The sequence below is a fragment of the Hyalella azteca genome, unplaced genomic scaffold (assembly GCF_000764305.2).
Source record: "Hyalella azteca isolate HAZT.00-mixed unplaced genomic scaffold, Hazt_2.0.2 contig6346, whole genome shotgun sequence".
NCBI lineage: Eukaryota > Metazoa > Arthropoda > Malacostraca > Amphipoda > Hyalellidae > Hyalella > Hyalella azteca.
Genome location: NW_025936509.1, coordinates 28,477 through 172,655, shown reverse-complemented (window position 1 = coordinate 172,655; position 144,179 = coordinate 28,477). Strand labels below are relative to the sequence as shown.

Here is a 144,179-nt window from a genome sequence, read left to right as displayed (position 1 = left end):
GTGATATTTTACTTGATATAATTCAATTATTGATAGCATTTAGTACTTCGCCTTTTTTAATTTGGATTCATGGATTGAACTGATGGACACAAAATTCAATACAATTATGTTTATATCACGCTATGAGAACACGGTAACGTAGGCAATGCTCCTGCATGTTCATGCCGTTATTAGAAGCGTCTGCGCAGCTTCAATATACTTGTTAAACCCCAAACAGTTTTTCAAAGTGTATATTCCAATATCGTGAACAACTCACGCGTCTCATCAAAAATAATCATCATAACTTTAACTCTCACATTTGAATTCTGCTCCACATTGAATGAATATATCTTGCAGTTCAGAATTAATCATATATACGCTGCCCGTACTGTAAAAATATCGAAATAGTATAAAACTAAAGTTAGTGCCAAATTCACCAAACAGCGTCCCATAAACCTGCTCACCATTCCTACATTAATTGGGCCTCTCAAGTGCATTCCTATAGCGGCCGTCGCTAGCGACCACATCCTTTACACTTAGGTTATGCGTGCCGTGTTAGCGCGTATTGCATCCGCATGCTAAGCCTCAGTAATTTAAATAATTTGTTAATTTCTCTCATACTCGTAAAATCGTGAGCAAGATAAAGTCATTAATTGGTTTCATTTTAAAATCGGGACAAAATCATATTTGCAATTGAAACACGAAGAAAAATTGTGTGTTTTAATGTACCTATGTTATTTACAGCGGTCATAAGCTATTATGACCGCTATAAATAAGTGATTAGTTAAAATTCTGAAAGTGATTAGTTAAAATTTTTATATCTCCCGTCCCCTTTAAATTATTGCATGGAGTATATCCTCAATTGATTAATTCAAACATTTTCAGTTGCTAAGCTTGAATTACCTACATGCAAAATATATCATAGGTATGTTTTGTAACTAGTTGTATATTAGATATATGTTGTAAATGAATATTTAGCTAAATAAAAACAAATTAATTACACTTCTACAGCATTTTTGATGTATATGATATGATATTTAGAAGGAAAAGCAATTTCAAATTTAATTAAGTATTAGTGTTTAATTGATAATTCGCGGTCAGCTCGTTCGCACAGATTGTTACTACGACTCAAAAATAATACCAGCAGTTTATAGGCATCTCATTTTGTGAGATATTTTATAGATACAATCTTGAAAACGTTTTACAAATTATAAAACACTTAATTTTTAATATTGGGGCTCTATTAGGATTTAGAGTCGTGGGCACGACATGATGATGCAAGCGATTCGATTATTAATAGATGTCCCAAATTATGCAATAAAACTTAAATTATAATGAAACTCGAAGACGCCTCAGAGATACGTATGTATATTGTCTAATGTCGCAATTCTGGTCATTAATGAGAAACTGAGCTGTACTTATGTTATTACCAATACATCGGTGGGTAGATAAAATTAACCGCATTTATTAAGTGTCTGATAATTAATTATTTATTGAGTTGCCAATAATTGAACCGAACAATAATTATTATGCCTGGAATATTTTTGCGTGCGGGCGGCGGTAGCAGCGTACGGGTGTCAGGTGCCGTGGTAACATTCCTGCGGTCATCTGCCGGCGGCTCGAGTTACGCGAAGAACAGCCTTCATCATCTGATGTTATTTAGAAGTACTGAACTGTTAAATTTTACTTCTGCTGCCATTCAGTGATGGGCGTCCAAGGTTGCCTTTTAATTCACAGAGTTTAATGATGTGGCTTATGAAGATCGTAGCATCAGATAGGCTGAACGCTATTAGAAATCATGAATAGATTATGAGCGTCCTTTGGGTAACTTTTTTGTTGGATTCAACTATTATATTTTATTGATAAATGAGCGTTTCAGTCGAATAAGATTAGTGACTAGACGTTAAATTCTAAATACCACCCAACTGCTTTATACATGCGTCTTTGTATAACCCGCGAGACTTTTTGGAGTTTCTCTACAAGTTTCAACGGTGCCAGTAAGCGCATGCATTGAACACCCAAGTAAAGTGGTAAACCGTCGCTATAAAGTATGGTAAAGAGTTAACGAGTTAACAAGTGAACAAGTTATATTTATTCAAAATAAACTATTTCCGAGCTTTACGCTGTAGAGGCCGCAGTCAAGGTTGTTCATTCGATCCTCAGTTGTTGTTTTTTTCAACACGTATGCATGACTCATGTCATGCATACAGGGACCATGCAGTAAGCACGTATGCATGACTCATGCTAGAATTATCTAGACCCCTAACACACTCGAAGCTCCTAACACACTCCTAACTCTAGACTCCTAACACACTAATGTAACCTGCTAATCGGCATTAATATGAATTAAAAAGTTAAATTCTGGTGAACTTAAGTTACAATTTTCGACAGTAAAATTCTCGAACATTTTTTCTAGTTAGAAAATAACTGAATTTGTTGAAATATTTTCTTTTCACAGTTTTGAACCTCATTCCAGCACAAGAGGGTAATTGCTCACATATTAAAAAGACGACCAACAATTTCTACGGTAGATTTTTGCTATTTTATGCTTTAAAATAACGTACTCACAGGTCCTGAACGTTTTCTTCCTTGTATATATGTAATTTTTTAAATAAATAATTCAAATCACTTTGGTGTATAGTGCATTATTGCCTTTCTGCTAGAATACGTTTCGAGAGGCCATCATGAAACGATTGATTGCAAATTACATACTTCTACACCACCACAAACTTGCTACCATCAAGCTCTTCTCAATCCGCTGAGGAAATAACAATTTGATCATGTAAGTACGGATGCTTTATTTCACTATTTATTCCCCTTAGCTTATATAACCACCACGCGTTTCTACGCTTATTTTCAAGAATTTTCCTGAATATTTCCGTAGCAGAGACGCCTTTTTTGCGTGAGGCTCGGCCGAGCGCTAGCAGCCACCCTCGCCACATGAGCTGATCGAGTGAGGGCTCGGGTTACCCTCTGTTTACCTGCCGCAGCTGCACTTGCTAACTCCTCCACCGTTGCTGCTGTTTCGTTGCAGTCCATTCTGCCTTCTGAACCCAACAGCCTCTTATTTATATTCCTTGTGGTGTGGTTTCACTCCAGTCTATACAGCCTTTAAATCCCAATTAACAGCCTCTCAATTATATTCATTGTGATTATGTTTCATTGCAGTCCATTCTGACTTCTGAAGTCAAGAGCTTCTCAATTATATTATATTTGTTGGATGATAATCAAGAAAGAATCAGCGATAGCACTAGCAAATTTGAGAACGAGCTACCTATTGCAATCAACAATTGTTGCGTTCTAGATAATTAAAGTATCACAAGAATTTACGTTGCTATAGTAACAAGATATTCAAGATGACTAGTTGCAAAAAATAGAATTGAGACACTGTATTTCTGCTTTATAATAATCATTTCTCGCTCAATGCGGTATGATCTATCAAGAACCAATAGTTGTAATATAATTGCACAGAAATTTGCGATAACACACATCATCGTACTATGAACGCGATAAAAAAAAATAAAATATAAACGTAACCTTATTCTTGAATTTCACGTCGAAGTAATGAGAAGTGCAATCAGCTCGGTCCTGCAACCTTGTAACCAAATAAGCTCAGCATTCGACGGATTGCGTTTTCAACTTTAGCAGCTCACGTGTGGTCGACCAGTGAGAGGAGCGACTTGTTGTACGGCGAGATATGGGAGTTAAAATATCAGTAAATATTACTTAAAATATGATATAATATGAGTTACCTAACATATAATAAAACAAACTCAAAATCAGCGAATGATTCTTGTGCTGAAAATATTTGTGAAATTGAGGAATACGAGGCGATCCATAATTTTTATTATTCTTTTAAATCATAATATACATTTCAAAATACATGAATCCATTGAGAGAAGAAAGTGATATTAAATCAAGATAGTTAACAAGGTGTTATGTAGGCGGGTATGCGCAGCAGGACACGGCAGGAGAGCGGGACGCGCAGGCGCGCCAGTGTAGAGTTGCCGTGGCGTGAAGCCCCACATGGCGCGCTCTGGTTACATGTTTAGCTCCACACCCTCCCTGCCACCCTCCCTGCCATGCTGCCACCCCTCCCTGCCACCTCTCCCTGCCTCGCTGCCACCCCTCCCTGCCTCGCTGCCACCCCTCCCTGCCTCGCTGCCACCATCCCTGCCTCGCTGCCACACCTCCCTGCCATGCTGCCACCCCTCCCTGCCTCGCTGCCACCCCTCCCTGCCATCTCACTAACACTTGCTTCGATGTTTTTATAAACATTGCGTTTCCTCCTTTCCGCTGCTCCACTGTCGACGCAAGCTACACCAATCGTAGCTGAGGATCATCATATTTTTTGAGTTAAATTGAATTTTTCGCTATCAGTTGTGAACCCTGAGTGGTGCAAAAGCGTAAAAACTTAAAGGCCGCCAGAAAATAATGTTTTTTTTTCCTGTATCTAATCATAAATTTTAAATCTTCGTCCATTGCGTCAAAAATTTGATGCCGGAAAATATCATGAAATGTATACGAAGTACGATACGAAGCTATTCATCAGATATATTGCCAACTTCTGTATATATTAATCATTTACATAGATTTGATGGGTTATTATTGAATCATAGTAGAGTAGTTAAAGCAAATTATCAATCCCACAATGCGCCGAATAGCGTATTTTGTTTATTACTGATGTTAGAAATAAATTTCACTAAAATCGCTATCAGAACTGATAATTTATTCTTTATTAATAAGTTTATTCAATAAGTTTATTTTACGATAGCCAAACAATTTAAATATTTAGTTAATTCGCCAGTGAGCTCCGGCAGAACAGCTCGATCCGAAGCCCTCGCAGCAGCGTCTCCCGCGGCCGATTGAGTTGCAGCGTCCGCGTAACTCAGGAGAGAGAGAGAACAATAGAGTATTATTGTGCGCTGTTTGTTGTGTATGGGATAAAAAGAAAGCGAACATGAGGGTATTATTGTGTGCTGTTTGTTGTGTATGGGATAAAAAGAGAGCGAACATGAGGGTATTATTGTGCGCTGTTTGTTGTGTATGGGATAAAAAGAGAGCGAACATGAGGGTATTATTGTGCGCTGTTTGTTGTNGTCACGGAGCAGGCGTCACGGAGCAGGCGTCACGGAGCAGGCTTCACGGAGCAGGCGTCAGGGAGCAGGATTCACGGAGCAGGCGTCAGGGAGCAGGCGTCACGGAGCAGGTGTTACGGAGCAGGCGTCACGGAGCAGGCGTCACGGAGCAGGCGTCACGGAGCAGGCGTCACGGAGCAGGCGTCACGGAGCAGGCTTCACGGAGCAGGCGTCAGGGAGCAGGAGTCACGCAGCAGGCGTCAGGGAGCAGGCGTCACGGAGCAGGCATTGCAGCCTTAATTACTTATTTCAAATACACGTAATTCTAGGAGACATGTGCATACGTACGCTTTAATGTGTGCGAGTATTCACGAGGTTGAATGTAAAATCCCGGATTATTCGTGATCCGCATTTCTATTTAGTTTATAGTGAAGTGATAGCGTATAAGACAGAATTGTTAGGACATACGATTGATAATTTGAAGCAGGGTGGGTGCATGAATGACTTGTCATGTACATAGATTTCACTTTAACATAGATTGTATCACGTAGATTGCACTCTTGTTATGTAGATAACACTCTAACTTTTATTAGGAAAACTATCATGACTGTTAAATGAGCACGATTTTCAGTCATGGACCCGACTTTGCAGCATGGGCTTCAAATCCTGCAAACGGTCTCAAATGGCCATTGTACAGCAGCATGTAAAGCCCATACTAGACGCACTGCATAACAGTTCAAGTGAGAGTGCAATTCCACTTCAAATCAACACAAGACTCGCCGCAACAACAAGCAACCTCAGGCTCGCCTTATGTGCACTTATTACATATCGTGCTAAGGAAATATGCCAGACTTGGAAGAGAATCGTCTTACATCGATGCTCATCGATGGTTGCTGCTGACTGCAAGAACTGTCATAAGTATTTGCAATTTATTCAGTGTAATAGAATTATTAGATTTGAGTTTAAATTGTATTTATTTGTTTGAGATTTACAACACATGTGATAAAATATTCCGTAGCGTAAAACATTAATTTTCAACGAACTCTACGTTAGAGCGCTGCACTAGAGCGACTTTCACACTTTTTTTTGCAAACCCTGTCTAGTCTCACCAAAAGCATGTTCTGAAATATATCTTTCAGGAGTGAGATTCAGAGAAACTGAACGCATGAAGAAATGAATGAATAGTTAATAAATCTAATTTGGACCACGGAAATTGCATCAATCAAAGCAGCTAAGGCAGACTGCGAAATGATAAATAGCATCTTTCTGTCCTGCAAATAATTGGAATCTAATGAAACTGAAATAAAATAGATAGCAAATTATTATTCATATTTTGATTATAATATTTATGGTCGTAGTTCAAATATACTTGTTAGGTGCGTTGGAAGAGAGCCCTCTTAGATTATCTGGTAAAGGTCGTTTGCTGATTCATAGGCCAAAAAATGTGTGAACAAACATTATTGAGTATCTTTTACTTCTCGATTAATGAGTCAGTAACAATTTGCTCACAATATTCAAGCTGACACACTCACTACAATAGCGTGCGTGCTTGTGAGAAATTATAAATTTCTCACCGATTATTTCTTTAATTTCAAAGCTAAATATTATTTCCTAACAATTTTCTATATTAATAAAAGTAATATCGAATTATTTATTTCCGACGCAGTGCGGTTGCCTTTTGTCCAGCTTGTATGGACAAGTCAATGTCCGAAACTGGGCGAACAATCTCGGCAGATTCTTAAATTCATTTGGCTGTTCCGAGCGCTGGTCGTCACTCTGTGATACTTACGAACTACAGTTTTGTGCCGTCAACTAATCAATGTCTCCAGAAGCATCATACTCGTCATTCATTAAGTATTTCTCAAACTCCTATAAACCTGATTCGCTGTCCCTTATTGTGTGCGAATGCCGTGTCATTTTCCTTTTGTTTGGCTTACAATAACTATGTTTATTTATGCTCCTTTGGGAAGTTGGACACATTGTTTAAGTGTATAATTTTAAGAAAATTTATATCAAATTTCTATCAAATTAATATCTAATATATTGCAAACCTATAGCAGAGTTTAAGTTTATTTCAAATACATATATTAAATTTAATTTAATAAAATCTATATAAAATATATATGAAAATTTTAAAATATACAGCATGTCAGATATATATCAAATTACAGCAAATATTTTAAATGATTTCAAAGTATAATCAAAGTTTATTAAATATCAATAGTTCTATTTTGCCAGAAATGGGGTCGTGCAATTGACGATGGCAGTTGGTTATACTGTTTCGGAATGTGCAATCCTAATTTAAGTCTTTCATCGTCTTTCAACACGCAGTGAAACCTTAAGCTATTCTTGCTGTCTTCTTCCGTCTAAATTCGTATTAATCTAACTGATTTTCTCTAAATTTCTACAATTAAACTCTTCATTCATTCCATATTCATAAAGTCGTAATACTGGGTATTAAAAACTCTGCAGGTCAGTTGACAGACTTAACATTTTATATTTGATTTAATTGCTGAAATTGCTGCAAATTAATTTTACTGTCAAATCCTGTATGAACCTGACAAAGATAAGGCATTATGCTTATGCCTTCTAGTATCTATATTCCTCAAGTTTCGGGACCAGTGCTGTCGATGAGCCTTTCCTCCGTGCTACGTTATTTCTTATCCGTAACGTCTACGTTGTCTGGCGTCACAGCTACGTCGCAGCGCCTCGGAGACCACATCTGGAGACCTTTAAACTTGGCCACGCTCGGAGCAAGCCAACCTTATTTTACTTTACCGCTATTGCTTACCAAATTTTACTTCATCGTTACTGCTAAAGGAGGATAAATAAATAAATGAAAACCTTACAGAGCATCTTGGCTATTACTGAAAGCGCCGTTGCTGCTGCCAGCCAATTTTACTTGTTTTGAATTAATTAATTTAATAAACATTTGAATCCAAACTCGACAGTGTAAATCCTTACAGGCTACTCCCAGTCCATGATTATGACAGTTGATTTTAACCGTGCTAAGATAGCAGCATACGAACACTCATACAACGCCGTAAACAAAACTAAGATTTAGTTTTGAATAATTTTGAATAGTTTCAAATTTCCGGGTCATGGTCCCATTGCTTGCTCTGTGCCTTGTATGGTTTGGGTGACGCCTGGGGTACTTCTAACGTTAACATTTCGACCATGCAACTTCACTTCATGCCCTCTATCAAGAATTTCAGGCAGTTCGTTGCACAACTCCGCAACATTAACTCGCAGTGTGCTGCTGTATCTCATCCTCGTTTTGTGCCACCTTCGAGCACCAAGATACCCAGTAGAGATGTTCAGCCCCTGTTCTTCTGTTGAACTCATGGAGTAAAACTTTTATTGGAAGCCCTGCCTGAGCTCGGTCGGAGCTATGGACTTGAGCACCTGTGTCGTCTGCTCTACGACCAGCCTCCACGGCCTATGGTTCTTCGCTGCGGCTACCACTACCTTGACCCCAACAACCTTCCTCTGCGGGCGTGTGGACTAGCCCCGGTACCAATTCCGCACCAGCAATCCATGCAAGGATTGTTTAGTATTTCAGGTGTCACTCTATCTCTCTGGGCACGGAGCAAGAGGTGATGAAGTACTAAATTCTATTCCTTTCACTTACGACCCGAGTAAATAATAAATCCCGTATAAATTACTTTAATCACTTATGAATTACATGGTTTTTCTGAGAATCTCGCTATATGATCGTCATGTAATACTGTATATTCTACACCCAATATAAAACGTGTGGAAAGTATTTGCACTTGCTCGGCGTTTTTTGAATTACGATTCGCGAATTTTGTCTCTGATGACCTTTTACCGAATCGAGCTTTTGCTTTCCACGTCCGATCTAACTTTGTGCCTTACTTGACCACCGTTTTTTAATTCTTCAGAATTTACGGGTGGAACAGACGCGTGAGCGAGCTGCGGCTCCGTTGCCCCTTCACCTACGTTGAAGAGGGGCCGCTACTTCATTTCATTTCACTCGGGCAGCATAGAGCCATTTATTGAAACTGATGGCAATATCTGTCATCTTGTGGTCTTTCAGTAAATCAAAGTTTGCTTCAGCCGTGGTTTCACTCATAGTTTGCTTGCCTTCGAATTTATTTACCAAGTGCTCGTTCACCAAAGTTTTGTTCACGCCGTCAGTTTATGGACGGACACAAAGTTTCGATTGAAAATCTAGAATAGTTAAGCATCAAATACTTCTGCAAAAGAAAATATTTTCATTACAAACTAATTTAAAATTTTCGGGGAAGATATCGTACTTCTTTGGTTTGGTTATTTTACTTATTTATGGAAATTTTTTACATTGCACGCTGCAAATAATATGTTACCATTATACTCTGATGAAAATTTTTTAATTAACTTTGAATATTGACACTGTTGCAGCTGACGTCCATCACAGAGAGATGAATCGCTTCAGCACCTGAATCGATTATGAATAATTGATATTTAGGGATTTAGGCTATTAAATTTAATTAATTATCGAAGTAAAATAAAGCGATGTCAATGCCAAAATTATTTGTACACTCGTTGCACAATATGTTCAAAGAATACTGCAAAAAAATTGAACAGAAACCAAATAATTCAAATTGTACTTCCCACCCGATTTTTATTTTTTTCGATTCATGAATAAATTCATTGTCTCTTACTCGTACACCAACCTGACTCCTACCCTAATTAGTTAGTTGTTAATCAATTGGTTGATTCTTTGGATCCTCCTTTTGATTTTATTTATGCAGTGGCATAATAAATACCTTCGACGGATTTAGCCAAATCACTTCTACGCTTGGGCCTTCTCATGCTACACTTGCAATTTTGTAACTGATTTTAAATCGGAAAACAAAAATTAGAAAGGCATGAAATTTTTTGCAGTTCAATGCGGAAACACCATTCATGTAATCTAATTTGTATTTTTTCCGCTCGCCTTTTTTTCATACCCGTCTACGCCAAATAAGTTTCACGATATTTTATATACTTTAATATCTTAGTTTCGTCAAGTCCGATCGACGGCATGAAATAATCTTAAGGAATGTCTGCTTTTTATTATCAGCGTCGAATAAGGACGTGAAATTAACTGCACCTTCATCAACGTCCTAAAAAGCAGTCGCCCATGATTCTTAAATGATTTCATGAGATCTATTTATTAATATTCGCCTTTAAAAAATATTGCTTATGTTCAAACATCAATTTTAATTTGCTTCTTTGTTTAATTAAACGCGCAAGTAGAGCTTACCACATTTGTAAATACATATATGTAAAGCATCGTATAACCAGATTGTTTGCGACGCGACAGAATATAGACATTTAAGTAAGTTGCTCTATTGACTATTCGATATCAGCATAGAACAGGTAACGTTAGAAACAAAGAGAATGAAACGTCTGTGACGCATAAGCTTAGCATCAGAGGTTACATTTATGCTTCATGACCGACACTGAGGCTCGCTTTTCTGGAGTACGTATTCACCCTGACGTCCTAGAGTCCCAGACGCTGAGTTGGCACTTTACGAGTCATCAGAATAAGATCCTTCCGTGGGGGGACGACGCACCATGTCTATAAAATAAAGGACTTCGCGCTTTAAATGAAGGGAACCAGTAAACAGCAGCAACATAATAATAATGTGGTTGTCACTATCGTATAAGTCTGTCGGCCTGACTATAACTATACTATGGTCGAAGGAGAAGACGCGTGCTACCCGATTTGACTGTTCTGTATTTATCACCCTGTGCTTAGCAGATATCTTTACGGCTTGCACTTCTTCACAATAGGTGTGGAATCCTGTCCTCGGGTGAATAATAAAATAAACATCTGGCTGGTACCAATTTGGCCTTCTGAAAGCTGGCGTCTGTAGTCATAATAGGCGATTTGATAGTGACGCCCAATTTTTTATATATTTGTGAAAAATACAGCACTATTTCATAGTGACAATCAATTCGAGTCAATTCAGGCCACGTTAGAAGTTTTGTGCGGTCAATGTTTTTACCGGTGTTAATCTGCGCTGTCACAAAGTATCTGCCTAATTGATCTAATGCTCGATTTTCAGCGTTCAATCCATCATTGAAGTGCAATTTGTGATTGTAAATTGAAAATTCTTAACAGTCTGCAATCAATAGCTGTTTATTTTATAAGATTTACCTCGCAAGCATATTGTTGGTTTTCCTGACTGTATATACATGTAAGCATTATGTGTTCATCGACAATATCACATCATCCTTCTGCCATTATAATTAAAAATATACAAATTGTACAATAATACACAAATAATGAATAAAAGTTTATTATCAATCATCACTATTGAAACTAAATTAATCTTCGCTAATCGAAGACCTTGTTTCAAAATTTGTATCTTGATAAATAATGTAAGTAGAGAAACCTCTTAATAAAGAAAATATTTCCTTCAACTTCAGAAAAATTCAACTACAGTCTGAGCAGAAGACAAAAAGTCAATAAATAACAATCAACAAACTTAACAACAACAAAAACGAGCAATAAATAGATAGAACTCTGAAGTTCGATGATAATTGTATCGGTCTATGGCGATGTCAAATTTGTAGGCATCAACTAGCGTTCTGCGTCCTCAAAATTGGCACCAAAAGAAGATAAAGTCAAAATTACTTAATTGACATCATAAACTTCAAACTGAAGAAAAAGAATGTTACTGGGTCAAAGTTCTTGTAAGATCTAAAATTTGAGCAAGCTCCGTGTGTGCATACATGGTTTTCATGACGATTTTATAAGTCAAAATTCAGTCAAAAATATAGAATTTTCACAATATGAGCAGCAGAATAGCCAATCAGCAAATTTTTCGGAGCAATTTCAGAATTTTTGGAATGTGTGGTTTTCAGAAACAGTGAGTTTTTTTTTTTGAAGCTGTGCAAATAAATCTTGAGCTTGTCATCTGATGCAGCCAATTAAGAGACTCGTCTAGGAGAAAATAATTCTTGTGACCACTTCATGAGGTGTCGTGATATCCGAAATGGAGCTCCACATCGGCAGTGCTGCATGAGCAAGGTTGTTTACTTTCGCGATGCATTAGCAACTTCGTTCACGATTTCGAGCGCCTTTGTACCATCACACCTGTAAAATAACATCAAAATCAGCAATGATCTCAGTACATGTCAGCGACAAATCTTTGCATGATATGTTTACACCAACATCTATTGTCGATAATGAATTTTAAAAAGTTTGTACGTGGATGTCTGTTTGATCCGAGCCAGTTTGAGTGGATACCATTGTATATTATTTTCAACTCTGTTGACGTGCGGTTGAAAAGTTTTTAGATTCCTAACAGAACAATTATTATGTACATTTCATTCAATAACAGTTTTTCTAAAACTTCCGGAACGGAGAATAAAATATATCTGCTTCTTACAACTGGACCGATGCAAAGGAGGAATTGCCGACCGTATTATTCCAATCGATACGTTCACTTCTTAGGCCTTATTCGATCTCTGAATAATAGTCCGACCTCTTAGGTTGTTATACATAACCTCACGGGCAACTTGAACATTCTTGCTGACTACTTCCCTTGTTGGCTACTTGTTCTAAGCAATTTTCACAATTAAATCCCAAAAAGTAACCTGATGTAAAGGCACTACACAATGCCTATCATCAAAATGATCCTAACACATATTTCAGCTTTTCAAACAAATATGACTCAATATGATGCTAGATTACGAGTAATATTTTACATTATTCAAATAATTAACTAACAACAGAAGGAAGTATAATTTTCTTTGAGGAATTACGGATAGTTCACGAAACATAATTAAAGTTGTTACTGCTGTTCTTGGCCGCACTTCACCTTATTCATATGAAAACAAAAACAAGAGCACGCAAGTTCTAGAAACAGAGCGCCTTGTCAATCGACTTTTTAACTTTACTGGACTGAATTTTACCATTATAAATTTGTGCACTTATGCTGCCTGTCGAACACTCGGAAATAAGAGATGTTCCTGAAACTCGGACCACGATATTTGCGAGGTAGCAAATATGCATTTGCCATATCTTTGTTTCTAATCTGCCTGTCCCGTTACGAACGCCGCACGGCCTGACATGCCTGCTGAGAGACGCTGTGTAAACACGCGCGCAGAAGCGTCGCCGTGATACTGAACAACTGCTACCGTAACGGTTTGTGATGCTGACGCCACCTTCACCCGGACAGATATCCATAAATATTCTCTATGAAGGCCCATTCCATCATATTACCATCTGTACATTCTAATATGTCATTGCATGAATATATTATACCGACTAAATTAGTACGATCGTGTTAGTACGACACGATCGCTGAAGACAGTTAACGGAAAATATTCAAAAATATTAAGAAGCGTAAGAGTAAACTAGTGCGTTTCGGTACACTTACTTGGGGAACATGGCGTCACACTCGAGGGGCTCCCAGTCAGTGAGGGCTCGCCAGACGCTGGACACGGTGTCGGTCTCGCGGCCCTCCTTGTCAGTCAGAACCTTGAGCCCGACGCTGTAATGAAAAAATAACATCGTTAATAATGTCGACAGATTTCAGTGATTAAAAATAATTAGTATCTAATGTTTGAAAATTAAAATATGCGCCATTAATTCAAGCAAATTTTCAGTTTGAGATACAACACTACTGCTTCAAATTATATAACAAAATATATAAAGTTTTGTATGCTACTGAAAAACGCTAATAAAGTTTATAGTGCATGAAATATGTATTAAAGAGTTTTTACAACATTTTCTCTAAAACAGATGTCTAGAAACGATGTATATAAATTTCATCCATTTCAAACATTGAGTAATTGTCATCGCTAATTGAAATTTAATCTCATGCCATAGTTCATGCGAAGTAATTATTATGAATAGTATCATGCATTTAGAGAAATAGGTGATTTAGCTCCGTGTTTCTTAGATATATAATGGATAATAAGCTGAAAACATTTGAATAAAATGGGAAAATTCTATAATTGAAAAATAATTTAACCGAGAAATTTAGCATAAATGTTATTGTATGGACAAAAAAAATCGTAGGAAAAGAACTTAATGAGATATCTTCTTCATATTCAGCATAAGTATTATTCTTATTATGGTCTAACGCCATTCATCATATTAATATGCTGTGCGTCACATTTTACCAAGCGCCAAGTATCTTTTGAAAACGACATGATACTGACCGTTGTGTTGAAATTTAAGAGTTATTTTCTACTAATATATGTTAGTCACGGCTCTTAAAAAAACACAATCAAGATTCACCCGCCCTGCACTAACAAAGAGCCTGTTTGTTAGAAAAAAATTTGATCAGCCATTATAAGTCAATGTAAGGACATTACTATAGCGAATGCGTGGTTGCCTTTCGAAGTTTAAAGTCACGCTCGCATTTAATCCCTTTACGAGGACCGTGCTCATTGGTATTCCATAGAAGTTAGAAAGTGCGAATATTGATATTCAGGTTCAAATGGTCGCGTACAGCAAACCCGAAAGGGAAAGTACAAATTAGGAATAAACACGTACGCTTCCTGGCTATAAGGGCCCTCGATCCTACCACCTAAGGATGGACGTGAATTGCAATCTACTATCCAAGAAGCTTTCTCTTCACAACGCCAGGCATCAGCACCTGTCGCTCCAACTTTCTACATGACAAGATCGATGACTGACTCAATATGTTAGCCTGCATATTGAAATCGGTCAGCATACTGAAGGTACTACGATTTAAAATCGGTGGTACTACGATTTAAAATGTTTTACTTAGACTTTATCTTTGCAACAAAAGAAATCTCGAAGAGAAATTTGTTTCAAAGTACCAACGCCATACCTATGCAAGTAAAACTTAGAAAACCTCCCAAAAGAAATTTACACGATATAATCAACTCCTTAACCGCACTTCGTTACAATAATCTTCCTATTAGCGGAATTGAAGCTTCTCTGAGCGAACAAAAGCCTTCCTAACTCAATGACTTTATTCACGAAAAGCTGAAGTGCCTTAACATATTAATTTCGTATAGAAAAGAGAAAAAACTTTCTAATGAGGAAAACATTATTCAACCATTTTTCATTGCTTTATAATATTTCTTGAAACATAACCTTCTACTGAAGGTACAAAAATTTTATTCCCATCGATACGCCTAGACTCCAGCTGAGCGCATCGCAGCCATGGCGCTGTTCATGGCGCGTATGCATGCACTCAGTTTAACCGTTACTCGGGACGCTTTGATGCGGTCCACAAACAACGCTTTTCGTGACTCATTTATTGACCTCAATCACTTGTGAGCATTTCTGGGACACTTATTCTCCAGCATAACGATTCGTTGTTTTTATAAAAAATATTTAAATGTGATAAATATTATATGGTCAATAAAATCGAATGAATACTGTACTCCAGTTCTTCAGAATAATTATTTAGAAGCCTAGTTTTTTAAGCAAATTAGTTTTGTGTTGTTGGCTCGGTCTACTTTTGTGATACTTTTTTTACGCTGATGGAAGGATCCTTTCAGGTTTCATTTGATGTGCAAGAGATTCGGAAGTCTAACTTTTCACCGACATTTTCAAAAATTTCGAGAAAGCAATCGCGGCCAGGTAATCTTAAAAAAATTAGTGAAGCATTTATGTGTATTGAATTTTTCCACCAGCCAGACGGAGCACAATTAGAATTTGGTAACTTCTGATAAAATACTACTACGGTCTACGGATATTTAATGCGGATTACTGTAATTTGATGCAATTGTCTGGGTAGCATATGGTTGAGATGTACAGCGACAGCAATTCCATGGTAACGTGTTTCAAACAACCTGCCGGAATGAGGCCACCTAATGAAGCGCTGGTAACGGGAATTGAGAAAAACTTGCTGGACTGAATATTGGAACAGGTTTTACTTTTATCGCTGGCCCAGAAACTTTGTTTTGCGCTGTGGAAACCTGATCGCATCTTTGCCGAAAGATTTACCGGTGATTTTCGCGAATCATTCTGAAGATTTTTAGGAACAGAGAATTATTTGTTTATTATGTACAACGATGGGTTCAGTTTAGTTCACGAAATGCGTAATCATGGATCGAAACTCACCTCTTCAAGTTAGAAGTTAAAACGCCCCATCCATTTTCACGAGAATTGGAGTCAAGATCTTTGCAATAGAGAAGCATGAGGCAGTCTAGCGCATAATCATACTGCATATAAGCGGAACCGAAGTTAAGCAATGTTTTAAGCGCAGGAAACGCGCTATTTTCGAAACGTTCCGAATGGGATTGTGAATCAGGTACTTCTTTCGTTTCTTGGACCGAATCAGCACTAACCTCCAACGCACTTATTGTGGCATCTAATTCGCCGTAATCTAACGACGGTTCACCAGTGACATAGTCCGGAGTAGTGGCATTCGTTAACCCAGAATCTCTCATAATTGCAACTCTCTTTGAGAGGGCAGATAGATCTTTCCCAGAAAGTGTTCCTACTTTTTCAAAGAGAAAACTCCATATGTCAAGGAAAGTATAAGTTAAAGAGTACAATTCAAAGGCGCTCAAGGGTCGCCTCTTTCTTTTGAAAAGAATGTCATCATAGCGATCCAGTGATTGTGCAAGAATTGCCCGCATATTCCTCGAGACCGTGCCATATGCAGAAGATTCTTTCACAAAATCTCTTAAGAACTCACCGGTATTCTCCTCCTCTCCCGACCTTGATGATTTTGAAAAGGGTACGAGTGATGAAGCGACTTCGTACATCCTCCGAAGTGTACCCACAATACCATTTGATTTAGACTGCGAGCTTTCGGTATTAGGGCCATATCGCCGCTGGACGGGGCCACTCAAGATATGGAAAGCTGTAGGTTTCGGAATACCTTCTTGATTCGAAGGAATTCGTGAGTTTTGTACCGATAACGGATGAGGTAAATTATGTATTTGTGATTCGCGGGACTGGAACAGGGGACCATGTCCTCTTCTAGCAGAAAAACTATGCGGATCATCGTGGGCAATTCGTGGCCTGACTCCTGCACTAATATGCGACCTCCGAACATAAGGGATTGGGTGAACTGTACCAGGTACCGATACTCGAACATCACTCGATGCTGGTAATAACTCTGATCCAAATATTTGTCTTCTTTGTTGTTCATTTGATCTGCTTTGGCCAAAGCGTCTTGCAAAAACATCAGAATGAGATTCATCGCCAAAGTATCTAGTGTAGCCTGGGTCTCTCCCATCGTTGTCATCCAGAATTACTTGAGAAGCGTCGTACCTGCTCTTGAATACTTCTCTGTGGGGATCAGGTTCATCTTGGGAGTCGGGTTGAGCTTCAAAGAAGAAAGCTTCGACTGGGTTAGTAGGCTTTCGATATTCTTGGATTCTGCCGACGGTTGCGTCGGATTCAAAATTTAAGTTACTTTCGTCCTTTGCGATGTCATCTAAACTTGTTTTTGTAATTGTTGTATCATCATCAGAATAAAAACTACCATATTCTGTATATTCTTTAAGTGAAGCTGAGTGATCATGAGGAGATCGATCGATTATTGAGATGTCTTCAACAGGTCGCGATCTAGACAAATCGGACTCTATTTTTTCAGAGGCTGGCCTGATTTCGAAAGATGGTTTAAATTCAAATCGCTTCAACGGCTCATTATCGTCATCAATATCATCAAATTCATTAGATACAACCGATTCAGATTTTATTTCTCCGTTGGAAGATTCATGATTGTCAAAAACAGGACTACTGCGAGGAGGAATTTTTTCTATGACCAAACCTTCTTCAGATGACTTTAAAGAATCGTTGCTCAACAGTTCAGGCCGTTTGGCTATAATGATCTTTGAGCGTTCTTCCTGCGATACTGCGGGCTCTGGATGAACTTTAGACTCTTCGGTGAACCCTGGTGGAGCCTTCACTAGTGTCTCATGCTTGACGCTGTATTCTACCGCTGGGTCAATTACATAGTAATAATCATATTCAACATAGAGATCGTCAGAAGGGGTCGCTTTTGCCGCCTCGTGTTCATTCGATTTTGGTGGCGGATGGACAGCTTTGAAATGGCCAAGAGCTTCTTCAACCTCTTCTGAAGTATTCAAGACAGGATTTTTGCTGTTTTTTTCTAATTTTTCTACATTTGATTGAGTATGCCCGTCAATGGATGCAAGTTGAACGGTTTTCATAAAAGGAAAAATAACTGTCGTGTCCTCTATGGTTTTGTTCAATGGCAACTCCATGTCGTGCGCTTCAGGACTCCAAGGCCAGTTTATTTCCCCATTTTCTTTGGACCCCACAACGATCCATAAACCTAGAAGTAACATGGCCGCTAAAAGAATAATAATGCCAGCGACAACAGAACAAATCACTTTAATGCCCTTGATTCTATATACCATTCCTCGGTAAAGAATATTGACCTTCATTGCCTCATCGGCTGGAGGCGTGGAGCTTTCGCAACTGATCGACTCTTCATGATGAATGCCCTCCAAGTCGTCATTGAACTTTGACTCTGAATATTTATTGCTGATCTTCTCGTTTGTTTCCGTCCAACTGGAAGTTTTTCGAACCGATTCTTCGTTCGAAGAGTAGTTGTCGTCAAACGACCTTCCTCCAGATTTCCTATTGTCATTCAATAATGTTTTGCGCGTCATGTTCTTATCGCTTTGGAATATTCCAAAATTACTGTGAAAATATGTTGCTCATAAAACCTCGAATTGCATTATCATAGCCAATTTCCATGCTCAACGTTTTGTCGAATTCATCATACATCTGTATTTTTATAATCTGATTTATACGTTCAACGAACAAGGTAATTTTGTTTGAAACCACGGATTATTTATGAGTCTTAATGCCCTTATTTTTTACAGTAGCCAGATATGATAATGTTCACGGAAGCAGCGTCGGAGCAACACTACGCCGAGAAACGACGCGACCACCTCACCGAGAATGACTGAGCGAACAACGCGCGCTCAGGGAGCCGCTGCAGCCGCGGTTGTGCCCTCTAGCGATCCGGTCCGTTTGCCGCTGCAACCTAACTGTTCTCACTCGACACACTTCTGACGCTCTCAAAAAATGTCTTTCTGTGCAACGCAAATTGATATCGTCCCTGATATTGACGCGGGATTTTACGCCAGTTAAATAATGAAAAAATCAATTGTGGTCGTCTTCATCTAATTCTAAGACTATGAATACTTTCGACGAATGACATTTTTTCCCCATGACAACAAATTAGTAGGGGGATATTATGGTAATTGAAAAAATTGGAAAAGAAAAAAATTGAAAAAAACTGCTGGACTCGCTATATATTTGCATTAAAAATCGAATGATATGTCTCTCGATGTGGTAGCACGTAAATTGAACGAGGATATTTTTAAAAGGTACCTCTTTTTACCGCTTTTTCTCATCTATGGAAAAAATGCACTATTGTGCTCGCCATGTCCGTCTGTCTGTCCGTCCGTCTGTCCGTCCGTCCTTGACCTCAAGTTTTCGTCGACGAGAAAATGCGTTCTCTGTCACTCACTGCAGTGAGTACTGAGTTATATTTTTTCCGTTTTCCATGCATTTCCCGTTTTCCTTCATTTTCTTATTTATTATTGATTGATGACAGGTTAAAGGTGAAGAAGAAGTCACGTGCAGACCGCTTGTAACACCTGGACACAGCAATAATTATTTAATTCTATTACTCATCTTCTCATTTTCAGTTTCTTTCTTCTCTCTGTCGGTGCTTGCTCTTCACGAGGTCAGTATTCTCTTATGATATGAAGCGATGGCCTTCATTTTCTCAAAAAATAAAATAAAAAAAAAATAAAATAAATAAATAAATCATACGAAAACACAGATCTTGCTTTCGTGTTTTACAAATGTCTGTGAAGTTGCTAAGAGATCGGCCAGTAAATACAGAACTTTTTTTAGACCCAGACGACTCCCTTAGGTCGCCGGTTTTCAATAAAAACGAGCTATTAGTTATGTACAAAAAAAAACGGGAGCACAACTTTCTAGTGAAATCGAAACAGCTTCGTAGTTATTATATGGTAATCCGATCGTACAAATTCTTGTTGACCAGTATTATACGGTTTTTCGTGACGAACGGCGAGGTAAGTGCAGTATTTGCTGAGTAGCGAGAGCTTGTATTATGTAATTGACTGTAGATATATTTGAGAACAAAGCGAAGATATATTTGAGAATTCGAGAATAATTTGTAATGTTTTCAATTTTTGATTTCAAAAGTTTGAAACTACGTACAACAAGATCTAGATTTGAAAGTTTAATGACTTTCATCCCTATAGACGTATATTTACATGTGAAAAAATAATGAGACGGCACCTAATTACTAATCGGTTTTCATAAAATTTTAATAACATTAAGCATACGCCCACTTCACGGTTCACCCCGAGACAACGCATTTATTAATAGTTCTATATTAATAGTTCCGACATCACGATGTTATGTTATGTTATGTTAACACTTTTTTAAAACAGTGCACACTGCCAAGTGCTTTTTATTGACAACGCCGTATTTTTTAGGAAATTTTTGACATTCAGGACTCTCAGTCTAAGGAAATATTCGTTCAGAGTAGTAGTGATTGATGAATTGTAATTTATGGATGGCGACCATAACTACACTCGGCTGCAATTATTGGCATAGCGCAGCGGACATGCGAGTGCCGCTTGGTTGCAATATTATACGAAGTATCCCTTCAAATTTTTACAAAGAAAATTTTTCTGATGTCTGACTATTCTAAAACAAGCCGGAGGAATTGTTATTCCGAACAATCAATAATAATATTAAAATGATGCTGCTCCAAATTAAAATATAAATTCATTTTAAAATTAATTCACAAATAATTGATGAGATGGAATTTAACGGAATCTCACGGCTCTTTAACCACTGTATAGTCTTAAAACTACATTATGTTTACATTAAAAACCTTGGAGGCTGGAGCCTGAAAGATGGGAAACAATTTTCAACGGCAAGACTGTAGAGTAAGAAAAGTTTAAGAATGACGGCTCAGATGATGCAGAAACGATTTTTTATATATAGCTTCCTATTTAATTTATAAAATTTTGTAATTGTTATAAAAGTATTATTCATGACGACATCACCTTAAATCACGAAAATGTTGAAAAGAAATAAATTGCTGACTGTTAGCCAAAAACTAGGTCTGCTAAATGAACAGTAATTTTAGAGTCTGCATAGATTATATATAAAAATACTTCCAGTGGATTGAGCATGGTTAATTTTCACCGAACCTGATAGAAAGTTAGAAATTTTGAGTTCGTGCCAGAAACTGGAGCGATACGGAAGTCATAATTGAGGGAGCGCAGCCGTGCACCACTAATTTTGTGCACCAATAAGCCCTGAATCGAACGCCTTGGATCTCTCCGGACCTACACCAATCAGCCGTGCACCACTCGGCTCTGTCCTCTTCCGGCCTTGACCACCACCTGCCGTACACCACCAGGCCGCGGATCGAATATGACTTCCAGGTATCGCTAAATTACGTAATTTTACGTTCACCGCATCTGAGGTTAGGTTTCGGATAGCATAGTTCTGTTCCAAAATTTATCGTCCTTCGACAAGTGGCCGTTCGACCGAGGGCTGGTTCGACCCACGGCCTAGATACGGACGGCTTGAAGTGTTGAAGGCTACGTTCCGGAAGGCAGGAATCATGATGGTCCATTACATCCAGGGCAGTGGTGGTCTTCGGCAGGCGACCCATAATTGAAATAGCGCCTGCACGTTCACTGCCTTGGTCATGTCTGGACCAGAATTTACTCTGTGCGGTATTCAGATCCCTACATCATGGATGTCATGCATTGCTGCAAAGCTCAAGTGTTATGAATTGAGTCTATGAATGAAAAAACGAGTCGCAGGACGAAATTATGTGCTTTGTTTGAAGTCCGTAACATAAATATTTCATCGACCGTTGGCTTTGATGGTGTATGTCAAATTTGTCCGTTGTTCAGCCCACTATATTTACAAGGCTGGAAGTGGAATATCTTATATGCTCTGTTGTTATGACCCCTAAATTGTTCACAAATAAAAATTGGCATTATTAGATCTCAGCCTCCAGCCCACTATATTTTCAAGGCTAGAAGTGGAATATCTTATATTCTATTTTGTTTCGATTGACCCCTAAATTGTTCACAAATAAAAATTGGCATTAATAGATCGAATATCTTATATTCTATGTTGTTTCGATTGGCACAATCACAAGCAAAAATTGGCATTAGATGTTGGATATTGTAATTTTGTATAAGTTACCAAAGAAAGAAAGAAAGAAACTTATTTCTACAAAGAAATGAGTTTTTCTTCGTAGTTTCAGTTTACTCGTGCATCTCCTTTTCTACACTCCGTTATCCCCGTAAGAGCGTAAACAATGAACGGCTTTCTCGCAAAATTATTTAAATTAAATAGGTATATATTCCATAAAATTCTTCGTAAGAAACATAAAAGTTTTTCCTATAGACGTAACATAATGCACTTTCTAATAGCATAGCTCAACCTTTCGTTGTGGCTGTATAAAGCTGTCTGAAATTCAAGTTGAAAAATTCATAATTACGCTTTCCAGACGGAGAATTTTCCTAAATCCCAAATTTCACTGAGTTGACGTAACACATCCATGCGACAACACCTCTTCTCGCTTTGTGTCACCGACATGTGGAACAGCCTCCCTGATTATATATATATATATTGGCTGATAGCATCGTCGACGCTCCGAGTATGAACGCCTTCAAAAGAACAGACAAGACGAAGCTATGCAGGAGCATATGTTCAATTTTGAAATGCCTAGCACCTTACGGACGCAATAAGTCCAGCAGCTGCCTCAATCAATCGTCAGTTACGGTCTTATGGAGAGATCGGGCTCAGAAGGCCGGATCCCCTGCGGAATCAAGCCACGAAAAGTACAAGAATCGGCAACAGGCCATGGGCATATTTCTTCTGTGCCGACACTTCTGTTCTATAAAATTAATTATAAGACGGAATTTCAATGCGTGTAGATTTTGCAGTGCAAAGACGTGATCGTCTCCTAAGCAGGCCTTCTAACTCTATCAGCGTACAGGCAAGGCTCCCTAACTTTGTAAATCTCAATTTTAGATGATTGCTACTTAAACCAATATGATGAGGTGCAGAAATATTCGAATAAGTGATAGGATATTTTTAATTGATGGGATTTTAATTTAATGGGATATATTTTTTACGATGATGAGTCTTCTCCCATCATGAGTAATTTGTGACTTAAACAATTGTTGGCAATCATGCATTTATACCACAGAAATGACAGACAACCATACAACACAAGTAACACAACAACAGCAGCAGATGGGCTCCTACATCAACGTCGAGCTCAGGCAAATGAGTCAACAGCAGAATGCGCGTGAGGCCGTTGGAGGGCAAAGCAAATATTGCTAATAAGGTTAACGAGTTCATGGAACGGCACTTCAGCGATCACGGCTGCGCAGGCGTCATCAGAGGGCTGGAGATGCCTCGTCAGTATACCGTAACGCCAACAAACAGTGGTGTTTTATGGAGAAAAATCTTCATAAAGAAATTCGTAAAGTAATTGAGGTCGGAGAAATCTAGGATTATATTTTATTCTACTGGTATCTTTCCATTCAACGCTGGGAGCCTCTTCATATTATTCTGATTACATGCGAACATAGGTTTATTTTAATGGTCTTGCTTACTGTAAAGCAATCGCTCAATTAATCGATGCACAAATGTGGCTTGTGGTACCGGAGTCCCTCTATAAGATAATAGATACAAGTTAATTACGGTGTGTGCGAGAGCTTGCCTCAAGTCACGCTAAGTGTGAGAAACACCGAGCACAGACACCGTGAAAGCGACGCCGTGGGCCTGAGGTCGCGCATTGACATCTCTATCTTGCAGTATCAACAAGCAAAGATATCTCTTTAATCATTACTTTGTTTGCATATATATTCAAAGAACTCAATATGCTTCTTGTTCCTCATCCACACTTGCTGTTAATACCATAGTTTTTGCAGCGCTGTACTCGTCGAAGTCCACGAGGTATTAGCGGGTCATGAGAATTTCGCGCTTACTTTGTAGGACATAACTCCCATGGTCGGCAACTATGCTGGCAACCGTTATGCGACCCATTGGCATCATTGTAAGAAAACATTAGAGAAATGTACATGCTTTAAAAAGGTCTCATTTTAGTTGTATACTTCAGGGTAGAATTAGAATCAAGCTGTGGTTTTCATGGAGGAACTGACTCAACCATGACAGCGGCTTGCAGACGACTCTAGCACAATGGAGGGCTCACTGAGCACACAACTATCCTCAGTAAACTTATGCAGCGTCCAGCTTCCAAACACAACTACAAAGACGGCGTCGAAGCGAGAAGAATACCAAATACACTTAGCATCTTCCATTCTGCCATTACTTTGCATAAGGACTCAGTTGTAACGCAAAGTAACTCCTGTTTGTCTCGGGTACAAGTGCTTCATTTCAGTAACAATGATTTAGTTAGATTCTATTCATGCATTCACTACATTACCGAGAAATTATGATAGGAACGTCGAATTTTAAGTCGCTTATGTCTTAGCTTGACCTACAATTGTTTGGTTTTAACACTTTCTGCATAAGTGAAATCTTGATGGGTATTTGATGGAAGATGACTTGTCATTAAAGCCTCAAAGAAACGCTTACAATCCGTTATTGAGGGCAGTGGAACGACGCGATGATGATGGAAGTCGTTATTATTATACTAATTCAGGTCAGAACATATTAATTCCGAAACGCATGTGCTCCCAAATGATTCAGACTTTAAGACGTTAAAGTAAGAGGCAAAAATTCCATGAAATGGGATTTTGGGGTCTATCCTTTTTTTTATTTATCATCTTATATGGACAGATTCGATGGGTAATGCGGAGGTTTTTGATCAACTTCGAAACTTTATGTGCTTGTGATGACAAAAAGAACAAAGATTCATTAATATTTTAAAAATTTGAACTGCATTAATAAGAAAATGTACCTATATTACAAGTGTAATGTCTATCGGAATGCATTCTTTCTTGATAAGAAATAAATTTCATCAAGCACATCTATTTCGCTTTAGATGATTTTTCCGGCAATAACAACTTAGAGAAGGGAAACCTCAGCTTATTGTCCAGCCTTTTTTTTCAACTAACATGGCGAGCGGTTCTTTCAATCTGCTTATATTTACATTCTTATTATTATTGTTATCGGTATTATTATTATTATTATTATTATTATTATTATTATTATTATTATAATTATAATTATATAATTAATATTATTATTATTATCATTATTATTATTGTTATTATTATTATTATATTATTATTATGTGGATTGATTGATGTGGATTTTCTTCATAATACGAATTAAAATTCATGATGCAACTTGTTGAGAACTTTACATTACATTCACTTGGATGAGAGATTTATTTGTGCAAAGAAAATGCTACTGCCGCAAACATCTGCCGTGAACCACAGCTGCTGTAGCCACAGGAAAAGTTGTTAATGAGCAGAATCATGTTTATAATACAACATTAAACATATCAGCTAATGCTGTATCAATGTTAGTCACGCTTTGAAACGACAGCAACATTTCAATCTCAATGTTACGTAGTGTGGCCAGCTACATCACTCATTAGCAACATAATAGCAATCAAGTTGCATCAGAGGCAATAGCACTGGCTGCTGTATTGACATGGACTGTCTCATATAGTCAGATTCTTGGCAATTTAATCATCCTAATAATTTCATATTTATGTGTATCACAAAGAATTTTGTGCGCTTGGACAACAGCTGAGCCTTGCGCATGCAATTTGGCAAATCAATTTACGGGCGTGAAGAAAGAAACCATTATAGATTGCAGTGCAAACGAGCTGCCGATGATCAACGAGAGCTTGGAGAAAGCTTCGTTGGAAAGTACGACGGTGCTGCTAACCATGAAAGTTTGATCAGGCGGTGCCGAAAGCAGGTCAATGTTAAGAAAGTTCAGAGAAAGGCTTAAAGTTCACCGTGCGATATATGACAACAATATATGACGTTTCTCGTCCAGGAGGGCATCTCGAACTGATAAAATCAGTTAATTTTTTTTTTTCAATCCAGAAACTTTGTGTACATTTGTGGCAATCCTCACTCGTGTTGTAAACCGAAGATAAATGCAACCCATTTTTTGATGTATTAATAAGTTTCACCCGATGTGTCTCGGTTGCTAAATGAGACTCAATTTGGCTGGGAGTTGCTACGAGTCAGGATGATCACAAAATTAAAATGAAATTAAATTATCATAAAAAATTTAAAATTTAGTTTAGCAGAGTGTCACAAAAAGGTGAGCCAGCAGAGCCGAAAATGAAATGGCCTCCTCGGATATGCCCAAGGCAGCACATGATCGCTTTCACTTCTGAGCAGGACAGAGATTTTTTTCTGCGCTACCTTTTGAAGGTGAAACTGCTTGCCGTGCCTACAAGAAAATACATATCAGGACCTGAACCCATTGTTTTGCCAGTGCTGATTGAACCGGTGCTCCTATCGGTGACACTCTATGATGAAGGCAAACAAAATCTCAGTCAGATTACCATGCGATTCTGCCTAAGGGGTTCTGACCACGTTTTTTTCAGTTAATTAATAATACGTAATTTAGTAGAGAAGTTGATTAACATTGTAGTTCTGAAAAGTATACGCATTCTGACCTTGTTATCTTTTATTAATTATTTGATAAAAGTAAATAAAAAATTGATTGTTTCAGTTTTGTATCCGTCCTGACAGCATTTCATGTCGGCAGAAAATGTTCTGTCAAGGGGCTTCCTGGGTCAAAAAGCGTACGGCATCCGCCCCTTCTTACCGCCTAAATGGAACGGAAACAACGGGAAAGTTTGGTGTGTGAACGCTGCATAACTGTCGAGCCTTTCAAAGAACTAACTATTAAGTCCGATTGTACGACGACTGCAGGAAAATTTCTCTATTTATGAGTTCGGGAAAGCGGGTACGACGGGAGCAGTGGCTAACTTTCCTCCACTTGTTATAGCCTGGCACGCAGCGCCATGAGTTGGCATTAGTATGATACACTTGCATGTTAATGTAGAAAGCTGGTGTGTCAATATTAATTAAATATAATTTTAAAAATATAATGGTTCAAGCTCTATTAAGATAAGTATCAGATAATTAACCTTTGCATATCTATTCTTATAGTTTATGATATCTTTTATGGTATCATGATATATGATAGTTTATGATATATCTTTTCTCCGAATGCTCTCTCATGAGTGTGAATCAAGCCCTGATCTGACCGAAACAATACATATAGCACCTATTCAGTGACTTGGCAGCCGGCAGTCAATTGTCAGTTTAGGCTGCAAAGCTGACATGGGAGAATTCGCCGCATTCAACTTGCCATAGATGCATAGACATTAACAATAAAGAGTGAATAAGAGTTTGACCTTACGACACAATTTGAAATGAAAGTCCTCCAACTTCGTATACCGTTCGAAGTTTGAATGCTAGTTTAATTCCATAAAATTCACTGCAGAAATTTGTCAGTTCTTTGCTCGTAGAGAAAGTGCTAAATAAAATATTACCGACGTAATATTGTGAAAATGCACGAAAAAGTGTAACTTTTATTAATTTATATATAATCTTGAGAGCTGAATGTTTTTTAACTCATTTTGGAATATGTAAATTTCACTTACGAAAAGGGTATAAGGTTAGATCATCTGATTAATTTGGGGTTAAAATCATCGTTTTTTGCCTTTTTAAGAGTTGATACTCGAGTAACAGATCGAGCGGTTCGTGTCTTAAAATAATCTATAATTCCTATCCTGCTATAGGCGATGCCATTAACATGACACGAAGATCATCGGAGTTCGTAGCGGCACACGCAACACGTACGTCGCACGCTCGTCATGCCTGCTGACGCGTTTCTCAATACATCAGAAAGTTCGCCCTCGAGTCCGAGGAAAAAAAGTCGCTTTCTGGTCATCTTCGAAAGTTTCTGACATAAAAGGTCCAAGAAGTTTAATGCTGAGCCTCCATTTACTAGTTATAAAAGTCGTACTCTCGCTGTGAGACAAGGTTCCAGGGACGTTCGTATACTTTCCCACGTTAGCAGTCACAAACGTCAAAATTCAGCTATGAATTTACCATCGATGTGACTGTTGATGCTTACAAAAAATATATCCGTTTATTATAGAAACCGTAAAATTTGATTAGCAAATTTTCAGATTAATTACAGAGAGATCAGAAAATTTTCGCTCTGCAGACTAATGTGATAACAGGTAATGCCAATTATGTGATAACAGGCCATTCATTTTAATAAGAGCCCTTGCGAGTAAAACAATTTAACCCTGTCTCATATTTCACGTCGGGCCTTTTTTGGGAGCCAATAGAAGGAAAAAATTGTTTTTGTTCCTTCAATGTACTTTGTTTGGAAAATTTGTAGGACTGTGTTTAGGAACTGAAATGACTAACATCAACGTAGGATATAATCGTTCATGTTGCCTCAAGCTAATTGTAATTCCAAAAACTGAAAGCTCTAATCCTGCCGCAAGGGAAAGTTTGAGTTGGAATGGGCATTAAAAGAGACAGGCGTCGCCGAAGTCGAAGCTACGTGCGCAAACAGTCATAGTTAGTATGTCCCAATCTACAGGCTGCCGGTTTAAAGGCTCCAGAGAAAGTTGAGTCAGAGAAAGTGCATCGCACGGAACAAGAAAAGAGAAACGCTTCGCGAGAAAGCCTTGCAACGGGGCAAAGAGCCGTCGGTTATATGTTGTGACACAACGAACAATTATTATGTCTTGTCTCAGTTTCGCCTTAACTCAGGAGAAGTTCATTTGTTAAACGACTTAATCACCAGGCGAGCTACTGAATGCGGTGGCAGCGGGCTGCATGACACCAGTTATTCCTGGGTCAATGCATAATTTGTCAGCGATAAAGAAACCAGTAAATGGTTACGATATCTTGTATAATTTCTCTTCGATGTCTGACTTTCAGTTAGAGAAAGAAATCAGGAATATTCTGGCTATTTTTAGCGATTGCCAAGTGTCATAGTTTTGCTAGATAGTTTATTATTAAACAAAACTAGTCCACAGAAGCAATATCTGAACATATATATATACTCTACAACCCTTTTCCTCCAATCAAAAGCGTCTGGACCATTGATGAACGTACAGTGAGATCCATATACAATTGAAAATTAAAGCTGAAAGTACAACAAACTTTTTGAATAACGGGTTAGTGTTACACAAACATAAACAATGAGTTCATATAGACTGCAAAACTACTAGCTTATTTTCGCTTGCAGCCTTTCCCCACACGGCAAAATTGGGTTTTCGAAGCATCAACGTAGAGTGCAATGTGAATCTCAATCGAGTGCTCGATGCATCATTGTTGGGCTCATGTTACACTATATTGGTACATCGAGGGTGCTTGATGCATCAATGTAGCGTGCATAGTCCAACACCATCTGGTGAATGAATGGTGCAGCAACAATAAGTGCATGTTACACTAACATTTGATGCAGTGTTCAGCAACATGAGATTCATGGTCCAACACCGGGTTCACGGGACAATAACATCGAATGCACGTGGTCTCAGCAAATAAGGTGCTCGGTGCACTAATAATATAAGCATGATGCAGTAACATCAACATTGGGTGCATGATGGTGACGACCAACGTTTCTGTTACGCGTCAACGCTTTTTCGCGTTCTTGAGCCGACATGCAGGCATGAATGCTTTCATGGAATTATCATCAATAGAACTGAGCTCAAGGCTTTTCGCGCACAATTTTATTCGTCACCAAAGGCCCTTACATTTTAGGGACCAGTGTTTGCCATTCTAAATAATTAGGAATCTATTCAATATATAGAATTTGCGTTTACATCTACAAAGTTTTCGTATTTTAGATAGAATTCCTTCAGTAGTTGGTCTCGTACTGAGTTAGTACCGCACATCAATTTCGCATGGACTGCAGCTGCCAAATTCATATCCTTATCGTAGCAACAACAATTATGGCTGCAGCATTACGTGAGGTAATTTAACTCATTACGCAACTCTCCACAGTCTGTCCGGGACCCCGTACTGATGATAGTCGAGTGCGTCGTGCTAGACGCATTAGGTGTCGTGACGGAACGCCCTCAACCGGAACCCAGCGGTATATGCGAAATAGTGTTGTAGAGGGCTTGTTGTAAATTGAATTTTACTGTTTGAATATAAGACTTCTATTAAATATGTAGGTATTGTAAATTTGTAATTGATTAGAATTGGTATTGTAAGAATGTTTTAGAGAAAGTTGGAATCGAGAATAGAGATTGCGGATTAGGAACGAGCAGTAAGAACGCGGACTTTATGAGGAAGACATCGTCATGTGTTTTGGAACGTAGCTGTTAAAACGGAGAGACTGTTAATTACCTGTTTGCCACGTGAACATGTGCTATGTACCCCAGTTTATGCAGAAAGTCTGTAATGATGACCGGTGTGCAATAAAGCATTTTAATGATTGTTGGTTTGATCACCAGGCACCAGAACCTGCCACTATATGCACTTCGGTGTCTTCGGTATCCTTTTAGCTATCGCTGATTGGGAATACGTTGAGCCAAAATCAATTTTTTGGTAGAATTTAAAGTCCTAAGTCTTAATTAGCTGATTGATTTACAAAAGCTAATTTTTCTTCACTATCTGGGGTCAATTGCGTTTCAAGTTATACTGTAGAAGTTTCGAGAGCAGAAGTTAGAATCATGTAGGTTGACAGTGAAGAAATTTGTACGTTAAGGAGATGGGCATTATATGTTTTATTAATATTATTGATAATAGTATCATCATATTCAATAACAAAGTTTTGTTTCGGTTTCGGTAAACACATCGTTTATTGTTTAGCAAATATTTTATAACTGCAGAATAAAATCGTAAGATTTCTTCTAGAAGAAAAGATACTTCGATTAAACGTGCAAAAACACAGCATTACGAATTTTCCTCGTTTGTGTTACATCCCTGTACGATTACTTGAGGATAATCAGTGTCAAATGGCATTCAGACATACATGAGTTGGGATAAATATGAATTTGTTGCAGAAGTACCTGACAGTTTTTTTCGTTGTCTTGATGAAAGTGTTGCTGCAGTAACTGCCATTTTGTCCATGTTTTCGATGAAAGGGTTGAATGAGTAACTGTCCGTTAGTTCATTGTTTTGAAGAAAGTTTTGCAAAAGAAACTTCGATTTGCTTGTGATTTTTGATGGCGTTTCACGTGCTTGATTCGAGTGTCGAAGCCGGCGGTGAAAATTGCGAACAGAACGTTCTTGGATTCGTCGCTTTCTACTATAATATATATAACATTAAGTTCTGTAACTTCTGTCGTTGTGTGCCAGCAGAAGCGCTGCTTGTGATTTACGAGGCAACTTTGTGGCCTATTAAGTGGATGATCATGGAGAAATCTCATGGTTAATGGGGGAGGGGTCGGACCATTGGTGCTGTAGGCCTGAGTCCATGGCAGTGTTCTTAAAAATCAAATCAAAAGAAAATCTGATATACCACTCAATTATACAAACCCTTTCACACATAAATCGGATATTATCTTCAAAGTTAGCTAGGATTTCTTCGAAATTAGATTCAATAATTTTCCGAATGATCGAGCGAATTTTCCTTGCATATTTAAACGATTTTTTTTTTTCAGAATTAAATGAAACGGCTCGTGTATATCTTATCATTTCGTCGCAAACTCGCTGCAACCTCGTCTGTCGCGCCTACCGGAATTACTGGAAATATTTTAATTTTGCGCTAGCGCTAGATTTTCACAGCAATTTTCATATCCACCCTAGAACAACTGCTCACTTAATACGAACAATGTCTTTACCCTGTGTTTTCTCACATTATACATGCTTTTTATACTTTACTATCAATTCGAACGAAAGAGGAGTTATGATGCCTTTATTGTTGACCATATGACATCCGTTTTGCGATCTCAAGAAGCACGTTATCGTGCCTGGCGACAACTGGGTCTTGGTATCTAGTGCGCGCATGCAGTACGGAACTCGTCGCACCGTTCGTGATGTACGCCCGTTCACGCTACGCGCAACCGTTCACGCTACGCACAACCGTTCACGCTACGCACAACCGTTCACGCTACGCTACCACACACACCGCTGTTCTCACCACACACACCGCTGTTCTCACCACACACACCGCTGTTCTCACCACACACACCGCTGTTCTCACCACACACACTGCTGTTCTCACCACACACACCTAACCCTCATACGAAGCATCGTAGCAAGCCGGGGCTCAGCCCTCGTTTGTTACCAGAGCATTTCTCAGCATCTGACATAGACGGCATGCAGCCATTCGAATGTACCTCAGAATTGAATAGTTGACAGATGAAAGGTTTAATCCGTGTCTGTTCCTCGAAATATAATTTACTTTCTATGAAAATTTTTCCCATAGAGAGAAGGAATTTTCAAAGCAGATATGTACAAAATTAATGAACACTTTTTAGAAAGGATGACATGTTTTTTAAGCCGTGCGGTCATCAAGGTATAACGATGACACAGTCAAGTATTGCGCAAGAGACATTAGCAAGAAAGTCAGGGTCGTGGGGTAAAGGGGGGAACTCACCTGTTGATGCGTGCGAGGTATCCCATGGGGTCCGAGTACTTGGCCTGATGGTTCATGTCCTTACAGAACATGAACCAAAGGCACTCCATGACGTGGTCCTTCATGAGGTATTCACGCATGAGATTGAGCAGAGTAGTAAGCATATCAGTGATGAACTTGAGGGAAACTTTGTTAACCATCGGGGTCCAGCCATTGTCATATGCGCTGGGTGGACGCTTGTTGGGTTTAGTTTTGGTGGAGGTGGTAACTGCGGTAGTGTCTGACTTTTCGATTTTATTGTCAGTGGATTTTTTGTTGTCAGAGAAATCATAACCCGAGTCGAGGAAGAAAGCATCTGCGTCTCCTGAGAGCTTACGACCTTCTGTGGTGAATTCAGTGATAGAATAAACCTCATTGAGCATGAAACGCCCAAATGACAAATAGTTCATGTACTTCAGAGCCTGGAGCCCAACAGCTGAGGCCAGAGAGCGTCGTTGGCGGCTCTTGGGGAAATCAGGCTTCAAGAAAGAACCCTCTGAGATATCCCCACCTTTCGGGAATTCTTGCTGATCGTATTTCAGGACATCTTGAACATCTGAAAGGATCGATCTCTCTAGTTCGCTTCCTTTCTTCTCGACAAAAGTGGATGGATCGGCAGATTCGATAATTATAACTTTTTCTATAGTGTTCTCCTTAACATCAATGGGAAGTGCATTATCAGATGTACCCGTTACAAGAATCCAGCTGCCGATACCTATCAAGAGGCATAAAATTACCGTAACGCATGTGATTAATATGGCGGTAAACCTTGGGGTGTTAGCTTTGGGTTGAAACTCTTTGTACGATCCCGATTCCATCCTGAATTTCACTTGATCCAAGTATTGTACAGAGCAGTCAAGATCTGGCGCGACGGATGACAGACCAGGAGTGCGTGCGACTGACTAACCGTGCGGCCGAGAGACTGAGGCGCTTCGCGGGTCCCCCGCTTTATATAGGACTTTCGTTGCTCTCTCCTGCAGCAGCCATGCCGCCTCAGCTGACTTCCAGTGGCGCTTAGAAACTCCTTCGCAACACTCTCATTTGATGGCACCCTCGCTCGCTTTAATTGCGAATTCCTGATTTACTGAACCTTCGCAATACATCAGCGCTTGTACAGCATATCTTCCAGGAAGTCAATTGCTGGTCATGCAGCAGAAGAACCAAATGTGTCAATTAAAAAAAAACATTACCATAAATGACCTATAGAGCCTCCTTCCAAAGATGAAATCACATTCCGTCAGTTCGTAAACACCAATGTTTCAAATTTCACATGTACTAGCAGCAGCGACCATTTACGTTAAACCAGTTCCTTGTAAGCACAGAAGGCAACTAAGGGCTTATTACAACTTTCTCTGTTGCTCGGATCCCCATTGTTTCTATACAAGTAATTTGTAGATGCCCCACTCGACAATAGAATGAACAATACTGGAAATTTCTCGGCTCAGTAATCTCTTCGGAAATTATCGAGCCCAGCAAGACAGACGGTATTTGGGGGCGAGTTTTCCTTCAGTATTCAATTTCACGATCGTTCCCCCGAAACACGCCGCGCCGGTGTACGGGAATTTTAACTGAGGCATGTTTACGCTCTGATTGCGTTTTTAAAGTGAAACCTAACTTTGATGTGAAGAAATTTAACCTTTTTGATAAATTTGGTGCTGTAGTTAATAACATTAACAATATTATTTGAAAGGCGAATGATCCACTTTGACTCATTGGTACAAGAATGCGAGTACAGGGGAACTTTATCCTTGTTGACAACCGTTTAAATTCGTCACATAGTGAAAAGGTATAGTCTCCGACAAATTAACTTTTCAGTGATATGGCTTTTCTATTTTTTCAACAAGTTACGCCTTCCACAACGAGCCAATAAATACTTCAATTAAGCAAGGAAGTCCCTTATTTCATTGCCAGCAGCCAATCCATGATAAAGCAGAGCAAGACCCTGCGATCGTAGAGTTGGAGTCTCTAGATTACATTTAGAGAGCGTGGGATGTGGAGGCGCGGGGTACATTAGATATGCATATTGCCGAGCTCACCTATCGCTTCTAATTCTCTTTCACTTCGCTCATGCGATAAGTGAAAAGAAAGAAGTCGTTCTAGCTACCATATGCTCGTGCACTAATTTGGCTTAAAATAAGTTGTATTGTTATTTTTTGTTATTAAATTAAGTATTTTTAGGTTATAGGACTCCATAAACCATACCGAATTTCGTTAATTGTGATTGAGAAAGATAATAAGATAATTGTAAGAGTAAGAGATAATTGGAGCATGCAAGTCAATTGTTTGCAAAGGCCTGGCAAATGAAATAAATTCACATCAAATTCACAGAACAAGCGCAATTCAGCATTTTTTAATTGTTTCATTGATATTTCCGTAAAAACCATGCAGAGGCCTTCATGCGTCGCGATGATTGATGTCACTTCATTAAAAACCTGAGGGCCCAACTTTCTTCGACTTCGTTCAGAATTTGAACGACAATAAACGCAATTTTTACTGCGCCACGTTTTTAATCACTTCACATTACTGAACGAGACAAAGAAGCTGTGACCACATGTGGGGTGTTGTTTTTTCAGGGTTGCACACCATTTGCACGAACATCTCGTTTAAATTTCCATCATTAGAAGGATTCAAAGCCTTATTATACAAGAAGATGAATATTTTTCTACCATTTGTATTTTCCGCGTTTAAAGAAATACCTTCAACACAAGACGAAATTACACAGTCATCTTGTACATATGCAGAAGAACGTGCAATTTCCACTTTCTCTTCCTTAAGATTGAATCTTCAACTTAGGGGGGCGGGCTGTTGTAGCAAACTCGCGTTTTTTGTCGAACAAAAATTTTCCCGAGGGCCACAGCTCGCAGGGCTTTCACGGTCCCTGCTTAGCAGCACATATGCACGTAACATGGGAAGGGCACGATTAAATGGAGAGAGCCAGAACTCGCGTGCAAAAACTACAGAATTAGTTTAGCAAAGCAGCTGACTGCAGGAATCCTTAGAGATGAGGCATCAAGTGACCGTGCTCAGGATTAAGAAAGTTCATTGAGGTGCAACTTCTTGTGGTACGAAGCTGCGACCATGAGGAGAAAGTGCTGCATCGCTGACGCCGTCCGATCGACGCATGTTTATCATACAAATTCTTATTGGGCAACGATGAACAAAATTGTACATCGTTGCCTGTTACTTTTCCATTATGATATAATGAACAGATGAAAATAATCAGATTTCACTAAACAATATTTTTGATCTCTTAAGTTTTGGATTTAGCGGAATTTTTAGAAATCACCGAGGAGAAAAATGAAAATAAATCAAACAATTACCTAGCCTCCGTAGCAAATATTATAACATTAATTTTGTTGGGGCACATTTTTAATACGAAAATTATCGATGATGTATGTTAATTCATGAGAGTGTTCATCAGCAAAAATAACGAAGTTATTGATTTCTATGCTAGAATAGAACCGTTACAATCGTTGGGTGCTAACATTCACTTTTTCACTGCCGACCAAAATATCATTTTCATATGCATGGTTGCCAAACAAAATGTGAAAATTAAAATGCTCTTTTGCAGTTCACGGCGTCACGAAGGTTTAGCCAACATATTTTGGCCAGTTTATTGTATTAATTAAAATGGTCCCCGTAACGAATGTTATTTAAAGGTACCATGAAAAAATTTTCATTGCATTTTAATGTAAGACACTTGTATGGATTATACGTCATCAATATTTACTCATTTAATCTAATTAAAATTTAAATTAATTCTAAATACGATCGTCATTTTTATTAATATTATTATATTTTTTAGCTTTGCATATCGTGCGTCAAAATGAGCTACGTTGAAGTCTGCAAATTAAGGCACTCGTTCGGCAATTTTTGCCGGTCAAATTGTTGCAGTAATTATGTTATTAGAAGCAGTTTGTAAATATTTTATAATTTTACAATACGCTAGGATGTATTCTTTGTTCTTCCTTCATCATCTAAAAAATTTTCATAGAGTCAAGATGCATTCTATTTATCGAAAATATTTAGGGGTAAAAATGTTTCTACTTGGACCTTAAGTGAATTGATTTTCAATTAGGTGCACAAAGTTTAACAATGAAATAATCGCGAATTATTTATATCACACCTCATGACAGTGATAGCGACGTATAGTTTGCAGTAGAAACGAGTGTGAAAAATAAAACATTCATTTCGTAATGTTTTTTTCAAATGAGGGTTAACGAAAACATTATTATCTGAGTTAATAGTTGCATTTATTTAGGATTGAGGATGCAGCATTAATGGTCTCGGCAACGTCACACGGAATTGCGTCGTCATGGCGTCTTCAGAACATGACACGGCAGATCTCGATCAAATATTTATAGCTCCGGCCACAATCCGCGTTTCTAATTTCCTTGACGGTAAAATTGGGAAAAAATGGAAGTAGGAAAAATATGACAAATTAGGTGCAGCAGAGTTCATATATATTTTTGGAATAATGGATGACACTTTCGTGCCGCAACAATTTCTCCTGTCCCTTTCAACGATTGACTTGCCAACCGCAAGGAGAAGTTCCTTTCGCTGGATCCTTTTGCGTAATAATTTTTCCTTATGGCTAGTAGGTAGCTTTCCGTGACATTTGCGTAGCCCTTCTCGTCCACGACATAATGATCCTGTAAATGTCTGTTTATTTTTTCGTCACTCTTTTCAATAAGTCCTCGCTCAAATTTGTCCCCCAAAAATGTCTCGCTTTTTGCTGTTACTGCGCACATCTATTTAATCGTTCCATTCAGCTCCAGAAAAAGTCTCGTATTTCTCTTCTGGTTTAAATTAAGTACTGATGCCAATCCTCGGTTGAGCTCGTTTGCTGCAAGCCATCCCCAGCGTGGAAATGAGATTTCGAGAACTGAAAGTTGCAACAGAATGACCATCATTTTGTGACGCTCATGAAACTGTCATTAGCATCGTCAGTACCCGCGTTAAGTTGCAGCCGACGACGGTCCTGTTAACGAATTGCGGTTGATGATGAAGGCTGCGGTTCTGCTGGGGGGCACAAGACAGCAACAGCTCAGGAGAAAACGCTTGGCGGTATCGCAGGGAGAACTCAAGGCGAACAATTATGCTATTCTGCAGTGATAAATTATAATTTCGTTATTGATTGGAAATATGCCGCAAATGTCGTTTGTGGGAGGAAGTAAATGCCTGAGAAGGATGTGCCAATACTGCGGATGGTTCACATCATGATATCTATACTTAAGTTTTCATTTTCTTGTCCGCCAACAGCGAACCTTGAACGGTTACTTTTTACTTGTGAATATTGAATACAATGTCACCGTAATTCATATGAAAGGCACTAAGATGAAATTTTTTTTGTTGAATAAGTAAAACATTTGAAGTAAATGTTGAAATGTTTTTTTAAGGATGCTAAAGCATGCTATATTACTATGCGTGTCGAGCAGGCATGACAAGACTTGCCGTTTATTTCAGCGAGATCATGAATCGTTTAACTCGAGTGGAGTGTGTTGCTCATCGTCCTGTGTAATTCGTAATTACGCTGAGAATTTTCAATAAGTTTTGGAAAGCAGATTTCTGAATTACTTGTTACTATGCTATTTGCCTTTTAGAAATGGCAATCCGATAGAAAACGGATAGATGAAGTTGAGGATTGGGGAAAATGAGGACATTTTTTTAGCGAAGTATAAAGAGAGCGGGCGAAATTCCCATCAATACGTTTAAGTGAAGTCGGAATTTTGCTTGTAGGAGTAAATGATGAGAAAACGAAACGGTATAGCCGTTCTCTGATGTGATCCAGCTAGCTTTATCAGCCGTGTTGTGCTGCGTATTGTTGTAGATGATGGACACAATCAACAGTTGTGTTTATTGTGCGAGGACTTGTATTATAAGATATACCGAGGAGTAAGGCGGCTCTTTGTCTATACTTTCTTTATATTCTGAGCCGTCTTACCCTTTTTATCGCATTTTCTCATTTATGAAAAAAATGCACTATTGTGCTCGCCATGTCCGTCCGTCTGTCTGTCCGTCCGTGACTTCACGATTTCGTCGACGAGAAAATGCGCTCTCTGTCACTCACTGCAGTGAGTACTGAGTTATATTTTTTTCAAGTCGTTAAACGTGTAGCAATGTCGAATACAAATATTTTTAAATTGCAATAATTTGTTTGAAATGTTTGAAATTTTAAAAAACTTACGACATGAATACGGAATAATAAGATAATATCCTATGTTTAATGAAACAACGTAGATAGTAAGAGAAAATTGTCTATTCATTACATGTATATAGATAATAGATCCGGCAGACCAGAGAAGTGTTTCACCGTTTGCTACCGTAAATGCGCTGAAACGTGGGCTACCGTAACCATTGCCTTAACCAACGCTCTGATTCAGGCAATGGCTTTGATTTTGAGATGATTATTTTTTGCTTCACAAACGAGAGTTCCGCCTAACACAAGATAATCTGGCACTTTTTCGCCACCCACCACACCCCAGCTGCTCGACATTAAAGTAAAACAGAACATTAACTTGCATTAAGTTTATCAATTTTAGAAGTTATTTTGGAATTATTCAGGTAGAGAAAGGTTTTCTGTAAACAAAACTTCAAATCATTGTGATAACAGCTTATTTCAACTGCTATTTCCGAAAATCAAAGTTAATATCATAGGAAAAAATAATTCCATCAGATTAATGCGATGTAAAGTTTAAGGAGCGACCGTAGTCATGATACATCAGACGCGATCGCGTATATCAATCAGCTAGAAACTGAAATTTCAATGAACTTGTGAAACTTCAAGATCTTCGTTGTTCACTGCATCTCACGTCACCGAAAATGTCTGAGGAAACGTTGAGCTCCGTAAGCTGCCAAGAGGCTCAAGACTCGCTAAGTAAATGTACGAACGAGTTGATGAGCGAACAAGAAATTCTTCTGCAGCAGCGTTGCGCTCTTGCCGACTACTTATCATCAATTCAAACTAAAGTATAACAGCTCCAAATTAGTGCCCTGTAGCAACAAGAAAAGATCAGAAATACGTCGCAGAAAAATATCGATGTTATTGAAGAGGTGAAGACGGTCGAAAGATAAAACAAGGATTTTTACGACATGTCACTGAAGCTGTCAGTTCAAGTCAACAAGTTCTGCTAGACTGAGTATCATTTGAGGCAAAAGCTGGACGACGAAACGGAGAAAATAGAAGAGCTACGCAAGTACATCTGCTAATGCAAGGAAGAAAATGCGAAGAATATCGCCGAAAAGGAGAACGAACTCGAATGCACAAATGGTGAACGACGTAAATTTTAGAAGAAAATTTCCAAGCTCGAAGAACGATTGAATAAACTTCAAAGCGAGTGCCAAGATGTGAAGGAGTTGTCCAAAAACGTGATATAACGTAAAACTGCATGCCATATGGGGCTATCAGTGGCACAAAGAGCCCTTGCTGAACTCAAAGACGATCTCGGTGAGAAGAAAGACGATCTTTCTGAAGTTGGCGCCGACCACGACCGTGAGCAGAGGCTACACCACGAAATGCAAGAAAACTTGAAGAAGGCCGAGGAAGAACGGCAGTAATCTTTCGATGTGTTCTTTAAGCGAGAGAGTGAAGTTCAGGATGCACAGCAGGAGATACTCGAGAAGACGGCCTGCAAGAAGGAACTAACGTGCAGGAACAACGAGGCACGTGTCGCTTCCGAAAAACTGACGAAGAAAATTGCTGGAAAAGAGAAAATAATTGAATGTTTGGATGAGAAGCTGAAGGGTTTGAAGACCAACCTCGGCTGCCTCGTGAAAAAATCCAAGAAAGTTTAGGAGCTCCTGAACTACTGCTGAGCCGAGGAACGGTCGAAATTAACCTCTGAGCGAAATGTCATTTTTGGTTGACGTATAAAAATTATAGTTTCTTGCCAGTGTTTATTCATAAGTATTGTGACCTTGAAGCAATGCCATGGTTTTATATAGATATCTTAATTGTGTTCTTCTATCCATAATGGTGATTAAGTTTAACATTTGACTTTGGTGCTATAAATCGCGTTGTTTCCATCTGAATAAATTTCGTATTTTCATCCGCCTGAACTTTTACTTAAAGTGATCCTTTGAAAAAACTAAAGTCTGCATTTGAAATTCCACGGGAATAACTAGTAACTAACTGGGATATTATGGAATATTATTGTGCACAGGCGGACTATCAATAGTCGCAGTAATCAGCCACTGAAACAGTAATTAGGAACCCAACATTTAAAACTGTTTACATTGAAGCTATCGAACGGGAAATTTGTCACAGCATGAAGACAGGCGGCTAAATTCATTATTAAATATGATACTTCGCATTATTAGGTTATATCATTATACCTACTTTCAATATTTTGTCTAAAGTATTCAAATCACCTCATTGCCAATGAAATTTCACACTAAATTTTGCAAAACTTACAGACGTGAAAAATAAAAATAAAAATCGTAATTATAAAAAATTCCTATCGTTCCATTTCGACACACTAGTCTTCTTAACTACTCATGACAGTAGCACATGAGCGTAATACTTTAATACGTCAACAGCTGGGATCATGTGGGATATGCCGATATGGAAGTCAAGCTCAAGCAGGTTAGGGTTAGGCAGAGGCGAGCTGGAGCTGTGAAGATGCTGCCATGTCACAGCTGTACACTACCATGCAAGGCGGCCACTGCATGTTTGATTACTGCTGCCACTTAGTTCTATCTACTGTTATTGTTGGCGTATTTATTAATGCGTCAACAGCTGGGAGCCTCAAGCCTGGGAATGGGATCATGTCAGGGCCATGTCGTGAGACGTGAGATATGGAAGTCTGGCAGGTTGGCTGCCTGCTTAACTAGGCTAATATAAATTGTACAATACTAGTAGTCTATACCTAATTGTCTAATTTTTAAGTTGAGATTTGAGTTGTGAAAATTTTGCTCATGGCTTTAACTTTAAGTATTTGTTTTAAATGATAAACTAGTGTTTAAATTTAATTTGTAGGCTATAGGGTAAACTCGGTATATTCCGACATCGTAGGTAATTCCGTCACCTCTCCAGCTTTTTCTTTATATTAAGCTTTATTTTAGTTCCATGCGTTAATTGATGCATGGTGGCAATCCATAGGTTATTCAAAAGAACCTGTTCTTATGTCATTTTGAACCGATCAACGCTTCTTTACGGACCGATCGTAAAACACCTTCACCGGCAAAAGCTTTTGCACTTCTGAAGAAAGTCAGCTGACAGCTACACTGGCCGTGGGGCGTGGTGGACCGAATTTGAATTGTGAAGGCAACAGAACTTACGTAACGCATACGTTTTTTTTTTTATAGTTTTTCATTTCTCGATGCGTCCTTAATGTGTCGGAATATACCGCGTTTACCCTATAACTAAGTAAGTAAGTAATAAGTAAGTATTGATTGCTTGGCAAAATGAATGAGTTACCTATTGAATTTGAATCATGAATATATGAGAAAATAAAAGAAATGCCAAATGGTTAGGCTATTTGGAACTCTCAAGTATGCTAGTATGGTAAACAGCATACCTAAGTCCTAACAGCCTACCATGATTAGTTGATTACCATCTATCCCAAAAACAATTTGAAAATGCAAAAAATTCATCCATAATCAAGGGTGCCATAAACCATAACTAATCAGCTTATCAAGTTAACAAGCAAAGCAAGGGCTCCAGTAGTCTGTCCAGGAATGGAATATATCTATTTGGCATTTTGGCAAGCTGCTACAGAATTTTTTGAGCCATGGTTTTATGGATTTGCCAGCTGTGATTCCATTTCTTCCAGCCGTGATGTAATTTTTTGAGCCGTGAATTCCATACCTACCTTGTCCTTGGCCATTAAAAGCCATTTATGAGCCAGCAGCCACAAGCTTTTTACCAAGTCCTGTGCATGTGTTACCCCTAATGATAATCTCTAATTTTACCCTAAAAACACTCTATACTCTATAGCACTATAGGCTACTAACATTTGTCTTCACTTAAGTGGCGACTGATTACTTGAAATGCAGTCTGACTGCTCTGCTCTGACGTGACGGCAACTAAGCATGGAAAAGTTCTACCATTAGGGCCGCAACTAGAGCTTTTCTGCCATTTCCGGAACTGTGCGATTTCTGCCAAATGAATTAACTCCTATCTAATTGTTAAAAAAAGTGCAGGATTGGGATCATTGGGCCACGAGATTCTAAATGTATTGAAAATTTGTCCCTTTGGAGCCGCAAAATTTCAGAAACAAGTTGGAAAATCCCAATCTTGTCTGCAACTAGGCAATCTTTAAGGAAACATTTTAGATTGACTTGTTGTTATTACATTGTCGGTTGTGCAGGATATTTTGGCATGATCGTCAAAGTATTGCAGATTGCGGAAGTTGACAATTTTATAAAATGACATGTTTGCGGAGTGCAAACCGTGATTTTTTAAATCAAACAAAAATACATGACATTAGAGTGGCAAGATTTCATGCCTACTGAAATTATATGATATTAAAGCTGCAATATTTCAGAAAAAATGGGACTTTTCCTGCCCTGGCAGCCTGGCCAGTACCAGTATACTGTGATAGACTGGTACTGACAGTACAAGCAAATCCATATGATTTAGTTTGGTTTTGCATTAAACTCAAGATCAATTGATTTTTCTTCCTTCTTTTGCCACTTTCATGGTTATACTGGCGGCACTTATGTTGCAGGAGTCTCACTGCCTCAGGACTCAGAAGCTGCATCAGTAGGTAGAGACTGTATAGTATAATCTTGGTTTGCTTGCGCCTTTAATTCAATATAATGGACTCTTTTTTTGGCTTGCTTATCTAATAGTCAAATATATGAATGGTTTCTGCGTGTTCCCAATCTCAATCCTCCAATTCAAGTTAGTGAGTAGAAGTTCCTAAAATTGTGGCAAAAACAATCATTTCTACTCTCTTGGGCTATTTTTGAAAATTGCAGTTGTAATTAAACTGTTTTTTTTATTTGTCACTGAAAAATTGTGAAACATTGTGAAGAATGGGTGAAATTAGCCAGATTCAAGAATGATGCATTTAACTTTTGGGTATCTTCTTCCCAAGTCTCCACTTATGCCAATCATCAGGGACATCAGCTTCAATGTAGGGATCTTCATCAATTTCATCTAATGATAAAGCAGTGTAGAATTTTGGATAGATAATCTGATGAAGTATTTCATTGATTTTCAATTCCTGGCAGTTGACAGACCATGCTTCAGAATGAAATGCCTAAGTCAGAAAATAAAATAACAAAATACTTATATATAATATTATATATAATGAACGTACATAAATATTACAAACCAATAAAATCATTACTGGTATGTATTTAACAAAATAATAAATTATGAAATACAAGTAGATAAAGACAATTGTTTTTTTATTATATAAAAAATGTACCGGTATTAAAAATGTAAAAACTGGATTTTTCAGTAGTAATCCTCATTCCAAGAGGAAAAAATTTGTCATCAGGGAATCGGCCAAAATGCCTGTGAATTGTCAAAAACACCCATGAATCTGGCCAATTTCATCTGTTCCTCTGGCTTTTTTTCCATCAGTGGAAAAATTTTTAAAATGGCTTAATTTTACCCAAAATTTTTCAAAATCACCGGTGGAATGATCGTTTTTATTCGCGATCTGTGGAAATTTCTGCCGATATTTCAAATACGGTAGGTTACTATCCAGTACTATACATGATGCTCAACTCGTAGGCTCCATCAGGTCCCAGCTTTCCCGGTAGGACTTGTGAGTCATTTTAATTTCTATTTTTTAACAATAGCCTTCTACATTAATTTCTTCATTATAATTTGTTATAATATAAATTTTTGCAAAATAAAACAAATCCATATTAAAAAATAGTTATGGTCAAATATACTGAGTATAAATGCAAACTTATTTTTATTGTTTGCCAGTTAGTTGAACTTTCTTAGAAATGTTGCTGAACTGGCGTGGAATATATCTATTTTTTGAGCCACGACCAGATCTTTTTACACCAACAATTCAACAGAGTGAACTAAATAAGTATTGCCTCATTGGGCACCAGAAGACTAGGTAGTAATTATTGGCCATAAGTTCGTCAATTAAAAACCTGTGTTCTTGTGCTAAAATACTTAGATTCAATCAATTATTAATATTTCTCTGAAGAAACTTTAATTGAACTATAGTTTGAATTTCTGGTTCAAGTGCAGTTTGTTAGAAGTTTCATGTTCAGGATAATTTCAGCTATGCAATTCATAAAATTTGTTTGAATTTTTAGTATAAACCATAAACTTGATTTTGTTTCTTCCTATGTACTTGTGTGTTTTTATAAATTGCATTCAACTAGAAAATAATGGGCAGTTTGCTTGGCTTAAGCCAACTTACTTCAAACCTTGAGTAGAGACAACATGAGCTACACCCTATGGAGCACCTTGCAGCAAACTTCCAGACAATTTGCATGAGTTCATTGCAATTCTTGATATTGTAGTAGAGGAATCTGATTGAAGCATGTGCCAACTGTCACCTTGCTGTGTAAGTTCAATAAATCTTCTGATATTGAGTAATGCCAAACTTGTCACCATTTGAGCAGGAAGGCAGTTATCAAACATATTTACCTAAAAGAATGGTCTCCTGCATAATTTTCTTGATTTACCACCTACATTTTCATCAAGAACACAACTTGAGAGAATGATTTACTAGAGTTTTTTCCCTATTTACTGAATGTTTCTGAATTGATTCATAATTCACTGATTGGATTCATTTGGCAACCGCATTGTTGTGAAAGCTTTGAGTTAGCAGCTGTTAGATTATCAAACTTGCAACTTATTATAGACTACACAGATCTTGCCATCATGTTGTATCTAGGGAGTCATTTGAGGCGCAACGCAACCTAAAACTTGCCCCTACTTTGTTTCACACAGCTAAGTGTGGTCTGGTTGCTCATGTAAGAGAACTTGATGTAGAATGTGTATAGCTTGCATCTTCAATGTCAGCATAATGCGAGTTAAAGTTGGAGACTAACATATAGGCTTCCAAGTAAAATTAGTTGCTCATTTTATAAACCCAACTAAAAAGTTCCAAGTATTGTAGTTCATTCATGGCATCTTCTACCAATTTCAAATAAAAATGTATCCATTAAGCTAAGACCAGTCGGACAAAAGCGCGTGAGCGTTAGCGGTGGTTACAGCGCGGGCCAGCCCGGCCCTGAACCTGCTCTACACCTGCTCTCCCTTTAGGTACGTTTCATTTCCTCAATTCGTAACCAATAATTATGAAATTAAATACATGGTTTCACATGCTTATTGCGCAGTCGCGACGATTTTTATTACATTTTTAACTCATCTCTATTGCAAATAAAACTGTAAAACGGGTGCAAACGGGCGAATTCAGTCCTGTAGGTACGTTTTATTTCCTTGATTCGTAACCAATAATTATGAAATTAAATAGGTACATGGTTTTACATGCTTATTGCGAAATTTCGATCATTTTTTTACATTTTTACATAAAAAGGCATTACCATAAGGGCGCATACCAAACCCATTCATTTCTGGTATAATACCAGACTGGGCCCATACCAGAATAATACCAGATCGTGGGCCCGGTCATAAAAAACACATAAAACGACGATTTTGAAGTCGAGAGTCTTCACAGGTTAGGTTAAGTCTGCCAAGTTCTTTTTTTAAGTAATAAAAATGAACTTTGCTGACTTGACCTAACCTTGAAGTCCCTCGATGAGGGAATAAAACGTAGCCAAGGGACTGAATTTGCCCGTTTGCACCCGTTTTACCGTTTTATTTGCAAAGGAGATGAGGTAAAAAAGAAAACAAAAATCGCCGCGACTGCGCAACAAGCATGTGTAACCATGTAGGTATTTAATTTCATAATTATTGGTTACAAATTGAGGAAAGTTACGAATTGAGGAAATAAAACGTGGCTAAAGGGACCTGTAGGTCTGGTTCGAGGCCGGGCTGGTCCACGCTGTGAAGCCTGTAACCCACGCTAACGCTCACTCGCCTTTGTCCGACCGTTTAAGCTAAACAAATAAACTTCAGTGATTAAAATTACTACCTAACTTGAGTGCAATCAACAGAATAAAAGTTCACTGCCAGCATCGGTGTTTGCAGATAAATCTCATCATATGACCTATTTATCAAAGAAATTTCATCAATACCGTAGCATTGTTATACCAAATGTTTTCGTCTTGTCTTAGACAAATTTAGTGAAAATGCAATGTTTGAAATTCGTTGCAATAATTGATTTGCTCACAGAAAGCCCATAACTTTGCAATTTTTTCTGTTTCCCAGGTTCAGAAAGTTCAAAGGGGCTCTGTTTTTTCATACTTTTGCCAATTTGCAATTTTTCGTGATAAAATTTTAAATTCTTTCCCCAATATGACTTGGACTGCTAAGAGCATGACATTCGCCATCATGATGGTCATATTTGGGACCATCAACACCATGTCAACCAAGTAAGTTCAACCTTGTTATGGGCAGTCAGTTCAGTATTTCAGTAGATGATTTTGTGCCTGACCAAGTAGATATGGGCGGTTTTCAAAGCAGTAGAGGTAAATTAAACCTTATTTCTTTTGTTCATTATAAGATAGTATTTATTACAGAATGTGTCTAAATGTAAAGATTATTAGTGTCAGTAGTCCTTTATATGATACATGACATGCTTTAAACTTCGAACAAATAATAAAGTTTAAGATCACTCCTTTTATCATTAAGATAATGCCTATATACGCTTCTGTCAACAAATTAAGGACATCAAAAAGCGACTCATTAACATTTATTTTGTATACAATTGACTAAGTTAGTGCGATATCGGTAAGGCATGTCTCTTGACAACATGCCCCCGAATGTCATCAGGCTTGCCAAAGGACATTTTTAATCACTGACCGATATGAGCTTATCTTGTGGCTGCGTTTTAGGTCTACGATTGAATCATTAGCGTTGGCGGCTACTGTGGTGCTCACACGTCGCGCTCGTCGCTCCAAAAGAATGTTAATCAGTCGTTGCCTGCTTACATCCACTCGTATCTCGCTCAAAAATTGGCCTTATATTCACGGTTTGATGAGCGTACCTCGGGAGGATCAAGTCTTGGTCAAGTCATAAAATATGGCATCATTAGGCGAATCGTGTGGCACTCAGGTGATAGAACTCAATCGCGATTGTCAACATGCCGCTCTTGCACAGTAATATCGACAAATGGCTAAATCCATATTTTGGTTCAAGATGTTCTTTTCAGGCACTGTATTCCAATATTTATTGGTGAAACTCAAATAATGCTTGCGTCTTCGCGATGTTCTCAGACCGTGATCTCTATCTCCGCCTGTTGAATTTTTTCTTTCATAGAATGGAGATGCAAATGTCAGGTAACGCGTTACATACCGTAAAGTTTCGCGAGCTTCGAAAAGATTCTGTTGTGTCTTTTGTAGTATAAAAATGTTCTACTGTATTTATCCGCTGCCTCTTCTCGAAGCTTGGTCACCTTTACAGTGCGTTCATCAATTAAGTTTTGGGCGATGTATTGAAACTAATCTTGACATACTTTGTAATCTTTCTTTTCCCCTTCATTAATTAAGTGTATACTATTGTTGTACATAATATATATCCTATCAGCAGGTCTCCATGTAACATGCACTTATTTCCACTGTATATGTGAAGAGAATTGGCGAACATAAAAGTTGTATAAATGTATGGTTCAAAACGTCAAGGTAAAGTTTCAAGATTTATTTTTGAGTCGTGTTAGCGTGTTTCTAAATTTTCCAAGCGTATTATAATTCAGTGGTGTTAATGAAGTGAACAAATATGAGCAAGCAATTTTCTTGCTGACTTGAATAGCGATCGAAATCGAGTAGAAATTTTCAAGTGCCAACATTTGCTTGAAATGATCACCTGAAGTTAGCGAACAGTTAGGCTTCACTGCTGAAGTGATAGCTGTTGTTTGTTGCCTTATCTGTTGGTAAAGGCCGTCGCGTTATCTAAGTTTGAAGTGCGTCTAGTTCAGCGTATTGATATTATTATACCCAGCCTGGAGTGGGAGGTTCATCACGGCCAGCAAGATCGCTGTCCTCGGCGATATTTGTTCTTCATTGCTCAACTTATCCTCACACATTAAGGCTTATGGTAGTTTTTAGTTTCTAGATGGTTCACTTTCTTATTCTTCTTCCTTAATTAATTCGCAACGTGAGTCAATCGCTCGTTTGATTTTATGTGCATGCCAAGTTACGTTATTTTTCGAAAGCATTTCGAGCATGTAACGTTGAATCAGAAAAGCCCGACTTACCCTGTATGTGTCTGCCTGGTCATAAGTATTAGTCACCATTGAAGGTAGGCCATGTTTGGCATGTCGTCGGTTTCAGATGTTGTAGAATTTTAACAACCAGCTGCGGGTCTCGAGCCCATAACTCTGTGCTTCAATCTCGGTGTGCTGAACCACCCGGCCATCTTTCTTCTACCTGCGATCGAATCCTCGACTCGCTGCCACAATATCAGTGCTTTTAATCACTTAATTGGCCGTCCCCGCCCAAATGCTAGCATACGTGTCGAGGTCAAGTGCACATTTGCTAGAGTGTTTATTTGTGCATAACTTTTTTTTTGCTTTGCCTAAATTTATAATATAGAATTTTTCACTACTTTCGTCAGCTAACACCTAGAAAACTTTCATCCATTCGCTCATCTGTAAACCAGATCGCGTGATCTAGCAGCTAACATTGTGACGATACATTCTTATAGGGTTGGGTATTGTTGCCTCCTAAGAAGAAACCTGTTAGAAAAATGTCGTGGACGAAATTTCAATTGGGCGTGGCACTGCTCATGGTGGTCACGGGCTCCATCAATACGCTATCTACCAAGTAAGTCTTGCCTCACCGCCCAACTCGCTGCCGCTTCAATAAAAATTGCTTACCTACCTCAAGCTTATTGTTCAAATTGATTATATTTTTGTTGTTCTTTTATGTTCGATTCAAATTTAGTATTCGTTGTGGGGTCGTTTTTATTGCGGATAACCGTTGAAACATTCCTTGATGTAACTGTTTGGTTGTATGAGCGGTTGACTTCAATGGTTAAACGTTGGTTGAATGAATACCTGATTGTTTTAATGTTGTGTGTTTTCACCGGGGGGAATTTTATTAATTTTATGTCAATTGTTTTCATTTAATCTTGTTTGTAACCTAATAGGGAAGGAACCGTTTTACGTAAGTACATTCACGTGTGAATTTGATGTCCCAAATTAGGTAAACTCTTCGTTTTAGCTGGGCCGCAGGGTTTGCAGAGTTTTAAATATGCACTATTCAAGCCTGAAATTACTTTAGATATTTAGTCAGCCATTTAAACTGTCGCATTAAGCCTGTTATTACACTTACCCAGCACACATTGTATGCGAATTCGAAACGAAATTTGATACGAATGGTTAGTTAATTCAAGTTTGCGTGTATTTACGTATTTCCTAATGAGTGGCGTCGTGGATTTAGATCTGCTAACATGAACATGATTTATTTTTGCATGTGATGTCCTGATTCCACGCCTCTACCTCTCGTAATTTCATTGTTGTTGTTCATGGCAGACAGGCAGTTGAAAAGATTGGGTGGATTTGGTTATGACGGTGAATCTATAATCTACGTACGTTATGAATATCCCATGTTTTCATATGAATCGTGAGATGATTCCCTAGTGATATTATGTCGTACAATTTCCCACGTTCGGGTTTTGGGTGACGATAATTCGCTCTGTTGATTAAAATTGATTATAAATGATCTGCATTCATGATGTCATAGTACCCATCTGGCGAGCCATTTCTATAACCATCCGTCACCCACGAGACTGGGTGACGAGATTTTTTTAATATCATAATACAATTTTTTGGTTATTCTAATTAAGGTTCGTCTCACACCAGTCATCTTTCAATCTTTATTGCGTTTTTTTACAATTTTAGTTAACGTTTAAGAACGGCTGTAATTGTGCGACTACATCTCGAGACTTGCTTGTGTTTTCCACTGTTGTTACAAATTAAAATGGAATTTTTCAAGGTCCGACCGCAATATCTTCATGGGAGAACGCGGAAAATTTAGCTCTGATCACAATATCATCTGAAGTTTTCTATCTTATCGCTTTGCAATGTTATCGCTTTGCAAATCATGACAGTATCTCGACACCAACCCTCAGCGATAGAAACACCATCAGGGTATCGATGTCAGAGTAGAACCCACGAATCAACTTGAGATCAGTTCAGGTATCTCGTCCTTATCATGCTTCGGAGTGCAGCACAAGAGGCTAGTGAAAAAATGTATTCCGTCCTCCTTTTTGAGAACTGACGAGCGTTAACGAGTTAATTTCGCTGGAATGCCTGCTCTGAAATTTTCAATTTGTATTTTATTTGCTACCTTGGAGGAGGAAATAATGTACTCATTTAACTGCCATTTTTTCAATCATTTGTTAAATTAAAATTTTCAGCCTTTACATGCATTCATTTCGTTTTGTAATTGCGCGTGTTTTCGCATAAATAGTTGAGAACAACGGGCTTGCTCGTCGTCCCAACGTTTGTAGTCCAACATTCGGCTGCACGTTTGCATTAAATTCATAGCGTTCTTTTCTATCGTTGCTGACACTGGCAAAGAAATAGAGCGTAGCCTGACTTCTTCATTGCAACGGGAACGATCGGAGTTTTCGTTTGGCTTGTCTTCTGATTTCTATAAACGGGATTTGATTTTTTTATATGTTTTAGTTAAGAGTTTAGCCGGCCACTGTTGGAAACTCCTGCATTACTTTGTGCTTATATATACGCAATTGTGTTTTGTTTTGGGTGTGAAGTTGGACGATATGTAACACGGGTTTCAATTACAGTAAAACGATTCAAATCGAGTAAATTTGATTCTGATTTATACTGAATATGTAATTGAAAATGTCTGGCTAGTATTTTGGAATTATTTTTGTAATTTTATTTTACGTTTCATCTCTACTGACATAATTGTTTGCTTCGAAATCACTTGCATTGACGGTATCGTTAATGCAAGATGAATTTAACGTTCATGTAGATTTTGCACCCAAATGTATAATTTTCTTACTCAATTGAACGCTCAACATGCAATCGGTGAAAATAGAAGACATTCAATCTTTGCGCCATTTCCACCTTCATCTACTCAACACCACGTTAGTGATAAATGGAACTCGGATTTCTTTACCAATTTTGTTATTATTATTGAATGATGACATTCACCTTTGTCTATTTCACACCACGTCTGTGATAAATGTAGCCCATCTTTCTCTACCATTTTGTTATCGTTGAAAGATTGCATCTACCTTCATCTACTTCACCACGTCTGTGATAAATGTAGCCCGTATTTGTTTACTAAATTAATACTGGCGAGAGCTGGCATGATGCAGACGGCCCGCTTAACTTGCCTACAGATGGGCGGACCGGATGGAAAGCATCAACAGCGAGGGGGAGCTGGCGCACTTCAACCATCCCTTCTTCCAGGCCGACGCGATGTTCCTGGGCGAGCTGTCCTGTGAGTGTCCTTCCTTTTGTCTATTCCTTGTCCTGTGAGTGTCCTTCCTTTTGTCTATTCCTTGTCCTGTGAGTGTCCTTCCTTTTGTCTATTCCTTGTCCTGTGAGTGTCCTTGTGAGTGTCCTTCCTTGTGTCTATTCCTTGTCCTGTGAGTGTCCTTCCTTTTGTCTATTCCTTGTCCTGTGAGTGTCCTTCCTTTTGTCTTGCGCCCGTTGCGGCATGTTACTTTATTGCGAACTCTCGGTTGCTCTGCAGCCCTCGTTACACACGCGGTTTTATCGTCAAATTGGAAACAAATTCTTGCATTCGGGATCCTTGTTTAAGACTAGAAATTGTTAGATGTGTAATGCTATATTTTTATTTGATGAACAGTTTCGAACATCTAAAATATTTCATGTCTATATATATTTTTTATTGTGAACCTGAAACAATTTCATTTACAACTTTTCATCCAATAAAGTGAGCTAATCCGAATATTGTTTATGCAACATATGAGGTCCATAAGGCTTCGCTAAGTATATAATAGCATGCAATGTTTTCTTGCACAAGGCATGGCTGCGTTCTAGTCCATAAGTCTTCGCTAAGTATACGTACCGTATAATGGCATTGCAATGTTTCTTGCACAAGGCATGGCTGCGTTCTAGTCCATATGTCTTCGCTAAGTATACGTACCGTATAATGGCGTTGCAATGTTTCTTGCACAAGGCATGGCTGCGTTCTACATCATGCGGTGCGTAGCTCGCAGCCGACGTCGTCGCCGCAACAACGCCGAGCTGTCGCTGCCCGAGGAACAAACCAACTTCCCGCCGCTCATCTTCTACGTACCCGCCTTCTGCGACATGGTCGCCACCTCCACCATGTACGTCGGCCTCACCCTCACTTACGCCAGCTCCTTCCAGATGTTGAGAGGTATGCTCGATCATATACCATGATTAATGTGTTGCTTAATTTAATAATTATGCTGTATTAAGTAGTTGATTTGCGAGAGAATATCTGATGATGTTGAAAGCTCCTAGTCATGGGTACATGCTAAACTGCAGTTCTACTGTATAAAACATGTGCAATTTACGGTAGTGAAATCTCCATTTCCAAGCTAGTTTTGAAACCAGATAAAATTGAGGTTTTTATCGTAAGTTACTTAAGATGTATTGAACGTTGCTGATAGCCTGATTGTGTGCATAAGTAGTCGTTCTAGTACGGGTAAACTGCAACGCATTTGGTATCCTTGGTATTTGTTTCGGACGTAGCAGTCCCAGGCCACGATGGATCGCCGCACTCCAATACATGAATGGGTCATCGCTCCAAAATGCATCTCTCTTTTAATGAAGTCTCGCTCATTTTTAGCGCATTTTCTCATTTATGGAAAAAATGCACTATTGTGCTTGCCATGTCCGTCTGTCTGTCTGTCCGTCCGTCTGTCCGTGACCTCAAGTTTTCGTCGACGAGAAAATGCGCTCTCTGTCACTCACTGCAGTGAGTACTGAGTTATATTTTTTCAGTGTGTTTGCTTGTGTGTTGTGGACAGGTTCGGTGATCGTGTTCACGGGTCTGCTGTCTGTGGCGTTCCTGAACCAGAAGCTGCGCTACTTCAACTGGCTGGGCATCGCCTTGGTCATCGTGGGGCTCGTCGTGGTCGGCGTCTCTGACTTCCTAGGGGACAACACAGAAGACTTCGACACTAATGGCATCATCACGGGTAACTTGTCTTCTACTATTAACTTGTCACGGGTAACTTGTCACGGTAACTTGTCTTCTACTAGTAACTTGTCACGGTAACTTGTCTTCTACTAGTATGTAACTTGTCACGATAACTTGTCTTCACACTTGTCTTCCCGCAGTAAATCGCCAGGTCTCGAGAATGAATTTCCTGAATGTGGTTCGAGTTTTCTGCCTTTGATTTAGCAAACCTCACAGTTATTCGCCGTATATTTGATATAACTATACACCAGGTTATTAATAATTTAAAAATGCTTGCAACTAATTGATTTCATTTTACATTTTCTGCTGTCAGTATCAGGAAACATCCGTTAAATTTGAAGCAGGAACGCATGCATATTTCACAATAGAGTTTTTGATTGTTCAACTAATAATAATGCATTGTATGTTGCTTTTTCTTTGATAATATGCATTACATGTTGCTTTTTCCTTGATAATATGCGTGATATGTTGCTTTTTCTTTCAAATTAAGTATTTTCAAATCTAAGAAACGAGCCATTGAATGACTCGAAATTTAGTGTTTATCTTATATTGTTTTGCGTTTCTAAAGATAATGTTTTGGTTTACAGGAGACCTGCTGATCATAGCGGCGCAGGTGGTGACAGCCACTCAGATGGTCGTGGAGCAGCGCTTCCTCACCAAGCACACGGTGCCTGCTCTGCTAGCCGTCGGCTGGGAAGGTGAGACTGAAAAATGTTTCTTCCACAAGGCATGGCTGCGTTCTACATCATGCGGTGCGCATGACGTTGAATAAATTGAATGAATATAATTACAATACAAACAATGACGTCCCTTATTACATACCTTTTGCTGCATTCATCCTTCAACTTGTTATTTTAATATAGGTACATCACAGTTATTGATTGGGTTTTCGGTTTAAATTCACTGCTGTGCTAAATTATTCAGTTTGATTACATTTTAAGTATTGTTAGGACACTGTTCAGCTGCATTTTTACAGATAAAAAAATACATTTCAAACCTCACCTCGGAATTGACTCAGCTCTTGTGCTCAGGATTGTTCGGCTTCATCACGCTGACGATCTTGCTGGTGCCGTTTTACTACATCCCAGCAGGGATGTTCTCAGGCAATCCTCGCGGCACGCTAGAGGACCCCATCGATGCATTCATCCAGCTCAGCAACAACCCGATGCTTGTGGTCGCCGTCTTGGGTACCTACACATTCTATTCCATCAATAATTATCTTTAATGGTGAACTACTGTGAATTATTTAAAATGTGTTTTTTTTTATTATTGTCTCCATGGTTATAATCGGCCACAGGGATTTGACTGCTTGTTCATTACTCCTTAGTAATGAATTCATTGGAGGTGTAGAAAGGGCTTCAACTAAGCTCAATATTGGTTGACTGAACCAGTGACAACTTTTTACATCAACTTAAACGTGTTTATGTTTTTTCAAGGCAACGTGATCAGTATAGCGTTCTTCAATTTTGCGGGCGTTTCGGTGACGAAGGAACTGTCGGCCACCACCCGCATGGTGCTCGACTCCGTCAGGACGCTCGTAGTGTGGCTCACATCTCTCGCACTTAAGTGGCAGCCCTTCCACTATCTGCAGGTAATGTGCAGTCAATCTTTTCTTGTCTCCCTGGTAAATTTCGAACGCATTGTTGCATTCCATTGCCTACATGCGATTTGGTAATCAATCTTCTCGGCCCTGCGTCTTTATGGTAATTAGGAAACAAAACCATGCATTCCTACTGCAGATCATGTGACAATACTGTGCCGTCAAGTTAGGTTGTTGGCATTCCAAACCGCAGCACTGATTCATCTTTGCGCGATGTTGACGGGATGAGAATTGTGTCACAATTTATTTAAAGAGATATCACTTTCTTCCTATCATATTTGTACATCCCGTTGAATATATACATATCTACAGTTTTAGTTAGATGTAGATTGTACACTTGCAATATTTCCAAACACGAGTTTATTATTTATTAAATTATACTGGGTGTGAATACCGTACTGCAGTGGTTCCCAAAGTGGGCGATATCGCCACCCCCTAGGGGCGTGTGAAATTTTTTCGAATTTTGCCTTCAATTGTTTTTGCCATACTTATATGACAATACGGGCCGAATTCGCAGTGATCAAGGAATTTCTTCCAAATTACTGAACAGATTCGAACGAAATTTTGAATTTACAGTCCTAACTACCGAACGGTGATGTTTAGCTCCTGAAAATTTTTTCGATTGTGCCTTCGTTCGCGAGTTTCATTTGTGATTTAAACGGCAATACGTGCTTAAATTCGCAGTAATCAAGAAATTTATTGCAAACTACAGAACAGATTTGAACGAAATTTAGTATTTTAATACCTAACCTCAGCAACGGTCATGTTTAGTTCGTTACAATTTTTTCGTTTTGCCTTCGTTTGTGAGTTATACGGCTTACCGTAAACGGCTCTTGGTTAAACCAGCCGGTCGTTCCTCCTATATTTGTATAACTTGCGAACGAAAGCGAATAAGGAAGTGTGAAATCAAGAATGACGGTGAAATGAAAAAAAATCTCGCAAACGACGGTAAAATCAAAAATTTTTTTATTCTTAAAAACACCATTTGGTAGTTATTAATGTATATTCAAAATTTCGTTCGAATCTGTTTGGTAGTTTGGAAGAAATTCTTTGATCACTGCGAATTTCGGCCTGTATCGCAATATAACTCACGAATGAAGGTGATATTTAAAAAATTTTCGCAAGCTAAACGTCACCGTTAAGTTCTGATGAATACATGTTCCAAGTTTTATTGAGCTGCTTCCATTAGTTTGGGTGATATTCCTTGATAATTGAATTTGGAGATTGGTCGTGAGACCGGCCGTAAATTTGCCCGAGACGTCCTAGGTTTCTAGTGCTGAAACAGTTAAAATAGCTGAAAAACACATTGGTTCCCTAAAAGGGGTTCTATTTGTGAAATACACATTTGTGTTTAACCTTTATCTTTCAAAATTGCAGCGAACTAAATTTTCTTGAAAGAGGCGCATGATTTTATATGTGTCTGTGGGGGGCGCTAGAAATTCACTACAGAGCCAAAGGGGGCGCCAGCCTGAAAAAGTTTGGGAACCACTGCCGCACTGTAATATTATTCTAATGGAAAGCGTGTTCTTTCAGCCCATCGGCTTCATTGTGCTGGTGCTCGGCATGTTCATCTACAACGACGTGCTGATCCTGCCATACATGAGGAGCAAAGGCTGGGTCAACGACGCCCTCCCTGAAGAGGAACGCATCGTTGATGGCGCTGAAGAGCCCGCCTGCGACGCAACATCCCGACCGTTAGTTCGCCCTTCATAAATATTATTTTGTTTCTTCTGTCTCCTAGGTTGGTCATTGCAGTGTCATTTTGGCTTCAGGTGAACCACTCGAATCGAAAATTCCCTCATACGTGCATCGACAGTGTATTAGTGTCTAATCTATACTCGATACCCTATGTGATAATTATCCATTCAACATAGATAGTTAACACGTCTATATTAAATTAGGGCTTTAGTCAACATTAATGATTTCAAATACGGTTACAATGGAGCTGTCAACCACGTCGGGATGGCTCTAGCTGAGCATATGGTTGCTATCTCATTTTCTTATTGCTGTTCATGAAGAATAAATATGGATATTTTCTTTCCCCGACAGAAGTACACCTGATGCATTGATTATAAAGAAAGCCTCCTTGAGCTCAAGTAAGTGCAATGTTGTACAAAGTACCAATCTTCGATTTATCTTGAGATGTAAGGACATAGTTTATTTCTAGTTGACTATGGTCTAACGGCCTCATGGACGCTGAAACCGCTATTATTATAGTTATTATTATTATTATGAGAGTAGTCTTCTCAGCTTCGCTTGCTGCTCGTGGTTCAATGCAAGCTTAGGCACACTCAAGCGTTTGTCAGCAATTCCTTCAAGCCCAGCATAGACTGTATTTATTGAAAAAATTTCTAATTGCTATTTCCAATAGCCATAAAATATATTGTTGTTTTGATGAGCCCCCGAAGTCTTATGATGATTATTACCGATTTATCAACAGGTGACGGCAGCGCATCTGGAGTGAAGTCGTAGCTGAAATGAAGACTCCTGACATTCGCCCCCGCCCCTCAAGTCCTAGTTCCTACCTACAATATTGCTCGAGTAGTGCGAGCTTCATATTTGTTATTTAGAAGAGAGCCGAGATGTTCTTGTGTGTGAGATGCATTATTTATCGGGCAGTGTGAGTTGTATAACTTGTGCTGTTGCTCATACATTCCTTCACGACATTTCGTAGTGTATCATTCAGCCGTGAAAACGACGAATTGTAGCGTATCAAGTTTAACCTAACAGTTACATATTAATATTTTTGAATTGCTTCTTTAAAATGTGAGAAATGTAATAGTTTATAAAACTTCTCTACTTGCTAAGTAATTTTATTGAAACATTAGCGACGTCTCGATAGAATATTACATCTGTTGGGGCACATTTGGCTACGCCTCCATACTCGCATATTACACCTCCATGGAAGAGCGTAGCTCGATTGCACTTGTTGAACATTTTCCTTGGGTTTGAGTCTTACTTCTTCGTGTCGAAGCTACGTCTTCCTGCTGCTCAAGTTGTGCTAGTTTATAAGCAGTCGCTTAAAATATCAAGTGCAATGCTTGTATTTGGATCTTGTGGCCTTCCCCGGCACGCAGTTTGTTAGACATGCTCTGAATGTGCAAGAAGTCGATGTATTTCATAGCATAAGAAAAGTATAAATTGTTGTTCAATTCAATATCGAATGTTTTAGTGAAGCATTGTATTATCTTTAATTCACAGCATTACACTTTAAATAAACCTAAGAAATTTGATTTCATAATTTCCACATCGTTCAATTAAATTGAAATCAGGCACACTATTGTCTCGATCACAAGGTTATGTCCTCGGCGACCGTATGTTCGTTCGTATTTGCGAAACTTACAAGTAAATTCCAGTAAATATGAGCGACAATTCATGCAAGGAACGCTGTACTTTTTTTTAATAATTTCTTTGCGATGTTAACTTTCTTTGTTTCTATTTCCATTCAAAAAACTTTACTACAAATACAGAATACAACGGAAGTGGACGAATCAGAAGATTCATGAAGTATGTGCATTGTAATTTAAAATTATGAATTCATCGATCACCGCTGCGCCCGTCTTAGCTCAGAACTCGAGAGAAAGTTTCGTTAAAAAAAAAAAAAACTAAAATTTGTGTCACCTGATATAACGCCAGCAACTGTTACGCTATGCAATACTAACGCTTCAGTGACGCAAATAATTAGGAAATAACACATGGAAGCCTTGCGCCTAAAAGGATATACCTAAAACCACAGCACACGCAGCCATCGCGACGCAGAACGCTATTACATTATAGTTAGTAGACGAAAATGTATGGATAAGTCACACTAGATTCTAACGCTCAATTATTCACAACTTTTTCTAGAGACGATGAGAACATTTAAGAATACCGACATGAAATTAATAAAGTAAAAACCCTGACCATCTTTCACGTGAACTTCACACTGATAAATTTATGTATAGTGCATTGCAATTACTTCAATCAAATGTAAATTGAAGTAATCACTGGTTGTGCAATGCATCATATACTCAAATCTTTTAATTTAAGTGACAACAGACACGTTAAATAACTTTTCAGTATCATAACATCATTCCAATGAACAATATTGATATAAGGTTAATATTGATGCGCGGTGAATGAATTGTTGAGATATGGACATAGTAGTTAGTTATGACAAAGCGAGAGGAGACTCGGTGGGCTTCCTGTGCAGCGAGTTGTAGTGCTCGCCAAGACTGAAGCTGTGACGATAGTAGGCGAGCAGCAGAGCCTCTCCTCCAAACTCTTCCCCCAGCACCATGGGAGCGCCTTCAGCCTGAAACACATAACTTCAACATTATGATACATTATCATTCCATATTTAAGCAGGTAATAAACCGATTCAAATTCAAACAGAAGGCAAAAATAGGTTCAAAAGTATTTCCGAGGTTTTATTTGATCCTCGGATGTAAAGTCTGTAGATGTAATCCAGTGAAAAAGAAGTTTCATCAGCCGTGTATGTAAAAAGTTCTTTAAAGTTCATTTAATCCTAACATAATATGCCATAAAAATACTTTAGGAGGCTGAGGGATGATCACAAACCAATATATACTTTTAAGCATCGTACAAAGAAATGATTCGGTTCCAAGAGATCGTACAGCTATTAAACTGACCTGCAAGACTTCTATTTTTCTCTTTAAAACTTGAGATAGGGCTCGGAGCTGCAAGGAAAAGTTTCTCAGTAAGATATGAGTGATGATAACTCAGAAAAAGTGAGAAAGTATACAAATAATCGTCATGAATGAATAATATTCAACTTAATAATCGAAAATAAACAACATGCTTATTACACCAGCTAATTCATTTTCTTGAGTATTATCAACAGGTTGATGTTTGAACAATTCAGAATTATTTAAAAGCGATGTGCCTTTGACTTTGCTATGGATTATAAAAAGGACCAAATTTCTACAAGTTCTATTATAGTGACTGCATCGCCGCCAATAACAGATCAGTTCATTCACAACCTCAGACAATTATTTTAATAAGTCCTGCTGGTCAGAAGCAAAATTATGAAGATAAATTGAAAGCCTGGAACAAAATACAGCGTAATAAAAATCTTACTGCAATGATTTTGGAATGTATCGTCTCTCACCTCAGGCTGGCCACCCCAGGCCGGCGTGCTGGCGACTTTATGACAGTAGTCAAGGAAGGCGCTCTCATCCAGCTGGTTGCCAGACTCAGGATCAGTGAGAAATGGTAAAAAATCATTTTTGTGCTCTAACATATAATCAGAAGCCAAATTCCTGAGGTTTTCCATTGATTTGGATCCTTCCAGCTGAAGTGATAGAGCTGAATACATACTGCAAGAGAAAATACATGCAAGGTTGTAAACACATATAACTTATTGAACCACCAACATACATTTGTCACCATGTCGATCACAGCTCGTACCGTAAGAGCTCATACCACAGCTAGTTTTAGAACATAAAACTAAATTGCTAAGAGAAAAACTAAGTACCATTATAAACCTTTTTTAAGAGACAATAAGTTATGCAAGATATGAAAGCAAAATTAAATATTCCATATAAGACAAAGCTGTGAGAACTGGACATCAACGGAGAGAAAGTTAATCAGGATCAATATTCATACACAATTTCTTACCAAGATCTCATTCAGTACCAGAAATGAACATTGCATGTAAAATTACATAAATTACCCTAAGAAATATATATATTGGTATTGGATTTGAAAATATAGCTGACTTACCAATTACCATCAGGTTGCACTTCAGTGACAGAGAGATTTCTTTCTTTGATAAGTTTTGTCATAAGTCGAGCTTCAATGGACCGGGGACTGTTCAGGAGCTGGAACTCGCGCTCCTTTTGCAGCTCAGCCTCCCTCTGCTGCGCTGCATCTTCCTTTTTTGCTCGTCGCTTGGCAGCTCGGGAAACTTTTGCTGCATTCATCAAACTAATTGTTAATTGCACATGCCTAGCTATCATTAAATTATTGTTTAATATATTTTCAATATTCACATACTATTTCCATTACTTTCAAGATGGCCATTAATACAGTGCGGAGTGCCTTGTAAACAACATGTCATTAAATTGACATTGGTCCAAATCTACAATTTCAATTATGACCAATTCGTTTCATAAATTTCCTGCTGAAATTGAAAGCAGCAATCAATAACACAATCTTATTGTGTAAAATTGGCCTTTATGGTAAATCTACCCAATTATATAATTTTACATGATATAAACCTGAGAACATTTCTTGCATAATTTAGATGCATTATGATCTTCCACGCACAATGAACATCTAATCTGCTGGGCAGTGTAGATAGAACAAAATATGATAATAAATTTTCAAAAACATTTAAATTTTCAATGGTTGCATGCTGCAATATCACCTGACTTTATTCATATGTCTAACTCATTTTTATATGGATATACGGTATACAGATCTCACCTGTTCACATGAAAAAAATCATATTCAACACCTGCCATCAGATTAAGTTTGAATATGAATTCCAGTTAACTCCATAAGGCATGAAACAAAATTTATTGCTGCTGAACTTACTAATTTTTTGAGAGAGATTATTTTTATCTTCAAGTGTAGTTGGAGTGTCGTCTGACAGGCTCAGAGTTGCTAACTTATCATCAACCTGTACAGAAGTAAGGTATCTATCTGTAAGGATAGTGGTGAACATTTGAGCTTGTAGAATGAAAGCTTGTAGAACATTTGAGCTTGTAGAATGTAGCTTGAGCATGTAGAATGAAAGAATTTAGACATAGTTATATCTTATTCTAATGTATAAGCATTGTCAATATTTCATTGTTCAATGGTTATGAATAAGTAGGTATAGAATATTAATGAATTGGTTTAAGAAGAATAATATACCTACTCCACTTCTATTGATTTTTTTATCAACTAATAACAATTACCCATACAAGGCATACATTTATAACAATCATACCGCTTCATTAGCTGACAACGCAGATTTTTCTTGATTACATGCTGAATCTGCCAGTTCGATCTCATGACGCTTCTTAAGGTCAGCTTCTAGTTTAGCTATTTCTTCCAAGGCTTCTTTCTTCTTTTTTTTGCAACTCTGAGCATTCTTTTTCAGTTTTTGTATTGTACCTGAAAAGAAAAATCAATTACATAATTGTTAAAAGTGCATGAACATGAATGATTGGAAGGAACTCCAATATCCAATGCTTATGTTTACCTCTAAATATTCTAGAAGCTTGGACATGTACTCAATTATGAAATGTGACATGACATTCTGCATTCATAACTCTTGTCTTAAATACTCACTGGATTAATGAATAAAATATCACTAAGTTTCATTTAACATCAAAGGCAAGAGTGCTTAGTTAAAGATTTTGATGCATATAATGATAGTTTTAGATCATATAAATATGCAACAGATTATGTCATACTTTTTGACTTAAATCAATCAATATGCATTCTCTCTCAGAACTACCTACGGTATTGCAGCAACTATACTAATTTTAGAGAGACCAATATTAAAAAAAATCATACAAATCCATTCTTCATCAAACAGAATCTTATGAAAATGAGTTTTTATATGATATGCAGTTTGACATTCACATGCCTACATTTTGGTGAAAATAACTTAAAATGTTAGAGTGGAGCATCCAGTTCTTCCCAAGTCATTAGGAGAAAACCTAAACCAATTTTTTTCAAATGGCAATTTTATAATTTCTCTATACAGGACAACTGCAAAGTGCAAATACCTTGCCATTTGTGGCTAAAAGCCCTATAATACTGGTCAGAAATAAGATTTATATGGTTTTATTGCCAGAATTACAAAACTGTTCTCATTGTGCTAGAAAGTAGAAAGATATTGCTTAGTTTTGTTGGTAAAATAGATCATTTCTATTAAAGGCTGTCCACTTTAGTGCTCCTGAATATTGGCATAAGTTATATGTACAATGTATTGCAACACTTGATGCCTCTGTACAAAAACATACGATTCATTGGAACGTAATACACACTAAGACTAAAGGCAACAGGTTTATATTCCAATTTGTCATAGTACATTTATACTAAACCATGAATAAAAATACCTCAAAATAAATCAAAGAAAAAAAATCAAGTGATTTATAAAAAATCAAGTGATTCAATCACATGATTTAATCAGTTTTATTTAATCATTGCCAACCCTGGGGATAAGCACAAAAATTTTTGTCTCAATCATTGATGACTTGTAAAGTTATGCCTAAATTTTCAGTTTGGATATCATCATCAATTCATTGTTATGGTAATGGGCAGTTGGGCAATGGGCACTATTTTTATGGTGCAATCTTTAGAAAATCAAGGCCCTTTTCCACTATGAGACTGACACCTGAAAGACTGGCTTTTTCAGGCTAGTCTGAGGCAGTCTGGCCCATCAAGACAGGCTCATGACAGGACATTAAGCCCATCTTGATGTTTGGCCCATCAAGACAGGCTCATGAAAGGACATTAAGCCCATCTTGATGTTTGGCCCATCAAGACAGGCTCATGAAAGGACATTAAGCCTGTCTTGATGTTTGGCCCATCAAGACAGGCTCATGAATGAAGCACTGTTCAATCTTTGATCAGTGAGTAAGCCACTCTTTGCGGGAGTGCTGCACTGACTTCCGTCCCAGCAGGTTGTGAGTTGCTGTTGCTCCAATATATGCACTGAAATGTCTTGCACAGCAGAGCAGTAGCCCATTTGGAACTCAGTCTCAATCCAAGCACATGCGCAGAGTGGAAATGCGTAAGCCAGTTTTGAGGCCTAGCCATGGCCCAAGTGGCTAATCAATCTCGGGCCAGTCTCAATCCTTCCAAATCTGTCCTGTAGTGTGATGGATTTATGCCCAATACATGTTTCGTACTTCTAAAATTCAACCTATGAGTAAAGATTTTAAATACCATAAACACAAACACCCAATTGACCCAAACAGCAATTGGCTTGGGCCGCTTGGCTAATGCTGGTAACAGAGTTCAAAATCTCACCTTGTAACTCTTTTTTCTCAGTTTTGTGGCGATTTAACATGTCAGAGGTACTTTCAGGAGTACCATTCAATTGATCTCTTTCAGAGTGATTCATGGTGCAGTCTACAAACAAATTGCTATCATACACAAACTTACAAGATCTATAAGATCTATTAAAATAGCGTTTCTGATTTGATCTAAGAGTATTTTATTTAATACACAAATTTTTTACATAAAATAACACTCCTGGCAAGATTTCTACCAGCAAATTCTCGAAAAATTACATAATGTTTGAAAAACACTGCACTGTAACTACTGATCCACATGACTTATTGCTAACTATAAAGTATAAACTAATGCCATGGGGTAACTAAGACCGGCGGGGTAAGTTATACCACTTTTCGTTTTTTAACAAAAACCCCCACAACTCAAAAACTATTTGACATAGAAAAATTTTATCAATGGGCATTAAAGGCCTAATACTGAGGCCACATAACACAATAGAAAGATTTGAAAAGTTTGCATATCTAATAGGTTAAAAAATTAAAAATGTGACCCATGAAAAAAAGCTATTATTTAAAGCCTGTCAGAGTACCCCCTCCAATTTTTTTATTTTTCCCCCAAATGGGGTAACTTAGACCACCTAATGTCAGCCCTGACGGGGTAACATAGACCGGCTTGGAAGTTAATATAAAATTACCATATATAACATATTTTATGTTTGACAGCCTATTTATGTTTTTCTTTAGGTTTCAGACTCTACAGAGTCTTATATATGGTAATTTAACTTAATTTCCAGGCCAGTCTATGTTAACCCTGTCAGGGCTGCCATTAGGTGGTCAGAGTTCTCCCATTTGGGGGAACTTAGACCACCTGGGGGGTGGGACCCCCCATTTGCAAACTGTGACACTTTCCTCAAGTTAGTCATTTGCATATGTAACTAGAAGAGTTCTACTACAATGCACCAAAACCTGGAGTTATTTGGAGTTATTTTACCAAAAAATATAATTGATTTTACCACCCGGTCTAAGTTACCCCAAGAGCTGGGGTAACAAAGACCATCACTTTTTTTGAAATTACATAAAGACTATGAAAGGCAGGAGCCAGCCATTTATGGTGAGTGAAGCTAGAGTATAGACCTGTATTTTGCATGTTTCAATTCAAGTTTAATTTAGCTGGTAAAAAAATGGCATCATTTATGAAAAAAAAGTGGTCTAAGTTACCCCATTTTACGGTGCCGGCAATTAAGAGACTATATGGAAGTGAAACAATTAGAAAAAAGCAACAATCTTTCCCACATGACTGTACACATAAGTTTTCCCCCTTATGTCAAGGTACGAAGAATTTGGGGGGTATTAACTAATGACTATGAAATACAATATTCAGAAGTTAGGTCTTTTCATTGGCCATGGCATTTAACATAATAACAAACCAGAAATTTTTCAGAATCAGTTCATTTTAACTTCCTCATTTAACTAAGATTTAAACCAATTTCTTATGTATGATAAGGCTGGTACTATCCAGGATACTTTACTGGTCTACTTATGGGACTCAAAAATGAACTTGAGGGAGAGTCTAAAAAACTCTCGCTCGCTTTGCCATTGACACTATGCATGGCAAGCATCAATTATTAATATTTGTCTAGTACCTCTAGTTATTAGCCAGTAGGGGAACCAGGGAGAAGAGGGAAAACATGCCCGAAGAGCTGGTAGCAGCAATATCAAAGCAGGGGCTACTGGCTAGGGAGGTACAATGTATAAAAGTTTGTGTTAAGCCTAAGGATTAAGGGTAAGGGCAAGATGAAAAGAAGGGTAGCAGAAATTTATTTAGTCTATTATTGATATGCCCTATTCATTTTATTACACAGTAGTTTTCAAAGTTTCTTGTAGATATCATAAGATATGGTATGACTATGATGGAGATTGTATCTCTTAGGCCAAAAATATTTGTTTCATGTCCTATTACATTGTGATTGTTTTAGTTATTCTTATTTTATTATTGATTATTTCTTTACACCCTAGACCCTTCACCTGACCCATCCAGCCGGGACTGGGAGCCAGCAGCCTCCATTCTCGTTAACCTCTTAGGCTCTCCTTCCACAGTCCCACTCTGCAGCCTGCCCTCTGGCACTCTCCAATCTCCATGTTTATGTATTTTCTAAATTCCACACTATACATGTATTCTCCAAATATCACTTCCCAGTTTTCATTCTCGGTCACCCACGCGGACATACCCACAGGCCACGTCTCACTATCATCACAAAATTCTCAATGCATCTGTCTGCCTTTCTCAGACTAAGGGTTGCCTGCTGTCGGCCAAAGACCACCACTGCCCTGGAGCCTGGATGTAATGGACCATCATCGGGCATCATGATTCCTGCCTTCCGGAACGTAGCCTTCAACACTTCAACTCTTCAAGCCATCTGTATCTAGGCCATGGGTCGAACCAGCCCTTGGTCGAACAGCCACTTGTCAAAGGACGATAAATTTAGGGACAGAACTATGCTATTTCCCTATCTGAAAACCTGAGATGAGGTAAACATAAAATTACATAATCTAACGATGCTCAGAAGTCAGATTCGATCCGCCGCCTGGTGGTGCACGGCAGGTTCTATGCGAGGCCGGAGGAAGACAAAGCCTAGTGGTTCATGGCTGATTGGTGACTAGGCTACAACAGTAACAACACACCGTCTATGATTTCATCCTTTAACCCTTTACCACCAAATTGGACTTTCAAGTCCCCTCTAATTAACTTTGAAACTTGTACACATATCCAAAAAATAAATCTAAGACTTTTTTATTCATGTGAATTTTTTGAAAAAATGAAAAAAACATGAAATTATTAGAAAACTGATGGTTTTTTAGAGGCTCTAAAAACCATCGGTTTTCTAATAATTTCATGTTTTTTTTCCTTTTCTTCAAAAAAATTCACATGAATAAAAAAAGTCTTAGATTTATTTTTTGGATATGTATAGTTGTGTACCAAGTTTCAAAGTTATCAGTATGTAAATAACTGAAATAAAATTTCCAATTTCCAATGGCAATTTCCAATTTCTTGTGGAAATTTTATTTCGTTTATTTGCAGAGAACTTTTCATAACACTTTGAAACTTGATACACCTATGTAAAAGATAAATCTAAGACTTTTTTGTTTGTGTGAATTTTTTGAAAAAAGTGAAAGAAAACGTGAAATTCTTAGAAAAACCACTTTAAAGGGGGGTACTGTAGAAATCTATCTCAGTATCTCCTCCAAGGATTTTCAAGCTAAAACATCGAGACACATATCATTCGATGCGTAAGGACCATATCTATCGTCTATCGATTGGTCCTTGCTCACGCTTGCTGTTTTTTGAAATTCTAATTTTTGTGGGTTGACTGCAGAGTGGACATTTTTTGAAAAAATTCTGATTTCTCCCCCCACCCTTTCGAATTTCCCTTCTCCCTTTTTTCAAAATATTTTCAAAACTATAACGAAATTGAAAAAAAGCTATGACCAATCTCTAGATCTTTTATTTGTGGATTGAACAGTATATTTCTCATTGCGGATTGCGCTGTAGCTAAAAACTCTAGGAGCTAGGAGGAGATAGGTTTGCACTTTGCAGTGACAATAAGTGTGAATGTTCAGTAGAGCGTGGCAAGATGGTCCAGTGGTTACAGTTCAGAGTACCAAGAGGCAAGATTGGCGCAGAGAAGCGCGGGTTTGATCCCAGCTCTGTGCGCCAGTTTCTGGTCAGAATTGGCAAGGAGGACTGGCGGTTAAGCACAGCAGAATTATAGCAGTGCATTGCGAGTTCAAGACCTCAAAATGCTGTGAATGTTCTGCGATGTTAAGAATCGACAACAGGCCTACAGCGGCACAGCCTAATAAATGCTGAAACGGTGAAACCGCTATTATTATTATAAAGTCCTGAGCGCCTCGAAATAGGCATTCAAGGTGGCTTGGATATAAAACTGTATGTTACTCAGTTACTGGAGCTGAAGTTCAGTCAAAGATGGTGGGAACAACTGCATGAGCACCATCCCACACGACAGCAGCCGGGTAACTAAAGATCAGCAACTCCAGGTCGTCTATCTATCTATATACCCGGCCGGTAATTTTCGCCTATATAATATATTAATATGAAAGAACTCCCCCACCCCACCCCTAACCCTTTCGCGAACTGTAGTCAAGGCATAAATCACCGTACAGAGATGATTTTGATCATTTTGGTACCGTTGGATAGGTCAGAATGTCAGCTTTAAGTTTAAGGTGAGACTAAAAACCGGAAAAGTGAAATTTACCATTTTTGTCCCAGAAATTCGGGCGGTAAAGGGTTAATAACTCATCATTTCCAGTCTCTCAAATGCATCATTGTCATCACACTCCATTATCTTAAGCTCCATAGTTTCTCTCTCTCATATATTTCACACATACAATAAATATCAACTCTTCTTTTCAATTTTCATTCCACCAGCCAACTGGATGTCCGACAGTCCGTGCAGCATGCACTCGCGATCTTTTTCTTTCTTTTTTCTTTAATTGAAATTTATGGGAGCCTCTGAAGACTGGTTCAATGCGGCCCCATGTCAGAACAGTTGAAGGAACTTGGCTGAATTATGGTTTCTTGTACAAAATCGGGTGTCTTGAAAAAAAACCTCAAGATTTCTCAATGGCTGATGGGCTACAGAACGGGGCCACCAAAGTGGAGACCACACCTCGAAATTTGGCAACTTCAGGGGAGCACAAAAATAACGAATTTGGCAACTTCAGGGGAGCAGAACTTTAGGAGTTAAACTTCACTGTAGCTGGTCGTACCATGGCATCCGCCGGCTCAACGCCTCGGAGCGGGACAGTACTGCATTTTCAAACTTCGAGAAAGATAGTTCTAGAAAGGATGACGTAGCAGCCGGCCGAAGCCGGCTACTGTCACGGGAGCTCAGCACAAGGAACCTCTTGCCTCAACAGTTAGAACAGAACTCCGAATCCGCACTCGCGATCAATTCGCGGACTTCTATGTTATTATTCCGAGGCAACCCCTTTGTTGCCAAGTTTTCTGATAACTTTCACGCTAAAATCTGAATTTTAAAAATTCCGCTAGATAATTTGATGCACATGCCAAGACGTGAGCTAGATTTTTTATGTGACAGATCAACTGTAAATAAAAATTTTGAACTTAGTTCCCAAATGATGAAATTACTGCAACCTCGTATTGTTGAAATATCAATAAAATTACAGAGAATATACTTCCGTTGACGTGTCAGTACTCAGTTGCCGTTTTAAATGTACAAACTGTGACCTCCTGCAAATTTATTTGCTATTCCAAATGATGGTGTTATGAAATTATAATTCTTGAGTTTATCGGATCATTCGTTCAGTGACGTCACGGGCATTTACCGATCACTGAAATGCGTTCAAACCAGTCAACCAATCCATTATGAGCATAGTATAGATGAATAGTATAGTATAGTATAGTATCTTCGGCATTAAAGAATAGGCCTGGATAGGCCTGTCACCGATTCTTGTACTTTTCTTGACTAGACTGGCCTTAAGGTGCCTGTACACAGGGATAGTACTAGCCGCTAGTTCATCCGGCGCTTGAACTGTCCACGCTACTAGCCTCGTGTATAGGGGTTCAGCCGCTTCAGAGGCATGCGCCGGCAAGTGCCCGAGGCGGGGCCGAGAGAGACAACGATGTGTTGATATCTTGGCTGGAGCAGTGGCTATTAGCGCTGATGCAGCCATAGTGAGAGCATCTGTGCCGCTCCTGTGAAGTATCTTGGTTCACGTAAATCATGGCTTGTTTGAACGTTAATGTTTCTAAGAGGAATCCAACAAAGTGGATTCCAGACGATATTCAATTATTCTTTGAAATATTCCAAAAATATGAATTAAAGTATAATGTTTTCCATGATGGTTACTCCAACAAAATGAAGAGAGAAACGAGTATTTTGAAACAGAAAGAAGACCTTATTAGTCAGGGTTTAGTTGTTCCCGACGCTGTATTTTTAAGGGATAGAATATGGAGTGTAAAAAAAACGTACAGCCTCGAGTTGTTGAAGGTGATCACACTATCCATCTTCACAGACCTTACTCGACGGCTTCTAACAACTCACTGGCGGGCGCGAACGAGAAGATAGCGGCACCTTATACTCTCCTCGTGTGTACAGGCTTACTAGCCGGATAGTCACCAAGCGACCGACACTAGCCAGATTTACTAGCCGTCTGCACTATCCCCGTGTACAAGCACCTTTACGGACGGTAGATTTAAAATCGCTTCTAGATATCAGTTTTTCCGTAAGGTACGAGGCATTTTAAGACTAAACATATGCTCATGCATGGCCTTGTCTAGTCTGTTCTTGAACGCGTTCATACGAAACATATGCTCATGCATGGCCTTGTCTAGTCTGTTCTTGAACGCGTTCATACTCGGAGCGTCAACAATATCTTCAGGGAGGCTGTTCCACATGTCAGTGACTCGAAGCGAGATAAAGCAAACAGCCTAAAACTCCGAGCTCTAATTAGATTGTTTTCGTTCCTCAAACGAAAATATTTAGAACATTGGCATGACGGGTTTGTTTACGTTTCTCGATCTCAGTGACGTAACAAGTAAGCTGAACTGAAAAACGAAACTTCTCGTGGGTCAACCTTGTATAGTTCAACCATGGCACCACGGCAGTCTGCCGCTGCTACTTAGTTAAACGTGTACTAATTAAAATGATAAATATCAGTTTCAGCGTTTATTAGGTCATATCATTAATATGCTTTTCGCTGATTCATAACATCGCAGAACATCCAAAGCTTGTTGCGGTCTCGAATACGTAACTCACTGCTCCAATCCTACTTTGCCGGATTTAGATTTGGGGCGTAGTGAATCTGTGTAAAAAGTCATTTCAGGGTCAGGCCTTTGCAACGGCCATCAGCCACACATCGCATATTCATTTGTTAATGGGTAGGAAAAAATGAGACCAAGCCAGGAGAAAGCGATATCAAAAGGAGAGGCTAGAGAAGTGTAAAAGTTTGTATTAAGGATGAGATGGAATGAAGGGGAAGAAAAATTCAAGAGGAAATTCATTTGGATTATTATTGCCATTTGTCCATTATTGCACTGTATAGCTTATATTTATATTGGCTATGGGGCCTCCTAGGCCCTGAATGACTATTTTTGGTAAATTATATTATTATAACATAACATAGTGATCTCTGCGCTGAAGCGTAGGCCTGATGTGGACTGTCGCCGATTCTTTTCCATTTCGTGCCTTGTTCACAGAAGATCTAAAATCGTGTCATTTGACCGGATCTTTTCATGACTGACGATAGTTTGAAGGAGCTACTAGACTCCACCGGGTTCGATAAGGAGCTAGGCATTTCAAATCTGAACATATATTTTTCCATAGCTTTATCTAGTCTGTTCTTGAACGCGTTCATACTTGGAGCGCCAACGATGTCATCGGGGAGGCTGTTCCACATGTCGGTGATTCGAAGCGAGAAGAAATTTTGTCGCGTGGAGAAGTTGCAGCGCAATTTTTTTAGCTTATAGCCGTGGCCCCTGGTGTTGGTTCTTGTTTCAAATTCTAGTAACCCTTCAGGGACCTTGTATAGACCATGAGTATACTTGTATACTTCAATGAGGTCCCCACGCAGACGTCGATAACTGAGGCTTGGAAGCTTCATAATCTTCAATCTTTCTTCATAGGACTTGCCCTTCAAGCCTGGAATTATCCTTGTTGCACGTCTTTGAACATTCTCTATTAAATTTCTGTCCTTTTCAAATCTCGGTGACCACACAACGTTTCCAAACTCTAGACTCGGGCGTACGACGGCAACAAACAACTGCTTCATCGTTTCTGCATCTAGGAACTCGTATGAGCGTCTGATTAGTCCAAGAAGTTTGTTGGATGTGTTAGCTTGCGTTTCAACATGCTTAGAAAATTTCAGCTCCTTGTCGACATAAACTCCGAGATCTTTTTCCACACTAGACTTTTCAATCATTACTCTCTCGTTGCAACCATGTCTTCTCATACTGTAATCTTGCTGTTCATTGTTCTTCCCGAGGTGAAGTACTTTACACTTGTCAGCATTAAACCGCAGCTGCCACGTATCAGCCCAGTTAACTAAGCTGTCAAGATCATCTTGCAATTGCGCTTTATTTGACGCATTCTTCACTGTATTATAAACTTTTGTGTCGTCGGCATACATGGAGCACACGCTGGATACTACTTCTGGCAGATCATTTATAAAAGCAACGAACAAAATAGGCCCCAGGACGCTTCCTTGTGGCACGCCACTGCGCACTGATGCCCAGTCTGACACGGTTCCGTTAATACTGACACGTTGTCGTCTACCTACTAGAAAATCTCTGATCCATTGGAGTACGTTTCCCTCAATTCCAAAAGACTTCACATTACGCAACAGCTGCTCATGCAGAACTCTGTCAAATGCTTTGGCAAAATCGAGGAACAATGCATCCACTGGCTCCCTTTCGTCCAGCAGGCGAGTCCAATCGTTCAACGTAGATAATAAGTTAGCGGTGCAGGATCTACCGGCAATAAAACCATGTTGACAATCTGATTGTAGATTGTGAGCAGTCACGAGATCGATAATCCTATCCCTCACAACAGGTTCCATTAGCTTACAAACACCACCTGTCAGACTGACAGGGTAATAGTTGCCGGGGCTGCTCATGTCACCTTTTTTGAACAATGGTGTTACTTGAGCTTCTTTGCAGTCGGACGGCGAAATTCCTTATTTCAAGGTTTTTTTTTTAAATATTAAACAATTATTAAACATATTAAACATTTTATAAAAATGGAAAAAACTTTAAAGCCTTCTTTTTCCATTGCTGTTATAATTATCCATTTGAATTCATTCTAAATTATATACGAATTTATTAAATTGGGTCCCTGTTTCATTAACCCTGTATTATTTAAAGAAAACATTTGCATCGACATAAATAGATTCCTTATTTACTTTTTAAATTGTGATGGTCCTGTGCAGCGTACAATTGCGCATGAGTAAATAATATATTGTTCACACAAAACCTTCGAGCATCAATTAAAATTAAGATGAACGCGCATTTGCATTTGCAGATGTGTAGAGGAGCTTGCTAGGATTTCGCGATATTTACTTCTTGCGATATGCCATACCTGGACGAAGAGATGGCAACAAAAACGTGTGGCGATTGGCGCAGTTGTGTGAAGTTATCTGTCTGTAAGCTGTAGGACGTAGGTTTATGTTCGGGATCGTGAGTGAAGCACCGCGATCAAATATCGAGTTCTATTTTACTTTATGCTCCCCGAAATATTACTTTTGACCTGAGCTATTAAATTGATCGTCATGGTCCGTGCTAAACGCTTACTAAAAAATAAAGTTAGATCTGTTATACATGAAAAAGAAGACAATGTCATCCGCTCCAAGAAGGACCGGGACATTTTCTCTGTAAGTTATATAAATCTTGTATACTAAATTCATGTTCAGTTGACCTTTGATAAGGATGAGTTTCTTCACTTTCTTGTATATTGGTTGATACCTACGTGAGCCATAAATTATGGATAGCTATAATTATTCTCCAACAAATCTGTGGACCATAGTGACAAAGCAGAGAATTTTTTAGACTCTCCCTCAAGTTCATCATGGATAGTATCATGGATACCAGCATTATCATACTTAAGAAATTGGTTTAAATCTCGAGTTTTTGAGGAAATTAAGAATGAACTGATTCCAAAAAAGCTCTGGTTTGCCACTATGCAGTGTGGACTGTGAGTAGAATTGGTGTGAAAAATTCTGAATAGGTACCTGGCTACATTTGATGTGGGATGAAGCCTAATGCCAGATTGCCAGTATTTAATACTTAGACAGTATGACACCCTGTATAGGTAATATATTATCATGTTAACCAAAGAAAATATATCGAAAAATTTACCACCTTGCACCTTCCACCGAAGTGACAAACTGACAATTGATACTATTACACTGAGCTCGTCAGAAACTGCGGACACCCGGACTGGGCCGGACAGCTGCACTTCCTCTAACTTGCTTGCGTGTGGTTAGAAAACCAATAAAAATTTGGCGACTCTTCCCTCCAATACATCACTAGTCGTGTACTGTAAAATGGGGTCACTTTGACGGTTTGACCCATAGTGGCAAAGCAGAGACCAGAGAGTTTTTAGACTCTCCCTCAAGTTCATTTTTGAGTCCTATAAGTAGACAAGTAAAGCATAGTGGCAAAGCAGAGAGTTTTTTAGACTCTCCCTCAAGTGTAATATCACATCAATAATACAGTAATATCCCATCAATAATAGGGTAAGGTCAACTGGGTGATTAGGCCATGTTCTTAATGATGGCCAAAGTGGGGTAATAAACGGTCATAAACAGTGGCCAAAGTCACTCAGGCGTTTATGACCTGGTTTACAACCCTGGCGTTTATGACCCCGGCGTTTACGACCCCGCATTTATGACCCCAGCATGAATCAAAAACACAGGGGAAGTCACCCCAGTTGACTGTAATTGATGTTTATGGTAATATCATATCAATGAAGGAAAAACTAGTAAAAGTCACAGAAAATGTCATTTATTCTACCTCTACATTGTCCACAATGAAAGAGGAGGACTTCAGAGTACTGTTAGTAATGGATGAGTAAGCTCTGCATGCTTCAAATATTTTAAAATGAAGTTTTATTCCCAGTGTCCTGAGTAGCCCTGTTTGACAGGGCTACTCAGGACACTCTTTTTTTGCTTCTGGCACCTTACGAATAGCATATGGAATTTTTTTGAAGATTCCGTTCGATAGCCCGTGCAAAGAGCTATAAAATGAGCATAAACTAGTTTATGGAATGTTTCATCCTAAGAAGTTATTAACAAAAAACTCTCAAAACCGTCCCGAGTAGCCCCGGTTGACGGTACACCTATTGATGTTTTTTTTCTTTATGTTTCAGACTCTACAGAGTCTTATATATGGTAATTTTAACTTAATTTCCAAACCGTGTTTCAGACTCTACAGAGTCTTATATATGGTAATTTTAACTTAATTTCCAAACCGGTCAATGTTACCCTGTCACGGCTGCCATTAGGTGGTCACATTTCGCCCATTGGGGGGCAGCGCCCCCCATTTGCAAACTATGACATTTTCCTAAAATTTGTCTTTTGCATATGTAACTAGAAGAGTTCTACTACAATGCACCATAACCTGAAGTTATTTGAAGTTATTTTACCAAAAAATAAAATTGATTTTACCACCCGGTCAAAGAAACCCCAAGAGCTGGGGTAGCAAAGACCATCACTTTTTTTTGAAATTACATCAAAACTATGAGAGGCAGGAGCCAGCAATTAATGGTGAGTAAAGCTAGAGTATAGACCTGTATTTTGCATGTTTCAATTTAAGTTTAACTTATCCAGTAAAAAATGGCATCATTTTGAAAAAAAGTGGTCCAAGTTACCCCATTTTACGGTATTCCAGTAGTACCGTCAAACAGGGTAAAAAGGGATGATTTTGAGTGTTTTTTTTGTTAATAACTTCTTAACATAAAACATTTCATGAACTAGTTTGGGCTCATTTTAAAGGTCTTTGCAATGGCTATTGTATGGCATCTCCAAAAACATTCCATATGCTATTTGTAAGGTGCTAGACGCAATATAAAAGGCTCCTGAATTAATCTGGAAATGGGGTAAAAAGTGACACTTGAAATAAAACTCAATTTTAAACATTTGAAGCATGCAGAGTGTACTAGTCTATTACTAACAGTACTCTGAAGTCCTCCTCTTCCTTTGTAGATGATGTAAATGTAGAATAAATTAAATTTTCTGTGATTTTATACTTGGTTTTTCTTCATTGATATAATATTACTTAATCCATACATTACTGTATTATTAATGTGATATTACTGTATCCATGGACATGCCATTGAGCATTGACAATGACCTTGTCCACTGCAAGCTTCATATCAGAAGCCATGTAGCAATTCTTCTGTATCTGTAAGCTTACGGGATGGTTTGTAATTTTGCACAATTTTAATCAAGTCAAGTGATTTCACTATAATAAAAAAGATTGTAAAAAAACACCTGAAACAGGAAGGAATATTTTAGTGACAACCATCATATTTTTTGGAGAAATAAATTATAGTTTAGGTTAATTAATTTTCATTCTTTGTTGCCCAGTACTCAATTCTATCTGTGACATTCTATGCACAATTTTGTGATGACTGCAGTAATTTTTTATTAAGTGAAATTTTTTTCACTGAGCGAGGTAAATGTAATCAAAATTCTTTGTTGTTATTTGATTTTTTCATTAACTGGTGCCTTAGCTAACCAAGGTAGGTTCTACTGTAAATGCAATTTTAGGGGTGTCCCTTATTACCCCATGGGAATGTCCCTTCCTACCCCGTTTTGCGGAAATGGCCACCATTTTTTTTAATGAGATATGCAAATTCTGTCAATTTTGTTTTTAAGCCAACACTAGTGTGCAACTTTTATGTAAGTAAAATTTTTTTTTTCTACATATAAATATTTTTTCTGCTACAGACCTTAGCAGAGGTATTTTTCCAGAATCTCAACTTTTCACACTTTTTTTCAGGGATTTTTTAGAGGTAATAAATATATGATTTCTCAACTTGCTTAATGCTGCATAGATAGTAAAAATGTTGAACGTTACACCACTATTTTTAGTTTTGCAATATTTTAATTAGTTTAGATGCTACAACATTTCTACAAAATGTTGCAGGACTGTCCCTTTTTACCCTTCCCATCCCTTTTTACCTCGTTTGATGGTACATAAGCTCATGAAATCAAAAGCAATATTTACCAAATTAGAAAGAAAACTATTAATTCACAATGCCATTGTGCAAGCATGGTTGGTTATTTCTGTTTTGGCTTTAATTTTAATGGACCTGATGAATGATAGGTAATTTTTAGCTCTTCTTCCCCCGATAAGTTTTTTGAATTTGAACCGATTCTGACTTGGGTAAATGTATATCTCATAGTGGAAGGAGGGGTTGGGCATTTAGATCCACCAGTAAGGCTGAAGAATTCCAGTGCTACTCACTGAAAAGTGTGGGGGGTGGGAGGTAAAATTACCCCACTTTGTCAGCTTGAAAACGCTATTTTTTAACAATGGGACACTTATTTGTTAAGGTGTTATTGGGGGTCAGCCCCTCTAAAGGTCAATGGTCTGGCCGGTATATTACCAGTATGTGAAGCCCAGCAAAACAAACTCAGGGGAACAAACAGGAAGATCCAAGCAAAAATATATTAAACTCAATGGTACATGTAGATGAAAGGTGAAAATTATTTGGTTAGTAATGAGACAGCCCAGGGCTATGAGTGATGAAACCAATAAAGGGATGATCAATAAAGGAAAAACAAGTACAAATCACAAAAAATGTTGTTTATTCTACATCCACGTTATCTACAAAGGAAGGAGCCTTTTTGATACTGTTAGTAATGGATAAGTACCGTCAACCTGGGCAACTCGGGACTGGCGGGGCAACTCGGGACGCACCTCCGACACGGCGTAAAACTGTTATAGTAGCTCTAAGGTCTGTAGCAAAAAAAATATTTGCTGTATTAAAAAATTTTACTTACATAAAAGTTGCACCCAGGTGTCGGCTTGAAAACGTAATTGGCAGATTTTGCCTATCTCATTCAAAAAAAAAAATGGCGGCCATTTCCGCACAGCGGGGCTACTCGGGCCACCCCCCGGGGCTAGTCGGGACACCTCCAAAAACGCATTTACGGTAAAACCTCAGTTAGCAAAAGCTCCAATTACGAAAAAAATTGATTAAAAACAAAGAATATTGATCACATTTTCCTTGCTCAGTGAAAAAATTTCACTTATCGAAAAATTAGTGCATCATCAGTCATCACAAAATTGTGCATAGCATGTCATGTATAGAATTGTGCACCAGGCAGCATAGAATGAAAAGTAATTGACCTAAACTACGAGTTATTTCTCCAAAAGATACGTTGGTTGTCACTAAAATATTCCTTTCTGTTTCAGGTATGTTTTTCACGATCTTTTTTACTATAGTAAATTCACTTAACTCAATTAAAATGATGTGAAATTACGAGCCGTCCCGTAAGCTTACAGATACGAAAAAAATGCTATAAGGCTGCTGATTCGAAGCTTGCAGTGGACAAGGTTGTTGTAAATGCTCAATGGCATGTTCATGGATACGGTAATATCACATCAATAATACGATAATTGCACATCAATAATGCGGTAATTAATGTATATGGCAATATCATATCAATAAAGGAAAAACAAGTAAAAATTACAGAAAATGTCATTTATTCTACCTCTACATCATCTACAATGAAAGAGGCAGACTTCAGAGTACTGTTAGTAAGGGATGAGTACGCTCTGCATGCTTCAAGTGTTTTAAAATGAAGTTTCATTCATTCGGGACACTCTTTTTTTGCTTCTGGCACCTTACGAATAGCATATGGAATTTTTTTGAAGATGCCATTCGATAGCCCTCGCAAAGAGCTATAAAATGAGCCTAAACTTGTTTATGAAATGTTTCATCGTAAGAAGTTATTAACAAAAAACGCTCAAAACCGTCCCGAGTAGCCCCGGTTGACGGTACACTTGCATGCTTCAAACATTTTAAAATTAGGCTTTATTTAGAATGTCCCAAATTACCCAGTTTCCAGAGGTAATTTGTGACACTTTTTTTGTGGTTGGCACTTAACAAATAGCATATGGCATTCTTTGGTAATGCCATAAGATAGCCCTCACAAAACTTGACAAAATGAACCCAAACTTATTTATGAAATGTTTCATGTTAAGAAGTTATTAATGAAAAATGCTCATAACCGTCCATTATTACCTTGTTTGACGGCATCTAAAATGCAATAATTTCAATCCAAATTTCAATTTACTGCACAGGCCATGGCAGTGCTCAGTCAATTTCATTTTTTATGACCCTTCTCTCATTAATTCCATTTATAAAAAGACATTTTTGCCTGTGACTTCTGAAAATCACCTGTAAGGCTGCATTTTATGTAGAATTCTGCCTGTTGTTATAGATTAGATAGGCCCAGCCTTAGGCTCAAGTTCCATCTCAGTCCAGTCCAAGTAAGACATGTATCTGCCTCATATGCCATTTGTAGAAAATGTCTACTTCAGAACTACGACTAGAGCTTTTAGACTCTTTTTTTTTGAAGCCTCAATACTCCTGCTAGATGAATTATACCGTATCTTACCAAAATATATTATTGAGCTCCAAAAAATATGATTTATGTGCCCTTATAGTTTGGGATAAAATACTTGTCGAATGTTGCATTCCAATTCATAACTAGATTATTGGAGCAATGTGTGTCATACAAAATACAAATATAGACATTGATGCAGCAAAATGTGCATAAATAATAATATTACTAATTCTAACTAGCAAGCTTTTTGGTGATAGTTATTTATTGATGTTTAGTAATCCGTCAAACCCCAGAAAATACTTTTATTGTGAGTTATTTTGAATGTATAGGTATACATTTGTGAGCTGTCAATATTCTCCATATTAGATTATTTTAATATGCTACACAATTATTTGCCATAAAACCTTTTTTTATGATATAACTTGACCATAATGTATAATTTTAATGACAAGTTTCTATGCAGTTCAACCTCATGTTCCAGGTACAGAAGCAATCCAAAAAGAAGGCAGAGAAGGTGTTGGAAAACACTGCACCAGCATCTGATGGGGAAGATGAAGTTCTTCAGGAGATAAAGCAACTTGCTTCTCGCACCAAGGAACACAAGAAAAAGTTTCACAACTTTGTGCAGCAAGGATTAAAAGTATCTTACAAGGTATTTATATGTGTAATTTTGTGTAGAAAATTACTTATTAGTGATGCTTTGTTGAGAATAGAGATATTACGGTACTCTAATACTAGTACCGGTACCTATATTAGTCAGCCTAAATGCACAAGATCTCGGGAGTATTTGGTATTATCTTGTCAATAAAAAATGGGCTTAATATGAGCTGTTCATGTTGTCAAAATATCCTAAATGAATATAATTTATCTCTGATTATAAGAGTGATTTAGGCCCTTTCTAATTTGCATTTTTGATTTGTGGCAGAATCTACAATTTTTTTATGCCTTGTTCTTGTGTCAGAAAATATACATCTTTACTAAGAAGCTATTATTTGTATGTGAAAATTATTTCATTTTGGATTTTCATTAAATTAATTATCAATTGTGTTTGGACAAATTTCAAAATTGCATGCTCCTCATGAACATTGATCCAAAAGTTTCTTACGTGATCCTTAATCTTTAGTTAAAATAAATTCTGTACCATACTACCGTAACTAATCAGTTCACTCCATTGATGTATGCAATTTTTTCATCTAATTATCTAAATTCAATGAATACCTATTCTTTTAGCCATAGACTATAGATGTACTGTTTTTTATGTATTCATCCAAACCTAGGATCTGAGCATGGGCAGCCTTGTGGGATGCTGCGTCACCAAAGTGTTCACGGACAGAATTTGTGTGACGCTGCCTTACAGGATGAAGGGACATATACCACTCACTCACATCTCAGCTCAGTACACCAAACTCATGCATCAGGTCAGAAATTGATGCATCGTCATGTTTTACATACATATAAGCACTCTTAATCTGACACTTTTTGAAACCTGCTTCTGTTAATTGTCTTGAAAGGGAGCCATTTAAGCACCCCTTCTTCTACCATTTTTGAGAAGTCTGGTCATGTCATTTGCCAATCATGAGAAATGTTAACTTTTATTAAATTTTGTGAAAATAATACGAACATATATTTATTTGTTGCACTTGATTGATCAAAATTTTCTCCTCTCTAGCTGGCTGATGGTAAGCCTACAAGTGAAGCTGCACACACTTTACCTGAGCTGTACTGGCCTGGGCAATACCTCACTGCCACTGTAGCTGCTCCTACTCAAACTTCTGAGGATGATGTACACCCAGGCAAAAAACAAAGTGAGTTCTCCTAAGCATACCCCAACTTTTCTTTATAATTGACCTAGCTGAGTGGGATTCAGAATCCATGTATCCTTAGTCCTTAGTATCCTTGGTACTATATGTGTTTCGGACCTAGTAGTCCCTGAACATGCCAGAGTTCTGCCTCAGCTTTATGGGTTAATAACTAAACGTATGTCTTAAATTTCCCTCAGAAACTATGGGTGTGGCTCTGTCATTGTACCCCAATGATGTACATGGTAGCAGTGTGAATGCATCTGCCCTGAGGAGTGGTTGTGTGCTCCAGTGCTCTGTAACGTCATGTGAAGACCACGGCTACACAATGGACACTGGCGTCAGAGGTGTTGCTGCTGCCTTCCTCCCTGAAAAGGATGTGCCTCGAGGTAAGCTCTTATTTCTTCTTAGCGCATGAAGGGTACTTGAATCACCTCAACTTCCCCTGTTATTTGCTATTTCCTGATTCTGATAACTAAGCAGTAATTTAGTATTGAATAAATAACTGTAAAGAATTACATTGCTGACATTAAAGAATCCACTTGCTACACCTTACTTGTGTACAAATTGACTGGTTAATGTCAACAGTATATATTGCTTTTACTACAGTGAGTTTTTGGATATCTTTAACTGTCATAAAATTTCTGTTGTAGCGCTCACATGTACATCGTATTCCATACTACATGTATTTTATTCTAGTAAGTGACTTCACTCTAGAACTAATGACTATTTTTAGAATTGTCTCGGCTCTTTTACCGTCAAGACCTAGAACTACTGTTCTCCATGTAAGTATTCTGTAATTAGTTTCTGTGTGTGCAAGACATTCACAGAGGCATAGATTCCCTTTACGTTGTTGTGATACTGTTTTTATAGCAGTGTAATTTTGTTTCAGGATGTTGCATTGATGCATTCTTGCTGAACAAAGCTCTGAATGAGTCGAATTGGCTTTTGCTAACGACCCTAACCCATATCATAGATAATATTCTTTTCTAATCTGCTTTCGGTTTGTATTCTTAGGTTGTATTCTTGTTTTATGCGAGTGTTGCTAAGCCCTTATAACAAGGATGCCAAGCAAAAAAATGTTTAATTTATTTTAGTCTCATGGTCCAGAATTGTTCCACTACATAGGTAGTCTGGGTGCTCATGCCAACAATTTTTCCAATCAAAACAGGATTTACTCTTTGCACAAAGGAGGCCAAGTTCTAACAAGTCAGGCTAAAACCAATTACGTCAACAGTTTCTGCAAAACGCCAAACAGCTGAAGTTACCTAAACATTGTTCAATGTAATACTCCACTGAAATGCTTTAGTGCATTTCTGTCATTGACCTACTACATAGTAATAGAGCCCAGTTATTTCAGTCACTTGAAAATTTCTCAACAGTAACAGATGAAACTGCTTGTAACAACTCTTGGTTAGTGATCACAGTGTTGAAGTTCTTTGTCATGGAAATACCACCTTTTTCAGCATCATTCACAATATACTGCTGCTGCACTTTTTGACAATTAATGTTCAATGTTGCTTCAGGTGACAGGATCCCGCCACAGAAATTAAGTCTCAATTTGCATACCGGTAGCTGCAAAAAAACTTGTGTGTTTGTGGAGACAAAGTCTGGCAGAGTCAACTCAGACATGGTACTTTCGTCCAGATATTCAACTCAAGGTGCACGACAGTTTTCACCAAGTTTTGACATTTGATGTACTATTTGGCACTTGTCTGTATCAGTAACTTTTATATCAAAGAAAGCAAGTCCCACAAGAATTTCAATCAACTACCATAAATGGCACGTACATGTCTTCATAGCTGCACAGGAAATTGTCTTATCAACTGTTTTATAGGCAACATGATCTTTCAGCTATGGCAAATGAGTTCGTGGAGCAAATGCAGCAGACATACCGGTACTGGTGTACCATGCTTTGAGATTCAGCTTCACAGTAAACACATTGAACTGTTGAAGACCTTTGAATTTAGAATGTTGAAGATGAAACTAGTACCAAAACAGATAGATAAATTTTCTAACTATCGATAAATTTTCCCATCTAGTGCATAGGTGGGCTTTGTGATTAGGACCTGAAGCATCAATATCAACAGCAGTTAACTTGTCACCAAAAATATCAGTGCCAACTGCAATAATTTTTTGTGATCATCTCTGGGCTGGAATATCAGAAGCTGGTTTTGAAAAAAATTTGATGATGAATTCAGTTTCTCATTTCAGGTTGGCGTAAACTTTTGCATCATGCACACTCTTTCCGGTTTCGATTTGTCTATCTGACTCCACACATGTGATCAAACAGCTTGAGACATGGACAACTGGAATATCCCATTACCAAATTGAAAACAGTTGTATGTATAATTTGTTTATGAACATGATGTCTGCATGCTAAACTAAAAGGCAGCTTCTGCAGCAGATGTACCAGTGTTGCTGTCAGTGACATCAGAATATGTTGTCTAAATTTTGTCTTTGAATTGCCAGCATCATTCAAATGTAAGAAAACAGTAACACATGCTTCACCAGTTCCACTTGGAATCTTGTGGAAAAATTATCTAGCAGAAAGTAAACTTCAATAACACATTACCAACGACAAATGTAGACTGCAAACACCTAATTTTCGGTGAATTGGTAAAAATTGGTCATATTGCATCATTTGACATAAGTAAATCAGCTCATTTTATAAAATGACCTAGCTTTTGTTAGTAATTCCTACAGGCATTATTAACAAAATGATGATGTACATATGCAACCAGTAAATATTTAGATATCTCCTTCGAGTTTTTTTTTTTTTTTGCTTTATACTAAGGTGAAAATGAAAACTTACAGGGGATGAGAGCATGGGATAATTGTATTCTAATTTTACCATTAATTTCAATGGCACTCTATCTAACATATATCGATATGTTTGCACAGACAAGCTGGTTGCGGTGGGCAGCGTACTGCCGTGCTGCATCGTCAGCGTCACTGGTGACGTGAACGCGCTGAGCTTGACACTCTCAGCTGATCCTAAGACAGTTGTCGCTGCAGCCAACAAGACTTTTGATGATGACAAGTACAACCTCCTGCTACCTGGCACTTCTGTTGTGTGCGTCGTCTCTGAGGTAAACAAGTTCTGCTGAATAAGCTGGATCTGATAGTGAAGCAAGTTGCGATGCTTCAGCAACGAGTTGTGATGATTTACTAAGAGGTGTACAGCATCACGTCTATGAAGGTGGCACTTTTTTTCTGTGAAATAAAATTTTATGTACTTCGAAACCTAATAAGTTTTATCCACTTCAGAGCAATGTTGATGGGCTCGCTGTACATTTGGGCTCTGAAGAACAGTACTACAGCAGCCTGTACCCTGAAGACTCTGAGTTACCCCAGACGAAGTTGGCAGCAAGTAAAATTGGCATGATTAGCGCCATGCATCTGAGAGGTCCCTACGATCAGTGCCATCTCTTCAGGGTGGGACAGAAGCTTGTAGCCAAGGTGCTATTGGTCACTGGTATGCCACGTACTGTGCATCTCACCCTCAACAAGACTGTCTGCAACAACTAGTGAGTGGCCACATTTTGTAGGGTTTCTGTAGTTAAACGTTTTTTGTGAGTTTTTAAATGTCTGTGGATTTTGCGCAATCATTCTAGGTTAAAACTGAAAGCCAAAATTATTTAGAATATGTTTGCCGTAATGGCAGGTTATTTCTAGCTGTATAGTATTGCTTGATTTTTTCCTACTTAATCTGTTTTGAACAATTGAAATTGGTATGGTTGAATTTCTCAAGTTAATGTATGCTTCTTTTTTTGGCGCACCTAACAATGGTCATTTTTTCAGACTACCAATCATTGTATATGATTATGATTCTCATTAGGACCTCGTTATCTGTAGTACAAACTTGGTGTATTGAAATTGATGCAATTTCATCCTGAAAAGTTACAAGTAAAGACTATCAAATGTGCGTAATTTAAGCCAATAAAATGCGTTATAAAATACCCCTTATGTAGCCCTGAGAAGCAACAAATATACTGAGATATTTTCTATATTTTTTTATGATGCTTTTGAGTAGTTTTAAAACTTCTCGGATCATTTTCAGTTTACCTGCTGGAGAAGATCCTATGCACGGCCTGGTCTTGGACACCGTGGTGCCGGACGCATCTGTGATCGACACTTGTGACCTCGGCGTCAATTTGCGCCTGTCTGCAAAATGTCGAGCTTTCTGTCCTCTCAACAAATTACCCAAGGCTCTTAAGTCTAGGAAACTTGCTCAAAAGTATCAATCGGGTACTAAAGTTGAATGCAAGCTGCTGTTCTTCAACCCCTTTGACCAAATCTTCTTTGTGAGCCTCAAGCCAGCGGACATCAAGGACCAACAGGTACCATCAGATTCACACATAATATTTGGTTTATTCCCGATTAAGCCTTGCACACCTATTGAAATTTCTGTTCCTTATCATGATTGTTTTGACTTTTGAATTGGATCACGAATAAAGTCAATATCTGAATTTTTTATGTTTCTGAGACATACAATTAGTTAGTAGCATCACTCACACCTTGTTATTTTGTAATTAGTCATCATAGTTTTTTCTTCTGACTACAACAGTCACCCAATGAGTCTCTAACCTTGTAATGCGTTTTTATCATTAATAATTACGGTATGTTGAGAAGATGAATTTTGGATGGTACAAGAGAAGATGGATTTGAATGTCATATACCTACAATCATTTTTATGTGTAATAGCTTTGTGAATTTGAAATTAAGCTAAATTTGACTCAAATATGTCAGTGCAAATTATTTCTGATCGATTGTTTGTTGAGTCGTTTCTAATTAGTGAAGTTTATTTACATTGAAAAAAAAATTATTTTGTATTGATATACTAAGCTGATGAGCAAATTATATTCATCGTATCAGCTCGGTGACGCCATAAATATTTCCAGAGCATTCCTGATGAGCTGAAGGTGGGGAAGGTCGTGCGGGTGAAGATCCTCCGCCACTTGGACGTCGGCGCTGTAGTTCAATACACATCAACGGGCCGCGGCAGGGGAACTAAATCCGTACAAGGCTTCGTCCCGCGTCTGCATCTTACAGACAAGAACGTATCCGATCCTTCCTCGCGTCATCCGGTCGGTAAAATTGTTGAAGCCCGAGTTTTGGCTATTGAAATCAACGAGTCTAGAAAGTTGAAACACAAGTTGATCTTCACGCTGAAGACGCTTATCGTTAAATCCGACCTCCAACCGATTTGCGAATACTCTGACAACTGTATTGGCCAAGAAGCCGAAGGTGTTGTTACTAAGGTGCATCCAGATAAAATTTTTGTTCAATTTTTTGGTGAAACTATGGGACTGCTTTATGCAAATGACTATGCTGATGTACCAAATATGTCTGAAATGTTCCAAGTAGGCAATGTTACTAGAGTGAAAATTAAAGGTATTGGCAAATTTGACCCTCCCGTTTACTTCTTGAGTCATCTGACCAAGTCTTTCAAAACTAGAAAACGTAAAATAGTATTGACAGAATTTGACGTTGCTGCAGAAAAGAAAAAAATAATGAAAAAGAACCTGCAAGATTCCTGGCTTCAATCCCTGAAGAAAACGGTGGGGGAGTGTCCACAAGAATAAAGCGCCTCAGGAATTTTATGCTAAACAAGATTGAATAAATTGTTCAATCCTATGCTGTGTATTTTTCGCCCACTTAAAAACCGCGTTTTCCCAACTCATTTTTTATTTATGGAAAGTTAGATAAACTCATGTTATCCTTATCTCTGTGACCGTAGTTTTTCGGTACTTGTCTTACCGGAATCTAAATCTGAGCCGTTGTTTCTCTCTCCCGTACATTTTAGTTGATTTTCCCTGCGCGCCTCGAGCTCACGAGGACCTATTAGTGCGATCACGCGATGAAGAGTCGGTCGCCGAAAAATTAGAAATTTTAAGATTATAAAGTGTTCGTAAAATGAGAATATCTGCAGAAGTTCGGAGCTTGTTGCCAATGACGGAAAACCCCTGATTTGGGGGGCGCAAAGCCCCCCGGTTTTACCCCGCGCCTCTACGCGTATTGTGCTTTGCACGAGCTGTCATTATTCTACTCACAGTACGTGCGATTGTAGATATAAATTTCGCTTTAGATAACTTTGTAATCTAAAGCGAATGAGAGACATTGTTGTGAGATGTGTGTATTATAAAGGAAAAAAGTGTAAAATGAATGAAGAAAAAGAAGAAGGGGGGGTGAGGTGGTGAATAACTGGATTGAATAACATTCATACCGGAAAGGAGGAAAGTCAATTGCGTTCATGACCAGAGAGCACGTGTGTAGATTGCGATCTCAAAAGTACCAGGTAGATTTGTGATATTCGTTAATAACTTCTCACCATGAAACATTTCATGAACAAGTTTGGGCCCATTTTATAGGTCTTTGCAAAGGCTTAAAGGTCTTTTCATAGCCCCTGTTCTAATTGATTAATTCTCTATATTAAATTGTACTTATGAATTTTTATAACTTGAATGTATTCAATTATTATTTTTCGTTATTTGAATTGTGCATCGATCGAACATTTATTAAGTTGAACGATGTAGGAAAGCCGCAATTACCGTTAATATAAATGAAGTACATATTGTGATCCATGGTTTCCATTTATAAATTTCAAGAGTAGGGAACTGAACAAGGATGACGAAAGCTGCCATGAAAGATGTCAGTTATTGATGCTTATGCTGTACAATTTCTTTTTATTTTATAAATTTATCTTTCTCATCCAGAAATTAGTGACAAAATTTACTTGACTCGAACAGGGCTATAATATCTTTCAAATTCATTCTGATGCAATTAAAATCTTGTAAGAAAGTCATATAACAGATACTAGTTGTCTAGCAGACGAGATTAGATTTTGTAGTTAAATTTCAGGAGCAAATTCCGTAGACTGTACAACTCTCGTACAAGGTAATTCCATGACATATGTGGAATGAAATCTTCTATATTAACATATAAATCTTGCAATTCCTGCAATATAGTTAATTTTTTATACTTTATTTAGGATTTTTGTTATTTTATGTATTTTCAATCCTTTATTTTGGATTTTCTTTATTGATAGATTGTGTAAAATCTTCTATGCTCGAATATATTTAATCCATTATTAACATTTTTTTAAATGTTATTCAAAATGTAACAATTTCATTTGTTAAATTTTGTAACAAATCAAATTACGCGGAATTTATACGGCCCCTGCATTATCATACGGAAGCAATTATCACAGGTTATCTGCATTTCCTCAACTAGCTCATGAATCGCTTGCCAAAGAGGTGCTTACGGTTGCAAAGTTGTAGGTCTAAAGGACTCTTGAATACCAATTGCGAACAACAGCCTACAAAACGTGTCCTACTCATCGGAAATACTTCCAATGGTAATACTTCTTTCTACTCATCGGAAATACTTCTTTTTAATTTTTGGTAGCCAAGTTACACGCTCGGGGGCGTGGTGGTGGCAGTTTGGGCTGGTTGCTTGCCGCGCTTGCTAAGTAGACTCATGGTTGTATTAATATATTTATATAATATTATTTCAACCATGAGTAGACTAGTCATGAGCGTTCAGGACGCGGAATCCAAGATGGCGGCCTGTCGTTAGTAGCAAAATAATAACACCAGCTCTGAAATTAAAGGCTATAAGTGACATTTAATTTTTGTATTGATTCATTAATATTTATATTTTACTTTTCAATTGCGTTTCTTTCAAATAATGCTTTCAGGACACCGTCACTTTGGGAGCTGACGATTAGCTACACTACAGGTGAAATAATTCCATAATTTATTAGGTGACATTACGCAATTCAAATATAAGTTCCAACTCTCTAGCTCACAGTTTGTTGTACTGGGTTAAGGCGTCGGTTTGGGCTAGTAGGATAGATCGAAGTAGTAATAGGAAGGTCGAGGGTTCGAATCCCGGGCTGGGACTTCTGACGAAGTAACCACTTCTGAAAAACCTCCTACCCCTTAGCGAGGGTATCGAACTGTCACCCCTCAGACCCTCACCGCATAGTTCAAGCAATAGGCATTACCCAACAAAACAATCTGTCCTGCCCCCCTAGGGAAGGGTATAAATATAAAGGTGCCATCTTCCGGTAGTAGGGTGTAGCTGTAGGTAGAGATCGAGCTGTAAGTAATAGAGTTACGTAAAGGGGGGGGGGTAAAAGAAATGTCCGTATTTGTGTTACTGAAGTAAACTCCTATATTAAAGGTCGCTCACAGGCTATCGAATTGTCTAAGACAATCACGTTATCTTAAATGCAGCAGTTGCTAAACTAACTCTAGCAAAAGCAGCTTATTACAAATACGAAACTTTCCTTGACGAACAATTTTGTGCTAACTTAAGATCATCGTAATGCTCGAAAATCAGTTAACAGGTTTCGTCATTCGACCTCCGATCTCAGTTACTCCTTACTTGTATTTTTTCGCTACTCCTTGTATATTTGTTTGTATTTTTAGGGACTCATAATATTGGTGCTGGGAGCAGACCATGATTTAAGTTCAGCCATTCCCAGTATTACAAAGTCAATATGCGACTCTTTTCTGATAATTTTTCCACGTTTAAATGAAAATATAAATTGGCACTTTTGCTTGATGCTAATCACGGATCGTACGGGTTGCAGTAATAGCGGATCGAACGGGTTCTTCCAGCCCCTTGCCTTACCGGGTTGCTGGAAGGTTGTGGGTTTGTTGTTACGGAAAATTTCCATGGCCAAACCGCCTAAGTCACAACCTTCGTGCGATAACATTCGTTCATCCTCTGAGGACGATCGAAAGTTTTTGCAAGAACAAGACGCAGGTAATGTTCTTAACGCTTGCTGTAAAAGTTTTAGGTCAATATATAATTCAGATTAAGAAGATGTGACATGGTTCATGATTCCAATTTGCAATTGGAATTATCCTAATTCTCTCTAAAATCTTGCTTCAGTGTGGACCTTTTCCTGAAAAGTGTGGCGTTTGTGCCGAAGGTATATTTTGGGATGTATGCACGCGTGCGCCATAACGGCAGGGAAGAAAGTTGCCACAATTTTTAATGCCGCAATATGCTTGCTAAAAAAATGAATGTACAATTCGGACCTTGGCCAATGATTGATACGGATGCCTGCGCATTAAAACCAATGTAGAATTGTTAGTCGCAAGCTGCAATTAGAGCTTTCTATCCATTTCCCAAACTGCCACATTTCAGTAAAATGTATATCTTTCTATATAATTGTTATCAAACTGCACAATAATGCCACAAAATTCTATATGTGTTGAAAATTCGACACGTTAGACCCCACACATTTCCCTCAACATTTCTGTGGTAGGAAAAAAATTCGAACTCTGCATGCAGGCATTTAATATTTCAATCAATCTACCAATATCAAACTACGGCCTTATTTTCTAACCCATATTTTTCCAAAAATCAGAACAGATTGCACCAAATGCTCATATACAAGTGTTTGAACAGGATATAAACAAAAATTAGTATAGTCAAAGGAATATGATTCTGAGAAGTTCTCACCTTAAAATAAGAAATTATGTGCAACGTTTTACACTTCTTAGTTTAACCGTATTGTATTTTTGAAATAACACTTGACATATACGCGTCCACGAACGTTCCTTTACTACACGTCGATGCCGCTTGAATAATCCCGTTTCTTAAACTCCCATGAGCTTCGTTTTACTCCTAAGAAGCAGAATGACGTCATAGCATATCCTGTGCAAAGTGGAATCGTTCGAAATCAAATTGTAAAATTAAATTAATTCGTTCAATTGGTATTTTAGAATTTATAAGGTTTGATGAATAGTCTGCTCCATGTGGAAAGTAGTTTGATCGAAAATATTTCAGGGAGTATAGTTAAGTTACTGCCATGAGGTATCCTCAAAAATCGTTTATATGCTTTCGATCGAAGGCGGGAAAATCTAAAAATATTTACAACAAATTCCTTACACTAAATACTTTCATACTTCAATGAGTTCACCAAGCAAACGTCGATAACAGAGGCTTGGAAACTTCATAATCTTTAATATTTCTTCGTATGATTTGCCCTCAAAGCCTGGAATTATCCTTGATGCACGTCTTTAAAGACTAGTATTTTTTTCCTTTTCAAGTTTCGGCGACAGACCACATCAGGCCTACACTTCAGCGCCGACATCACCATGTTATGTTAAGTTTCAGTGACCACACGGCGTTTTCAAGCTCTAGGTTCGAGCGCTGTGCAAAAAACAGCTTCTTGATCGTTTTTGTATCTAGGAACTCGGAGGAGCGTTTGATCAGCCCAAGAAGTTTATTAAATATATTAGCATGCGTTTCAATATACCTAAAAATTTTCAGCTTCTTGTCGACATAAACTCCTAAATCTTTTTCTAAGCTAGACTTTTCAATCATAATACTCCTTCGTTGCAACCATGTCTTCTCATACTGTAACACTGCTGTTCATTGTTCTTCCCATTATTGGGTGCATTATACTTGTCAGCAGTAAACGCATCATCCCAGTAAAGTAAATTATCAAGATCATTTTGCAGTTGCATTTTATTTGACGTATTCTTAACTGTATAATAAACTTTTGTGTGATCGGCAAACATAGAGCCGATCACACAAAATGTGTGATCGGCTCAGTGGCTCAAACGCAGTGGCTTGACACTACTTCTGGCAGATCGTTTATAGAAGCAACGAACATAACAGGCCCAAGAACGCTTCATTGTTGCATGCCACTGCGCACTGTTATTACCCAGTCTGACACGGTTCCGTTAACACTGATACGTTGTCGTCTACCTACTGGCAAATCTCTGATCCATTGGAGTACATTTCCCTCTATTCCCAAAGATTTCACTATACGCAAAAGCCGCTCATGCGGAACATAACATAACATAATCGAGGTACAATGCATCCACTGGCTCTCCTTCGCCTAGCAGACAAGTCCAATCGTTCAACGTAGACAAGAGGTGAATGGTACAGGATCTACCGGCAATTAAGCCACGTTGACATTCAGATAGGAGATGGTTAACAATCAAGTGATCGATATTCCTATCCCTCAAAACAGATTCCATTACCTTACCAACAACACCTGTGAGACTGAGAGGGCAATAGTTACCGGGGCTACTCTTGACGCCTTTTTTGAAGAACGGTGTCACTTGAGCTTCTTTTCCATCGGCCGGCAAAGTCACTTCATTCAATGTTTTTTCGAGAGACAAATCAACAGGAAATTAATCTATTTCAAAAATTTCAATTTTTCGTCATGCGTTACATAATTTTTTTTAGTTAGATTGCTTCCGGCATTTACTGTATATAGAATCACTGGACCATAAACCTATTCATTTAGCAAAATGCGCGGATATGTCGGGACGAGTCCTTAATTTTGTTTAAAACAGCTCATATCACTACACTACATCCACTTGATGGTACTGTAGCACAGGGTGATTCACGGAAACGTCCTGTTTTGTATTTCACGCCAAGCAGCCAGATGTAGTAGTAAAAAGCATGGAGTATTTTACATGAAAGGCAAGGTCATGAGGTTTTGTTAATTGTCATAATGCATAGGACAAATGAGCAGCATGCGTTTGTTATCAAGGCGTACTTTTCTAGTGGCCTACCCATTATCGTTACTCAACGAGCATTTCGAATTCGGTTCCATATTCGTTCTTCAGGTCGGGTTCCTGATCGGAAATCGATTGTTACGTGGGTGAACGCATTTAGGACAAGTGGAAATGTTTTTATGGGGTTGTCTTAAATCAATTGCTCATAATAACTGTTCAATGTCCCTACCTCGATTGAAAAACAACATTCGCTAAGCTATCGCCAACCAACCCGTCAATATGCTTTAGCGAGTTGAACGAACTTGAAAAATCAACCAACTGAATGCATTGACAATGGGGGCTGTCATTTTTTCCGATGTTATCTCTAAAACTAAGTGTTACTAAAATTCTGGTAAAGTCTTTTTCAATAAAATTTGTATTGTAATGATATATGTGATATCACAGCTTCCGTGATATATGTGCATGCATGACGACGTTATTTTTTAACGATCTTCAGATCAATAAGTTTAAATTACCTCATCATATAAATTTTATTCGTATTCGTTGTTTTACAAATTTAAAGTTTGAATAAAAATTTCAATAATAAATAGAGCAAAGTCCTAAAAATCCTCGAATTTCCAAGTTCAAGAACAAACAAACACAAAATTTTATTTCTTCTTGTTACCAATAATTCCTTGATTTATATCGGGTACGGCAGGTTTTTATAGCCAAAAAGCAGCAAATATGTTTGTCTTGACCGGCTATACAGGTGGTTAACACGGTAGTGTCTTACTGTTTAGAAACTAATACGCCGGCCTTTTTACAGCTTAGCCGAATGCTGCTATAATGCAGCATGATGATATAGGCATGCGTCCCTCTGCAAGCCCGTATTGGGACTAACGACCTCCCGTACAAAAAAATGCCCCGTACTTGTCCTAAATGTTTTTTTCGTCAATGAGCGCAGCTCATGCCCAGAACGGCTTTAGAGTACATTCCTTAAAGGTTGAACGCTACCTATAATTACTACAACCCGTCCAAAACTCAAACCGAACAGCCCTACCAGACGCAACCTAACCGTAAATTGACGGAGTTATGAATTGGATTAGAGGGTCGTTTCACTGAAAATACTTCAGCGAGTAACGAATAAGGACAACAGATAGAAAAATAACCATGAAAAATGTAAATGCCGCAGGAATTAAAGTTACAACGAATTAGTAAATACTGAGAAATAAAGGAATATAATGTGAAAGTAATTACAGTAAGCTAATTAAATTACGTGCAGTTATAAAATTACCATTACTGATAGGGAATTTGGCAATGGCATAGACGTACTATATTCTATTACTACATAAATTAAACTATATTACGATTAACATGCTAAATAATGTAACTGCCAATAAGTGCTTTAAATTCATAAGCAAAAAAAAAGTTTTTAAGCAAATGAAAAAAGTTTTCATTTCTGCGACGAATAAAGGATAGCAATGCAGGTTAGAGTACCTCCGTCTCAAAGTGTTCTGCATAGCGGATACTTTAAAATGTTTAAGATCATCTCGATTACTTATGATGCACATCAATCATCTTAATAGAAGTAAAAAATTCAGATTTGATGAAATCTGTACGGCGATATAAATTGTATTGATTTGTGTGCATACCGATTAGTCATATTAGTTGAGTTTTTGACCAGTTGTTATAGGGATGGAAACATATACGTTCATATAGGGATACATATGAGTGATGATGAAAATCGGAGAAAAGAAATTACTTTACTTTAGGCGGATAAGAAACTTTTTGATTATTAATACTATTAGCTGCGAATCTTATACTTTATTATTCTCTGGAATTCTACAACTACAACACAAATTGCCATCTCTCCCTGGACAAGAGTATAGCTATCGCTCGATAGCAAAATCGTATAACAATGCATTGCATCATTCTTAGGTTCTATACAAACTGCATTAAATGGTAAACAGAGTTTTACCGATTCGACGAACAAGCTTTAATTCTCCGACTTTGTCTCACGAGATGGGAACGGACCAAAGTACCGCAGCACGGCCGAACTGTTGATCAATAAAACACTCGGTCCTTCAATGGCCTCTCCTGGAGGTCATGATAATAAAAAGTGCGGTCTGATCATCAAAGAAGACCTGCATGGCAAGATGATAAAAATATAACTCAGTACTTACTGCGGTGAGTGACAGAGAGCGCATTTTCTCGTCGACGAAAATTGGGGTCACGGACGGACGGACAGACGGACGGACGGTTAGACAGACAGACGGACATGGCGAGCACAATAGTGCATTTTTTCCATGAATGAGAAAATGCGCTAAAAACACTGAAAATTATTTTGAAGGCTACAAAAATTGTGATATTTACTTCAAAATAAACCCATTTCCCTTTTAGTATTCAAAGACAGCAATGACGAGTCATTCCGCTTCAGTTAGTTTCTAACCCACGCTTACACAAAATTATCAACTCACAGACTCGCACAAAAACCGTTGTTGAATTTTTAGCCCCTTTGTATTCAAGTTTAGACAGAAACAAAGGACGCTCCGCGAAAATCATTTATCCATTTATCACATTCAGTTGAGGAGGCTCAACGGAAAGTTTCTTGCCGTACGGCTTTTTAGCGCATTTTCTCATTTATGGAGAAAAATGCACTATTGTGCTCGCCATGTCCGTCTGTCTGTCCGTCCGTCCGTCCGTGACCTCAAGTTTTCGTCGACGAGAAAATGCGCTCTCTGTCACTCACTGCAGTGAGTACTGAGTTATATTTTTTTATTCTTTGATGAATACTCTGCCGGATATGTATAAAATAGAAAGATTATTGAATTCATTTATCGCACCCAAGTCTTCTTTGGGTACATATATCTTTTTCGTTTTTGCTCTCTAAAACATCAACAAATATAATTTGAATTCAAGTGAAAAGTGCGAAATTGTAATAATAAGAAATTAGTGAACAATTTTAAGTGAATTTTAGAAAAATCAGGATCACTACCAATCAGGCGTTGCAGTCACCGGCCGTCACTTCTCATCAGGGGGCGACTGTGTCATTACTTTTTACTACGGAGTTTCTTTTGTCAGATGTACGCCTGATGGGCATTAAATGCACTTCGTACAATCTCAAATCCAAAGTTTTCATTTCTCGTGACGTTATTCTGCATTTGTTTGAAGAAATGACTATCTTCTTAGTTGTCATAAATCATTGTATACTTACTGACTGCATCCTTGCAACTTGTCTATCAAAACAGAGCGCTGTTGCTGTATAGTCACTGCCTGCTTCGTAGAAACTCATTCATCAAAACAGAACGCTGTTGCTGCAGAAATAAAAATAATTTAAAAAGCATAGACCGGCGTATGTAGCGGAGCTCAAACCTCTGTGAGTTTTCAACGAGAAGAGGTTGAGAAAATTGATATATAATAAAAGTCCGCTGCCAGCATGGTTTGATCCGACGCTGCAGGCATGCGATCGTACCAGTTATTCTCCTACAAGATTTTCCAGCTTCGTGGAGATATCCAGCCGAGTTTTCATCCCTGCGAGGTTCCCTGGAGAAAACTGGTTTGTGGAAGCTTTTGCGATTAGCACATCATTCAGCGCACTGTACACCATGCGCCTGATGTGTGCACGGTGCACCGTGCGCCTGGTGATGTGTGCATGGTATACCATTCGTCTGATCTTGTACGCAAGGCGCACCATGCTCCTGATGTGTGCTCGATGCGCTTGAGCGTCTGTCATATACGGCTATTGTCATGTGCTTCTTGGCGTAGTATATGTTCGAGGCATGAGCTTATAGTTGTAGTATATGTTCGAGGCATATGCCTAAAAGCGTAGTAGTATGTGTTCGAGAAACGCTTAGCAGTCTACTCGGAAGAATCTGGAATTTTTCCCACCTAATTTTTCATGTACCGCAAGCTGAATGCTTTCAACATACATGAAACCTTTGTACGTATTTAGCATACAATCTGTATCCGATATAGCAGCGATCCACTACACAATCAGCTCGCGATAAAGTAAGTACACCATATACGAGTTTAATGGCTTTTCTCGATTCAGCAGTGCGATGCCTCTTGCTTCCGTGCTTGTTACCTAAATACAATAAATCAAATTACAAGTTGTGCCTAGGGGAAGCAAACAAGTTGAGGATCTGCTGTATAATTAAGATGAAAAGCAGCATGGAAACCTTGCCAACGGTGCTCTGTGATTAGCATAATGGACGTGCAAAGAAGAAATGGTCATGATCATATGCCCGCTAAGTTGTGAGTGAAGAAACGATAAGGTCTCTCGACAATTTACAAGCTGCATGTATGCATTATTTGTAGACTAACTGAAAACTTTACGAGATTTTACAAATCGTACTATTGTGCCCAATTACGGCAAAAAATGTAATTTACTGTACTTCTCCTTCTCAAACTTGATCCATTATCACTGTGTGGGTCGGTTTTCTCGATGATTCATTGCATAAATTAGGGCAAATAACTGCGGTGGCCTAACGTCCGATGATCAGCCGTCAATATTTATATGTCGTGCCGAAATCGCGGAATTGTCGATTCTATGGAATCGGCAGACAGTTTGCCGAATCTGTCGCTTCAGCATTTTGTTGCTGATTCAGAAAATCGGAAGTTAGAGTTAGAACATAAATCGACAGTTAGAATTAGAAAAGTTAGGGCAAGTTGGGTGAAGTTCCTTCATGTTTAAATAGTAAAAAATGGACTTGGCCTAACCTAACCCTAGATTCATATAGTATAGAAATGCTGATTCGACAGATTCGGCAAACTGGCTGCTGATTCCATAGAATCGTAAATTCCGCGATTTCGGCACGACATATATATCTTCTGACCCATGCCGGACATCAACTGTTTGCACAATAAAGCCTTGCACTGAAGAATCTTTTCTAACAACATTTTCTTCTTGATTTTAGGAGATGCGACAGAGTGCGCATAGTTTAAACCTGTCCGATAACCACAAGCTGTAAACGTTACAACCTGCCTCAGAACCGGACGCAGCTGTCGCCCGCAGCGCAATAAGTGGCTACGCGTCTGCCGTCGTCGGGCGATGATCGACGACAGTCGAGAAAAAGTCCTTTAACTTGATTGTTTTTATCTGTAACCTACCATCAGACTGTTGGCAGCGGGAATGAAACTTGTGATGAATCCTCGATTATACATACATATACGTAATTTTTATTGATATTACCAATAAGGTTACTGCAAAACAGCAATGCTGAGGTTTGAGAAATAGTCTCTCATTATTAACATCTTAAAAGTGTAGACATTAAAAAAAACTTTATTAGTGGAAAAATGGAATATTTCGTGTTGAACGTTATTTGTCCGTTGCTCTTTTCATTATCTGCAATCTACATATCATGTCTGCTCTCTACATCCTGTGTGCAAAACGTGAAGTATCGTATTTTCGATTACTTTTGTACCAGTAAACTCATTTTCATTACAGATTTGCGTCGTCCGAACGAACGATCGAAAAAAACAAAAGTCTTCGTAAAGGCCGCAACTAAACTTATAATTTTGAGAGAATTTGGTAGACGTGTGTAAAATTTTTACCCGTGGAACGCAGTCCAATATTTTCTATACATGTTTTCTATTCAAAACACGGTACGATGTGCAATTAATTTATACTCGTGGGTGAAAAATTACGTAGTTCATCAAGCTCCCTAGCATTGATAATATACCGAATCCGTACCAAGATTATTATCGAATAAGTCGATAATACACTAACGGCCATGACTTAACACAATACCGGTTCCTGTACGGAAATCTGTACCGGTTCCTGTATACGGAAATCTGTACCGGTTCCTGTACGGAAATCTGTACCGGTTCCTGTACGGCAATGGCTAGCATTTCTAAATAACTCCCGTTATACAAAAGGAGTGTTTTTTTGCGTGAGCTCCAGTGTAGGAAATCTCACAAGTGTACCACGGTTTCTTAAATCACCGTCACAGACAACAAAATGACTGCATATAACTATATATATATTATGAAACTATCAACGTTTTTCATATATAATAAAAAATTTCCTTCATCATTATATTCTTTCTCTCTCAATACTATACTGACGTCTATTATTGTGGTGCAAGAAAGTTTCAAATTTTCTAGTACAGGCAATTCCAAAAAATTTTCTGGGGAGCGCATATTTATTATTGCACAAGAGTAATAACTTTGAGGTTGCAAAAATCAGATTGGGGCAGAATTATTTGCTGTATAAAGATCCAAAATCTTCGATAGACAAGCTCACCCGAATTCTGTGATCAACATTAAGTCTTATAAAAATTTGAGTGCATTCTATTAGTATCATTTTGACGTTTGCAAATAGTTGATATATGTTAGTATTTAACTCATTGAATGATAAGGGAATATAAGCTCGCAGTCTGGTTTTTAGCCACGAGATCCTATTTATATTCTGATGTCGGAGCAATGAATGGATTTTTAGAAGTGGACTAGAGACAATTATTAAGCACTTACATGCACATAAATTAAGACAGGTTCAAGGCGTCTAGGCGCCAGAGTGTATTTAAAAGGGACTGGTTTTTAATCCGCGCTGAGGTGGTGTTAGTGGGGCATTACGGAAGCCACGTCATGCATATAGGGACGGAAGCCACGTCCCTAATGTGTTAACGTCACCAAATGTCCTCTGAATGATGCCCGCAATCCTGGTGAATCCCTAAAGCAACTCGCCTTAAATGCAGCTCCACAAAGTATGTTATAACAAGTAACGTGACGTCAAGGTGCCCAATGAAAAATCGCTTCTCGGTAGGACGGTGTCAATGTCTGTAAGAAATGCTGGCATCCTTGTTGAAGCACGAATATCAATATATAATCTGTCATAATTACGCATTGAAGGAATTGAGCGTGCGAATATGTTCCAAAGTTAATTTCTTGAAATTCTAATCAACTCATCATGAGTCATAACAGTTTCTTGGATGTCATTGTATATTATTGAATGGATTCAGAACCCTTTCAAAGTGCTTTAGGAAGGCAAGAACTTCATGAGAAATTATAGTTTTTCAATGATTCGTTAACAAATATTTCAATGTCATTAGTTTCCAGTCTAGGCCGTCCTTCTGGCATTGAAAATTCGGCGGGGGTTGTACATAAATCAGAAGCTCGAGTATTGTAATGGCATGCGCACTATAAAGTTGTCCAGCACGTACAAAGTATGTGATACCGTCAGCCATTGCAGTCAGGCCTTGATTATAGAGGGCTTTCGAGGACGCATGGTCATGCTCAGAAGCACTCAGAAAGCAGGTTATTAGGTGTAGTAACTACGATTAGATATCCCCGAAAAAATTAATCAGTTATCCCGAAAAACTACCATTAGTTTTGCCGACAGTGTTTTGTCATAGTGAGTGAATTAGACAAGCGTTTGATGCGCGTGGAATGACCGAGTCGTTTCCTGAACGTTCACCCAAATAGACTTGCTTCATTCGTCTTCCTGTTGAAATTAGAGTTTATTGCAGTTGGTGCTGGAGTCAATTTTTCTTCTACGACTAAGAATGCAGAGAAGGCATTTATCTCTATTTTCGTTAATTCAATCAAAATCACTGTCATTCACAGTGTGTTTTGGTTTTGCGCGTGTAGACATTTAGTGCAGTGAATTATGTTATTAAAATTCAAATTTATGCAAGAGCGAAAGTTAGATCAAATGTTTTTATTTTTCGAGTACATAAAGTAACTCAACTTACATCACACCGTTATCTGATTCTTACATCAATATTACTGTTTTTTTACAGTTATATCCTATAAAGAGTAGTGAATTGCAGGCAAAGAGCTCTACTGACTTATGATCAGTATATTTTCACTAATTTAAATATTACACACATTGACGGATTGCAATAAATCAACATATTTGTGTACGAAAAAGTTGTAAGCTAATTTATGTTGCGCCTTAGATGCTAATTTCTGGTGATAAGAATTGAATTTCGCAATGCAATGGGAATGTTTAAATTTTAGAAATTGAATACAGATCAAACCTTTGTAATTAGATAACATTAATAATAAAGTTTTACAGGTAATTGATTCCGTTACTGGTAACAACTCAAATAATTTCATGTTTCAAGACCAGAAATAGAAGTCTTGTCGGCGAGTGTGCGTGTCAGAGAATTGAGGTAAAAAATTAAATAATGCACTATACATATTAATACAGAAAACATATGATTGCAAACTAAAAACCCCAACGACTTTTTGAACTTTTGAAATAACTTCTTTAAACAACTCTAACTTGTGTTTGCAAATTACATAGTGGCATAGCACTACAACTGTTATATATTAGTTCATGTAGTGCAAAGATAAAAGGGAAAAGTTGACTTACATTGCCAATAATACAACTGTACTAAAATTTAGCATCTTTTACTTGGACTAAATCTGATAAAGTTCATTCCTGTACGTATCACAACGTTTAGCAAGCCAGATTGTTGTGCAGATTGAAATTACGAGCAAATTTGTCTTTCAAAATTGCAAATTTGAAATAAAAAGCAATGTTGAATTGGAATATATGTATGTATATGAATTGCGCATATACAACAAATTATAAATAATTTGATCAGTATTGAAAATTTTTATTAATAAACAGGTTTGATTTGTTATAATGTTAAAAGCTCGAAAAATTGTTTATTTATATAATGAAGAAACTATAATGTAGGTTTCGATGAATTATAATTAATCTAACTGTAATACACTTCCATTTCAAACTGTCGTCGAAAATTGATAATTCATTAAATTTGCGACTGGCATTACGTATTTAGAAGCCAAATCAATTTGAGCTGGAATTCCAATTAAGAATTCAAGAAATTTGCGTAGGCAAGTTTTCAATAGAGCCATAGAAGCAAGTTTGATCAAGCAGCGCAGCCTACATTTAAGTCTTGTCTTCAAGACTCAGCTTTTTATTAGAGCTCTTTTGTTGCCCAGTGCTCCGCCTAGCGCCTGCAGCCATCTGCAGCTCAGCCTGTACATGACAGCTGCTAATTTTTCATAATTATAATGTAAGAATTTCTTATAATAATAATCTTACAATTTTAATTACATATATCTATTTTTACAACACTTCACTTCAACTTCACTTCTTGTTGTTTGTTTGGTTGTTTGTCTGTCTGCTACAAATCTTATAATCGATATTTAACACACGTCTACCTTTCCCATCGATCTGAAATTTTGCACACTTGCGTAAAGTTGGAGACAATGCATGAATCAATAGACAGAATAAATAATTGTGGAAATTTAAATTTTTTTAGATATAAAAAATTGAAAAATTTTTTTTTTAATATTCGAAAATAAAATTAGAAATTCATTGTACGTATGTAACATTGGAAACACTGGATTCTTCAGAAGTGTTGTCTTTAAAGTTAATTTTTAAACGTATATTATTTAATGTGGACGGTTCAGCTAATGTTCCAACTAAACACATTAACCAATTTATGCTACGACATTTGACTGCGGCATGTGATAGTGATATGGCATTGAATATGAGGAAAATGAATTGTTCATTAGCACAAAAATCGAAGCTGCTTCATCGTTCTGACACGTTAGACGACATCTTTTGCAGTAAGCATACTTGATTTCATGACAGAAGCACTGATGAAATAAATAAATAAAAATAAGATCTGAGTTGTATTGTTAGATGCCGTTTCCATAATTTGCATTCAAGTCATGTACACGGCAACATCTTGGTAACTACACGCATTGATTTCCGTATTAGCATAACGTTACTCGGAGTGCTGTTGTACAGAAATTATTGATATCATGAAAGGGTATTTAAATTAATTTTAAATCATAAAGTTTTGAGGGAAGAGGAGTAATAATTCGACGTAAGATAAACTCCGAAAATCCGTTACTGTATACACAAGTAAGCGTTAACGTAGAATTGACAATAAAATTTAAATCTAAAGTGTCACACAATTTCTTGCTCTCAAGTCAAGTTTTAAATAAAACACATTTAAGCAGGAAGAACATGCACAGTTATTCCTACAAGGAAATAAAGATGTCGCTTTATTTACGCTTAAAAATTAGAGCCAATTACATATCTTCAACTTAAGCCTCTGAAAATGTAGCTGCTCCTTTCTAGCTTTATTAATGAACTGAAGATTTTCTCGAGACCATGTCTCGATGTTCGCATCAAAGATGTGGTAAATGACGAGACTCGCCACAGCGGTAAATGACGAGACTCGCCACAGCGGCAAATGACGAGACTCGCCACAGCGGCAAATGACGAGACTCGCCACAGCGGCAAATGACGAGACTCGCCACAGCGGCAAATACGAGACTCGCCACAGCGGCAAATGACAAGACTCGCCACAGCGGCAAATGACGAGACTCGCCACAGCGGCAAATGATGAGACTCGCCACAGCGGTGAATGACGAGACTCGCCACAGCCAAATGATGAGACTCGCCACAGCCAAATGATGAGACTCGCCACAGCGGTACATGATGAGACTCGCCACAGCGGTACATGATGAGACTCGCCACAGCGGTACATGATGAGACTCGCCACAGCGGTAACTGACGAGACTCGCCACAGAGGCAAATTACGAGACTCGCCACAGCGGCAAGACCGGTGTCTGGATGCGATCTCGACGTCAGACTCGGCCCTTCTTGTGCTACTTAAACTCAATGAAAAAGTTGGCTCATCGCAAGTTCGATACCCAAAGGGCATGATTGATTACGGTAGCAAAACTATACTTATTTATTATTTCTTGGGTACAAAGTGTGCTCTAACTATAAAGATCTATAATCTTAATTTTAAGTCATGCTAAAATTTCTGGTCAGGATGAGAAATTTTGAGGGTTACTTACGGCCAGGCAGACATGCCATATTCTTTTAATATTGCTCATTCATTAACAAGCCATGATATTGCAGCGGTAATGTAGACGTCTGTGATGTACCTTCAAGATGCTGCATAATGCGGTTTTATTTCAGAACGAAATAAATTATTCTGAATAAAATGTCTCAGCGTAAAATTTATCAATACAAATTCCCTGGCTGATGTTTGGTCAATGACCTACCACCAAGGATCCTTAGTACCTTGGATAAGATACTATAAGGATAGGAACTACCAATGACGTCCGACTCACTTGATGCTGTAAAAATTTTACAGAAATGTTTGCTCAGTGAGATTGTGATTATTGTCTTGCTCAGCATGCAAATGTGGATTATTAATCACGCTGATAATCGAGGCTCGTAATGCAGCTTCCATTAGTCAGAAGCATATAGAGGATTGACGTTCTCCCTACCACTGATAGAGTAGAGAACATTTATATTCTTGGTTGCTCGATAAATTAAAGTAATTATTTTGCTAGCCGAAGTTTCATTGTAAAGTGCAAAATTAAATTAAATTACACCTACAAGGATTTCACTACTCATACCATCACAACTAAAATTTAACGAATAAGAAAAATATCCCGATACGTACGTTGAATTCTGCCGCATGGCATCTCGCATCACTAATAATCCGTCTAGGTGACGTATTCCTACGTGGAAAAGTTTACGTTTATTAAAAGAGATCTTAGTTTTATTTGTTATCTTAAACGAATTTTTCCAGTAAGAAAAGTCAACTGTATTTGATAAGTCTAAATGTTATCTTTTGTGGATCATAAGTCAGTCAGCCTCTTTCTAACATGGGAAGTGTGAGATTTGATTTCGTTGTAGTTTTAGAGTTTGTAGTGACTAATGTATATTTTATATTTTGGTAGTCCAATATTTATTTGTGAGCTCTAAATTTTCGAGAGCAGCGCATTGACGTAGATAGTTTACCGCCCGTATTTACAGTCGAAATCGATTTTCATCATGGCAAAATTTCAACGTTGTATACGATAATAATAAATTCGATGGTCTTTTTGGAAACTTGAGAATTTGAATGAAATAAAGAAGATAAATAGTGTAAATCAGTTTTGTATCCATGACGACTGACTAATTATTATATCAAGATCTTTTGGAGTCAGGTTAAAGCAGGATAGTTTAAAAATTCTGCTTGGGAATTGCCGAGCCGAATTCAAGAAATATAATTCTTTTTACAACACTTCTCTTTAACTTCACTTCTTGTTGTCTGTCTTCTACAAATCTTCTAATCGATATTTAACACACTTCTACCTCTCCAATCGATCTGAAATTCGGCTCACTTGTGTAAAGTTGGAGACTATGCATGTATCAATTGACAGAATAAATAATTTTGAAAATTTAAAAAATGTTATTTTTAATATTAAAAAAATTTGAAAAATAATTTTGTCTGCTACATATCTTATAATCGCTATTCAACACACTACTACCTGTCCAATCGATCTGAAAATTTGCAGTCTTGCGTAAAGTTGGAGACATTGCATGATTCAATTGACAGAAAAAAGAATGTTGAAAAATTTATTTGTTTTTAAATTTTAAAAATAAAATTTAGCATTTTTCAATATATGACAGTATAATTAGAAATTCTTTGTACATGTGTAACATCGCCGGTACTGAATTCTTTAGAAGTTTTGTCTTTAAAAAGTAATTTCTAAACGCATATTATTCTCATTTCCGACCAAGGTTTAACTCTAGCAGTCATCTCCTTCGGAAGTGACTCCTTCTATCTGGATCGCGACGTTGTTTTTCATGCTAAGTTAAATATATCCTTAGAAAATTAAGCTGCAAAGGGCGTTCATCGAACCAGCTCGCATTACCACACGTGTAGAGTCGCGTGTTTTTTCAGTTCGGTTTCAAGATGCGCTAGTTTTTTTACACCATCGAGAACCAGAAGTACAGTAGCGAAATGTAGCCTAAACATCTTCAGCACTTTAGCCTGATATTCTTGATAAGAAACAAATCTGGATGAGCAGCATTGCTGCAATTTTTTACCCTATGATGCCGATTGATGTCCCGTAGGTTTCTACTTGCCTAGTAGGTTTCTGCAATTGTGACCTGGGACAGCTTTTTATCTATGATTTAGAGCATCTATTAGAAATCTAACGATTTCCTTGACTGCAAACGGATTTAAATATGGAATACGTGTTTTCGATGAATACGAGGTCGACTTTCATGAGATAATACGTATGTTCCGAATATTCTTAAGTCTTTTAATGAGGTGTAGAGCCTATTTAACCTTCGTTATAAGCTTTATCTTAACACCAAGATCCTGGTAAGACAAAGTTGTCAAATTTTAAGACAAATTAAAGTCATAACAGATTAATTAAGTAATTTTAGATGAGCTATCGTTACAAAGTTCCATTCTGGGTTTCAGAAGTGAATTGATGTTCGCACAGATTACGTCAAGTGAAGCTTCTGTGTGAGAGCGCACATCAGTAGTAACATCCGTTGCTTCATATGACCGGCGAAAATGTACATATCCCAGTGAAAAATGAAGGCATTTCGCGAATGTATAAGAGATAGATTAATATCCTCCAGGGCTTTGAACTTAACATGGTTTTTATTAGACAAGAGGATATACCTGTAAAATTTTCTCTGTTATTTGTCCGAGGCCACTATAGCGGATTTGGTTTTGAGTCTGCTATGTTAGGCCTGTAAATTCGTGATTTTTGAGCGGTCCTCCCGTCGTTTGATGCTGGCGGGAGGACCTATAAAAATACCATGTATCACGTGGACGAAGGCTCACTTTGAACTGATTTATTGAGCCAAAATTTTTGCTACGTATTCATCAGTGAGCACTGAACCCCACATTAGAGGCTGGGGTATACGGCTTAATTAGATGGTTCTGATCCTAGTGAAAATATATTACAATGCGGTATTTTGAAGGCATCCAATTGCGCATGCATGAATTGTGCAACGCTTATGAATTTTCTAATGCATACAGTACATAAGCAGGAATATTTCATCGCGGATGCATCGAAAGATGTGAACAATTTCCCGACAATATAAGGTATGAGCCGTTTTTATCACCACCTGAGTGCGATCCATCGACCATGTAAGGTATGATGCTGTATGTCGTCCGCGCTAATGTAAATAATATTGTACGTTGTCGTCGGATTACAGTAGGATGACCTATATGAAAACCTGACAAAAGTTTTTCGCTACCTGCAAAGTTTTGCAAAATTTTTTGGACACCAACTATAACCGCGGAGATGGTTGAGTATAGTATTTGAAGTAAAACTAAAGCATTAAATGGTCTGTCAAAATAATACATAACTGATCATAATTTTCAGTCATTTAATGAATCAATTGCTTCGCATAACTTTAATTAAACCTGAAAATACCTATTATATTCAGTGCTGACATGCAAAAACTATCAAGTTTCAAATTACGTTGTCTAATTGATAATAGAATTGACAACGATTTTCAAATAAAGACCTTCTTAGAATATTTTCCCCCATTGATTTTTTTAATGATAATGTTTTAACAAACCACAGCAGGCTTTGCTCAATGGAGGCTTAAGTCTAAGCATAGTGCCTCGTCTTGCATTATTTTACCTGCAGAGATAACATTAAAATGCAGAGATATTTAAGAAAAAGATATTTAAGGAAGCTCGATGACTCAACTGATGAACAAACAGGTTCCGAAGGCGCTTCATATATTAATCTAAGCAATAGAATATTAAAATAAACAATGAAACGATACGAAATAGCACGGACTCTGGAAGTAGCTTGATATCAATACTGGGGACCTTTCTATATTCATAATTTTCTCTGCCTAAACTAGCATACTGTAGGAGCTCAACTGATGAATTTTTACTAATTTTTTCACTATCTACTTTTATATCTAAAAGTTATGTGACCCTTTAATAGAATAATATGACGTTATCTTAAACTTTTGAACAGCATAATTCACCAGGCTCATTGTCGATCATTAACGGTGTTTCCATAAGTTTTTATTGTTCAGATACAACTTTATAGGGACATCATTTTACCTTTTCACTTGTTTACATTGGGGACCAGTAAAAAGAAGTTATTTTATTTCTTCCATTGACATCTTGAGCAGTGCTGCACTGTGCTGCTTTGTACAAAATGTATAATTTTCCTTCCACGACTTAGATGGTAGCTCAGGTTTCCGAGCATTTTTCACACGGCAAATTAAAATATTTTTTCCATACTTCCAGTTCCACGTCATTTCTCCATTTTTCATGCGTCAAAAGCTGATGCGCCAACAAAGTTTTTTGTTGAGAACCAGCCTCGCTGCTCTGGCATCATGCCCTTATCGTGAAGCATTGGTTTTGTCTCATTTAATTTTTTTTGCACTCATTTGTGCTATTTATTTGTGCAACCTAGCGATTCCCTACCTACCCTACATTTGAGCAACCTATAGCAGTTCCCTACCAGTACCTGAATCCTGTCAGTCCTGTCTATTCAAATTTTTGTAGCCGAGCCTGGAATTTACTGAGACATGGACAAAGGGTTCAGTTAATAACATGAATGAATTGTTGATAAGTCTGCGAAATGCATCGTCAGAACATATTTAGGTACTCAATTCTTGTACAGTATTCAATGGATCTTTCACATACATTCAATTTTATCAAATTTCTTTCTTGTAGTATGTAGCTGATGTAAAGTTCAATAGAATGTAAATGTTCAATTCATCTAAAAAAACGAACGACCACATTACACGTTTCTAACGAAGCAAATATCAGAGCTGCTAAAATTGTGCCTCCTTAGTTGCGAATGAATAGTTTACGTTAATACTATTTATATTCGATTGTCTGATGGTCATTATGTATCACTGTGTTATGTGCAATATAGGTTATCTGAGGCTCTGAAATAACTGACCGCAGTTGTTCCCTTACTCACAATGGACCACAATGACTGAGCCTTTAGATGAGCAATGTAACGGTTCCACGTATTTGATGTCTTGTGTAGAGCACTGACTTTAAGAAAATCGTAATATGATATCGAGAGACTCAGTATGTAGCTAAGCTGCAATGGGTTGCTGACATCGTTATTCATTTTATTTTCATGACCGTTATCTGCTGAGATAGTTTTGGGCAGATTGCAATGCAATACCTCGACAATAAGCGACAAGATCAACAGCGGTGAGCCGGGAATTTTTTTTTTTTTAGTTACTGGATATAATTGCACGTGGAGATTTTTTCCCACTGTTGGGTCCACCTTCCAAATATGAAGATTCTCTCGCGATGTGCTGAATTGGATGGCACCTTCTGGAAATTCAAGTTTTTGTTATACTTTTTGTTACGCCAATGCCAGCGCCCCTGCCGGCAGTGGCGTCGTCTGGTGGGTAACATTTTAGCTTCTCTTATGTCATTACTTGTGCTTGATCATTCTAATTTAGTATCATTGTAGGAAATAAGTTCGATTATGTTCTTTAATTAAGTTACCTTCTATCCATGAACTAATTTTTGATGTTATATTTTGACTCGTTTATTCCGGAGAAGTAGACATTGATGTGTAGTTCTGATTGATGCAAACACTGTTCAATTTAAGGATTTATGCTCACAACAACATTTCTTTTTAGCATGTTTTATTCCAATTTCACCTAGATTCATAATACTATTTTTCCAAATTTTATTAACATTTGTATTGAAAATTTAAAGCTTGATTTTACTAGGTAGAAATAGTTGGCTTGCACTGACATTTCACAAAAAAATTATTTGGAATTATTTTAGAAAAAAATGATTTAAGAAAATTGCAAGTCTCTGAATCGTGGACCGAAATTCGCCATTGGACATTCGCGTGTGAGCCGATGCTATTCATTTCAGGTCTAAGAAGCGAGCGTCTCACCGCCTGCAGCATCGGCATGTTCACAATCGATAAAATTTTTAAACAAGTGAAGATTGGAAGTCTCCGGAAATTTATACGTCATTTGCGAATCATCGTCTAAAATTCATTGTTATCTTATAATGCGAATTTCGCTGGCGGCAGGCAATTCATTGGCAGGATTCTGATTCTCGTGAATTCTGTGTATATCAATTCAGCCGCAAATTCAATTTGGCTCGCGCGATGTTCCACTTAAACGAAAATTAATTTGAGAATAAAGCTAGTGGTTATACAGCATCAAATTCTGGTTATATGCTTTTCTAGTTAGAATTTAATATATTTCTGAAAAATTGAATGAACCCGTCCAATTAATGAATTAAGTTTGTGTAGATTAGCGACTAGGTATGTCAATTGGCTGGCTACGCGTTATTTTCTTCAGGATTGAGTACATTGATCATGAGTACAATGTATGCACGTACATTGAGTACGTTCATTTTTCTGAGAGAAGTAAAAAAGAAACGAAGTAATATGTTTCTTACCGGTTACTTTATCGATTGAAATATTTGGAGTAAAATAGAAAAAAGTTGAGCATGTTTATTAAAAATTTTAATACAAATAAATAATTATATAACTGTGAAACTTTGCATGCATTTTTAACACTTGTAAAGAATTAGCTAACATAACATTACCTACATATAAATAGAAGTATTTGAGATAAATTATATTAAAACCCATCAGCAGATTAGAATGGAAAATTAATGTTTATCATGTTAACTGTAATAAATTGTGGTGGATAATAGTTGTTAACAGAGCGGGCCATTGCTGGATTGCAGTTAACTCGTTATATTCTGATGTTGTTGTGAAAATATAGCAATAACTCTCACTATAACCATATTGATGCTTTCAAGTTGTTATATAGTGGGCATGGGTATTAGAAACTCACAGCAGCAATTGTTATAATACGCTACATACTTTTACACCAGAAACGCACCATACTTTCACACGCTACATACTTTCACACTTTAAATTTTGAGAAAAATAACAATAAATAATACAGATTAAAAATAAAAAATTATTTTAAACAACACTTAAAATAGAAAAACAAAATGAACCGAAAAACCTCACATCAATGAGCACAGCAAAGTTCCTCCTACTTATTTTGAGCTCATGCCTTATCAGTTGATACCTTGCTATCATAACCATAACCTTCCTTCGCAGCATAATTAATGCTGCGTGAATTCATAACGTAGAAATTTTAGTAAATTCACCATAATTTTCACAGATACTACGATGTAATCAACTGTAATAAATATCATAATTTTAAATAATAAATCTTTAGAATGCATTTGTATCAATACGATTGCGCCTTCCATTGCAATTTTGGTTTGCACTTATATGATTATTTCACCACCAGGGTGAAGCTTTCTCTCATGAATAGTTTAAAATTCATGAAAACCAATAATCTCGTGCTCCATACCCATGTAAACGTATCCCTCGTTCGCAGATAATTCTCTGAAAAAGCTTGCGTCTTTATAAAAGTGCACATATTATGAATGGTTATCTTATAAAAAAGCTAGAAATAAATATCACTTTGAGAACCGGTTTTAATTCGCTGCAGTCAGATCATGGAAGTAAACCCTATCTACTAGTTGGCAGCTAATATTTTTAACTAATCTTGTTTAAGTTATCTCCAGACGGCAGACGATCGCACTTCGTATGCATATTTATCGCCTGTTTGATCATCACAGAGTCGTCTCGTTACTCAGTGGGTCTCACGCCTGTCGCTAACCACGCTCATCCTGCGAGCTGTGCGTGCTTCGTCTTAGTCCGATTTCCATATCTCTGCGTTCCGACCACTCAGATTATCATGAATAGGAGCTGAAGGCGTGAGGCGAGGGTTGTAGTGAATGATGAATGGATCTCTGTGAACGGGAAAATAATCTGATTTAATGCGTAGAGGATTTGGACGCTCGTGTGCAAAATTCAGCTGTTGGGGTACTGTGTTTGTATGCGAGGGAATAATTTCACTTGGTAAAGTGTTCGAATGTTGTTGGAGAGTGTTGCTTGTTTGAAGCGTGCTCGTGGGTAAGCACACTGAGTTCGCAGTTGCAAACATGTTATTGTTATGCAATGAATTTGTTTGAACGAGTTTTGATTCTGTTTCGGTTTCACGCGAGAATTGCGAAAGGTCCCGGGATTGGCGCCACTGTCTGGTAATGCTCCACGACGCTATTTTCGCCGTGATGGCTTCGATGGCCTCTTGGTGCCACCCGAGGCTGCGCCATGCAGAGGGCTCAGGGAGGCCGTACTCCAGCAGCTTGCGCATGTTAACGCGTAGACGCTCATCCTCATCCACGCGCACGTCTACACATGGACTCATGCCCACCACATCTAACAGGCTCACTAGAACCTGAGAATTAATACATTTTCGTTAGAAAAATAATTTTTTATTGAACATTTATGGCATAATAATTATTGTATCATCAACTATGTTTGGTCAGTCAATTGCAAATCCATGGTTGTGGTGCTTGTTCAAGTCATTTATCGTAATGGTTGAACGAAATCATTATGTTTTGGGTGCATTATTGCAAATTCCTTAAGAGCTTACTAAAAACAAGTGCAATGAATTGACTACAATGAACTAATCTTTTTTGGTAAGTGAGAGACTCAATCAATGGACACACAGCGGGATGTTTTATATATTTTAAATTTAAGAAAATACTACGGTCAATGTTGAAACTCAAAAAAATTAAAACTTTGAGTAACTATACTAAATTCAATGTTCACTTTTACGATTAAGTTGCAATCATTGTTGCAGCTAAGTTTTATTTTTTCACATCCTTGTAAGCATTTACCTGCTCAACATTTCGGTTCGGGTGCGCAAGTTGCGAAATGGTTGACTTTCCGACGAGCGCCATGAGAGCAGTTTCTACGTTGAGTTTGAAGCTCCTCCTGTCTTCCTGCAATGGGCAAATCTGGAATAGGGATTTCTGGATAATTTCCATGATATTTCCAATTGCCTTTGGAGAAGCTTGAGAAACTACTGTAGCCTCTTTGCAGCTTTTTACATTTCTTTTTGTCCACTTCTCACTTGTAGAAGATGACGGAGTGGGTTGGTGTCTGATTTGTGTGCCTTTGGTCTGATTGTGGTATGCGGGTCTTGCTAAATTATTGATGCCATTCATAGTATAGTCAGTGTTATTTGTAACAGCAACATATATCTGCTGAAATTTACAAGCACTGTCATGAACTTTGTTGCTGGAAATTCGCGTTTTGCTTTCTATTAAATCGGATGATTGTTTTATTTTTCTGTAGAATTTATCTTTTGGACCCAGAGCAGCATTTTGACCAGGGGACGGGCTGGATGTTAGATAATCTTTCTTACATCGTTCAAGATCTTTTTCATTGCGCACATATTCCAGTTCTCTTCGTTTTAAACCTCGATTTATTTTACTATCACTAATTCCGGGGAGCTCTCGATAATTTTCACCCAGTCTACCAGTTGAGATTTGAGACTTATTTGCCAAATTTGCTTTTGAGTCTGGAGAAAGGTCCATAGGTGACATATAGGCTTCAGAATTGTGCGTCTGAAAAACTCGTTCCGTGACGGGATAAACTGGGTTCATGTCAGAGGTGCAGAAAGATACAGGTAAAGCTGTAGAATTGCATGTCCAAGGATGCAAGATGCGATGAGATCCCGGACCATCAGAAAAGACGCTGCTGCTCACCGAAGAAAAATGTTGAAAATTCATGGGTGCTTCTTTTAGTGATTTTGAGTCTCGAGTTTTATCGTTTATAATTCCACGAGCCTTTGAAATCGTTGATACTTCAATATGATGAGGTACTGTATCTAGACTTGTACTTGTTTCGCTGATTAGAGGGTTCGAACTATGAACATCGTCCCGTGATAACAAAGAAATCGATGACGATACATCACTAACCGGTGACAAGTTTGGTAGGGGTTTCATAGAAGCCCCGTTCAATTGTCTACTGCCTATATCACCCAATGAAGCCGTGGGACAAGATATACAAATTCTATTGCTATTGCCGTTGTTGGAAACTTTACTGTACGCGCGTTTCAACGGAGCGATATAGTATGGTATTTTCCTTTCGAAATCACTAACTGAGGTTTCACCGGGAGAACTGAAGATATTTACTGTTGCTGCAGTTGAATTATATGGTGTGATACTAAAATAATTGTTTTTTGACAAATTTGAAGGAATTAATGACAAATGTTTTTGGGTGAGCTCTCTTCGGTTTAGCGTGTTGCCGGCTTCAATGTGATATCGATTCATGTCGCCTCCCTCATCTTCAACGCTGACGGTGACACAACTGCTGTCTGGACTCTCTTGTCGAAACTCTTTGATATTATTTGCTGAGTTAACACCGGCAGTGCTAACGTTGTTGTTGGCATCTTTGAGAGTATCTTCAAGTGAAGATGTCTTGTGGTGCTGGTGAAGAGAATTTTCTAAGCGTATCAAACTTGAATGATGATGTGGTAACATCGATGATGAAACGCTCTCTCCCTGATCTTCCACGTCCGCTTGGCTCACTTCATTCGGGTGCGAATCGTCCACGTCCGCTTGGCTCACTTCATTCGGGTGCGAACCGTTCATGTGAATGACCAAATCTTTAGTTTCCTGGAACAACCAACCACATCTTATACATCTTATGCCTCCATCAACGTGATGGCTTCTTTCATGTCTTATTAAATTGCCTGAATGTTCGAAAGATCGGCCGCAAAGTTTGCAGGAGTACGGTCGCTCTCGAGTGTGAATACGGCGGTGAACCACCAGGTTTGCATACGCCGCGAACCCCTTTGAGCAGATATCACACACGTACGGTTTCTCACCGGTATGCGTGCGCACGTGAATTTTAAGCACTTTGGAACAAGCGAAGCCTTTTTTGCAGTGCGAACATACATACGGTTTTTCTCCTGTATGTCTCCGAACGTGTATCACCATTTGTCCATGTTGCGAAAATTGCTTGCCGCAATGTTGGCACATGTAGGGCCTTTCCCTGGTATGCACGCGTATGTGTGTGTTACAGTTGCCCTTAGAGGCGAATGACTTGGAGCAGTAAGGGCAGTGGTAGGGACGCTCTCCTGTGTGAGTTTTGTAATGGGCCATTAAACGGGATTTGCGGTCGAACTGGCGAAAACAGACGTCGCACCAGAGTATGTCCTTCGTGGGGACCTTGTAAAAAATTTTGATAAAATTTAGTAGCCTTCAAAAATGTATAACATTTTCCAATAGTAAATTTACCTTATCATTATATTAAAGTAATTGATTGCCTAAGATGAAACGTTAAGTCCGATTGATCTCGACAAGATGCAATAAATGATTCAAAAGCTTGGAAGGAATATATTTATAAGCTACATTTTTATACGAACACTGCTGTTAACAGTGTAAATCATCAACAATAGAACTGCACTAATGATTGCCAGTTGAAGTATGGCAACAAATATCTCACTTTATTATCTTCCATGCTTGCCAGAGGGCGCTGTCCTGCAGGTCTCGACGCATTGATGTTGTATGATCGAGGCCGCATGTGTTATGACTGCATTGATAGATCATCCTAAATTACATGGTGGATTCAATCGCAATAGAGATGTTCAGCGAGCTATGGGAGTCTCGAAGATATTCGACTGATCACCAGAGGATCTTTAACAGTTCAGACAAAACATTGGTTACGACCTCGTGCTGCTGTCGGCTGTTTCAGCGGAAGCAGCAAGGCTGCGTACAAGGATTCTTAAACTATTAGGCGTTCAAAACGATACTAAAATGATTACTAAAATATTAACCAAGGAAATATACTAGAGAGTTCAAACTTAAAGGATTTTAAAGTTCGAATGGTTTGCTTGTATTTGTTGCTTGTGGTTCAAAATATTTGTTCTCAAACGAAAAAATGAGGACACTATCAATCATATGGGGAGCTTTGAAATTATTTGAATATGAAATTTCCTATTCAAACACAATTTTCATCAGAACAAATACAGTAATTTTCGTTTGAATTATATGATTGCCACAAAGAAATGTCACAAAACAGCGATTAAATAATCTCGGGAAATTTGTTGCCTCTTTTAGCTAGATTCAAACGCAACGTCCAATCCACCAATTCACAATCGACTAATACGTCCGAATTGAAGAAAAAACAGTCCACCAATACGTCTGAATAGAAAAAAAGGTGCCTGGGAAGGAGTCTTGATTCCTTCAGAGTTATTTGATCTAATAAATTTGCTTTTAGCCTCGACTCTGGCCCCTTTTCCTCATAATTTAGTGCACATATGCCATATTATGTAGGCCGTTAATTGATCAATTTAGCAAGTTAAAAATGTAGCGATTATTTATCTCTCAATAGATTTAAAACACTCTTGCTTCAAAATAACGTTATTAGCTTAAGTGATGAAAGCTACCAAAATATCAAGTAACCTCATTCTACGTGCCTGCATTTCCTCCCCCTCACAGAAAATGTATTCTCTCTAAAACTGATTTGAAATGTACATGAAAGTCTTCAACGAGTACGATTTCATTTTTTCATCTAGTTAGTGAAAGTACAAGGTCTGCTTGTCATCGAAATCAATAGTGAAGGACAACGGGTATGAGTAATTTCGTGTTCACATCCCTCTGCATGAGCCGAGTGTTGAAGCCTCAAAAATCAAGGCCTGCACATATTGCTATTTTACAATAACATTGTCGTGGAAGTTATTCGAATGAACTGAATTTTTCATCATTTTCCCAATATATTACGAACATTAGCAATGGAGGCCTTTGCTGTTCAATATAAAGGAAACGGTTTCAAATATTAGGAATATTCATCACTTCAAAAAAATTTAATTAGAGGCGTTTTATGGCTGCAACACAAATTTAGCTGACATTTGTCAACATTTTAAGTTTTCACGAATAAACTGTTTTTAACTTGCTATTTAAATAATTATTAGTAATATAATTTTCATTTCGATACATAATAATTTTCTGCAAATTAAATAGACAAAAAGCATAGTACCTATCAGCACTCTTTAAATGCGTTTTTTTTTCATTTGGGGTTCCCTCAGCACTGAGAATATTTTATACCAAACACTTGTTAGCGCATTTTCTCATTTATGGAAAAAATGCACTATTGTGCTCGCCATGTCCATCTGTCTGTCCGTCCGTGACCTCAAGTTTCATCGACGAGAAAATGCGCTCTGTCACTCACTGCAGTGAGTACTGAGTTATATTTTTTAACTTTTCAGTTCAGGAGTCAGCAGAAATCTTGATAACAACGCGACGAACGCCCACACATCCTCACCGCTGCCCTGACACGGGCAGAATGAGGGAGGGTCACGCGCTAGAACCGTCGAAATCCTCAGTTAAACTCGTCCCTCGCTTTATGTGTACTGACGGCAGCTATCTCTTATCATTAAAAACTAAAAAAATTAATTTTACGTAGCAATATTGCAAGGAATATATGCACATTCATAAAAAAATTCTCCCTGATATATATACATGTTTTCTCTCCAGCGAGCATGTAGGATTATGCTATATGTCAATGTGATAGGGTTACTTTTTAGGCTCAAGGTTTTTTTCAAAATTCTCCTTCAAGCTCCACATATTTTTCAATTATTTCCTTCAATTTGATATCGATATCTGACTTGTACCTTTTACCGAAGTAAATTTCCAACCTGCGCTCCTTCAAAATTATGCTCACTTAATGGCTTTTCTATTTAAAAAAAACTAAACAAAACTTCAAATAGTAAATATCCGTGAAGGTAAGATAGCAAACTACCACAAAAATTACATCCTAGTATATGTATATTTTTGAACACAAATAGCATTTGGATGCCACCGCTTCTTTCTAATTATAATAATTTATTGCAAATGTCGTTAGAAATCTAATTATTGAGAGCAATTAAAATTCAGAAGACCACATTTAAATATACATATCTCATTTAAATTATTCGTTAATAACCGGACAGTGATAAGCCTCTCAACGGACCGTTGTAGGCCGTAGCTGCTGTAGATTGCTGAACAAAAATTAGATTGTGGGTAGATTTGGTTAAATTTTTTATTTACAATGTAATTTAGGTTACTCTTTCAATCTTATTTATTCAAAAATCGTTGAAAAATTTGTCAATTACAGACCGTGCTTCCGTAATGGTTACATTTCTAAGAATGTACCCGGCATTACTGAGAAGTGGCATGAACGTGCTGCTGCGCATTACGGAGTTTACACATTGCGGTACAGATGACTTGAGCAAATAATGCAATAGCAAAGTCATGCAATAACATTTAGGTCTTTTGATTCAGAGTCGTAAATGACTTATTTGAGTATCGTGACGAGGCTGGAATTGGCTTAACTATCACAACGCAATGGACCGATATCGTTATGCCAATAAATCTTGGTATCATTAGAGTAAAGCTCGCCTAGTATCTGCGACGTACAGCAAGAATATATTGATGGCGAGAATCATTAAAGAGGCATACATAGTTAATTGGCAAAAATTTTGAGTAGGCCTGAGGAACAGGCTTCAGGTGATTGAATTTGGGCCAATATTGTGGGCTGTAATACATAAGTGATGCAAAATTAATGAAGGGGTACAAGCTTCACACTCGTGACAGTTTCTCATGGTAGCTACAATAGCCCGTTAGTGTATAAGTACTCCTACAACTTGATATTAATTTTTATTACAAGCTACTGCATAGCATTCAATCCTGAATCGAGCATCGGCAGTTGCAGGTCATTGTGTAATGCAATTCAAAATGTATATTGATGAAAGTAGATATACCTCTAATTATAGCCGAAAGCCTAAAATTAAAGCATATGTATATTAAATAATGCAGAACAAATCACGAGACGACCTAAGATGCCAGGGCCAATTCAATGAATATTAAATGAACGATGTCTTGACTACATGTCAGCTTTCACTCAAACTTACTTTCCACTGAAATCGCGACTTGTATTCTTTAAATTAACTTCTTGTTCCCGATTCTTTCATTTCATAAAAGACTTTCAGCGCCTTTTTCTGAGGTGGGCAGAGAGCTATTAAGTGAAGTGCAGAGCGCTATTAAATAATGTGACTTTACGCCAATGAGAGAAGTGACAAATATCTCAACGTCTAATAAACCACGAATATTGCTATTCGTTCCCATACAACAAAATGTTCACGTCCATTGATGTTTATCAGCAAAAGAAAATTTCCAATGAGATCGAAGCAAAGCAACGGTGCGTCCCACAACAGGCTTGATAACGGTTTATAAGTTACATGTCAGGTCAAGCAGCTTCTAGAGATACTTTTAGTCTAAATCGGGTGCGTAAATCCGGACATAAACATCGCAATTACCGGTTAGCATGAGCCCTGTTTTACAAAGAATCTCTTCTACGATCTGGGACGATTTTGCAAAAAGCGGTCTTACAAGAGTAAGACCGCTTAGACATGCTCAAGCGGACAACGACTCAGTATATATGGGCATTTCTCTATATCTTCATTCGACATGTTAATTCTGGCCATGCAGTTGGGTAACATGGGGCAGCGAGCCCACTGCGGGTTATGGGCCCATAGCGGGTTTCTCGCTAAGTATGGCAGATATTGGTCCATGTTCTCTACCGCCGGTCGACAGTTTGACTGGGATGAAGTGTACGGATTTACGTTTTGCTAAGTGTTTGCGTTGATAAGTTATTTGTGAATAACTGTTTTAGCCCGGATAAAAATTTTTTTCCTGCTAAATAAAATTGTTTTCGATTACTGTAGAGTGTAGATGAAGCTTTTGAAATCGATGTGAATTATATTTTGAAAGTAATAGTTATAGGGATAATTTTGAGATCAAGTTTAGACTATTAGCTTTTAAAATAAAATGTTGACACGATATAAATTGAAATGATACCTAGTGGGGCAACGGGCCCACGCGTATCACGGGGCAAAGCGCCCATGGTGAAGTCTTGTGTTATACATAATTAGATTTGTCTCAATGACATTTTCAAAACTATGACTAGCTTTTTAAATTACAAATTACACTTCATATTGCATGATTTTTTGATTTGCCGCCTCAAGGCAGCAGGTTTAGTTTCTAGTTATGCGTATTTATGACCCCTTATCGAATTATTGACTCTTGCCTTGCCAAAAGTTGATTTCAGTCAACACCAATGAGCCAAAAGTTGATGAGTTTTTATGGTGTTGGCTGAAATCACGATTAGGTATGAATTCTCTGCACATAATATCTGAATTATGGACGAAACTGGAAAGCAGTTTTTCCTGATCAACTAAATATACTTTTTCTAGTCAATGATACATTTTTTCATGTAAAGGACGAATTTTTTATTGCAAGGATATATTTTTCAAGTCAAGAATATATATTTTTATGTCAACGAAATATCTTTCTTCACGTCAGTGATAGATTTTTTAAGCCAAGAGTATATTTTTTTCAAGTTAAGGATATGATTTTTGAGTTGTTAATAAATGAATGAATGTCATATTTTTATTACATTTTTGTTATTTTTAACTGTGAAGTGTGGTTTTATCATTTTTAAATAAAAAAATATGCAATTGTGGTAAAGGGACCAAGGGTGGGCGCCTCGCCCCAAGCCCATAGGCCCATTGCCCCAGGGGTGGGGCAATGGTCCCATTTTGACGCTTTATACAAAATAGTGTTTCATTAAAAATTGAATAACTCTATAGGCCTCTAATTCACATCATACATTCCTCATTAGTTGTACCTTTAAACAAAACAAAGAACCACCTCGTATCAATCAAAACTTCATCAAAATTTTAATTTAAAAAAGGGGGAGGCGCGCTGCCCCATGTTGCCCTACATGATTTCTATTATTACACTATTTTATGCATTGCTGTACTGTACACAGGTAACCATGATTGAAATTATTTTTGGAATATCTATTAGAATAGATTATAGAGTTTCACATTTAAATGATTTGATAAGACCTTTGGTCTGATTAGCCACATGTGGACGGGCATTGTCATGCAGCAAAACAATTCCTTACTCAACTTGCCACGTCATTTGTTTTTGATTGCACGAAGCAGATTTTTCAATGTATCACAATAAGACGCTGCATTGATTGTCTGATCACGTGGCGGAAACTCCACTAGAATACTCCTTTTCTATCCCAAAAATCTGTGCGCACGATGAACCGGGCAAAAATTGTTTGCTTAAACTTCACTTTTTTGGGTGATGATGAATGTCGCCCTTCCATGGATTGTTGCTCCAACCCTGGTGTGACGTAGGCCATCCATGTTTCGTCACTAGTAACAATTTGGTCTAAAAAATCTTCACCTTCATTGTGGTACCGCTCAAGGAAAGTCAATGCACTGCCTAAACGTTGGGTTTTATGCAAATCCGTCAACATTTTTTAACCCAAAGTGAACACTATGTAGAAGCATATGTTCAGTCTTAAAATACATAGCAGCTTACTGACCAGGCAATAAGTCCAGCAGCTATCTCATTCAATAGTCAGTTATGGAAAGATCGGGTTCCAAACGCCGGATCCCTTGTGAATCAAGTCAAGAAATGTACAAGAATCGGCAACAGGCCATGGGCCTATTTCTTCAGTGGTGACACTTCTATTCTATTATTGATTTCTCGCGAACGAAAGTTTAATATCAATTCTGATTTTGACCGATGCTAATTGAATAATTTTTGTGCGACTGAGATTTTTAGTGCAAATGAATACATGTTGTTGAAGTAATTGTATCATGTATAACTTATATGTGAGCGTAACTTCAAGTTTTTTCAAAGGCGAATTTTTAATTTATTATGATGGCAAAACGTCAAAATGCTATTGTTCGTTCCAATTATTAATGAAAAATTACTTTTCACTCAATCACGTTGCCATTGTGTTGCCGCATTAGTTTAGTTTGGTGAGGATGTAAATTCAATCCTCTAGGCTGTCTTTCGGACATACGTTTTGCTTTATTTGAAAAAGTGCAGGATTAAGATTAAAAATTTGAGAATTAAAGAAAATCTACTCAATTTAACACATTACTTGACCATTGATTATTGGATCAAAACTTCAAATAAAACTAAAATAACCCACACATGAGTTGATAGTCAGATAACCAATGGATCGCACAATTAGCCTCCCTAATTTTGAATTCAGCATTCATCGCTAATAATTGTATTTATTCTTAAATCTAGTGTTATATTCCGATGTTCTACATTGCTATTCCGATGTTCTATTATCTTGCAGGGTTACTATCAAAACTTGCTCAAGTACACGTAGCGGCCGATTTCTTGTCGCTGATTGATGGGTTTTGCAAGATAGTCACTGATTTACTGACAGAGTTATGAACTATTAAATATTTTTAAAGGTACGGCCCCTCAACTTTATTCTCACAGGCGTGAGTGAGGACCCAGCGAAGAGGGTCAGCGGCAGGTGACGTAACTGATGTTTGCCGTCCCAGCCGCTGACTTCCATGAAACAAAAGGAAACTTCATGACAGGTTTGAAATATTATTTAAGATCACAAGGAAATTATCTTTACATGAATAAATACATTTTTGCGTACTTCGATATCACGAAATTATGTGTATAAAACCCGGACTATAGACAGGTGTCTAAATCAGCACTGGAGTTACATTTAATGGCCTGGAAGCATGGTTTACTTTAGTTAGAAGACGCACATTGGAAACGCTTGCAATAATGTTCTGAGTAGAGTTATGGATGAAGTAGTTGTCAATGTTGTTCTTCAAATTTAAGACATCAGTACTAGTAATATTTTAGCACCGCACATGTCGATCACAAGCGTCTCCACGACTCACCTCCACACCACACCACCGCTGGCAGAGCGAAGCACAGCCACAACCTCTGCAGTTGACACGCCGGGGAAACTGCAAACGTCACCCTTGTTCTGTACAAGTTAATATGTAACCTAAAAAATATTGTGTTTTTCAAGTTTAAGAAAATTCGTTGCATAGAATTGTAAATTGTATTCCACTTGTTCTTAGAATTGAACTTTGTTCAGTGGTAATGTTCAAATCCTCTGTTGATTTATCTCGTAAGAGAAATCAGGGATTAACTGTTAGCCTAATAATTTACTGATGCATTTTTAAGAATCTCATTAAAGTTCTCCAAAGTTTTTAATTTCACCTTTTATTCCCTCATCGGAAGTTATTATGTTAGAAAGGTTCAACTTTTACTGGATTTCTGTGAATTAAATCTTTTATATAGAAAACAGAGAGTTTTTCCTAGTGAATCTTGAGCTTTTCTTGTGATTCATGAGCTTATTTTTTTAAATTATTTTCTCTACGGGTTATAATCTTCTTACAAGCTTAGTTTCTTTATAAGAAATTTATATATTCAGGAAAAATTCTAGAATTATGCGTTCTCTCAGCAAGCTACCAAGTGAGGGCGAAGCTCATGCCATAATGACTAAAATCTTTCATCTCGGCAGTAATGTGGGTATGCTTACGTCAATATTTCGACATTGACGGCGTAATTTAACTTAAGCAAACTTTCGCACAGTTATGAACTTGATTAATACTCCAGCAAACTCTAGTCATAACCTTATGATGAGAGCGCTTGTGGTTAAAAATCGGGTCTTTACCGCCATACTTTATGCGTTTACTCGTACGTACTCGTACTCGTATAATCAATTGAAAAATATTCTGGTTCGATTTTTCTTTACATGAGGAAAAACAGGTAAATAGTCTCTAACTATTGTATCTCGAATACATTTCATGATAATTGTGATATTTTTTAACCTTATTTTTTTTTAAATTTTGATATTTCTTTCCTTATAGAAGAATTTTGTTCATTATAATGTAGATAGATTTCCATCAAACTTTCCGTGAAGGCTTAGAAAAATTGAAAAGAAAGTTGAATTTTCACAGTTCAACTTTGTGAATATTTCATAAATCAATGTATTCGCAGCTACATATCTTGGCATAGTGCAGCTAATATTATTAATTTATACACTTCATCAGTAACGCTTGCCGCTGTTGCACTTCAAGTCTGATTTATCGTCATCGATCAATTGATGTTACTAGACACGTGAAACCTGACTTGGAGGTTTGCTAATCTAGATTCCATATGACGCATTTCAAGTGCGTCCTGCAACGAGCAGAGACTGAGATCCAATAACAATTTTTTCGAAATTGAATTGTATCATTCATTTTTTGCATCTATTGAAAGCTCACAATTATCTCTCTCTAAATTATTTATAGCGTAAAAATAGTCACTAAAAATCAGTTAAAATAAGCGATACTGTTTTAAATTCGCCGCATTCGTTCATTCAGGGTTGATAACAACGAAGAACTCCAGCTCGCACATCTTGGCAAACCATTTCTGAAAAAATTACTGTTAACAAAATTATATTCTGCCATGACTCATGAGCACTTCATGAATAATAGAAGAAAATCTCAGAATCATTGTTGCCTGAAAAATATTTGAGCAAATATCGTTTTTAGGTGAATTTAATAGAAGCTCGAACAGTCGTGGAAATTTATGAGCACATGTAATCAGCAAAAATATTTTTGATGTTTCTCTTCCAAACTCTACACAAATTTAGCAGTGAATTAATGTAGTCTCATCTTTAGTTGGCCTATTTAGTTTAGAGTCGCGAACGAATTTCTAAGACAAGGATTTTGCATTTTTAAAATATTAATGGTGGTTGCAAAACTGTCCTTTGTATCAATTTAGAAACATCGAGCTGATTTTATAATCTCGACGAGCGAAACTTATTAATATTTTACCCTCATTTGACTATTATCAGTATTGAGTTTGATTCAAATTGCACGTTTTACTTGGTTATAATGTAGCGCGTACATTTTCAACTATAGAACTGCCATAGGCCATTTGATTAAAATGAAAATTGCAATGCTTGAATTTATGTTTTAAAAATGCATTGTTAAAATTGATTGTCTACATTGATTGAAATTGATTGTCTACATTTCTTGTCAAAAGTCTACGGTAAATAATCCAACATTTAACTATTCAGAATTGACTCCTGTGCTTCCGTTATGAAGTGTAGTTCATATTCTGTTGGTAAGTCATTAGCTAATTTTGTTGATTATGGCAATGAAATAATTAGGATTGCTATTTCCGAACGTCGAGGCTGCTAAAAATAAGTGAAATTAGTACATATCCAGAAAAATACAAGCTCCTGAGCATATTGCGCTGCACTGAAGACCACATCCAAGCTAGACCAGCGAGCGTCCATGTTTTTAGGGCGTGCTTCCGGAGAGGGCAAGAGAAATGTATATCATCTTGGTATTGTAAAGTAAAATGCATCATCTTAGTATGGTAATCTGATACCAATCCCAGCAAGGAATTTATAAGTCGAATAAAAGGCCTCCAAATATCATTTGCCTTTGGATTTTACTGCCTATGGATGCCATCATTGGCCTTTGTATGTTTGAGAGTTTTTTTGTGAATATCGGCCGATTGTTTGTGGAATTGTCTTTACCTCCAAATTATTAGTTTAATTTCAAGCCAATCAACAGAACATACCAGTGGTCATATGAAATATTTCATTACACACCATAGTGATGATAAATCTGAACCAGCGCTCCTGAGACATCAGTTAAACAAAAGTTATCATAAATTTATTGAAAACAATTCGGAAAGAAGCTGCAAAGCATTTTCTCGTCCTAATTAGACTTCAATGTTGTTCTTCATTTGGTTTACAGATTCAGGTTTTTCCGATTTGAAGAAAATATTGGTGTTGAAACCAACTAATATCAATGCAGACTGACCTTTACGGCAAACATTTCAGGATAATTTCTCCTAACCCATGAAGAGATCGCAATTGGGGGAATCAGCGTATGAACGAGCGAGTCTTGCTAGTTGAAAATAATTGGGTTTCCCCGGTGAAAAAATGAATAAGCAAAAAATTGCTGGTCTTTCCCATGTTATGCAAGTGAAACATTCGTGGGGATGTGTATTTTGATTCATTTAACTCTTCAAACAAATCAATGCCAAATTTATGCCCAAATGCCAAATTTAAGTGAGTTAAATGAGCACTCATCTTTTGCTATGTATATCAGTTATTAAAGATTAATTTTATCAATTTTAATTCATGGGAAATTGTTTATAAGTGTGCACGGTTTTTACAAAATGTCATTTAATCCTGGGTCGGTGTTCATGCACAGTAAACAATAACAACTGCTGGAGGCGGCATCCAATGGATAGCATTTTCGGCACTTGTGACCGATTTAAGAACGTCGTCTTGTAGGAATTATGAAAAATCGCAATTGTGGTTTGCAGGTCGGTTGAAAAATCAACGGCGGCCTGTCTTAGGGCAAAATTGGCAACGCTTGGTGAAATACGAGCACTAAAAACGTGGATTTTGGGGAGATACTCAGAAATCAAACCAGCTGACTCGTCAATCCAAAGAAATCTTGAAAAGTTTGCGTGTTTGCAGGGTACTCTATTCTGTTCTATGTCGGCAGTAAATGCGCAAGAATTCTCCCTGAAACGCAGGACAACTCCAGTTAAGTTATTTGTCAAGTCTGGGCCCTTCATCAGCTTATCATTCAAAGATGCTCCACTGAATTTTAATGAACAATCAAAAATCACTCTTATTTTCTTCTTCTTCCTATATGATAGACCGAAACGTGGGTTAGATACCACACCTTACCGTCATGAACTGGAATTTTGCTATCCAGGCACGTTCTCAATATAATTCCTTCGTAACAAACCATTCATGAAATTTCTATACTCGTCCAAAAGACACTTTTATAAACACGTATTTTCTGAAATTTCTCTGCAGAGACGCAAACCTTGCTTCCACCTGACCTTAATTCAGAGGGAAAAAACGTCGTCGTCGAATGGCAGCACGCAGTATAGACCCCTACATAGCCCTTGCCCACAATTCAATATCTATTCCTTTCCGCTCGTAATCACGCTAGAGGGCATATTAGCCTGTGTGATTAAGTGCCTAAAGCCATAGGTGTCATTTCCTTTCCTGGATATGAATCAATCAGCCAACTGACATCAAGCCACCGAAGCAAGAGCCGTGGGCAAATAGCCAAACTGTTGCGTGCTTGTATTATACACAGCCTGGCGTATTCGCGGCTTTTGAAAATAAGCGCCCGACATAACAGCGCCTTTACGTCACAGCCTTACCTCCGCTCCGGCTTTCCACGACAGAATAATCTTATCACCTTCTCCTTCCGCACTTAGCCTTCCGTAAACTCTAAACTAAAATGACAAATTCAAAATAATAAACCATTTTGGAACAAAAATTATCGCCTCGCATAACATTAAAATAACAAACTATTTCTATCCTTTACAATGTCGCAGTATTCACGCGATGCCAACGTTGAAACAACGTTGAAATGTAAGAAGTTGATAAACGAGGTTGATTCATTCTGGAAGAATATTCAACCTTATTTCAACATCGCGAAGTTCGCTGTTTAAACGTTTCTTCAACCTGACGTTGTCTGCTGGGTTTCTTATACAGCCTAACGGATTAATGGTTACCTTTTATTCTGTTTTAAAAACCTAAACAGTTTGGTTTTGTTGAAAGGAAATCCGTTTCTGTCCTTCTTCGTATATAATTAATAATCTTCGTATAATCTCTTTTGGGTCCTTCTTCGTATATAATTTTTTTGCCATTGTTTGGTTCATTGATTTAAAATTATTGGCTAGAGAGTTTCAATGACTCCTTCGTTAATACTTCCGGCTTAAAACATATCCTTCAATGTAGTAGGTAAATTATGATTCAATATCAATGAAAACGGCTTTTGTACAAAATTTTATGCTCCCTATAACTCGAAAATCATTTTCCAGTTATATAAGTTTATCATTATTAACGTCAGTTGTTAGTTAGTCAACATTTTCATTTATCATCGTTCAACTTGATGAATTACTCCTGATAGTACTATTATGGATTTATTATTACTAATAGTTAACTTATTATATTTTTCGCTTTTTCGTCACAAAATAAGATGATGTAAACAATGAGATGCAAACATGTTGAACTCTACTACTGTGTTCAGAGTAGTACGAGGATTTAAACAGCTATATAATCGGGCTTTACTTATGCAGGAACCAAAGCCTTGTACGTATTATTAATTTGAAACACCACTGAACAATATCTTCAACTAGTATACATTTTAGTTATGTTCAAATGAAGCACGTTATTGTTGCATATTGTGATCATGTCTGACGGCGACAAATTTCTTGCCCTTGCTGACGTGAGGAGGCGATGAATAGAGCATTTTTATGGGCGCATGTCGTGAAATTATTCGCCTCTCCCGCCAGGGAAATGAGGTCGTATTCTCGTCCAGCATCAGCCAGTCCTTCAGCCAGCATCGGCCATACCCTCGCAGCATTGGCCAAGCCCTCGTCCATAATCGGCCAAATCCTCGACCAGCATCAGCCAAACCATCGCCAAGCATTAACCGAGCCCTCGCCCAGCATCAGTCAAACCCTCGCTCAGCATCGGCCAAGCCCTCGCCCAGCATCAGCCAAACCCTCGCCCAGCATCAGCCAAGCCCTCGCCCAGCCTCAGCCAAGCCCTCGCCCAGCATCAGCCAAGCCCTCGCCCAGAATCAGCTAACGATCGCCAGCATCAGCCAAACCCTCGCCCAGCATCAGCCAAACCCTCGCCCAGCATCAGCCAACGCTCGCCAGCATCAGCCAAACCCTCGCCCAGCATCAGCCAAACCTCGCCCAGCATCAGCCAAACCCTCGCCCAGCGTCAGCCAAACCCTCCGCCAATAGAGGTTAAGTCGCTCAACATCGTCCGCAGCGTATCCTGGCTCGGAGATTCTTGAATTTTCCGGTCCATTCATCCCTTGGAACAAGAAAAACGAAGGGTGCGGATCAGGAAAATCAGCAAGCAGAAATGAACAGAGGGTGAGTGTATGAAAGTCAGGCGAGGAATCTAGTAAATGGCATATAAATGTAAAATTTGTCATGTGTGAAGAAATATATGCAAGTGACATAACATATAAAAGATTAAAAGCTAAGGTATTAAGTCTTAGACCATTCAATTTTCTTAGACCAAAGAATTTTCATAAGAATTGACCGTACGAATATGAACAAATTTTAATGTAGGTGTCATTTACCTGTGATTTTCGAATAAAATACTTAATAGGATGGGGTGAAAATTATGTTCTTTTGACCTTTAGTTTCAAGATAATGCCATACGAGATTTCTCTCGTCGACTACTGAGAGAGTGTCTGTAGAAATGAATTAACCCTCTACCGCCCGACATGAGTAACCGGAGCAATATTGTCACGCTCCTACTTCCCAAAAAGGATACGTTCTAGTGAGCGCAAAATGACTTGCACTGATGGTTGCTGCCACGTACGACAACTTTAAAATGTTCTCTGTTGCGTACAAACGTCGTTAGGTTGCTACACTCAATAGTTTACGTGTAATTTACATTGAAAGTTAATTAAGTTATGTTCCCGGAGAGTGACACACGGCGGTATAGAGGGTTAATTTTCACGAGCAATGCAGACAACATTGATTAAACACTTAAGCGGGGCTGCCGATAATCAGTTCAACACAGGCAAGGGGAAAGGGATTGTTCAAAAGTAGTTTCAGAAACATTTTAGTGCTAGCCAAGAGGTTCTTGATTAGCATCAAATATCAGTCAGGGCTGACTAGCATTAATGACAGCTGTCATGAATGAATTGTCAGTCAGGGATTAATAACATAAATTAAAGCTAATTTGCATCAATCAGAGCTGACTAGCATTAAAAAATATAACTCAGTACTCACTGCAGTGAGTGACAGAGAGCGCATTTTCTCGTCGACAAAAACTTGAAGTCACGGACGGACAGACGGACGGACGGACGGACATGGCGAGCACAATAGTGCATTTTTTCCATAAATGAGAAAATGCGCTAAAAAGACTGACATAAACACATTTGCAGTTCTCTCCCATACAACGAGATGACATTTGCATCCTTATTGATGTCATCTATGGCTGCATCCCATGTTTAGCATGGTCGGGTCAGAGGTCAGAGTTGAATGTGGTAGCAATGGAAGTTAAAAATAGACTTTAAAAATTTGGAAATTAAGATGTCTTCGGAAATCATTATTGTTTTTTTTAAATACACAAAGGCATTTTACAAATATAATGTATAACCCATAAGCGGGCTGTTCCAAAACCCATATATAATTATGTGAGTAAGTCGACTTCGCTCGATTCGAACTGGCATGCTGTGACGGAATATTTAAACCATTGTTCACATATTAACCTACTCAACACTTATTCATGCATTTAAAAACGCCTTTTTAAGTATTATCACATGAAAAAAATTCTTCGCAACTTCCCAAATGTCTAACAAACCAAGTTCCATTTCCGAGTATATATGTACAATATTTTTTCTCGCCATATTTTCAAATTTAACGGAGTTCTCCCAGAATGGATCCATAAATAATTTTATGGTATTTAAATTTACAAATTGACCTTTCTATTCACCTTATGCCTAACTTTTTTCATTATCGATTACTTTTATTTAACTTTCTCAAAGCAGATGCATCGATGACATTTTTTTGTCTTCCAAAATTATGTCCTAATCCAAAACAGCTGCGTTTTCTTTCCTAAAAACCATTTCTTTAATTTTTCTTCCCTGAAAAACATTTTATAGCCCGAGGATCATTTTAAAAGGTAAAAGGAGCCATAACTTCTGGTATTGCCGCAGCGACGAAAGTTCCATAAAAGTTCTGGCAAAGTTTGACGGCGGCAGCGCTGCATTATGCTAATCTACAGCTGCTCAAATGCACAGCTGCTGCTATAAACCAAACACTCGTTTGGCCAATACAACTTGTTACGAAAACTATTTTTCAATTTTGATTTGTTTGACAAATAATTTTATATATGGTATATATATTCAAAGTATTACCTCGAAAAATATGTTCGTAACGATGTTTATGGCAATTTTTAATCTAAGTTAAGATAGTCATCAACGTTATTTGATTTCTAACAATATTGTTTATTTTAAACAGATTTATTCGGGATTGATATACTTCTGTCAAATATTTTTAAATTTTTTATTTTTTTTTGTTTTTCTGCTACAATATTAAAAGCCGGAATCCTACTGAAATATTTAGTAATACTTTCCCGAGGCAACTTATGAGTAAAAATGAACTGAAATAATCGTACTAAATGAATACAATAAATCGTAAGTCATGTAATAACTTCCAAAAGATCGACCCAGTTTCCACTCAGGCACCTCCCACGTTAACGTAACTTCAAGCTTATCGGCCACGCCAATAAGATTCATAGTGCCAGAATTTGATGTATAAGACCACGAAATGTAATGTAATATCTGATTCAATAAGCAAAATAAAATTAAAATTTCTGAAATACGGCTAGATAAATCATGTAAAATAATCTGTCAGTAAGTATTTTTCAACCTTACTTATTGAACTTGACAGAATTGAATTGTATTATTGATGAATTTTTAGAAAAAGACTCGAAGCTTGAAGCTTCAGCTTCTTTGAATTCCGCTTCCGTGAACAAATTAGATGGAAAGTGTGTGGAAAAAATTAATTGAGACTCTTTATAGTTTCCGACTGCTAGAAAATTATGTAATACTACAAAAAAGTCTGCAATATCACTGACGATTCCAATGTCGGTTATTTCGAATTAATTAATCAAAGCTTAAAGAAATGAAAAAGAAAATTTGTCATTTTCGCCCAGCATGGACAGAAATCCGTAATCATAGCGATACCTGTTCAAGAGCAATCATTACGATTTACGATAAGATATATATTATAATTTGCTGGCATTTTTCTTGAAGCGTAATAAATAATTCATAGCAAAATAATATCTATTCTGAACTTCTGAAGTTCATTCCAGGTTTCCCTTACGAATGAAGTGTAATACCGGGCCGTATTTTATTTATTAAACATTTTAGGCAATAGCCATTCCTTTAATACCTCCAGAACTTATCAGCAATCAAAAAGATAGGTATTTAACATTTGTGAGTTCTTTGATTTTGAAATTTTGACCAGACTGATTAAGTGATTTTAAAACCTTTAATTGTAAATATTAATAAAAACATGAGCTGCACAACAGAGGAGCGCCGAAATTATTCATATTTCTCAGAATAATGTGAATTGTCTTATTTTCCTCATTTGAATGCAGTGAATTTGCATTTCTAATTTATCGTGACTGCTCTAACATGATGTTTTTGCGATGCGAGACACACAATTAGAATATATTCACAGTATCTTTCTGTCTAGAAAAAATTAATCTTCTCGTTGTATTTATTTTTTCAGTGTAAACTTAATTTGAGAAATTGCGCTACAGAGAGAAATGAGAAATTTCTCATTTGAGAAATAGAGTAACAATCAAATTATAATCAAAATCAGAGCTACAAACGGAATACCTCGGATCAATCACAGCAATTTTTGCGGCGTAATTGTATATCGTCTTGATGCATATACTTTTAATTGTATTATAGAGCTTAAGGAATGTGACCGGACGTTCCAAACGTCAAAGATGGCCACCACAAAAAGGGCGGAACGTCAGTCACGAACGTAATCTCTAGGTAGTTCTCTCAGAACTATTGATGTAACGAAACACAGTTTTCCAGTCAACACTGGAATTTAAAACACTTTTATTTAACTCACACTAGCTACTACTCTAAGAACTTAATTCAGATATAGTTTAACACAAAGCAACAAAGCTGATGGCTGGTAAATACAGTCCAGTAAGAGAGAGGGCACACTGCGGAAACAGGAGCAGAAACCGTATCAGCATAACTTAGTCAGTAGCTGCCACAATATTGGCACAATCAAATAACTGTTGCTGATCGGCTCGCAGGACACGACTGCCTTAGCGACAAACTCAACCGCCCTCGCCACTTCTCTCTGAAGCAGAGAAGGTCGGAAGTTTATGTGATTCAACCGGCCTCACTGTGAGTTCATCAACACGAATATGTACAATTTGCCACCCTGATAAAGAAATTGAGAACAACAGTAATAAAAGTGTAAAATCCTTAATTACGAAGCTGGGACTAAATCCCGTGTAACACCAGTGGTAGAGGGCAGAGACCAGGGCAGAGAACACAAGTTTATTCAAGGCAGGTCTACACGAGAGTGACTCGTCGGTGAAGACGAGGCTTAGCTTAATGAACAATAGAAACAATAGAAAACGTCCTATCTACTATTTACAGGGCTAACATTAGTGAATGTTGAGCCAATAGACTTCAGTATACAACAAAAAGTCTGTAAAGAATATCGTGAACGATTTCTCAATCGTTCGCAGGAATAATGTTGAAATTATATAAATAATAAAGTCTTTGAGATTGGCCGACCCCAGCTTGTTTTATCCACTCTAAGACGCGTAAGTTTACGCCTCGTCTGGCCAATATAATCTTGTTCAGACAATTTATTATTTTGTCTTGCTAATCACCGAAGCAATTTAATTACGTGAGAATCTCATCTGATCATAAGGAAAAATGACGAGCGGCTCCGACAATATTGTTCCCTGCAGACAACAACAGAATAGCTGCGAGACTGGCGGATATTATATGTGTAAATATACAGGATGACTGGCGGATATTATATGTGTAAAGTATACAGAATGACCGGCAGATGCGTTGTACGTGAAAAATATACAGGATGACTGGCGGATATTTCATGTGAAAAGTATACAGAATGACCGGCGGATGTCGTATTTGACGCACTGATCTTGAATCCCCGAATAGCCAATCGCGTCACCTCGAAAGTTCGGATGGTCTAATTGCCACGTCCACCAATGACAGGAAATTAAATGCAACTTCCCTATTGGCCTGATAAGCAAAAGTTTGGACCGAGTGGATAGATAACTCAAACAAGCTTTCCTAAATTTATTAGGAATAAACGACACATTAAAACTAAGCAAATCACAACTAACGATTTTTACAGAGGTGTGGCATATGAATTAAGCGAACTAACAAATTAAATACGGAGGAAGTTAAAGTGTGAGGAGAGAGCTAGAACATGGAGATCTGAGAAAAACGCACGATCCTACAACAGAAACCAAAAGTAAATACCTACAAATAACAAATCAATATAATCACACAAATCACGATATTCCACCAAGTAGTCATATTTAAATTTCACTACTATCGCACGCAACTCACCCTGGCATCTGAGACAAAATCCTATAAGAAAAGAACCAGTATACAAGACGGGATCGGCATCGGATCTGATGGCTGTAACCAATTCAACGTCCACATCAGAGCCGGTCCTACTTAATTTTTGTGGTCTCACAGCAAGTAGTGGAAATTTGCATTACACTTCATTACATTGTCCGTGAAAAGTATACAGAATAAATGGCAGATATTTTACGTGAAAATATACAGCGTTCCAGCAGATATATGATGTGAAAATATACAGAATGACTGGCAGATATTTTACGTGAAAATATATATCAGTCATGACTGATAAACTCGGAATAAAAATCAGTCATGACAGGTAAAACAGTCGTGACTGATGAAACTCGGAATAAAAATCAGTCATGACTGGAAAAACTCGGACTAAAACTCAGTCATGACTGGTAAAACTCGGAATAAAAATCAGTCATGACTGATAATACTCGGTATAAAAATTAGTCATGACTGGCAAAACTAAGAATAAAAATCAGTCATGACAGGTAAAGCTCGGAATAAAAATCAGTTAAGACTGGTGAAACTCGACATAAAACTCATTCATGCATGACTGGTGTAACTCCGAATAAAAATCAGTTATGACAGGTAAAACTCGGAATAAAAATCAATCATGACTGGTAAAGCTCGAAATGAAAATCCGTCATGACTGGTAAAACTCGGAATAAAAATCGGTCATGACTGGTAAAATTTGGATTAAAAATCAACCGTGACGCGAAATGAAGGGGATTTGTCTTCCCTTTTTATTATGTCTTATGCATATTAATTTCGTGATAAATTTAATTTGCTGAATAGACAATCTTTCCGAGGAGCCACCGAATCTGAATAAAATTGTTTATAATTTTGATAGTAATTACCAGTAAATAATGACCATTTATTCAATGTCCTCAGAATTTATAACGAGAAAAACTCAAAATTATTTCGATTATTAAATGCATTAAACCTACTAGCAACAATCAAGGAACGTTCCCCCGCTACATGTACAAATGTTAGTCTCGGCAACTTTACAGCCACCAATCTGTTGAAATCGCCAAACTTTTGCTCTTAAATGTTATTGTTTTGCTCTTAAATGTTATTGTTTTGCGCTTAAGTGTTATTGTTTTCCAATTAAATGTTATTGACATCGCCCTGGCTCTCATTAACAACAGTTCTCCCATAAATATTTCGCTTTAAGTGCGGTTTCTTGCCATCGAGAAACCACAGATCACCTGTCGGAAATTTTTCGCATGCAAAATGGCTTTTCCAAGCAAGTCAGAAGAAAATTTAAAGCCACGGACTTACACAATATTCAAAAGAGTTGATTTTCTGTTTCATTTATTAGACGTTTACTGGAATATATTGTTTTTGCACCTGAAAATTATGAACTTGTCTCAATCAATGTAATAATTGTTTATGAACATTTCAATTGAGATTTCATACACATTAATTCATATCTTTCTAACCATGAACATTAAATAAAGTACAAAAGAGAACTAACTCACAGAAATATTTCGCTTAAAATTTATCTGAGTTCAAATGAATATAATTTAATATCTTAATTATAATGAAAGACCAACAATGAGGTAAGCTTCCACACTCACTGAAATTAGTGAAAGTCTAAATCTAAAGAAATTTTGGAAAATGACCTGAAAAATTACTCTTGAACTACAGTTAAGCTGTAACACGGAACAATGGCCTTAAGAAAACCAGTACATTCATTATCTGACGAATTTTGCACTGAATTCCTATTATTTTTAAATGAGTTGAAATATTTATTTATCTAATTTTCTTCAAATGAACCAACAGCTCAAATCTGTTGCATATGTATGCTCACTGTCTTATTATTTTATGCAACTTTTTTAGTTACTTTATTTATTCGTCCATTAAAAATTACTCTACTGTATATATCAGAATTGACCGTTCTCTCCCATTTCCTAAATACAAATTAAAATAAATATTTAAAAATACAATCAATACGTTTGTTAATGGACCGTATAATTCACAAAGTTCACGACAACTCACTAATATTGTTGGCATTTAAAAATTGAATATTATGCAACACAAATAAATTGATACATGATTTTAGTCTAAGTATGAGCAGAGAATTGAAAAAAAATTTACATTTTACAATTAAAGCTTGATTCAATACTATCAATTTTTCTTCTGAATGATAATTTGATTAAGAATTTTGCATCAATAAGCACACTTTATACTACAATATTTCTTTTAATTACTTTATATTTTGAATTTAATTTAATTTTAATTGTTTCATAAGTCTACTGAAAGCAGTGTCGATGAAAAGTTAATTATTTATAACAAATTTGTATTGTTCTGTATAACTTATTAAAATTCAAATTACTTCATATGTGCTCAAATTATTCTTTAATGGCATTTTTTCTGATTTTTCCTGTGAAATCCGAAAAACAATTCTCTTTTTACAGGATTATCACTTTGAACACGCAATTAAAAAGAAGAGTATTGTGAGTTTTGCTAAGCACACAACGTAGTATTGATGATGAAGCGACAACTTAATCCTCCAAAAGACAGGGGCTCTTCTCTCAGCTTTCATCTTAAAAAAAATTAAGTTTAGTTTCTTTTTTTCCATGTTTATGATTGAAAAAAATTTAGTGCAAACTCTTCTGCACGTGACCTCGAGCTGGAAACTTTTATACGCACGTGCCGGTCTGAATTTTTTTGATAAATTAAAATGCGTGACCGTATTTAAATTCTTTGGGACCACAACTAAAATTAACAGAGAACGCACTTTGATACTCAATTTACTTACTTAATGATATTTATTTATATTTTGGGGTTAATTTATTTTATATCAAAATTTTATTTGTATTTTATTTTACATGTATATGTGCTTACGTATATACTCATTTGCTTTATCTTCGTTGAGAAGAAAAACCCCTTATGAGCCTCATTCCCATTTTGTTGTCATAGCAACGCGTCTTCTTAAGATTGAGGTTATTTTTTACGCATCGTAGCATCACATTAGCCATTAAATACTTTTCTGCTGTCAAATCTGAGCGACTTGGTATTTTTTTTACTATAAGAAAGCTTTCCTTATACGAGAGCTCTCCTTCAGAATTTAAATGGGTTATAAATAATGTTGGCTCTTAAATTCATGCACTAACAATGTTTTGGGAACAATTTAACTTTTATTCCCTTCACAATTGTCAAATTTAGTGCATCTCTTAAATTATTTGTTGCACTCGAGACCCACATTGTACCCACAGAATACCATTATCGTTACCCACTGAACACCATTATTGTACCCACAGAATACCATTATTGTACCCACAAAATACTATTATTGTACCCATAGAACACCATTATTGTACCCACTGAACACCATTATTGTACCCACAGAACACCATTATTGTACCCACAGAATACCATTGTTGTACCCACTGAACACCATTATTGTACCTGCTCGAATATTATTAAAATTCTGCCTCAGGTCTGGTGTAAGAGGCTGAACCTTCCGATACAAAGAGCTGTTGCTAAGTGCTGCAGTGTTTTATGGGGAGGCGATATGAGAAAAGCGAATTTATTGTTAATATATAAGAGATTTTGGAACAGCGATGTTCTTTATATGCCATTCGATGAGTGCAGTGAAGGAATTTTGTGTTTAAAATACGGATTCTAACTTAGGAGAAGGAAGCATCTCCAAAACGTAAAAAATCGTGGTTTGTATGGAAAAAGACACCGTACCAGTTTGCAAGGACACATTTTAAGATAGAAATAATAATGTAGATCTGAATATTAAAAACTTTTCGTATTAAATGAATAGTTTCGTAATTTCATGTAAAAAGTTTATTATCTCCCACTATCATCAGTGAAATAAGTGATACTTTGTCCTAAAGGTGACACATATGTTGCTACATAGCCCAGTTTGACACGCTTTTTCGCCGTGTCAAACTGGGTTAGTATGACCCACCTAAGGGTAAGATGTGGACAAAGTCTCACTCATTTTTCTGACTGTAACATTAGACACTTCGTTTGATCTGTTTTTCTAGGAAAAGAATATGGAAAATATTTTTAGGGGCGATTTCGGTTGTTTCGAATTTAAAAAGAAAATAGAACCTGAACTTGTCGCAGTGATGTTCTCATCAAAAAAGAAAATTCCTTTTCACGATGTTACGGGAACGCTAAACAACGGTCGCCAAGCCTGAAAATTTGTAGACTCCGTTGTTGAAAGTCATGTTCAAATAGAGAATAATTATTCATACAATGAATATTTCATACACTATATACAGTGACTAATGAAGATACAGGAATAGGTCTTTCTACAATGGCTCCTTATACAATAATATTAAATAAAAAAAATACGATACTAATTATAAAATTTTTATGTTTAAAAAACACAATTATAACCCAGCGAATGGACAATGACTATTTATTGGACAAACAGACCGCAATGGTGAACGTTATCTTCGATGTCTCTCAAATAAGATTGACAAGTCGCAAGATAAAGTAAACTCGGTGAGGTAAGGTGAAATTTCACTTTCGGTTCAAGGCGTTCACTAAAAAATATGAATGAGACCTGATGTCTCATTCATAGTGATGATACATAGTGATGATACACGTACACTTCTTGTGATACACGTAGCACTGATACACCCTGTTTTCTATCAAACTGGTTCAAAATGATCTACACAAGGGCAAAAAAGCGTCGATATTCAGACAAAATCTCATAGGGCCTTCCTCCAGTCTTTGAACATTCAAACCGCGTTGACTGATTTAAAAAAAATCCTTGGTAGAGGTTTGCTCCAGGCTTCGACCTTCGATCAAGATTCACTTAAACATGGTGACTGAACTCTGCGGCAGAATTATCGAAAAATTCACCATTCGAGCCGTAGAGAGGAATTCGCATAGTCATTAGGGTCACGACTGTAAATTTTTTTTTCGGACAACTTCCGAAAATAAAAAATAACACAATTGAAAAAAAATTATTTTTCAATTGCGGTCGTCAGTAAAAATTTGTGCTGTTATTTTTTTCAAATTGTGTTGGCAGATAAAGATTTGTGATATTTTACATCAATATTTTAAACAGAAATTTGCCAAATTTAAGCCTTATGCATGGGGCATAAAAGACGCTGCTATATAAACTTTATGCATTGAACTCTGCTTTTACGCACTGGAGCTTTGCGGCGACAAAACCTCCAAAAAATGCTACACAGGAGCATTGTATGCAGCATACTACATTTTCTTGCCTACGAAAGTTTTTTTCAGCCCACTATGCTCTTGCCTACCAGGGTTTTTTTTAGCCACTATACCCCTGGCCTACACCAGGTTTTTTTCAGCCCACTATTCCCTTGCCTACGCAGGTTTTTTTCAGCTGAACCCCTGTCAACGCAGGAGTTTTCACCCCCACAACCCCACCTTACCCTAACGCGGTTTAATGATCCGCGTATTTCATTGTGCGGATGTCAATGTCATTCTAGGCATTCCTTTTAAGACCATACGTTTTATTTGTGCAGTGCATTTCTACCCTTCTGCAGTTTGTTCATAGCTTCTGCTTATAATGCCATCAGTTATTTATATTTTACATTTAGTTGATTACCAGAAAATTCTCCTAAATAATTCAATCCCTAATATAAAATGCCATAGTGGCCGTCTAACATACGGAGAGGTGATAAGGCAACCGGGAAAAAATTTAAATATAAAATTTCATTCGTTATTTACTGCTAGAAATTTCTAATATTGGTGCCTGAGAGTTATCATTTACTTGTCTAGCATACATATGTATGCGATACATGGTTATATATTATTTCCAATACAATCTGCCTTCTATATAAATTGTATATATTAGGTATAAAAAACTATTCAAATTTATAGTTAGTCATTTCGAGGATTTTGTCATATAAGTAACTCTATCCTGTTTGCTGGCCTCTCACGTAACTCTTGGCCATTTGCTGGCCTCACAAGTAACTCTATCCTGTTTGCTGGCCTCTCACGTAGCTCTTGGTCATTTGCTGGGCTCACAAGTAACTCTTCGCTTGCCTCACGTCGCAAAACACTGTAAGAGATAGAAACAGTTGTTAGGTGACTGTCGGAGTATTGATTGTATAATTTGTTTGCAGTCCGGAATTTTAAATTGTCATTTTAGTTTGGAGTTTACTGAAGGCTAAGTGCGGGAGGATGATGTGATAGGATTATTCTGTCGTGGAAAGCAGGAGCGGATGAAAGCCTCAGATCTACAGTTAGACTCGAATCCAAGAGTTCAACTAAGGTCAAGACGTAGTCTCGCAAGCAAGCATCCAAGATGAAGTGAAGTGTCGATGTGCTGATATTATTTATTGATTATTCAAATAAGTTCATTTGAAACTGTGTTAATAGAGTGTTTTAATAAGTATTCATAAATATCCAGTACCAATACGATCATGTAGGCTAGTTGGGTGTTCTGAGAGCCCCAACAACACAAACAACCAAATCAAAAAGAAATTCGAACGCTTTTAGCAGTGAAACTCTCCTCTCTGCCGCATGATTTTCCCTGCAATCTACGATCGTCAGGGCGCGAAGGAAAGCTGGAAATTAGATGTCCGTTCTAGTGAAGGATTTATAGGAAGCCGAATGCTCTGAAATTTTCAAGTGAATTGAATTCTGGCTCATGAAAGAAATGAAATTCCTTCTTTAAAGGAAATTTCGTTATCAGAAAAATCGATAAAAAACTAAATTTTAAAAATCAAAAAGAAAATGTTGATTCATTACATTAAACAAAGTGGATTTTGAAATTATCATCTAGTAGAATAGACAACATTTTATTAAAATAAAAAGGTGTTGATATTTGTTAGCAATTGTAAGTATTCATATCACTACATATGAACCCATACAACAAAAGAAAAAACGATAATATTCTACGTCACAAACAAGGATAATAAAACAACCCGATGAAATTAAGGCACAGTCGAATTGGGGAACAATATTTGCAAAATCCGTTGATTTCAGTTGCAACTACTGCAGTTCTCGTTATAACAAATAAAGTTTTCGGCTATTTCAAGAACAACTTTATACATTAACCCCAAGAAAATTAATGCACGCTTGATATGATTAATAATTTCTTTATTTCTCCAGAGCCCTAAGACATCATAGCCAAGCATCTCATTAAATTTATTACAATTTATTCAGTATAACTAAATACCTTTAAAAACAATTAAATTCACTACAAAAATGATATGTTTGCTATCGTCTTCGAAGCTTTCAAAGCCCATGAATATAAATGCCATTATCTTCTGCCAATCTGTGCACTAGAATTTAATGCCGATGATTTCTAGACATAATTGTAAGCAGGCAGGAATTTCCGCCAGAATAAATTTCAAGTTTGCCCGTTAACCGAAAATAAGTGGCAACAATTAGGAAAACAAATCGCGGCTCTAACACAACGAGAAAACCAAGTTGCCTGTGCCAGTTCACAAGTTGCGCTTGCGCCGGCTAGATACTTCTTCTCTAGAGCACTTTAACGGAAACGACCTAGACAAAGAAAACTGCCCAGCTTAGTGTCGGGTTCTTCAGAGAATTCGTTTACTGAGGAAAAAAGAGGTAAAAACTGGCAGGTCATTCAGACCTTCAGGTCAGCTAACTCAGCAAGAATGACTCTGGGGAAAGTAACAGGATAAAGGCTGGAAAATCAAACAAGCAAACAAACTGACTCAACGGCTGAGAATAATGAAAATAAATTGAATTTTCTGAATTTTGGTGTATATTCTGCATAAAGCCATTATTCCCCCATAACAAAATCCGAAGCAGAAAGGAAAAAAGAAACTGACTGATCAGCCCTGTTGATTACAGCAGCTGTCGAACTGACGAGAAAATAGAGCAAGATCCTCAAATTTTATCCAAAGACATCCTCCGCACGAGAAGATCCATATTAGCGACTTCATTTCAGTAAACGCTTGCTAAAAATATTTTTGTCGAAAAAAATCAATTCTTGTTTCAAGAAACTTTTCAAGAAGAAGCCTCTATTCCACTCAAGAAGAATAAGGGAAATTTCGATATTGCTTCCTTTTAAGCCGAAGTAAGAGGCTGGATTTTATAGAAATTTTAGCAATAACATTGATAGTAAATGAGTTATAGAGTAAAAATTTTCTTTTATTTGACTGGTAACTCCCGAGCAGACTAAAAATACAGCATGGTTCAGTCAGGGCAACCTAAGTCGCCGCCGAGAAGAAACGAACTAATTTCGTGCTCATCAAAGACGATCGATGCTTCGTCACTACCTCCCACAAGAAACCTTTGTGGCCATCATGAAACTGGGACGCTCTGGAACTGAGAAGTGAATTTTATCTGGCTGACGTTCCCTTCTTATGATGTCATATGAAAATCGGAGTCGAATTAGAGCCGAGATTTGCGGCACTCCGGCTGACCCCTTCTGTTACTAAGCTCACATTAAATTTGGAGCCGAACTTGTGCCGGGTTAAAGTCGAATCGGAGCCAAATTAGAGCCCAAAACAGTTGGACTGACGGACTCCAGTTGTTAAACTGACATTGAAATCGGAGCGGAATTAGAGCCGCGATAGGCGGCATGTCAGCTGACGTCCTCCTGTTATTAATCTCACACGAAAATCGTGGCCATATTAGAGCCGAATTCATCGGCCTTCTATTGGCCTCCAACAACTCTGTCATCGTGTTCAAATGTGTCGCGTAAAGCTCTCAAGCTCTCAGATCTTCCCGGATCAAGAAGAGGCACAAAAAGCCTAGGTATCGAGTTCCTCAGCGACATGAGATCAAAGGCCAGAGTGTCTTTCGAATGCTCATTCAGTTGCTGGAGCAGTGTTTCCTTTCAACTCGTCATGTTATGATATCTGAAAACATCAAGACACTTCAAATTACTCGTAGAGGTCAAAAGAAAAATTACGCGGAAAAACAATCTAGCTGTGATGTCTAAAATAAAATACGAAACAATTCTCCATAGGTTAACTTCTTAATTTACATATCGAATAATTTCTACGATAAAACGCATTCATTGGATCGATAAATTAACACCTTTGTCCACAAACCCGCAAAGCAATTTGAAGTTAGTTTAAAACCATTTCGGTTTTTCAAAACTCGTGAAAGCTGAAATAATTTATTCTGATAGTGTGATTTAGAATTCAGATAATGGACAGGTGAAAGTAAATATGATTCAAATAAAAAAGATGAGTTTTAGAAAAAATTTTTGTTCCTGATGGAATTGACAAATGAGAGATAACGACTCTAACGACTCTAAATTTACGTTTAATTAAATGTATATGATATATAATGATATCAATTATATAAATATTTATATTACTAATATCAATATGAAATTCAGCTTTGCAAATTTCTCAGTTATCAGAATTTTAGTGGTCGGCATTAATTTGGCACTCTGTGGGGAATAATATATGAAGTGAATTGCGCCTAACCTCAACGTCGCAAAAAATTCGTCTTCTAAATCAGTTTCTTGAATTAGATGGTCTTTTTGATGACAAAAATTACCCCGAGTCGTTGTTTTTTTGCAGTATAATTTAAAATATAATTAAAATTTAAAAAATTAGCCTGCCTCAACCCAAATTATTTTCTCTTTGGATAATATATTGCTTTTCAAGGGAATTTTGTAGTTGGTGGGAAGTCGTAGAATACAGTGGCTGAGAGGGCAAATGGGAGTACTTAATTACGAGAGTAATTTTATAATTAATTCATAAAATTTAGAGATTGATATAAAATTGAGAGTACTTTAATATTGAATACGAGAGTATATTTTATTTATCGGTCAAGGAAATTGAAGCGAAATTATCCTGAAGTAGAGCTTTGAATTAAGGATAATCTATGAATGCCATGAATATTTCTTACTTTGCTTTCTCGCTAAGCATTAAGCAGTCCCATCATGTACAACTAACAAATACAATACTCATAAATTCATTGAAAAATATTCACATATATTCAAGACTCCTACTAGGATCAACGATACATCCCTCGAGCAAACTGCACCCTCCTTTTCACTCGCTTGTAAAGCCTGAATAAATGTCCAGACTTACTTTGCCTGCTAATAATGCATGCAAGTAAATGTTCGGCATCTGAGCTTCACCATTTCCAGGGGCAGAATGGTCTCTCATCTTAGCCTATGTGAATGCAAACGGAGAATTGCTTTCCTCTTAACCTGACATTGCATTTCCAGAGGAGACTTTATGAAGAAAAATATAATTTTTTATATAATCTTGCATAGTCTTTAGGGGTTATTCATTAAATTGAAATAAAAAAATTCATTTCATGATACAAAAACCAACAAAAAAACTGTAATCATTTTCACGCTTTCTGATGCTGAAGAATATTAAAAATTCAATTAAGCCCTCCACGTATTGAGAAGGCTATCAAAATGAATACGTTTGCATGATGATTGGATTAATAGCTGCAATTAATGGAAGAAATGAAGAGAACCGCGAAAAGACGATTTCGTATCAAACTGACACCAGGAGTAGAGCAATTGATGATATCCACCATTATTGAATGAGCATTCCATCAGCAACGCAGACCATTGTGAAACAGTAAAGAAAAAGGTAGTTTGGTGCATGAACAGTGGTGAGAATATTTATTCTCCCCGAAATTAAATACAGTTGAATGTACTTCGAACCATTGAATTTCGCTTAAAAAAATTTTCCAAGAACAATCCTTCAATCGTTACTTTTTCTTAACAACCGTTAAAATCCCAACAATTTCTTTGTACTTCGAGGTACGGCTGACTTACATATCTACTTAAAAATAATGTGAAGACTTGCACTGGATGCCCAAAACATTACATTCCAGTCAAAGAATTTTTTCAACGATGCCACAACATTGGCATAACATTTTATC

At 37.6% G+C, this 144,179-nt stretch overlaps 6 protein-coding genes across 8 annotated transcripts; 3 read left to right on the top strand and 3 right to left on the bottom strand.

Annotated features, from left to right (window-relative positions):
• Positions 1–11,365: 11,365 nt before the first annotated feature.
• On the bottom strand, positions 11,366–33,543 carry LOC108672540. Of its 2 annotated transcripts, XM_018160230.2 has the most exons (3): positions 32,581–33,543; positions 13,436–13,549; positions 11,366–12,147 (listed from the first exon to the last, which is right to left on the bottom strand). In XM_018160230.2, the coding sequence occupies exons 1-3, from the start codon at positions 33,414–33,416 to the stop codon at positions 12,087–12,089; spliced, it is 1,011 nt and encodes a 336-aa protein (XP_018015719.1). In that variant the 5' UTR covers positions 33,417–33,543; the 3' UTR covers positions 11,366–12,086. The 2 variants fall into 2 exon arrangements, with proteins under 2 accessions (XP_018015719.1, XP_018015718.1); XM_018160229.2 differs by lacking the exons at positions 11,366–12,147; positions 32,581–33,543 and adding an exon at positions 16,685–18,919 and having other exon boundaries at positions 13,463–13,549.
• A 13,282-nt stretch (positions 33,544–46,825) lies between these two features.
• On the top strand, positions 46,826–58,784 carry LOC108672542 (solute carrier family 35 member F6). Of its 2 annotated transcripts, none has more exons than XM_018160231.2 (10): positions 46,826–47,022; positions 51,962–52,062; positions 52,768–52,971; positions 53,588–53,758; positions 54,348–54,458; positions 54,792–54,947; positions 55,197–55,351; positions 56,894–57,054; positions 57,410–57,456; positions 57,801–58,784. In XM_018160231.2, exons 1-10 carry the CDS (start codon positions 46,946–46,948, stop codon positions 57,830–57,832), a joined length of 1,215 nt encoding a protein of 404 aa, XP_018015720.1. In that variant the 5' UTR covers positions 46,826–46,945; the 3' UTR covers positions 57,833–58,784. The 2 variants fall into 2 exon arrangements, with proteins under 2 accessions (XP_018015720.1, XP_018015721.1); XM_018160232.2 differs by lacking the exon at positions 46,826–47,022 and adding an exon at positions 48,846–49,410.
• Positions 58,780–64,670, bottom strand: LOC108672543 (deubiquitinase OTUD6B). Its single transcript, XM_018160233.2, has 7 exons — positions 64,334–64,670; positions 62,298–62,464; positions 61,901–61,985; positions 61,085–61,274; positions 60,471–60,678; positions 59,992–60,039; positions 58,780–59,654 (listed from the first exon to the last, which is right to left on the bottom strand). Exons 1-7 carry the CDS (start codon positions 64,425–64,427, stop codon positions 59,511–59,513), a joined length of 936 nt encoding a protein of 311 aa, XP_018015722.1. The 5' UTR covers positions 64,428–64,670; the 3' UTR covers positions 58,780–59,510.
• An 8,759-nt stretch (positions 64,671–73,429) lies between these two features.
• On the top strand, positions 73,430–86,873 carry LOC108672545 (protein RRP5 homolog). Its single transcript, XM_018160237.2, has 9 exons — positions 73,430–73,725; positions 79,916–80,086; positions 80,712–80,852; positions 81,104–81,239; positions 81,434–81,622; positions 84,138–84,325; positions 84,504–84,763; positions 85,297–85,576; positions 86,138–86,873. Exons 1-9 carry the CDS (start codon positions 73,624–73,626, stop codon positions 86,819–86,821), a joined length of 2,151 nt encoding a protein of 716 aa, XP_018015726.1. The 5' UTR covers positions 73,430–73,623; the 3' UTR covers positions 86,822–86,873.
• Positions 86,874–110,575: 23,702 nt separating this feature from the next.
• LOC108672539 lies at positions 110,576–114,886 on the bottom strand. The gene is made up of 3 exons (XM_018160228.2): positions 114,809–114,886; positions 112,192–114,531; positions 110,576–111,746 (listed from the first exon to the last, which is right to left on the bottom strand). The coding sequence occupies exons 1-3, from the start codon at positions 114,884–114,886 to the stop codon at positions 111,159–111,161; spliced, it is 3,006 nt and encodes a 1,001-aa protein (XP_018015717.2). The 3' UTR covers positions 110,576–111,158.
• A 12,541-nt stretch (positions 114,887–127,427) lies between these two features.
• Positions 127,428–127,992, top strand: LOC108672536 (extensin-like). The gene is made up of 2 exons (XM_018160225.1): positions 127,428–127,463; positions 127,531–127,992. Exons 1-2 carry the CDS (start codon positions 127,428–127,430, stop codon positions 127,990–127,992), a joined length of 498 nt encoding a protein of 165 aa, XP_018015714.1.
• Positions 127,993–144,179: the final 16,187 nt, after the last annotated feature.

Bases quoted from the DNA above. Each gene is read 5' to 3' on its own strand.
- LOC108672542 (XM_018160231.2), top strand. From the start codon at position 46,946: ATGACTTGGACTGCTAAGAGCATGACATTCGCCATCATGATGGTCATA. The intron at 54,948-55,196 runs GTACCTACACAT...TGTTTTTTCAAG, and splicing joins GCTTGTGGTCGCCGTCTTGG to GCAACGTGATCAGTATAGCG. The intron at 55,352-56,893 runs GTAATGTGCAGT...GTGTTCTTTCAG, and splicing joins AGCCCTTCCACTATCTGCAG to CCCATCGGCTTCATTGTGCT.
- LOC108672545 (XM_018160237.2), top strand. From the start codon at position 73,624: ATGGTCCGTGCTAAACGCTTACTAAAAAATAAAGTTAGATCTGTTATA. The intron at 84,326-84,503 runs GTAAACAAGTTC...TATCCACTTCAG, and splicing joins TTGTGTGCGTCGTCTCTGAG to AGCAATGTTGATGGGCTCGC. The intron at 84,764-85,296 runs GTGAGTGGCCAC...GATCATTTTCAG, and splicing joins AAGACTGTCTGCAACAACTA to TTTACCTGCTGGAGAAGATC.
- LOC108672536 (XM_018160225.1), top strand. From the start codon at position 127,428: ATGTCTGACGGCGACAAATTTCTTGCCCTTGCTGAC. The intron at 127,464-127,530 runs GTGAGGAGGCGA...CTCTCCCGCCAG, and splicing joins AATTTCTTGCCCTTGCTGAC to GGAAATGAGGTCGTATTCTC.
- LOC108672539 (XM_018160228.2), bottom strand. From the start codon at position 114,886: ATGCGGCCTCGATCATACAACATCAATGCGTCGAGACCTGCAGGACAG. The intron at 114,532-114,808 runs GTGAGATATTTG...ATTTTTTACAAG, and splicing joins CAAGCATGGAAGATAATAAA to GTCCCCACGAAGGACATACT. The intron at 111,747-112,191 runs GTAAATGCTTAC...ATTAATTCTCAG, and splicing joins CGAACCGAAATGTTGAGCAG to GTTCTAGTGAGCCTGTTAGA.
- LOC108672543 (XM_018160233.2), bottom strand. From the start codon at position 64,427: ATGAATCACTCTGAAAGAGATCAATTGAATGGTACTCCTGAAAGTACC. The intron at 62,465-64,333 runs GTGAGATTTTGA...TTTTCTTTTCAG, and splicing joins TGAGAAAAAAGAGTTACAAG to GTACAATACAAAAACTGAAA. The intron at 61,275-61,900 runs GTAAGTTCAGCA...TGATGAATGCAG, and splicing joins TAATCTCTCTCAAAAAATTA to CAAAAGTTTCCCGAGCTGCC.
- LOC108672540 (XM_018160229.2), bottom strand. From the start codon at position 18,635: ATGACGCGCAAAACATTATTGAATGACAATAGGAAATCTGGAGGAAGG. The intron at 13,550-16,684 runs GTGAGTTCTTAA...TTTTCATTACAG, and splicing joins GGGAGAGGAGGAGAATACCG to CGTCGGGCTCAAGGTTCTGA.